Source organism: Tachysurus vachellii, chromosome 8 (assembly GCF_030014155.1).
Source record: "Tachysurus vachellii isolate PV-2020 chromosome 8, HZAU_Pvac_v1, whole genome shotgun sequence".
NCBI classification, from domain to species: Eukaryota; Metazoa; Chordata; class Actinopteri; order Siluriformes; family Bagridae; genus Tachysurus; species Tachysurus vachellii.
Window position 1 is genome coordinate 17,376,701 of NC_083467.1, and position 144,179 is coordinate 17,520,879.

Genomic DNA, 144,179 nt, shown 5'->3' on the forward strand with positions numbered 1-144,179 from the left:
TTCCAAAATTCCCCATATTAAGTTCCCGTGGAAAGTTTCCGGAAATTTACCGGACACTTTCCGCCCCTTTGCAACCCTATGGTCCAGACATCCTAAACTTCGTAGCCTGCCATAATTGTCGAGAATGTGTTTGTATGCTATAATATTGGACTTTGATTTTACTGGAACTAAAGGGCCCAAATATGTTCCAGCATGACAATGCCCCTGTACACAAGGTTGGAGTGGAAGAATGCTAGTAAAACACAGAGCTTCAACCTCAAAACTCACTGAACAGGTCTGGGATGAACTGGAACAGTGGCATCACATCAGGCCCGCTCACTCGCCATCCAACACAACCTTACTAAACTCTTGTGGCTGAATAACGGCAAAGAACGAACAGTCTGGAATAATGTTCACCCAGCATGCATGGATGTTCACAAACTTTTGACCATATAGTGTATATTTAAAAAGTAATTTGTCATAAAGTATAATTACTTTAAATGCAAACGTGTGTGTAATCCACAGTTTTATTGCACAGACAAGCAAAAGCTGATAGAATAAAAAAATCTGTACAGAAGAAATAAAACAAAGACTCCTTGCGCTCAGCTGCCTTCATGCCAGGTTACAAAAAACACCAGGAAAATATCCCCTTTTCATACTCATTCTGATGAGGTGCATATTTATCAGCCAGCTCTCTAAGGATCTTGATGTCTGTAGCAGAGTAGATGCAGAGATGAGAATGCAGAGGAGCCCAACATCCATCTCCTCCTCTCCACAGTCTCCTCAGCATGCCACAATGACATCAGTAAATACCTTTTTAATATTAATGGCATCATTATCCCCAGCCTCAGAACAATTAAATTCCAGTGTAAGTCCCACCTACAAGACTGCGCATAACGCTCCGTGTTCCAACAATGCAGCATCTCCAGTAAATGGAGAGTGTAATTTGTCTCCGTCATATAGAATCCATCGACACATTCGTCTTTTATCATGTGGGCGACCTCGCCATCAGAAGACGGTCGATTTTTGATCGTTTTTATCTTCTAACTACTTTTAATAAGCTAATCCACACAACACACAGGGATAATAATGGATGCCTGTCTGGATGTAATCAGAATGAATTCTTACAGGTTCAACAACCTTTTATTAAGTGCTGACGCTTTTTATGAGAAAAAAGCGACTGGGAAGGAACTTGATAGCAACTGAGTATATATTAATAACAAAAGGACACATAGCCAACACATATTATCTTCAGCAAATGTACAATTCCTCTATAATGTGCTCCTTAGGGAAGCACCCACTATATAAATGAGTAGCAGTCTCCGTTATTTTTTCTGGTCTGACTTCAGAGGTGTCAGTGAACTGTCGGCTTTAATCACCACCCTGCCTGGGTGAAGAAATTTTTATCTCCCACACACATTTGATGTGTATGCACAGAGATGCTTGGAAAGACAGCTTCTTTCTGTTCTTATCATGAATAAATGTCATAAATCTTAGAATTTGCATGATGTTTTTTAACCTGGGAAATCAAACAATAAATTCAAATACATATATGCAATAGCGCTCGCCGACCCACTATACGATTGCTGAGGAGAAGAAAGCAGCTTGCCTCGTTGACTCTCTCTCTCTCTCTCTCTCTCTCTCTCTCCATGTTGGAGCTAAAGGTTGTCAGCAGAAAGAGAGGCTTTTTAATTGTTATCATTCATTAAAGCGGCAGCTTCTCCTTTTGCAACCAAACTGTCAGAAATGTGTTTGCCAGGGCTGCTAGAGGCCTTCTCTCTGCCATAATAGCACACACATCATTAACAGAGCGCAATGCTAACGCTGTTATTTTATTTCATGTGCAGGTTGTGTAGAAAAATCAATCCTGTTTCTGACAGATTTGCTTTGCTCTTATACAAAACCTGTGCAGGCTCATATTTGCCCTGCCCTGGCTCATATGCCCTTTGTGTTTGGAAAATGTGGGCATGCACTCAGATTCATTCAGCTTTGTCATATGTGCTCAGGGCTCAGGTTTCCAGCACATGAATTAAACTATTAGCAACAAAACCACTCTATATACACACTCCTGCTTCTCCTGCTTTGAAGTGTTGTATCTAAAACAACAGATTATTTATTCATTTATTTTAAATCTCACTTTCCGAACCAACAACCTTTACTGTGTAGTCAGTTTAATCCTGCACAAAGTTGAACATATGATTACAAGTCCTTCTAATAAAGTCTGTCCGCTTGGCATTACTCCCAGGCAGTTATTTCCGGTCATAGGAAACCGAGCTCCTATGCACTCGATAAGGGACAGACGAGAAACAGATCAACAAGATGATGCTTCAAACTCTCTTTGAAATGGCTGTTAAAAATCAGACACAAATGGTGTAAATCATGTGTGGTCTTTTTCCAGGTTGCACTGGCTACAGTATGTGCAAGTTTTGCCATAGCAAATTGAGAAAAGTGTCAGAAGTCTGTGCCATTTTCAGCTGAAGAAAAAAAAAAGTCAGCAAATTTTCAACACCATTACCGGATGCACCATTAATTTCAAGGCTTTTTAATGTAACTACACGACTCAGCATGAGGTGTGGACTCTGCATTAAAACAGCATTTCTGCGCTTGCCGTTTCCAATAGTCTGTGTGCTCAATGCTGCAGGAACACAAACATACTATACAGTCTCATGCCTTATGATTTCTGTGTGTTAGTGTGTGCAAACACTAGTCATGGTCTTACCACTATCGTTGTTTATGTTTAGCGATGAAGCTGGAGGTGTGGCAGAGGAGCTGATGGATGGCTGGGAGTGGGTGGACGATGGCAGTCTCTCACCAGACTCCATAACTGCAAAACATTACACACAACAAATTAACACACTCACATACAGAGAACAATAGAACGTTGGTGAACTTACTGATGAAATGTTTTCATTTGTTACATTAAAAGGTCCAGTTAACAATTCAAGCTATACGTGTGTGCAATTGTGTCAATACTACCAAAATTAGTCTGAAATGAAAATATTGACTGTATGTAATTCCAACAATGTTAGTATGTATTCAGTGTGCGTGTTTGCAGCGTGTAGCTGGTTAGTGTGTGTGTGTCGAGCAGGGTGTGACATACAGGCAAGCATTGAGATGCACACATGCACAATCTTAGGTCTTACAGCTGTCAGTGCAGTGTATGAGAAATATAGAGCAGCACTATAACAGTATACAGCACATTAAATCCTTGTTCTCTCCTTCACTTGCTTGTGTGTGAAGTCACACACACACACACACACACACACACACACACACACACACACACACACACACACACACACACACACACAGAAAGATGGACATACAGATATTACTCTATGGAATATAAATTCATGCAGCTTTGCTCCTAATCAAACACACACACGCACGCGCATGGACACGGACACACGCGCACGCACAGACAGACACACACACACACACAGAGAGAGAGAGAGAGAGACAGTGTGTTATTATGCATTAGGTGAATTTCTGTGTGCAGAACAACCAAATTGGCTGTAAAATCATTTGCACATTTTTATACACTGAAAATTCTAATTGAGCAAGATGGTGACAACCAGAGAGTTGCTGACCGACAGAAATCCGCGATTTGCTTAGTACTGCAAATTTAAAGTGAAATATTTAATTCATTTCTACTTTAGGAAGAAAAAAAAGGCATTTTAGGATCACTTATATGAAAAGTAGGCATATATTTCTCTAAATCGTTTGCTTTAAAATAAGCGAATGTAATGATACAATTAAATAACTACTTGCATGACTGAAAACTGTCATTACGATTTACAATTACGATCCATTTTATTAGGAACACATATACAACTGAACATTCATGCGTTTATCTGATCTGCATTTATCCATCATGTGGCAGCAGCAGCACAGTGCAGAAAATCATTCAGATACAGTTCAAGAGCTTTAGTTGGTGAGCTGTGAATGTCGCTAGAGTAGAAATAAAATGGTAAATAAAATAAATAAAAAAAACCTCAGAGTGACAGTTCAGTGGGTGGAAATGCCTTGTTGATAGAAGAGGTCAGAGAAAAATGGCCAGATTGGTTTGAGGTGAAAGAAAGAATATAGGAACTCGATCATTTTTTACATCTGTGGTGAGGGAAAAAAGTTCCGAACAGAAATTTCAGGTTATCCTGGGCATGGACTCTCACAAACTGGACCAGCTGAAGATCAGAGGGAGGACGAAGCTCTTTTCCTTTCTTCAACTGCCCAATTGAAGTTCTGATGTACTGTGTGTTCTGAGAGGCTTTTCTCTGCACCAAGTTGTAAAGAAAACACACTTGAGATACTATAGACTTGCTGTCAGTTCAGACCAGTCTGGTCATTCTCCAATCTCCCTCATCACAGGATGTTTTTGGTACCATTCTGGGTAAACTCTAGACCAAATCAGTGGTTTCTGTACTACTCAAACTGTGCCACAGTCAATATGACAGAGATCACATTTTCCCCCTCATTCTGATATTTGATGTGAACATTAACTGAAGCTCTAGACCTGTATCTGTAGGACTTATTGTGTTGTGCTAATGACAAGAATATGCAGTGGTTCCTGATAAAAATGTATAGTGAGTGTATTCACAATATAAAAACTATTTGTGTATTTTTTTTTTTTTTGTATTTTTAAAGTGCAACCTATATTAATGATTAGAGTAATGAGTCAGAGACAGGAATTAATTTGACTGGATGTAGAATGATGCATGCTGCTTTTTGGCAGGTCATTACGTATCTGATACGAGATCCTAAATCCATATGATTGCATATGGTGATATGTTCACACTGACAGTTTAAACAATCAAACACGGTTAGCCAAAAAATCAAGTAAACTCAGTAGAGGTGGGTGATGTGATGACTTATCACGATTCTTAAAGACGGTTACATGACATCACAAATAAAATACAAGCTTGTGAACAATTTCTCAGCAATAGTCTTCAGAGAAAACTAACTATTCAGCAACTTATATCCACATTATCCCTTTGTATTGTGACAATTTATTACAATTTTATTTTCTTAATATTATTAATAGCAATAATGCCCAAGGCTACGCATTAGGAATAATAAGAGACAAAATGATAAGCAGTTTATTTGACCAATAAACATTTTTCTGTAAACTTAACACTGATGTCCTAACATTTTTATTATTTTTTTTAAACAAGCTGTTTTTTTTTTTAAACAAGCTGTATTGTTTAAAATAAAAATACATCATCTATGACTGATCTCTAAGGTATAGAGGAAAGATTAAACCAGGTTCAGCTTTTATTGCAGGTAGATCTAACTATTGTAATGGTGTTAGCCATTTATCTCTATCAGTTTGTTTGTTTGTGTTGTCTGAGAGTGCGCTAACAGATGGCTGGTCATCAGCATGGAACATCAGTACTGAAACACACACAGATACACACACTCACAGACAGACACACACACAGACAGACACACACACACAGACAGACACAGACATACACACACACAGAAAATGTTCAGCAGTGCTCCTGCCAACTCTTTGTCACAAGCACCTCAACCAATATTCTATCCATCTCATCCCTGTTACATGACCCCAGTCTCCTAAAACACCGGATTTACTGAGCACAAACTTCCAATCACACAGGTGGAACCAGACACAGCTAATGGAGGGATGGATGAAAAAAAAAGACAGCCAGACACAGACAGGCAAAGGGAGCAGCCACCATCGCAGCAGGCAGCAAAAACTCAGGGGTGGAAATTGACAACACCAAATCACTACTACAGTGTGGTGAATTATTTGTGAAGGTTCTTCTCTGCTATTTGTCCCTCTGTCTTTGTGTGTATGGACTGGTGTTTAAAGTCAGCCATTACAGGTGGGCAAAATGGAGGAAATAATTTTACAATATGCAATATGTTTCACTATATACAATTAAATTCCAATTTATTTGTATAGCACTTTAACAATGGATACTTCACAGAACATTAATACATAATTAGTGTCTGGTTTCCATCGATGCGTTTTTTTTTTTTGGCACAAACGGTACCTTTCCTTACCCATTCCTCATGCTTGCATATTCTGTATCTTATAGACGATGCCACGTTTGTCACAGCTGGACATTTTCAGTCTGCGCCCATATTCTATATGGCTGTTCCAGCCCTGATTTGTTGTCACTGTGCCGGATTAACCCATGACAAATTGAAGTAATCTGGATCAGTCATGTGTCCAGGAATTGTATTTAGTGCCTTAGGTTGAATGAATTTTAATGAAGCTGGAACACCATTTTTAATACCGTAATTCATACGAACAAAAGCTAAATAAAAGCCTAAATAATAAGTCTGAAAAGGAAGACAGTAAAAAAAGAAAATATGCTTTGCTATGCATTTTGACTATAATAATAGTTAATCACTCCTTAGTCTACCCAGATGAGGAAAGATAAAAAGATATAAACAAAACAAAAAAAGAGGGGGATGGACAGAGCTGAGGAGTGCTTGTTACAGAAAATACTGGGCTTCAGATCTACGTAAAAGGCAGAAACCAGAGTTTCGCCATGGCACTAATGAAATCACATAATGGATGTGGGAGCTGAAACATATGGGCACGTAGCACTCAAAAATATATCTAATCAAGATCTGTTAAATAAATCAATCCTGCTGAATCTCTGTCAGGTCTAAAGGCGACTGGACACTGAAACAAAGCAGCTTACTGTAGAATTTAAAAATTCAATAATCCAGGATGGTTTAAACATAATGACTGACAAAGATGTGACACTGTATTTTCCTTTACTTTATATGTTTACAGTCTAGAGGATTTGATTAGGTAATTTTTATACAGTCTAACACATGGAAATCCTCCTGTCCTACTGATAAACTTTCCCCAGGTGTTACTTAAAGTGCAGATTAAACACCTCACCATAATAAACCACTTTACCTAGAAGTTTGGTGAAGGACATTAGTGAGTGAACCTGAGCAGTGTGTATAAGGTTTAGAGGTAAGGCAAGAGAATTCATTTAGAGTTCAGTGTACAAAAAGCTTTAGTAGCACAAAATCCTAAAAGCAAGCGAGGAAAATACTGTAGAATGTTTATCTAAATACGTCACTATAATTTCTAATGTCCACAGCTTTAATTCATTATTGTGTAAAACTCAAATACAACAAGTGTATGATCGTTTTTTTTTTCCATCTCTCACAAATGTTACACTTATTAATATTTCAGATTTTGAATAGAGTTAAATAATTTTTTCTACACAATCTTTTATCAGTAAACATGGCAGGCGTAAATTTCAAGCAAGTTAAAACGCTATGAAACGCATTACTACCATGAAGAGACTGCTTGTTATGAGACAATGATTACTCATTACGGCTGTAAATGATGCGAATGCTCATAGCTCCCGTCTATTTTTTCTTTTACACTCCTAAATCCTTCCAGAAATTGTTCTATCGACATTGGCTGATGATCTGCTGCTGATAATAAAATACGAAGATTTAATATCCACATAAGGTCCATGAAACAGGAGCACAAATAGTCAATTTCATTTTAATCAAAAGCCATAAATAGACGATGCAACATCTCGAAAGAGCTGAACAAACAGTACTATCACGCTCCACGTTCCATACCGGGCTTGGCCAGGTAGGTCAATACTGAGGTTTATCTACACTATAAAGTGAAAAGCTGCTTTCTAAATAAACAAGCCATGTTTGTGGCCGAGGGCAATGCTGCAGAACGAGGTGTGGCATGGCTTGAGAGAGGAATATATTGTCAAATGTAGGGTTAAAAGGAAGAAAAATAGTGGAGGAGAAAGAAAAATGAGGAGAATATACACAAATACACGACATAGATTTTTAAAGGAATACTATAAGAGAAGACGCTGCTAGAACAATAAAGGATTCAAAAGAGCATCTGCTTGACATTAACCAGCTCTATGTCAATCCAAAGTAATGATAGAAGGTGAAAAATAAAACTTTGCAATTTGATTTCACACTTTAAAAATATTTGTATTTATTTATAAAACTGTATAATATTCTTATTTAATTTGATTACTTTTGCTATATTTTGGCAAAATTTTTAAAATTTGCTAATAAAAAAGGGGGGGGGGTTATATAATAATAATAATAATAATAATAATAATAATAATAATAACGGACGAGTTTTATAATAACACCATCAGACCATCTGTATGACTTGCATGATTTCATTTTTATGATTCTTAAACAGCCAAATCATAGTTTGACTGAAATATAAAAATGCATGTTTGTAACAGCTGTAATGATTTAGTGTGGAAGATGAGCAACAGAGCCTGTTGTAACTGTGCCATAAATATGCTCTCCATATAAATCAGCTGGCATTCATTTTCAGCCCGCAATTACATTAAATGGCACGTGTGACCCAAACATAACCCACATCCAAAATTTATTTCTGCATTAACGATTAGTGCAGCATTACTGCGCGAGTGATCTAATTCAATAATTAAAAGAAACGGCACTTTGCAATTAACACCTTGACAATGCAATGCAGCTACACCGCCTTTTAGTGTTCCATGATTTCCTTCTCAAAAGAATTAGAATAAACGTTTATTATAAAATTATAAATCTCACACGGTAAACTGTAAACGTTTTCCTCCCCCCTCCAACAACATGTCTAATGTGCATTCACAAAAATGAGAACTCCAAAGAATAGTCTACGTACAAAAATATTCATCTAAAATATGAAATAAATAAATAAATAAATAAATAGGTAAACAAACAAACAAACAAATAAATAACACAGGAATTTTTCATTTGCACTTAGCATCACCAATAGCAAGAAAAATAAATAACCTGCCTAAAAAAGGCAAAATATGATAGTGGAGAAATGCACGTCAAACGAGGGAGAAAAAAAAGAAAAAGAAAAAAAAAATGTTCATTTATATTCACCCTCAAGGCATAAACACACACATTTGCCCATTTCCATCAAACTGAATGAAATTGACAGGACAACCAACAAAAGCTGGTATTTTTTTAACTTGCATGTGCATAATTATTGCAAAATAAACAAATCAAATACAGCTAATTCCAATAGTCTGTTTGATGACGTTGTAATTATATGTTAATTTAACATAGTCAATTGGGGGGGGGGGGGGGAATCTCAATTCCTGAGCAAATCAGTTCACAATCCCCATCGATTTTACGCTCACTGTGGAGTTGTATTAAAGTCACATTTGCCCTTAATCTGTTCTGCTCTAAAACCCATGAAGAGTTGAGACAAAAAATGACAAAGTTAGCTATAAACACCAAAATCATACACAGCAGCATTTAATGTCAGATGAAAAGGAGTCTGAATTGCACTGTGAGTAAGGGAAAGCTAGAAAATTATGTATAATCCACTATGTATAAATGCAGTGTGTATGTATAATCCAATATGCAGTGTGTATGTATAGTCCAGTATGTATAAATGCAGTGTGTATGTATACTCCAGTATGTATAAATGCAGTGTGTATGTATAGTCCAGTATGCAGTGTGTATGTATAGTCCAGTATGTATAAATGCAGTGTGTATGTATAATCCAGTATGCAGTGTGTATGTATAGTCCAGTATGTATAAATGCAGTGTGTAGTGTCCAGTGTTGAACTGTTGAAGTTAAAGTGCAGTGTGTGGCATACCACATTGTGGAAGTAAGCTGTAGGGTCGATCTTTAAGGAATATATATAATAAACACACTCACACGGCATCCAAGTGATCCTTTTATAGCCAATTTTTTGTTTAAGCTAAATTATTTTGTTTTACGTTAATCACTGAATGAATAAAAATACAACTCTGCCCATTTTAACTGCCATAACAGGGCAGATGTATCTATGAAACAAGCATCAGTGTTGTAAAAGATGCATTTCATCGTGGCACGTTATAAAGCGTCTAGGTGTTGTGCATGTAAAGTGAATGATAAAGTCATTCCTCACAGCCTAACTTAAACAAAAAAAAAAAAAAAACAGAAAAAAACTGAAACCAACTGAACCTCAAGGATTCTAAATGCAACCCAGTCCACATCGCACAGAACAACATCTGGAAAGCACAGCCTTCAAATCTGACAAGACCACACACCTGCCAGAGCCAGATGTTGGGTACAAATCAAAATTAACCTCCGCCATATCCTGCAATCTATGTTCAAACACATGAGCATGAAATGTGCAGAAAGAGCAAGTAAATGAAAAGAAGAGCTACATTTAAATAAATCAACCTCTTTACAGAAATCTTTCACGTCATTAGAAATGCCTAGAGATACAGGACTTGTTTAGCAATCACACTTTTTATGTAGAGCTATAACCTGTCTACCAAATCACCATTTCCTTTTACATAGTTATTCTCTCAATACTCCTAATCAAGACCGTCTATACACATCACATAGACTGCTTTAGATACAAACTCATTTACAACAATACAAACACAATCGAATGTGTTGTCCCTGTGAATTGTGCCCTGAAAATCATTTCAACTTCTACCTGCTTCAACCACTTCATTTGTGTACATGAAATTATTTTTTTTCTAGCAAAGATTACGAGTAAGCAGTGGCAGGATTAACAAGAAGTTTTACTAGTAAGAGAAAAACATTTACTGAATTTCACTATATGTTTTTGCTGCTAAATAATCTACTACTCCAGCTAAAACTAAAATAAGCCCTTAAATTGAAACACTTAATATCCGCATTGAAAACCAGAAATATTACCAATTCAAAACCAAACGGTTTTATTAAATTACAAACTAGAAATCATAAATACTGATACACGCTACTGTCTTCCTTAAACGACATGCGTTCATCTGTAAAGAACTGGAAAGCAGACAGCTTCTTCCTCACAGACGATTAATCCTGAACGGTTTATTAGCTTTAATAATAAATTAAAAGAGCCATCACATGAATGAATACCGTATCATTTTATTTGTTTATGTTACACACAAACCTGGGCCAAAATGAATTACTGCTTATATTATAGCAGATAATTAACTTGCATGATCTGAAGAAGAAAAAAAAGCGCATCAATTTTAATGACAAATGGTAACAATGCAGACTATTTTTTACTGTTCATTTAAAAGAAGCAAGGAATTAATCCTGTGTTAATAGACTGTATTGTTCCATATAAAAGATTCATTTTACATAAATTACTTTCCAGAAGCGGGAGAAAAAAGCAATAATAAAAGCGTTCAGTGGATCATTTGGAGAAAGCTAGTTTGAATCCTGCTATAATGCCACAGCCATCCGTGGCCAGAGGTCCAACAGAGTCCGTGTTCTCGGGGACGAAGGGCAAACTCTCTTCCTTATCAATCACAGCAACACTTGACAGTTATGGTTATCTGCAAGCTCATGCATGCTGAAGGGGGAAGATCTAAGGGTGTTACGGCACCCTGTGATGTAGCGTGAGCAACAGTTTAAAAAGATGCGTTCGGCTGGAATGGAGGAAGGAACGGGTTCTCAAAAATAAATAAAGAAATAAATTCATTCGTTTCAGTAATCGTCAGCATCGCAACAGACTGGGTGCCTTTTTTTTAAGGTGAGGGCAGGATTCTCATACATGGTACCATCTAGGGACAATAATCAATTCAACTTCCCTTGTGCTTGTGAACCTGGTGGAACACAAGTCAGCTATCAGGATCAGACCAGAGACCCTGGAGCACAAGGCAGCGACCCCACCCACTTCCCCACCGTGATGCCCTAATAAATAATTATACAATATTTATATAAACCTTGCTTAAATAATGAACCATGTCAGTTAAGTCAAATTAATTATCCAAGACTATTATACAAGACAGGAAGTAAGCAAACCTTTCCTGGTGATTAGAACGGAGGAAAAAGGGGTTAAATCCAAAGCAAACGCATTTTTATGACGCCAGAAAGAATTCAATAACCTTTGATCACCAAGACAAGAAAAACAGAGTGACATGAATGTGTGTGCCTCTCATGCAAGAAACACAGCAACAACATGTCTTCACATAAATCCTTCCAGATATGCTTATCACCACAAAGTAAAGCTAACAAACACACAACACACATAACAGGGATTTTTACTGAAATGTAAAACATGTAGATGATTATTATAATCAAAAAAAAAAATGTAAATAAATAAATGACTATCTCCAACATGAGACGTTGAAGGTGTTCCGGATATGAAATCACTACCATCTTGCACGGTGTGAAAACCACAAGCATCGGTAGATCTAGAAAACACCATTATGATCCTTCCACATTCCTTGAAAACAATGCAGGAAGAGTAATGGATCAAAGTGCGCAGGCAGAATCGTCACACGAGCAGTGGAAGGTCACAGGCTGCAAGCGCAGAGGGTCGGTGGGGGGAGAAAAACAGCAGCCGCATTCCCTGGCTGCCATTTTTCTTCCCTGACAAAGACTCCATCTGCCACTGAGCCATTTGCAGCCGGCAAGTCAGAATATCAATGATTTCCAACCAAGTGTGCCTTCACCTTGATGTCACCTCTATCAGTGCAAGGAAGAGCTGACGGCAGGGATATATTCTCTCTCGCTCCCGCCCTCATCCAGCTAAGTGCTATTTACTCTGCTCCTTAAAAGGATGTCACTTATCAGCTCTGATATTACTGAAGCCATTTTTTGGATGGGTTTTTATTAAGGTAGGTGAATTTTGCTGTATTTGATTCAGATGCTGGCTGTGTGTGTGTTTAAAGCATTATCTGTGTGCAGGATGTGGCCTTTGAGCAGTTCAGCAGATCTGAGGCCAGAGTCAGCATGGAGCATGCCGCTTGCATTGGGGGTGCAGGCAGCTGGGCAGAACAACCAAACAACACTAAATTCAGTTTCCGCTCTCTACATCTGCACAACAAAGAAGGAAGACGGGGGAAAAAACAACAACAAAAAAAACAAAAAACAAACAAAAAAAAAAACATACCATCTGAACTGGTCGGCTGAACTATGCTTGCCGAGCCTCATACTGAGTCACAAGCCAAAAACGACTCCTTTTTTTATTTTTAATAAGAATGAAGGGAAAAAAAACAAAAAAAAAAACTCACAACTTTACCTTTTTGTAAAATGCTTTCCTAATGGAGAACACACACACCTCTAATTTCCTTTAACGGATAACACTGACCCCAACAAAGAATTACATCAGACTTCACTGTGAAGCCGTCTTTTTTCTTTCTGATTTATCGTGAGTAAATTAACATAAGGGTGCACAGCTGGGTGTCTTATTACCCAGTCAGTAATTAGTGCCCTGAGGCCTGCAGTCAAACCCTCAGTCCCACTCTTCACCAAAACAAAGCACTTCTAAAAGGACCTGCACCAAACTAAAGAGATTATCCAGAAGGATCAGGAAAGTCCCTACTGCACCACAAACCCTTTTCAGACGCAACTTTGCTTCTTTGCACACTATGAACAAACGCGGTCTGGGCTCGTGCAGCTTTTCATGATGGAACGACACGCACAAGCTAAACATATTGCATTAGAAGGTCAAAAACAGACTGCACCTATTGCTCGTTGTCTTTAGTGTAAAAAAGGAATCATTTTAAATGTCCCTCTTATAAGAGGATGATAATTTCTGCTATTTTAGTTATTAAAACCGGTTCTGTTGATAACATACAAATACATTTTTAAAACAACAGTGAAACAGGTTTGGGGGGGAAATAGAAAAAAAATGATGTATGCTGCAATGACTTAATAAATAAGATAAATAATAAATAAGATCAAACCTTTTCCTAATGTGCTTACTTGTTTTTTAACATCTGGATGAGTCATAAAAATGATCATAGTTATTAGTGCATCGTAGTTAACATGAGGTTTATGTGAAAGGTTTCTTTAAAAATAAATAAATTAATTTAAAAAAAAAAAAAATCTACCTACTAAACAAAAGCTACACTGCACTCTCTCAGAGGTCATTTCTCTTTTGTGTAAGTCACAGTCTCATTAGACACTAACAGGGATTGGGTTCACTGGAGCAGCAGGCTTGGAGTCACCCTCTACCCCAAGCTTCTCCAGAGAAAAGACAAAGAGAGAGAGAGAGAGAGAGAGAGAGAGAACCCCAGAGAGCCTGAAGGACAAAAGAGATGAAAAGAAAGAAAGAGTGAGACACGGAGGATGGATGGAGTGCTGCGAATATGTGTTGGGAAGCCGTACCCGAACAGACAGGAGCGTTCACAGGCAGCGTGTTATCGAGAGGGATCACTGTTGGATGTGTGTGTGGGTGAGTGTGAATGCCGCTGTACAAAACAGACAAGAACTATCAAACTTTACACCAGTGATGTTAGACTCCAGTCACTTATATCATTCTGTCTCATTCATCCCCTGGGAATTACTCAAGAACGTACACCACAGCTCTGCTGAATTCTCAAATCTGAGTGCAGATCCGAGTCAGAACGAGTTGATTTGCGATAACATCAGCTCGGTCAGTTCTTCTGGCTGTTGCTTGTTCAAATACATCATTTCTTTAGTAACAGCTTATTGATAGGGACTAGCATGACTGATAAAATAATAAATTGGTGGTTATTTAACAAATTAACTACCTATAATTGTTATACTGAAGCTTTTTGTTAGGAAGCGTTTGTTTCGCATGTATAGGAGGCGTCTTGGGTGTCAGCAGTCTGTAACGTTCTCCTCCTCGGATGCATCTTAAGGACAAAGGAAACTTTGTGCTTTCTGGTTTCTCAGTAATATGAAAAACTGTTTTCTCTTATTAACCTCCAGAGACAGAAAATTAAGTCTGTTGAATGGACGATTGTTTATAACTGCAATAATGTTAAGAGAAAAGGAAGCCATCTCTTTTATGGACGTTACACAATGTCAACCGAATAAAGTATAATGTGTCATTTCTTATTTTTTGTGTACAGCAATTGCAGTAGTGTGAAGAGAAAGAAAGAAAAAAAAAAAAACCACACACACACACACACACACACACACACACACACACACACACACACACACACACACAGGGTCACATCAGCTCACAGAAACATGCATTACACCATTGTTGATTATTTCCCTGTGGCAGTAGACCTAGCCATGTTGTCTTCTTATATATTGGGGTTAAATTCTGCGTTTGACAAGGGGGGAAAAAAACCCACACATTACTGCCGGACAGTGGGGTGAGTCCCTACGATCCGCGTCTGACACCACTGTTTAATTCCAGACATCAAAATGACAAAGTGTACCTCTTCAGCACATTGTACTGCCCTAAAAGCTTTATGGATGAAGAGACTCATCCTCCCCCACGACATCTTAGATGAAGAGAATCTACCAACTCTATGAACCATTACATCTCTGGCCAGAATTACATTAGTGGAAAGGGAAAATGGGGGATGAGCTACATTCACCTTTAACAGCATTTAGTAGCATCCTAAAGATTAATCAGTCTTGTATATAAGTCTAGAGAGAATTAATGTATCTATTCATGTATCTATTTTTATGTATCAGTGGATAGTAGCCTGAAATGGAAGAGTATAAACGTGTGTGTGTGTGTGTGTGTGTGTGTGGGGCAGAGGAGCGGAAATTAAGGGCGTCAAAAATGAGGCGGAATGAAATGACAAAAAGCTGCTAAGCTGATGCAATACACTTTAAAAAGTGTCCCTGTGTGTTGCCACCCGCTGTTTTTGACCTTCTTGGATGTGTTTTATTCTTTTCATGCATTCAGGCAATATAATGCTTTTCATATTAAAAGCACTGTGCTCTGCCAATCTAACGAAACCTCGGCTGAGATCAGTAGAAGTATAAGCACAAGCAGTTTATAAATCGGCTCCTTTAGACCACATTATCCAAGTCACGTACACGGGAAAAAAACGGCTGCTTTATTCGGTTTACACTTTAGACTTTACACCTTTGACATTATCTAAAATAAAAGCATTTGCCTTCATGAAATTAAACAAGGATGTCTGAGCTGTTAAAAGTTAAATTAGCCGAGAAAATGACTATTCCTAATCAGTTACTTTTTTGGTTCCTCTGTCTCTCACCTTCTCTTTTACTGAGCATGAAGCTGCTATGTTTACAACCACATTATTTTACACGTGACACTGTGGCAGCAATCTGTTAATCAACCAGGCTCAGTGTGTGGCATACACACAGCAACAATACAAACACACATGAAGATTCACACCTTCACACTTACATGGCTCGGTGAAACATTTAAGGCTGCACCACTAATTGAGGGGATTAGTGTTTAAGATGTTGGACAACTGATCGGAAGGTTGTGAATTTGAATCCCAGGTCCACCAAACCAACACTGCTGGAGCCCTGAGCAAGGCCCCTAACACTCATTTGCTCAGTTAAATAAAATTAAATTAAATGCATGTCGCTCTGGATAAGGTCGTCTGTCACATGCTGGAAATGTAAATGTAATCTAAAGCACCCAGATGTATTTTATACAAAGAAGAAACAGCAAGTCTTTCCACAACACATGGTGCAGTAGTGGCTCAAGTGGTTAAGGCACTGGGTTGTTGATTGGAGGATTGGGGTTCAAGCCCCAGCACAGCCAAAGTTAAATGATTTGGTTTCTTCTTCTAAAACTAACACACACATACACACACACACACTTCTTCTCCTGTCCATGTTGAGCAGAGTGTGAACTTTGGTTGCTGTCTGATGTTGGACATATTAGACAGAAGTGCTGAGATCTTTCTAATGTGAGAAATCTGTCCATTCAGAACACCTCTTCTCCAGCAATTCAAGATAACGACTAATTCAAGCAACTACTGGTCACTAAATCTGATACAAACTCATCTGTAAAGGAAGTATTAATCCTCTCCTGCCTGGTGTCTACATTTACAGAGCTCTTGAGCATTAATGTAATACTTCTTTATCCTGATTGGTTTTTTGCCAGTGCAATGTGTCTCGGGTCGATCTTTGCAAAGTTTATACAAAATAAATAAATAAATAAATGATTGATTTTGTTTTTGGGCAGATGATTTTTCAAACATCATTAGAAAAAGAAGTAGTATTTTCTCTGCCATTAACCAGTAGTCATTAATTATTTACAGTAATTGAATTTTATTAAATATCAATATCACCACTTTGCATTTAAATATAGCAAAGTGCTGCCTTCTTTCTGTCCTAATCACACAAGCCAATTGTCCATAGTACAAAGACGGATCAGGACGACAGCGATGCATCGCTTGCAATTAAAAGGAGTAAATCAAATAATGACAGTTTTTAGAAAGTAAGTCAGAAATAAAAACACCCTCTAACAAGTAATATTAATAAAAAAAATTTAAGTTCTATTGGTAATGGAAGACCAGTTGTTTCCTGTGTGATGTGTCTAACAGTAGAGAACAAAATCAACAGGACACTACAGCGGAAAACAGACACTTACTGAGTAATAAGAAGTGAACTTTAGTACAGGGACAGGACGGTAAGACAGTAATGACAGAGTAATCCACAACCTGCCACACACACACACACACACACACACACACACACACACACACACACACACACACACACACACACTCTTATCAACATGATCATCTAATCTGGGTTTTCCATTCATCTTCTTCCACCCTGAAGGATCAAAAAGATCTAAGCATACTGAAATGAACCAGAGCCGAATAAGAGAGATCTATTATAAATTAGGTAGCACGATTATGGTTGAGACAATAGGCTTGGTACGGCAGTAAAGAGCAAGAATATTCCGTGACACAAAAGATACAAGATCAAGTTACATGAAAACTACATTTTAAAAAACAATAGATGATCTGGTTATACATTCAGCCCATTATTCATAGTAACTAGTCCACTGTAAGGAGAGAGGAAACTTCTCACTTACGATTAATAACAAGCAGTAATATTTGATCGGTGCCAGAGTTTCCTGGACACAGATTAAACCTGTTCCGTGATTAAAGCTCAACTTCGGTGGTGAATACCCGCTGAGAGAATAATTTTGTTTCCTTCTCAGCTTTCTCAAACTCTAAATGAGGCAGGAGGTTATCAGCACGACTGCCAGCTTGTCCTCCCCTTCTGACACATTCTGGTGAGCCAGCAGCTTTGCCTAATTTTCATTAAACACAGATCCATCTGGGCGTGCTTCCGCACTGCTGGGGTGTATTTATACCCTCCTGTGAGCACTGTTACACCTTATTTACACACACAGACACTACCTATAGCAACTGTAGGTATCACAAGATGTGCTATTTGTGGCTGCACTAACAATGCTGCTTTAATGGAACGAACACTGCTTTCCTTTAGATCAAACTGCTGATCAGAATCATATTCAGGCTACGATAAGGAAAAAAATAAAACTCCAAAAAAAGAAAACAACTTTAAACTCCAACTGCAAATATATAAATCTTCTTGTGCTTCTAATCTGCATGTCGTGTGTGCAACAGTTGCAATACAACCGCTCGGTTTTACTAAGCTCACATTACGACGCTGAATCCCAATTAACGCGACCGCTTTTCGTTCAACATTTACAAATTACTGGTTGCGATACCAAAGCACATAATTACAGCTGCAGGGCTTTTTACTGCAACATCTAACTAACAATCAGAACAGAATGCTATGAGACCCATAATATCATAATCTAGTTTATTTGATAGTTTTCATTTAGAAAATCAGCAATAGGTTGTTCTCACGTCTCAGTCCTTAATTAACACTGATTGCACTTTAGGTCAGGATGTTTATAACAAACACACAAATGTATGATCTGTTAAAAGGATAATTTGCTCTACCAAATGATAGCTGTCAGCTCCAGGAAGCATTTAAAGCCTAATGTATTGCTTCCCAAAACACCAGTAATGCGAGCATTCGCTTGCAGCCTGCTTTATTTAGGTCGAAACATGTGCCTTGCGTCGGAGAGCCACGCGAGCCTCGAGGTGCTCAAGAGATTTCCATCAAAGCAGCACAACCAGGAGCAGCACATCAATACCAGCCTCAATAAAGAACAGAGAAAACATCTCCCATTAAAATGCTCTTCTACACGACAGCCCTTTCCTGCCAGTTCACCACGGCCGGTCTACCAAGAGTGAGAACGAAATAATGCAGGAGTCTTATTTCTGTTCTGTTTAGCCGTTTCAGGTTCGGAGCCGTGGGGGAGCACAAAAGGTCACTGCTAGGCCTCTGACTAAAGGGTCTTTGAAGTGTCACACAGGCAACGATGGCTAATGTTACAGCCACGGGACTCTATGGATTATTTAAAGAAAAGGACTGAAACCCAGATCCTGCAGTACTTTACATTTTTGGTGTTTAACTCAACTAATTTGTACAATCAGATAATTAACCACACTTAAAACATACTCCAGGGTTACTCTAAGACCAGGGTTTGCAAGCTGTGATTTAAGGGAAATCACAATGTGGTTCATAAGAATTTCAACCACAAACACGTATTAAGAGGATTTAATAGTTTATTCACTATGGTATATCTTGATTAGAAAACATCATGCAAAAAAAAAACTGCCTTCATAAACATTCAGCATAGACAGCACTGTTACTGGCCGTTTATCCGCAGTTCTCTGTCTACTGATGTATGGTGTCAAGAGTGTAGCGCAAAACTGAGACACCAGTCAGTCATTAAACGCCTAAAACGTCATTAATATGTTACTGATAACATGTATAACGTGCATACTACATTCTGCATATGGGCCAAGCTCTCCGTCTCATTGCCTCACAGATATTCAAGGTCAGACTTTCTTCATACCCTTCCTCACTTGTTTCATGTTGCGTTGGGAGGGGAAAAAAAATCACTTGTCTGCAGCAGCAGCTGCAAACACAGCTAAAATGGAGACGCTCTGTGGCAGCAGTGACCAAATTTTAAATGCAGAGAGATCAATAAATAAGACGGGGCTTGCTTACAGATGCACAGGCTGTGTGTGTGTGTGTGTGTGTGTGTGTTTATGATAACTAGTGAGATTCTGGTGCTTCCAGTTAAAGCAGCTGTCCCTTGGCTATGAATATGCAAGACCTTACTCAACACACTGCTCTTTCTCCCTCTCCCCCATCAGCTCTTGTGAGTAGAGCACACACTCTTCCGCTTCAGGGTGCTAATGGAGGGTAGCAGGCGGGCAAACAGCCCCAACTACTGGCATTTCAAACATCACCCCCATTTACACAGTAGGAGGTCTTCATCAGTGCAGCAACCCTGTTTCAGCTCCCAAAACATCACAGCCAATCACAAGGAAAGGTGAGAGATGGCTAGACAGATAAATAGACACACAAGAACGACTAGACGTGAAAAGGCGACAATACAAAATATATTTTAAAAATTATTTGGAATTAAATAATTTCCTTCCTTCCTTAGCCTGCATTTGTGCCACCCTAAACGCTCCTAAAAGGTGATGGATCTGATTAATGAGAACATGCTTCTACATTTACTGAAGGGTTCAACAAGTCTACACCTTTTGTTTTGTTGAAATAATCCACCCCATAATGGAAAAAATTAGCACAGACAATAAATAATGCTACCATCCTCTGCCCAGATTCACTTCATCATTGCAGATCTCAAGATGCCTATGACTCATTCATCAAAGCTCAGGATACCTACATAAAAACAATCATGTTTCCTTTTAAAAAGATCACATAAATGCTCAAAGGTAATGTCCCATGATCCGTGAGTTGTTTTCTCATTGTTAGAAATTGGCAGTTGTTATAAAACAAACTTTGAGCGTGGTCTTGGTAACAAACACTAACAGAGTAAAAAAACTGCAAACATTCATAACTCGGTAACGGTTCACTTGAGAACGTTGGTCAGCACGCGCCACTTTTTTCAACACGGCAGTTGACGAGCTTTTGCTTGAATGTAGAACATGTTTTATTCCTCATTTAAAGAGGAATAGCTTCACAAAAGCTGTTCTCTATGTGTGGCACTCTGAGGTCACCATGACCCAGGACTTCACTATGCTCAAACACCGTGGTGTTATTTTTCATAATCTTAAATAACCGAGCACAGTCCTTGAATTTCCAGTAGAGCATTTCTATTCCCATATACCTAAAGCACTCTCAGTAAAGACACTGCACAAGCTGTGCATCTCGGTGATTCATTCAGCATTTCTGTCATCCATTTACACCACTGGCCGGTCAGGCTCTTTAGGTTGTGTAAATAATACAGCATTTTCCAAGGTACCTCTTTATCACGGTGTATAAACTAACAGCCAATTAATTCTGCTTAGCACTGTTGGATTCTTGATTCTGATTCTCTTCCTGCAGAACATTCTCTCTGCGATATAAAATCACACGTTTATATCAACGCACTGCTTTAAAATGTTACGTCATCTATAGTAAGGACTAATTCACGTGGACTTGCGGACGCTCAATAAAAAAAAGGTAGAAAATTGTTGATTCAGTGATGTTCACTCAACATTTATGGAAAGAGTCTACGGTAACTGTTACTGTCTGTTCTGTCTTCGCACTTTCTCAGTAACCTGATAAGCTTATATAGACAAGTATACATGTTTAGTGTTAATAGGTTCATATTGAGTTGGATGTTGATATCAAAGACTCATTTGTCTGGAAAACTACTGCATAGTTTCCTTGGGAAACATCTCAACCACAAAACAAGCCCTGACAGCTCTACTTTTCTCTCCTTCGCTCTCTTCAGCTGAGGTACTACAACAAGTATATCAAGACCTTCTTTTGTGTTCAGCTGCTGTACCACAAAAAGCAACAATGGCCATTTGTTTGCACTACAAACTGAGAGAGGAGTGTGGGTGCGTGTGCCTTAGTGAGTGAGCAAGCCTCTGAATAAGGGGGGGGAAAAGGCAGGGGGAGGTTGCAATTCATTTCCACTAATGGTTTCCAAGCATCTCCACAGTATCAAGCAGCTGTCAAGTGAATGCATCAGAGTGGCGAGCTGCATTTCCCAGAAGAGACGAGCAGCACATCACAACGCTCAGCAGAACAGATGCTTCATTCCTTATATTAGCCTCTCTATAGAAAACAAACACTGAACAATAGAGCTGTGGATGTTGCCATGAAGTATAACAACTCGGCCAAGAAAGATCCTGTTTTATATAAACCAGGACTGCATTTATATACCGCTATAATTTATAGAATTAGGCTGTGTCAGTAGAGTGGCATTTTCTATGTAATACGAGTTTAGCTGAGGAGCACAAAGCCTCTGTGCTGTGTCCACTGAAGAGAAATACCCTCCTTACTAGAGAAAGACCTGGGGCATTTACAACTCCAGCCTGTGTCACGCACAAGAATGCCTGTTAGTGCTGGCTGAAAAGACTCTTAAGCCTGTTTTAAGGCTCCATCTCAGCTTAACCTACATATCACTGTGTCAGCTTTAAAAGACAAAATCTCAAAGCTTTTTAATAACTCAGTAAGCAACACATTCAAATAGATTTCACAACGAATTATTCCTCGATCGGTCGACGTCTGTCTAGATCTGTTTTGCAACAGAACCAGAGGCCAAAAAGTCACAAGTAGCAACAGACAGGACAAGTAAACGGTTTGTTTAAACATCTCTCCCTTCCTCCCAGCCTTGTGGTTGTCACAGTATCCATCTCCATTGGACCACGCTGTAATCACAACCTTGTCCATGTAACACAACCCATCATGTGTAACACACGTCTTACCTTAGACTTAAAGACTAAAAGGTAAGAAGTACAAAGAATTACACCAGCAAATAAAGTTTGTAGTTTAGAGTCAGAAGCGTAAAGTAAACAAGTAATTCACAAATCCCTTAATTTTTTTAGACAGATAGATAGACAGATAGATAGATAGATAGATAGATAGATAGATATACAGACAGACAGAGAGACAGATAGACAGATATACAGATAGATAGATAGATAGATAGATAGATAGATAGATAGATAGATAAAATAATAAAGGAAAGTTGTATAATTATGATAAATGGATTTTTTTTCTGAAAGCATAAATACTAAGAGATTTTCTTGTTAGTTCTCTTGATTCTTCGCACTTCACAAAGTTTTTGCCCCAAAAAACAGCACTAAACCTTTAAAGAAATCATTTGTTTCTGTGTTTAGACGATCGTGTAATTCCAAACACAACGACTTGTTTCTTTGCAGGTCGTCACCAAGCTCATGAATGAGATGTGGAGTTTAGACAAAAGAGGTCAGTCGCACTGGTGAGATTAGCCTCGTTAGCCTCCTCATTTCAGTACAAATCAAGCGGTTTACTGCAAACAAATGACATAAAACCACAGAAAAAGTGTGATAAGTTTTAATAAAGGTTTGTCCGGTTTGCTCGCAGGTACAGCAGATTTATCTTAAAGAAAGTAAAAATACGGACTAATCGTATTTGTGAACACTTTGTTTTTTTTTCTGTGTTAGCCTTAAGAACCTGTGAGCTAATCAGGATAAGAGTTCAGTAAACAAGCACAGCTGTAACACCACTAGTTTATAACACACAGGGACAAAAGGAGTAGATGGGATATTGTCCTTAAAAATATAAAGATTACTTTACAATATAATAATCTCACCTTTGTGTTTTCACCTTTAGGTCTCGGTTCTGTTGTTTTAAACTGCAGCTTCCAGCAGCGCCTCCGTACAGATCTGTGTTTCTTCCTGATTTATAAAAAGCGACGCGCCAGTGAGCAGATGTCAGACCCGGAGAGTGGAGCTGTGTGTGTGTGTGTGTGTGTGTGTGTGTGTGTGTGTGTGTGTGTGTGTGTGTGTGTGTGTGTGTGTGTGTGTGTGTGTGTAAGCGAGCGAGGTGGGGAGAGACGGAGAGAGAGACAGTGAGAGAGGGACAGGGAGAAAAGGAGAGAGAGAGAGAGAGAGAGAGAAAGGACAGAGAGAGAAAGATAGTGTGTAAAAGATGGAGAAAAGGAGAGAGAGAGAGAGGGAGAGCAAGAGAGGAAGAGAGTGGGAGAAAAAGAGAGTGAGAGAAAGAGAGAGATAGAGAGACGAAGAGAGAGAGTGGGAGAAAAGGAGAGAGAGGGAGAGATGGAAAGAGATGTGTAAGAGAGAGGGAGAAACGGAGGGGGGAGAGGGAGGGAGAAAAGAAAGAGGGAGAAAAATAGAGTGGTAGAGCGAGAGAAAAGGAAAGAGAGAGTGGGGAGGGGGGAGAAAAAGAGAGAGAAGGAGAAAGAAAGAGAGGGAGAAAAGAGGGAGAGAGGGAGAAAAAGAGAGTGAGAGAAAGAGAGTGGGAGAAAGAGAGTGGTAGAGCGGGAGAAAGGAAAGAGAGAGGGGGAGGGAGAAAAAGAGAGAGAGAAGGAGAAAGCGAGAGAGAAAAGAAGAGAAAGAGGGAGAAAAAGAGAGTGGGAGAGAGAGAGAGAGAAAAAGAGAGAGAGAGTCTTTCTATTCAGTGCTCAGTGCTTGACCACACATTCAATGTTTGACCCTTTGTGTGAAATCATTTCTCTTAAAATATTGTGCCCAGGTTACAGGGCTAATATATCATGACCTGAATTGCCCTGCAATGTGGAGTATGTGGAGAGTACTGTATTTGTTATACTGTAAACACATTTATACGTAGTATGGCAAAAGGCTGTCTGTCAGGTTCAGCGTTCTACAGAGCTTTATGAGGGATGTGGTAGCCTAGTGGTTAAGGTGTTGGGCTACCAATCGGAAGGTTATGAGTTCAATTCCTATGTCCAATAAGCTGACACTGCTGGGCTGCTGAGGAGGGCCCTTAACCCTCAATTGCTCAGTTGTATAAAAAATGTAAGTCGCTCTGGATAAGGTCTGTCCCTCTTTAAGTCCCTTTTAAAAACGTATCTCTTTTCCTCGGCATTTCTATAGTTTTCCTTTTCATTCTCTTCTTACTGTTTCTAATTGTTCTATTATTGCTTGTTTTAGTGCTTCAGTGTGTATTTTTGCATTGTTCAATTATATTTCGCTTTTTATTATTTCTCCTGTCTTAATATAATTTTTTTTTTTTTCCTATGTATTTTTTTTTATTATTATTATTTATTAACACCTGTTATTGTACAGCACTTTGGTCAGTCCTGTGGCTGTTTTAAATGTGCTTTATAAATAAAGTGAACTGAACTGAACTGAACTGCTAAATGCTGTAAATGTATATTTGAATATTCGGTATAATCCCAAACTTCTAGCATAGCAGGTTACAAGCCATATATCCTCCTCTGTCCTATTTACAAAGCCCATACAGATCATGCAAAAATGGCATCAGCCTGATTGTCCATTATTCAATTCATTATATATAATTGTAACGATAAGTATGTAGCCTTGCTTTAACATTTTGATCTTTTTTTTTATTGTCTTTTATTTATTCCTGTTTTTAAAATGCATTTAAAATACTATTTAAGAATCTGTTAGTCAAGGTAACATCAAATCTGAAACTCTAACCAAAACATATGAAAATAACCACACAAAAAAAAAGATGCTATGCAACGACCATCTTAGTTTCTAAATTTGATCTGAGGAGGGGGAGGACACTGTTAACCCTGAAGTTGTTTTAACTCACATAAAATAGGTTCAATAAACATAAATCAGAACACGTAATTCTGCTGATTGTTTGGATTGAAAAGTTTAATTAACCTAACCAAGTACGTTTTAGTCCGTTGCCATGGCAACGACCTGACGTCGAGGCAGAGTGGACCTCAACACCACGAAGAATATGTTTGGGCATGCACGGATTTATCACGCATTGCTTTCAATGTTTGCTGATAAGTATAATCACTTGTTCTGAAATAATCTACTATTCACAAATTAGAGGTAATAGTTAAATAAAAAAACATAATTGAATGCTATATTTACATGTCATTTACAAACGTGATGGGATGTTAAGCCTAGTGGTTAAGGCGTTGGATTACTGATTGGAAGGTCATGAGTTCGAATCCTGGGTCCACCAAGCTGCCGCTGCTGGGACCCTGAGCAAGGCCCTTAACACTCAATTGCTCAGGTGTATAAATTGAATAGAATCTCACTCTGTATAAAGGTGTCTGCTAAATGCCGACCTGTCTAGTAACGAATTGGCGGATTGGTTTTAATAAACTAATAAAAGTTTTTAATAAACTTTTAATAAGTTTTTTGTTTTTGTTTTTGGGTCATTGTTTGTATGTATGCACCACAACATGTAAAATAAAACGTTCGACTGTGCATGTGTTAAACATTTGACATTATATGGCTTTATTGTAAACGCAGCACAACTTTATCGACATTTCAGAAGTTTTCAAATTTCTTTTGTGAGTAAAGAATTACACAAACTTATTTACATTAAAGAATTCAATCTTTTTCCATACACGTGACATAATATCCCAAGTAAGATCTTGATTAATGCAACCTCATACACGTGGTGTTAGCCATGCTAGTTAGTTAGTCAATTTATATAGCAGAGCAATTGGTGAACTGAGGTCTTCAAAGCATGTTTTGTAAGTATTGTTTATTTCTGACATGGCACCTTTAAAACTTGAATGTACTCTAGAATGATCTCGTTGAATCATTGTATAACTGTGCATGTCATTTTCATTCATTCATTCATTTTCTACCGCTTCTCCGAACTACCTCGGGTCACGGGGAGCCTGTGCCCCCCGTCTCAGGCATCTCAGGCGTCATCGGGCATCAAGGCAGGATATACCCTGGACGGAGTGCCAAATCATCGCAGGGCACACACACACTCTCATTCACTCACACACTCACACACTACGGACAATTTTCCAGAGATGCCAATCAACCTACCATGCATGTCTTTGGACCGGGGGAGGAAACCGGAGTACCCGGAGGAAACCCCCGATGCACGGGGAGAACATGCAAACTCCACACACACAAGGCAGACGTGGGAATCAACCCCCAACCCTGGAGGTGTGAGGCAAACATGCTAACCACTAAGCCACCGTGCCCCCCTGCATGTCATTTTGAATTTTTATTTTTTTATAATAAAATGCATTTATAAAATTAAAAACCATCATATTAATTTAATATTTAAATTACAGATTTTTGTACACATAGCTGACAAAACATCACAAATCATACCATCAAATAACTAAACGGAAACATGTTTCATAAAAGTTAAATTATATCTTAAAAAATATTAGAGAGCTAAAATTGTATGTTTTCGCAATCTCTTGATGAGAGCTCATACCAACATTTTCCAGTTGAAATCCTAAGCAAAGAAAGTGAAGATGTGGCATAGAATCCCCTGTCCTTCCACCTCCATCCATCCTGTGTAGGAATCATACTGGAGGGAAATGTTGTGATGGAGAACCTGCCTCAGGCCATGTGTCTTGTGTTTGGGTTGACTTATGCCCTGCATCTTGACTGTCCCAAGTGCATGACAAAGACATTCCATTTTATTCAGCAGGTGATGTTATGTTTGGGTAAGAAGGAGCTGAAAATCAAACTTTTCAGCATTGTCAAATCTGCTTATTTTATGTACAGTACACTGTACATGTTAAGTGTGGCAAATGTTTATATCTGGCATAGTAATACAATACCAGAATACATATCGTGCCTGTTCAGAGTCAGTTGATGTTTATGCAGTATACAGTGTAAGAATATATACTGTGCCTATTCATTCATTCATTCATTCATTCAATTTCTACCGCTTATCCGAACTACCTCGGGTCACAGGGAGCCTGTGCCTATCTCAGGCGTCATCGGGCATCAAGACAGGATTGTGCCTATTCAGAGTTGGTCAAATATGTAATAATGCAATGTAGGAGTAAAGTCGGTAAGACATGTTGTGTTTTTGTTGCTCTTTTATAAATTGAATTGAATTTAAATAAATTGTAAATTCAAATAAATCCTTTAGTGGCATTTTTGTTGTTTGTTGTATAGTGTAGTGTAAATTCTACAAAAAATATCCAACTAGTTTTGTCTACTAAAGCGAGTTGTGCAAATAATTAACACTTTTCAATACAATTATTCTTAAATGTTAAGTACATTAAAACGTAAAATGTTAATGTTTGTTCAACAAGACAAAATGAACTTTTTTAGGGCAAAAGTTGAATCAACCTGTATGGGCTTAGAGTGTAGGACGTCTGGCAAAGTTATCCTGTGTCAAAAAAAAACAAGCAAGGATTGGCCAAGTAATCCATCATAGTTACAACAGAAAAGCCCTGAAGAAAGTGGAGGCTATTATTAAGGAGATCACAGAGAATATTTTTCATTGGGGACTCATAAAAGCAATTATTATTAGAAAAATATTTGTTTTCAATTATTACATTCACCTGCACATACATACATCATGTTATTTTTTATAAATTTTATTTTAAAATGTTTTACATTGTATGTTTTAAGGGTTTTTATTAGAGCAGCATTCAATGTTTGACCCTTTGTGTGAAATCATTTCTCTTAAAATATTGTGCCCAGGATAATTAACATGTAATAGGTTTCAGGGCTAATATATCATGACCTGAATTGCCCTGCAATGTGGTGTATGTGGAGAGTACCGTATTTGTTATACTGTAAACACATTTATACGTAGTATGGCAAAAGGCTGTCTGTCAAGTTCAGCTTTCTAGAGAGATTTTTGTTATGCAAATGAAGACCAGAGACTTGGTAAGCAGTTTTGAATCTGCGGGTTGGACAGGGCCAGAAGTGACAAGAGGTGAGGGAAGGAGTTGAGAATGGTGAAGTAGTACTAAGAAAAATCAACACGTTATCTAACATTCCTTACATAGAGAAAGAGAGAGCTAGTCCACAATCCAAGGCATGTAAACTGCTATATTTGTAACCCCAAGGTGACAGCATGACATGTAAAGGATGCATACAAACTTAATGAGAATTGTGATGTGCTTGTGGGAATTTTTTAATAGCTGCTTCAACACCACTGATTGGGAAGGATAATAATCCCTATGGCACGCATGTACGATGCTGCATCTTGATTAAACCTACCGTAAGCACATTAAAAATGTGTCTCATGCTACATTTTATTCTTAAATGAAAAATGGCCAATTGTACATTACTGATGGTTTCCTATCACATAAGAGTCAGTTCCATGCAGAGAATAGCTGCCCTTGGTAATTGCATAGTAGAAGTCATTTAGAGACAAAGTCAGACCCTCCTGAATTAAAGATGCGTGAATATCCTTATTCAGCTTTTGGAATATAAAGCAGGTTTCTGTGGCTGCTTGCTGTCTCGCAACCTCATTGATTTCCCCCATCTTCCATCCTCGTGAGCGAGGGGGGTCAGTTTTTGCATTTCTTTTAGAGATGCAGGAAGAGACAACACCGTCTGGCTCGATGCCGTCCGAGAGAGAAATGATTTGACACGTTTGTCACCCTAGCAGTGAGCTGCTGGGATTTTAATTGTATTGGAGAATCTTGATTAGCGAAGGCATGGGGGGGGACGAGCTCAAAGCAATGTCATTATCACAGAAGGCTTGCATACCAGGCTCTTACGCATACCGTGGAAATGTCAGACCCGCTCAGTCTTTTGTAGCATAATAAGTGCAAGTACAATGACTGCAAAGCAAGTATGTTGTTGGGGGAAGGGCCAATAGTCTATTTACGTTAAAAAGCAGCTTTAAAACAGTCTTGATTAAAAAGTATAATGAGACAGAAAGAAAGCATAAAGATGATTTCTCCCAGGACTGATGGAAAACAAATTCATGTGATGATTGATTTGCTTTTTTTCTATTAGGCCACATAGCATCCTGGAGTAATCAGCTGTCAGGCTTTTGCTTGCTATTATTGATTTTCTTCTGAACACATGTAAAGAACACAGATTTTAACCATCCTCCACCTTACCTGATAATTTAAGAAGATAAGAAAATAACAGAAAGATAATATTTCAGTGAAATATTTTCCTGAACATTTTAATGACTTATTAAAGATCATTAAAGGCATAGGTTACCTATATTGGTTAAATCATTGTTCCATGACTGTATTTGTGGTGTGAATATATTATGTTAGTGTCATGTTTCACTTTGTATTTCTCCTTAGATTGTGACAGCGTATATGCTTACTACAGGAACTGATGTATTCAAATATCCAAATGTTGTGTCCCTTGATGATGTTTTTGTATTTGTATTTATGAATAAGAAATGCCCTTAATTTTATCATACCATATGCATATCAATATTTAATGGTCTGAAAGTGGAGTGGTCAGGATGAGACATCAGAGGAGTGGAGTGAGAGTTGCTGGAAGTGCACACACACACACACACGCACGCATTCACGCACGCACGCACGTACGCATGCACGTACGCACACACGCGCACACACACACACACATGACCACACCAGCACCGTTACTAAGCCTCTCACACAGCTGGACACAAAAGACCCAGACACAAAAGGAATTAAAATAAAAGCAACCCATGAAGGCCACAATAATTTTAGGCTTTAAGGCTTGGTTAAATGTGGTTTCCAATGAAAATATAATTTTAAATAACAGTAATTATAGAAGCCACCAGAGTGACTACTGTTCATATTAAATAGAGACTGATTAGAAAAATGTCTGCATTGACTGAATAAATTAATAGATATTGAAAATATTGTCTTTAGCTCAGGTATGAGTCAATATTCTACACTTCAAGCAAAAAGGGTTGTTCAAGGACTATTCATTTATTCAGTGCATAATTAATTTTTTTAATTTCTTCTTAACCTCTAAAAAATAATTCTATTTAGAGCCCTTAAGGAAACACTACTGTAGGGTTCTGCATAAAATCTGCATTTGAAATTTTAGTGTACATTAGAATATAAAATGTTTATAAAACCATGTGTTTCTTTCCCAATTCATGCCTCATAACTTGGACGCACACAATTATATAGGATTTCTCAGTATGCTGTAACATTACACTTTCCCTTCACTACAACTATGGAGACCAAACTGTTCCAGCATGATAATGCCCCTGTGCACAAAGTGAGCCTAATGAAGACATGGTTTGTTAAAGTTGGAATGGATGATCTCCAGTGGCCAGCACAGACACCTGAACTCAACCCCACTGAACGCAGACTGAATGAACTGGAACATTTAGCTGATGTGTATCAGGTCTTCTCACTCAACAAGCATGTATGGGTGTGAAAGTCAGGTGTCCACATACCACATAATAGCCATATAGTGTTTGAATTGCAAACAAAGCAACATTTCTGTTTAACGTACATTTGTCAAATTTGATTGATGTCAGGTGAAATCTTGTATTTTCCAATACCTCCTTTTTTATATACATTGATTACTCACTGTCCATTTCATGGCCTGTAGGCTTTTAAAGCTCTGGGATCTTAAAAACATAATTATCTGGTGTGTCACCCTAATCAGGCAGTGTAATATCAGACATTTATCTTCTTATCAAAAGTGTATATTTTAAAGCTTTTCTCATGAATATACAGAAAAATATATTTGGTTAAAAAAATGCGTTTTTCCGTCTTATACCAGAACAATGTGCTATTTCTTACTTTCTGAGATAATATACAGAATATGACATTTAAACTTTTATTCCACAAGACAGAAGAGTCTGCAGTGTACCATCAGTTAATAAAATGACCTTTTCAACTTGACGTGATGGCCACAAGCTATAATCTTGCTATAATCACCATGATATCTAATTAACATATTTACATGATCTGTATTGTCACAGATGTCAAGTCAAGCTCACAGGCCCAAAAGCTTAATGAATAGACATCAACTACTCTGGATCTACATTTCACATGCACATACAGGCCCTCATTGTTCTTCTTTAAAATGTGGTTATAGAGAACAATGTATAGCAACTGGTGTATACATATACATCCTATAACTAATGTTACAACAGCATTACAGAAAGCAGGATTGTTTTGTTTCAACAGATATTCTTTGATTTGTGGTGCTGATAAAATATAAACCAAAAACCTTTCTAGGCAAATCTATCTTTAATAGGTGGGCTTCATCTGATAAACAAAGTAATTGGGATTGTTACTGGACCATCTTCAACTTAAAGCTGTGAAATGATTGAAGAGTCATGGGATAGTCGATATGGGATGACAAATGAGTGCAAGCACACACTTCTCTGATGGCCATCTTAATTCAATTTTTTTTGTTTTTGTTTTTGCTGTATTAAGTGGGTCAGGGTTAGCGGCAGTTACTGACAGAGATCCCACATGAGAAACTGATAGCAGGAAGTTTCTGGCTGCACCTCTACAGAAAGAGAAAAAAGAAAGGAGCAAGTAACAAAGACATGACTTGGTTTGCAGTATAATAAAACTTATATAGATTTGTTTTATAGATTTTCAATAAAGATAAGTAGTGCTACTTCATCTTTAGCCATATTAAAATCAGAAAGAGTTTAGTGCAAAAAAAAAAAAAAAAAAAACACGTTTAGACAGAATTATTTACTCCTAAAAGGCTAATAGCAAGACTATGATATAACAAAGAACATCCGATTTGTTAACATAATGTATGGTGATGTGAAGCAGCAGCTATAATAGCCTATCTTGTGATCACGTTTCCATGCCAGCTGTCATGAGATGGCATGCCGAATTAACGCACACCACTGTCCGTTTTAATTAGCAATTTCAGGTCAGCACTAACGCCTTGAGGCAGCGGTGAGGAACAAGGATGTGTGAATGAGATCCCTTTCGTGTTATTTGATCAAAAATAGGCCATTACAAGCATAATCATAATGGTGACAAGCCTCATGTGATGTATGTTCCACACAAACCATCCATCTCGAGGCGAACAGGCCACAGCAGGCGAGAGAGAGAGAGCAGACAGAGGACAGAGATAAGACAAAAGCTGAAGGCTGTCAGAGGAAAAAAAAGCACCATACCATGCAGGCCAGGGTAATTAGAATGAAAGCTGGGGCCATCATTCTCATGCATAGAAAGGGGATGTTTTTTCCTCCATTTATACCAAGAAGTCCATTAATTATGTTAATCACCTTTACGCATGATAAGAAACATGCAATTTCAGAAAACCAACGTAAGAGAACAGTGCTAGGAAGACAGACAATTTGCTCATTTCTTAATCATTTCATATTAGCTATTGTCTCGTTGGTTGTTTTAATAATGAAAAGCATGACACAAAAGTGATATGTAAGGGTGAGGAAATGTAAATATGCTATACTGCACCCTGGAATTTTTTTTTTTAACTGCTAAGTATACCGCATCTGTGCAAGACCTGCATTTAATCAAGCTGACGACACTAGAGCAGTGAGTCTACTGCTGCATGCTCGTGCTTTTTCCCCAATGTCTTTATCCCAGAGGTTACTGTTTGCATGTTGGCTTGTAAAATAAAACTGCCAGCATGTAAGAAGAGGGTAGTTGCATTTCTCCCATTGTTATTTCATTGCAGATTTGGTGTGGGGCTCCTCCCCTGCGGACTGCCCCTCTCTTAGGCAGTAATTGTATTCCTTTCCAATAAAATAGGCTTTTGTTGCATTTGCACATCTCTTCTCCGTTGTCTGGACCTAAGAGGTTGCAGCAGTCCCCTGATCCCTGGGAAAGTCAAAAGAAAGAAAGGGGTAAAATGTCACAGAGTATTCCTGCCTTCTGAGACATCTGTGCAGAAGAAATGGAGAAAGAGTTTGAAAAAAGTGAAGAAGGTTGGATGGGTGGGGAGGGGGTGGTGGTGGTTACATTTCTGAACTTATAATAGCCGTTTATCTTAGCTCTAGATTGATATTGCAGAACCCGAAAGTCAACTATCTGCAAAGCATGTGTGTGGTGTTCAGTGTTTGAGACATAGTTTGACCTTATAGCTATTCTGCTGATGATTCACTCTGAGTGCAGATAAGGCTGCATGCAATTGTTGGAATACACGCACTCACACACACACACACACACACACAGTCACTCCATGGCTAGGTTGCTATTTCAAAGAGTATGATGATGAGAACTCACAGGACACAATGTTCCATGACTCTTGTTATTGTAAACCCTGTCAGCCTAAGACAGATATATATATATATATATATATATATATATATATATATATATATATATATATATATATATATATATATACACAGAAGGAATGGTTTAATATATTAATAAATATTTCTTGGGGCACATCACACATTAATCAAGCTTTACTTTTGTTCATGCATATCTCCATAACCAGCTCTGTAAGGCAGCTTAGATTGAGACAGGAAATATGTGTGTCATAACTACACCAGGCTGATTCTGTGAACATGCTGACCTGCATTTAGCCTAGTGGACTTTGGAGCAGTGATTATAATGAAAGAAAGTGGCTGTTGTTCATTACTTTCTGCATTTCATGACTTGAGTCACAGCAACCTCAAATTCATACAAATATACTAACCCTGCTGAAAAATGCAGCTTAGTCTGACCAGAAACCAGCTGCCAAAAACACAGGATAATGTTTAAACCTGTTTTGCTAGCTGATAAATGCTGATAGGTGGGAACCATCTACCTTAAGAGGGATGTGGTAGCTTGGCAGTTAAGGCGTTGGACTACTGATCGGAAGGTCGTGATCAAATCCCAGGTCCAACAAGTTGTCACTGCTGGGGCCCATGAGCAAGGCCCACATTTGCTCAGCTGTATATAAACTGAAATAAAAATGTAAGTCACTCTGGATCAGGGGTCTGGTAAATGTAAGTTACTAGAAATTGAAAAATCTAAAACTGTTGCTGAGTATTTTGGCCAAAATTGTAGTAGATGGATGGTCCATCCATCCATCTGTACTGTTATTCCTACACAGAGTCAAAGGAAACCTGGAGCCTCTCACATGGGGACTTGGGGCACAGGGTAGGGGACACCCTAATTAGAGAGCCGATCCATTGCAGGGCACAATCGTGACGCTACAGACAATTAAGAGATGCTGATCTACATACATACAATAACATGTCTTTGGGGGAAGTGCCCAGAGGAAATCCCTGAAGTACCGGGAGGGCCTGCAATCAGCATGGCACACAAGGCAGAACCAGGAATCAAACCCCTACCACAGAGGTATGAGCCAAACACACTAAGCCACTGTGTCCCGATAGTAATTCTCCAAAAATAAACATATGTCTTCTATTTCGTGTTTAAAATGTGATAACTGTTGTAAATGTTGTTCATGACAGCTGCATGCTAAAAGAACTGACACACTTGTATGATTTTTGTCATTATCCTATAATTTGTAATGCTAATATCTGCACCGCAGTAATGGATTATAAATGAATATAAAGGGTAAAAGGGTTTGTGCTTATCCTTGTGTGCCTGAGTAACCTACATTTCACTGACGATGCCTGGGAATACTGGGAAAGTTCAAGGTCTTTTACATAAGACATAGCGCCCTCTAGTGGACAAAATATTACTTTACATTCTTAAATGTGATGAGAGACTATTAGCAAATAATGTGACAGCTAAAATAAATGCTCACACCATGGTAGATTAGCTACAGACTTGATCAAATGTCTACACACACACACACACACACACACACACACAAGAATGCCTATTGCCACTAGTAATATATGGCTTAATACAGTGTGTATATATATATATATATATATATATATATGTATATATATATATATATAACATATTGTCACAACTAGGTTTTCATATTCCAATGTAATAAAGCCATAAGCTTTTAACTCAAGCTAAAACATACTCCTTGAATAACAACTCTCGTCTTTTAAACATATCACAATACTGTGTGCTAACTGCTCTAACCACTAAGCATGGTGGGTAATAATTAAAATTTGTAAATCCCCATATTGACTCAATATGCATATGACCTTTAATACAGAGAACTCAGTAGGTCACTCTCTATATTTAAATTAGGTCAGTAAAGAGGAAACAGGACATGTTGCCTGTACTTGATGAGCACATAAGCCATAGCCGATGGTATGTCTAATAATAATGCATCTAACTGCATGACAATACCACTAGTTTTATAATATGAATAAGCAAAACTTGTCTATAATCAGATAAGAAAAATAATGCTGACAAATCAATATGACTGATGTGTCTGTGAAACACCTGTGAGACACTAAAGCTGAAGTGGAACTTGTTAGAAGGCCACTTTCAGGGTGCATCACTGCATGTATTAATGCCTCTAGGGGTCATTAATCTGGCCTCAATCTGCTGGCCCAATTCATATACTGTAGCTCAGTGCTTCATTATTTATACAGAAAAAGACATTTTCACTGCTTTAGTTTCTGTGTAATGTCAGTGTAAATTTTAGCATGATCGAACCCCCTAATAACTAAAGCTATTTGTGTGCCACTTACATTATTACATTTGAACTAAACATATTAACCTTTAATTGTATACTACTATATTGAAGAAAAACAAACAACAACCTGTACACACAAAAATCAAACTGTATTTTGTGTCTTACATCAAAATGACCTCTGAATTGGATAATACAGGAACAAAACTCCAACAAAGATTTTTATTAAACATCTGCAACTTTGAAATGTTAAATGTCCTTTTGCAAGCTTCTAATCGATGAGACTTCCGTTAAATATTAGCAAGGTAGAATGCGCACACACACACACACAAATCTGCAATTAAAATGTATTACAATACTCTCCTATACACAGGCATAAATTTACCAGAAAAGTGCAATTCTTAAAAGTGACATTAATGTTCATTACACTATAATGACTTGCATTTTTGCTGTGCTGATCATTTCATTCAGATTGCTTCAGTAAGGCACCACATTACCTAAAGAGGACACTTAAATCACATTACTAATATTACAAATGCAGCATACAATCTAGAAATCATGTGAAAAAATATCAAGAAATTCCCATCATTAAATCATAGGACATCTCTAAAACTCAGGCTTCCTGACGTGATCAGGGCCGTTCTTTGTTCTGTTTGTAAAGATTGCATCAAACAGTTTAAAATATTGGCACATTCTATTGTGAAAAGGAGACATCCAGAAAGTGCAATGATCAAGAAAATTTGAAATGTCACCTCGAAAAAAATAGCTTTACAAATACCTGAACAATTAGAACACTTTAGATCAAAGAGATTAGGGAAGGTGCGACCATTATGTATGTAACAACGAGATGGAAAACCACTAATCACAAAAAATATCACCCAAAAAAATAAAAAAAATCTTTACAAACCAACATTACTTCACACCTCTGCTTTCTGTGATACATTAACCACAGCCGACAAACAATGGGTCACTCAAACAGACCCAGAGCTATTGAGAAACTGTATATTCACGTTGGGTAACTGGTGTGTGTGTATATAATGAAGAACAGCTGATCATGTAGTATGTAACTAGTTTTCCATAGTGTCACTTAATTTTTAATGAAGTATAACTGAAAGCACAATAAAGTCATTAATGCTCCTGACTCTGGGCTTTAGGGCGTTTCCTGGAGTTCTTCAGCCTCCACCAAGCACGTCTGATCAGCTGAGGGCGATCTAAAAGGAGGATGGTACTCAAAAGAGGGAAGTAGTGCAGCACCAGAGCTGCTCCTTTGGTGGAAAAACCACACAACTGCAGACACTCCCAGAATAGCTATCACACTCAGAATGACGAGTGCTGAGAGGAGAGGACTGGCATCTGAAGAAGGGACAAACACAAAAACATTAAACCATATATAGACAAACTCATCATGCTTCTTACAGGTGACAAATTAAAGCAAAAGCCATAAAAATATATCTCAGTAATGTACTGGGCCACCGTGGCGATGGAAAGCACTGTCTAACACATCACTCAAAAAAAGATTCTTGGCAGATCATTTTAATACTCATCAAAGCATTCAGTAAGACTTCGTGCAACATGAATGTGCAGAGTGTCATCATGGAAAAGATCACTCTTATCAGGAGAGAAAAGGTTTCATCATAGGATAAAGGTGATTGCTCAGAAGAACTTTGTACTGTTTTGCAGTAACTTCTCTCTAAAGAGACAACTGGACACAATCTATGGCAGAAAAATGCTCTCCACAGTACTGTACAAGTCACAGTTCTTTTAATTGCCACCTGTCTCTGTATAAAGATAAATCTATACAAAAAAGAAACACCATACTTACTCTTTTTTCCAATTACATTAGTCTCTGGAAAAAACAAACAAACACAAAACAGATCGTTAATAAATAAAATCTTAAGGAAACAATGCAGTGTCATAGTTCCTCCATAATATACAGTAACTGTAGCTTACTCTGGGCTGCTTCACACACCACTCCGTTCTCATGGCCCTCGGTACAGCTGACGTTCTGCCACTTGCCAGTGTTGGAGTACAGCACCACACATTTGTCCATTAAAGGTATGTCCCAATCAGCTGAGCCCCCTTCCACCCAATTCTTAAAGCTCACAACAGATTCGTCATTCCATTTAAACTGATCATCTAGCACAGCCCGACAAAGAATGAGAAATACAAGTAGAGTGAGAAATCAATTATTTAACAGCAACATAACCTGTGAAATTTACCACTTCAGTGAGTGGGTTTATCCGTCTGTTTACACTGTACATGTTAAATGTATCTATTTTAATACATCTTTAAGTAAAACTTCCTTCAGATTAATAAATGCATTAATACATAAAATGCTAACACGACATAATTTACGTAACTACCTGCCATCTGAGACATACACATGCAAATGTTATCTGGGTGTGAATTACATGTTCTTCAAGTTTTTGTTTTGCCCTAGTCTAAAAATAACAGGATGTTAATGCTGTAAAGCGAGAGGAAGCTGTAAGGTTCCCCTTAAGACAGCACAGGTGGAGGTATTTTTATGGAGTGATGAATTCACTACATCACTTTCTTACTGCTATTTTGCATCAATAAAAGTTTACAGATGCCTGAAAAGAAATTAACTTGTTTTTGTATGTTTACTATGTACTATAGTTTGCACATAACTCCGACATTGACTAGTCTATACACCAGTTTATCAAAAATGATCTTTACAGTTAAATATAAAGGAAAAAGACTCCTTGCCTGCTAAGCCATACTTCTAAAATTACACACATTTTAATACCTTCCAGCTAGAAATTGAAAAAAAAAAAAATCACTAATCTTCAATTTCATAATAAAGGTCGTAATTAAATTTGAAAGCAGTTGTGTTTAAATAAAGGTCATGCCTTTTACACACAAGATGTCTACATGCATTTCATGCTACAGATTCCTCCCAAATAGCCAGATACATTGAATTGATGTGAAACTACCTGCTTAACCTGTTTCAGATTAAACGGACAAAACATTAGGCCTTACCGTCAGTGTCATAGTATAATCCTAGCCAGACGTTCACATTGTTCTTCCACACCTCAGGGCTGTACTGAACAACAAAGTCATTTACTGAAGAACTGGGCACAGTCAGAAGGGCTGATGAAAAAAATATAGAGAAGATGGGTGTTTAGGAGTTTACATTTATCACCTACTTACTAACAGCATGCAGAAAAGCCAAAGGCTCATACCAAAGCCACGGCACATAACTTTAGCTTCCTCTATGGTGTAACGTTTCGCAACATCCTCTTCTCCATGGACAAAGTGATAGCAGCTCTGGCCAAAGGGCACCCATGTCCGTCCGTCAGCCGGGCAATCTGCAGGCACATTTAGAATACATTTTGAATACCCTTTAACGTAGAAAATAAAAATTGGAGGACAATCATATATAGAGAAAGAAATTAATATGAATACATTGTTTCTGACTGAGCATATAATGCATTATATACGTATACAAATACAGAACAATCACAGTGCTTGTTTTCAAGGAGGTCATAGTGATAGTGACGCTTCGTATTAAATATTTAATATGATACTTTAAAAATTGATTCAGGCCTACAGGTATAGGTAAATGGGGCACTAAACAGATACAAATAGCATCACTGATTTACACAGGAATCTGGGGCTCCAGTTAGCACCAGTTCACAGAAACTGGACAGCTGCATTTCTGTCTGCAGACGTGATGCTCGCTGGATGTTTTTGCACCTCCAGAGACTGCTGTGCAGGAAAATCTCAGATGTTCAGCAGTTTCTAAAATACTCAAACCAGCTCATCAACAGAATGTATGTCAGACCCTGAGGCAGATGGGTAACAACAGAGTCATTTACTGTCAGGCAAATAAAAAGGAACAAACTTGAGGCTACAGAGGTCACAGGCCCACCAAAAGCTTGTAGAAATGTCATTTGGCCTGACAAATCTCACTTTCTTGCTGAGCGATACAAATGGTAGAGTCAGAATTTGCCATCAGCATGAGTCCATGGACCCATCCTTCTAAGTGTCAACAGCTCAGGCTGATGGTTCTGGTGGTGGTCAGTCACCAGATCTAAATCCAGTGATGTGCCTTCATAATGTGGTATAAGGGATTTGCAACTTGGATGTGCAGCTGACCAATCTGTTGCAATTATATGATCAGATAATGTCCAAATTGATCTGTTTGTCAAAGAACTATACACCATGAATCCATGCCACAAAGAACCAAGCCTGTTTTGAGAGGCAACAGTTGTTTTCTTATCTAGTATTACATAGCATGGTCTTTCCTAATAAAATGGTCAGTGTATACACACACACACCTCAGGCATCCTTTATTCACTGCCCACACACACCGTAGTCAAAGTCCACACACACACAACTAGGTTGCGTGCAAAAAACATATACTATCATAATTATATTGCTATTAGATAAAGATATATTGAAGATAATATTGTATTAAAATAGTGTTAATTTCGTCACCTATTTTTAATTTAGTCTTAGTCTTGTGCCAAATGTCCTTGTTAGTTTTAGTCATATTTAGTTATTCACATATATTTTTTTGTTAGTCAAGTTTTAGTCGACTAAAGGTCTCGTAATTTTAGTCTAGTTTTAGTCAAAAGAAAACTCAAGGTATCTTAGTCAAGTTTTAGTCGACTAAAAGTCAAAAAATTGTAGTCTTTTTTTTTAAATAACACATTATTACTGAGATTATTACTGATAAACATTTAGGTAAAAAGTGTTTCACATATGTTTCACTCGAACTTGACTGCACATCACGTTTTTTACTTTATTGATACTGCTTTTAATCGTAATGCAAAGACCGGTCATGTACAATAAAAGAGCTGCAGAGCGACAGGAAATATAATTGAACACAAAAAGCTGCCTAGACCAGGAGGGACTTTGCGCTCAGACGAATTGTTTCTACGCACACACTAAACAGCGCGAAGCAGCGAACTCGTTGTAAAATATTTTAAAGTCGTAATAGCTGATGAAAAAGCAGAGACAATTGTAGACGAAAATGAAGAGAGATTTTATCTTAGTTTTTATTTTATACAAAACATTTTCGCCACGTCTTTTTTCGTCAACAATAATGCATGTTAATTTAGTCTTAGTCAGCGTTTTTGGACAGTGGTGCAGTCTTGTCGTCATGAAAAAAAAAAAGGTTGTTGACGAACATATTTCGTCTCGTCTGAAGAAATTAACACTATATTAAAGATACTGCTAGGCAACAGAGAACCTTCTATATCAGAATCCGAACCAGGTTTATTGCTAATTCTACATCAGAATCCGAACCAGGTTTATTGTCAGGTTCTGTAGGGTTTACATTTACAGGAATGTGTTATAGAGAAGAAGCATATAAGAGACAAACTAATAAGAATAAATATAAGAGACAGAATAATAAGAATAAGAATAATGATGTGTATAAACAAAGATTTACAAAAACAAACAAGCAATTGGATGTAAACAAGAATAGAGACATGAATTGCACACTAATGCAGGATGTAAAAAGTGCTCAGTGCAAATATACAGTTAGAAATGTTCCATCTATTAGAACTGTAAGAAAAAATGAACTGTATATCAGTGATAATTATGTGCAGCTAATTAGTGCTGTGTATTAAAGCTAGCACTCATTAGCACTGCTACTGCTGTATGCTAACTGCTTGATTCAGGAACACAGAAAGCTTTTTAGGGTTTTTGTTTGTTTTTTTTATTTGGCAGCAGGCTCGGGTTAGAGTAACCAAACAAACAAAGCTTAAAGATATTGTGCTGTCACCCTGTAATGTAAGTGTATGAGCTATGCTACATTGTCAGGCTTTGTAGCAGCTATGCTACACTGTCTTTTTTTTTTTTTTTTAGCTATGCTATACTGTCAGAGCTTTGTAGCAGCTATGCTACACTGTCAGAGCTTTGTAGCAGCTATGCTACATTGTCAGAGCTTTGTAGCAGCTATGCTACATTGACAGAGCTTTGTAGCAGCTATGCTACATTGACAGAGCTTTGTAGCAGCTATGCTACATTGACAGAGCTTTGTAGCAGCTATGCTATCGGAGGAGTTTTTGGACAGCGTAACTTTTTGCGCCTCGACTGCAGCCGAGAAGCAAGAAATACCATCACACTGAAGCGCTCATGTTTAACATGTTTGTAAACAAAGCAGAAGCGAGATCTCGCTACTTACCGCCATTAGCCTGAGAGTGAACGCAGTGGCGTAGTAAAATCACAAGAAGACTCAGAAACCAAAATATATCAGAGACTCTGGACTCCATACTTGTCAGTGTAGAGCAGAAATCATGGCGATGGGGTAGGAAGTTGGATCGAAGCCTTCAGCTTCCTTTAAAGAGACTGTAACACTAACACACTCAGTCCCTCTGATACGGGACACGACTAGGGTTCAAACTACTGAAACGTCTGGAATCTTTCCATGGGAATTACTGCGAATTAATGGGACTATATGGGAAATAATGGGAATATATGGGAATTAATCGGAATTAATGGGACTATATGGGAATTAATGGGGCTATATGGGAATTAATGGGACTATATGGGAATTAAGGGGAATGTATGCGAATTAATGGGACTATGGGAATTAATGGGGCTATATGGGAATTATGAGACTATATGGGAATTAAGTGGAATATATATGAATTAATGGGACTATATGGGAATTAATGGGAATATATGGGAATTAATGGGACTATATGGAAATTAATTTGATTAAATGGGAATTTAGAAATTGCAGGTTAGCATATAACAAGGAACTTAAATGTAGTTTAAAAAAGGCCAACCATGTGAGGATCCAGAGACATCTAGAAATTTACCAGCTCCAGCTGGCTATACTAAAGAGGAGATGCCAACTCCATGTGGTCTTTGAGGACAACAATCTCCTCATCAATACAACATTTATCAGTCTGTATATTTATAATTACACCCTCCAGTGTCACCTACATGAGGATGAGGTTCCCCTTTGAGTCTGGTTCCTCTCAAGGTTTCTTCCTTTACCATCCAAGGGAGTTTTTCCTTACCACAGTCACCTCAGACTTGCTAATTGGGGATAAATACAAATATATTTAAATATATCTAATATTAATTTAGATTTTTTTGTATTATATGAATCTCTATATTATTCTTTATATTAACCTTTTGTTCTATGTTTATGTTCTGTAAAGCTGCTTTGTCAATTTAACAATTGACAATGTCAATTGTTAAAAGCGCTATACAAATAAATTTGAATTGAATTGAATTAAATGTAGGAAAATCTTGGTTAAAACAACCAGATTTATTGCAATTTCAGCTGAATTTCTACCCTGCACATTTATTAACAGAGGTGGGAGTAAGTCACACATGTGCAAGTCACAAGTAAGTCTCAAGTCTTATCCTTCAAGTCTCAAGCAAGTCCGAGTCATTTTTTGTGAGAGTCAAGTCAAGTCAAGTCACTGCTTTATGTCAAGCAAGTCAAGTCAAGTCGTATCTTGAGTCAAGCAAGTCACTGGCAAGTCATACAGATGTTTGATAATTTAACTAAATGTATATATTAAACAAAGTTAAATCTACAGTATTTATGGACTATGAGTTTTATTTGCAACAAAAATGATTATATGCATTTATTTTTAAAAGGTGTCCACATACAGGTGAGTTGTAAATACAATAAAAAATCTAAAAATGAATAAAAATCAAAACTACAAAGAATAAGATGTAAATGTAACTGAAATAAGGCGTAAAAGCATGAAAAGTTTCAATATGCCTCAAACATGGCAGAAGACCATGGAAAAGTATATATATATATAAAAAAAAGTACAATGGTTCTATGCAACCAAATGGCATTTTTTGAACAGGCATTCCCTTTTAATGGGACATGAAAACATCCTTAAATTAGATCCTTCCCTTTTAACAACAGAATAACAACAACAAGAAATCACGTCAATCAAAAAACGTAAATTATTGAATCCCACAAACCTTGAAGTGAATTAACTATTTTTATTTTTGGGTGAACTATCCCTTTAAATTGAATGTGTTTGCGTGTGCATGCGAGACAAGAATATGACTGTGCTTGCAACTCTGAAGTTTTTTATTTTTATATTTATGTTTTTTATATATATGTGCATCCCCATAAACGATCCATACGCTTTTCACACAAAGCCTAACACTGAAGACCAATTATAAGTGCTATTGCAAAAAAGCTGACATTTCCACATAAACAGTGACCAACCATTTACACTACATTGCACTTGCAAAATTTTAATTTGATAGAACTTTGTCATTCAATTGTGAGCGATGTGGTCGCATACTGCTGTTCTTCTCATCTTGCACAAAATCCCGGTACCCGAAATGAATTATTTTGGGTGTAGCGCCTTCCATGTTTCGTCACGACTGTTAAGGTTTATTAGTTAGTGCGCGCGCTCCCTCTGCTTGCCTGCTGCGTCACGTGGTTAGATTACGCTCTTGCGTGCGTTTAAAAACATATTTAAAAACAAAATAGACAAAAAAATATAAAACAAAAACGAAAAACAAGTTATTTCGAGTCATTTAACTCAAGTCCGAGTCAAGTCTCAAGTCATGAATGTCAAGTCAAAGTCAAGTCGAGTCTTTTTTTAATATTTGTCAAGCAAGTCTCAAGTCTCAAATTTGTGACTTAAGTCCGACTCGAGTCAAGTCATATGACTCGAGTCCCCCATCTCTGTTTATTAATCCCTTGCACACAGCACTACTGCAGGGCTATTAAGGCCATACCCCCCTAAAACACTGTGCATTTCTCCATAACATAACACAGATCATTTCTTGAATCCTGCACACAAAATAATGCTAGAAAATCTCCATCATGGAACGTATTTACATAAAGTATTTACATATTATATAAAGTTATATTTAAAACTCCCTTGTGCCTTGTGTAAGCTTTTGTGCAACAAAATTATACCATTGTAAATACAAATACACTGACTGGGCAGACATTTAGGCGAGATAATAAAAAGAACTGTCTAAAAAGAATATCCTCCACAATCAATCCCCCTTACTCACCCCTCTCCCCATCCAGGCTCTGACTACCACAGAATTATTGATTCCACAGGTTTGCATTTGAGTCTGAGGATTACATCAACTCAAATAGGTTTTGTGTTTATACAGTAGCTAGCCATCCAGTAAATCAGATATGCTAAATGCTAGCACTATTTAATTATCAATTTATGATGCTAGCTAGCTCAAGCTGTTATGCTCTTTCTTTTATGCTATCTGTTAGCCAGTTTTCTGTTATTTTAAAGAAGTACAGTACAGTACAGTCAAAAGTTTCGACAAATGACTATTTATAATGTTTTTGAAAGAAGTCTCTTTCTCTTGCTTTTTATTGAGTCTCTTGCTCATCAAGCCTGCATTTGTTAAAAAATGTAGGACAAAACAGTTTGTGAAATATTGTTGTGAAATATCATTACATTTGCGTTCTGATTTAATATACTTTAAATATAATGTGTTTCTGTGATTACACCAGTTTTCAGTGTCTCATTATACTTCAGAAATCATTCTAATATGCTGATTTCTCACCGGTTTTAGAGTTGTTGTGCTCCTCATCATTTTTTATAACCTGTTACAATTTTTTCAGGATTCTTTGCTTAATAAAATCAAACTGTAATTTGTAATAATTTTTCACAATATTACTGTTTTTTTCTTTATCTTTGATCAAATAAATCAGGCTTAAATGAGCATAAGATAATCCTTTCAAAAACATAAAGAAATTGTAATTTGTCCAAACCTTCGACTGAATTATTATATAATCTAGGTTATAGTTTGTTTTAGCAAGCATGCTGATTCTATTCATTTGCATCAATTGTAAAATGTTTTTATTGAAAAAAATTCCAATTGTTCAACTAATTATTTATATATCTATGCATTGCATAAGTGATTTACATGTTGATTTACATGTTACATCTTTTTCTATAGAAATATGTCACACACCATCTCATGTGTAGATACATTTAACCTCAGCCAGTGTTGTCAAGCTGTCATTTTAAAAAATTCTGTATTAGATTGCATGCATCTCAGCTTATGTCCAAACAAAATGTTTGTATACAATAGAGTTTATATAAATTTCCCCAAATTTACCAGAAATTGTCTGCCCTTTTGCAACCCTAGACAAGACCAGACTGGCACAAGCCTCTTCTATATGCAATAGACTATTGAACCTATTAATAAGTGGTTTAAGGCCAACATGTTTATTCGTTCTTGTCTATCAGGGGTTTGGTTTGATGAACTGTTACAGAGTAATCATGATTAATCGCTGTAAAGGAAAAACACATGTTTATATTATCGTGCTCATTCCCTAAAATAGGTATTTCTAAAATTCCCTAAATTTCAAGCTATAGTAACACCTCAACAGATGGACTCACATGGCAAGAATTCCACATAAGCAGAATAAAAACAGTGCAGTTGTTGATATTGTAAAGATATCTGTGCGGGGACGTTTATTTAGGATTGTCTCAAGTGTCAGCACTCTATATCAGTCAATCCCAACATTCAAACACACACACACACACACTCTCTCTCTCTCTCTCTCTCTCTCTCATTCTCTGTGAGGGCTGTGCTGCATATCCATCCATCATCCATCCATTCGTTCGTCCATCCATATCTCCATTCATCCATTTTCTGTATTGCTTGTCCTACACAGAAACTATTACCGGAGACAAGGTGGGGGACAACTGCACATGCACACACACACTCAAACACAGATAACAGTCTAAAATCATGTCTTTTGACTGAGGGAGGAAACTGGAAAACCTGAGAGGTAACCCCAGAAGCACCTGGAAGAACATGCAAACTCCACACAAACAGGGTGCATGTAGGAATCAAAAGCCCAACCCCGAGCTTGATGATGCTGGGGCTTGTCTGCTCTGTCCATACCACCAAAAGCAGAAAGTCACATATCTGTTTAGCTGAGGTCATTTCGCTATTTAGCTTCAAAGAATCAGCAATCATTAACTGTTCCTGACTCTGACCCACCTGAAGTGAAACTGTAGATATTAAAGCTGCAATTTTTAGAAAGTGATCTTTCCTTAAACACCCACTAGATGTCACCTTTAATGCCCTTAACTCGAGTGGGAAGTCAGGAATTTCAAATGCTTAATGACTCCTGATGAATGTTTGTGAGCAATGAAAAGACATACAGCAGTGTTCAGAACTATATTATTCTAGACGTTATCCATATTGTGTTCCTCTAGAAAGTTTACTCTATGAAGGGTGTGCTTACTGCTCATGCAAAATACTTTGTCCCAAATAGCCGAATGCTTGAGACAACAGACAACACTGTATTTCTCAGTAATTGTTCCAAGTATGTTCTGGCATGGTTTAATTATCATCTAACAACATCCTATGGATGTAGTTGAGTGAGAAAGCCTTGAGAAAGTGAGAGAGAAGTGAGAGACTGCAGACTGGAGGCGAGAAGAAAGAGTTGAGCAGAACTCAGTGCACACCCTGTGGGGTGTGTGTGCATGTGTGTCCCACTGAATTTTAAACACACACACACAAACAAACTGTGGGGTGTGAGCATACCCCACTGTTCCACACAAAAGACCTCAGCGACTTCTTCACTAAAACTACACTCAGTCTCAGCCAGGCACACAGCTTCTGCGGTTTCTTGCCACTCCAGATATCCCCAGACTGTGCCAAAGTGGCCGACAGCTTTCACAGCTCATACAAAACAGCAGGGAAAATCTTTAGTATGAGCTTAGGGAAGATTTTAAATAAAGCAAATGTTTAAGGGCTGAAGAAATGTTTTAGCTTGACTCAAGACATGGCGTTCAGAAACACATTGTAATTCAGGGAATACTATTAAAGACATTTAAGAAAGAATGGAGTAATGTGTTAAAAGTTCTCTGAGATATCATAGTTTTCTCAGTTTGATCATTTTTGAAGTTCACATCTCTGAAGTCTCACAATCCAACCCAATACCATCACATCTACTTTACCGGTTTATTAGTTGAAATCTATTACTAACTGTTCTACTACTGCTACTACTGCTAATAGTGAATCAGTTATGCAGACTGCAGATGTGTGCCTTTACATGTTGTATATTAGATTTATCTTAAGGTCTGATGACCATAGAATAATTGTCAATAAAAAAATGTAAAATCTGAAATATCAAAAGCATTAAAGCAAGCAAGCGAACATGACAGTACATCCATTGTATGTTTTGAGAGGCAGAGAATAAGTAAATATGGGAGCATAATAGTTAATGTGAAAAATAATATGTTTCAGCAAATTAAATAAACAAACAAACAAACAAACAAATAAATAAATAAAACCAGCCAATTGTTCATGGACTACTATATTGTTCCACCCACCATAAAAAAGGACAACTTAGAGTTCATAGTGCCATGAGCTCACGTCTCACTTCACTCACTCACACCCTTTATAGAACTGCTGTAATATTCATTATGATCACTATTTTGTAAAGTTTTAATGACAGAATGATGTCATTCGGGCAGTGTGTGAGTCTGCAAGGGCTTGGCAGGTGGTTGAGAGCAGACAGCTGCAGTCTGAGTCTGTCTGGCCCTCTAGGCCTCCTGTAGGGTGGTGTAACACCACTAGTCACACTCTCTCTCACTCTCTCTCTCTCTCTCTCTCACACACACACACACACGCACATGCACACACACACGCCCTCTAACAGCTCCAGATCCTTGTCAGGCCCATCTGCTAATAGGCCCTGCCCCAATTTTTCCACCAGATATAAATCCTTATAAATGTGCTGTCTAGAACTTTAGTTAAAAAGGATGTATTCCAAAAGTGTGTGTAATGTTCTCTTGTGCCAACAAATACACTTGCAGTTAACAATTCTCATGGCAAGAACAGTGGGAGAAGGCAATGTCAGCATTACTGCTCGAAACAGTGCTTTCTATTTTTCTGCTTTAAACTAAACCATCCTAATGGTTTTTTATAGATAAGTTTTGACTTAAAATTGACAGTAAAATAAACTACAGTGAGTGGATTTTTTTTAACAGGGACACTGTATAGTTTTATTTGAAACTTTTCGACCTGTAATATCTCACAAGCTTGGAGACACTTGTAGAGGGATCTTAGTTGACTCCTTAGACTCTTTAAAAAAATTAAAAAAAAAACAAAAAACGGTTTTGGCAGAAATATATACAGAATTCTTGATGCCATTGAATAAAATGAGCCCCTGAAACAGCTGCTATGAAACAGCCATCACATTTAAAAGTAAGCCTTAAGGTTTCAAAATATAAAACAGGCCATTTCCATCAACAAAAATGATGTTGCTCATGACTTTGTCTCATTTAACCACAACAAACAATACCTGATATTGAAATTGCAGTGGGTGAAGTTCAGATTCTCTCTGAGCTCCCAGGAGGCCTTCTTTCTTGCATCATTTCCAAACAGCTTGTCCCTTTGAAAATGACGATAGATCAGAATTTCAGCATTCAATTCCTGATATGTAGATATTTTAAACAACTTAGAACATTGTATCTTTGGTGGAAGACAACACAACTTTTAGGTGATTAAAAATATAGGAACAGATAGTCATAAAGAAAATAACATTTAATATCTGGGTGCAGTATTACTTGATTGCATTAACTGCATGAAGCCGGAATTTCATGGACATCGCCATACTGTAACATTCTTCTGTGATGCTTTTCCAGGCTTGTACCACAGCTTCTATAATTTGTTGTTTGTTTTGGGAGCTTTTTCTCCTCATTCTCTTGCTGCTCAGTTGAGGTAAGGTCAGCCGATTTAAGATTTATGTGGTCTGAAGTCTGAAACCTTCCATTTTTTTGCCCTGATGAAGCTTGTGTTCTCCCGCTGCATGATGAAATTCCTCCCATTTAATTTGGATGCGCTTCTATGTAAATTGGTAGACAGAATGTTCCTGTAGACTTAATAATTCACTCTGAATTGCTGCCACCATCATGAGTTACAGTACATCCTCAGTACAGATTAGTGAGTCTGTTCTAGAAACAGCCATGCAAACCCAAACCATGAAACTACCTCCATTATTCTTGTGTCTTTGATCATGACTAGATCTTTTCTTTCTCCACACTTTGGTCTTTTCATAACTTCAGTGGATCTTATTTCCAGAACCTTTCTGGCTCATCTCTGTATTTCTTTGTGAATTTCAATCTGTCCTTCTGGTTCTTACTGCTGATGAGTGGATTGCATCTTGTGGTATGGACTCTGTATTTCTACTTCTGTCGGTGGTTTGGGGTTTTTCTTCACAGTTCTCACAATGATTCAATGATTCTTGTTTTTTTTTTTTTTTGACCTGTTCAATGTCTGGTTGTTAGTACACCAGTGTTTTCATTCTTTTTCATAGCATTGCAAAGAATTGTTTTGGCTAAGCTCAATGCCTGTGTAATGGCTCTGAATGGCTTGATTATATCCTATAGCTTTTTGGTCTCTGGCCATGCTGATTTATCCTTTTTAAACAACAAATGCAGTCTTCACAGGTAAAACCCATGGCTCAAACCAAGAATTGATGTTCTCATCAATTAAATGCTGAGCCAGTGATATGTTCTAATATTTTTGTTCATTTGAAAAAAAGCTGCCATATTGTTGTTTAACAAGTTGTTAAACACTCATTACTAAATGTAAATATTAGGAAATAAATGCAGAAATTAATCATATTTTTTCATCTAAAAATATGTCTTGTTATTTATTTAATTTTAGCACTTTTGAGAAATACTATTACTTTTTTTAAAGATTGCTCTGATGAGAATATCCTTTGTTAGAACAAAAAAGAAATAGTTTTGATTAATGTTGAGTATTTTGTATAATGTAATAATTTTTGTTCATTTTTATGAAGGGTGCCAACATTTATGGGGGAGCTTTGTGTCACCTCAGCTTCAATTATACAAAGATAGAAACTACACAAACCAATTTGAGATTTTATTAAAAAAAAAAAAAAATAAAAAAAAAAAGAATGGCCAAAAACATAATGTAAAGAACAATCTAGACAAAAAATGGCTTTGACAAACACTACCAAAAAAGTGTACAGAGGAAGATTTGTCTTTAACCGGACAAGTTACCACTGGCAATTCTGTAGCACATGTAAAATAAAACAAACAAAACCAAATAAAATAAAAATAACTCTCATATAGATATCTCTATGAAAAAAACTTTTTATTTCTTCAAACAGTCTGTACAAAGTTCTCTGTTCATAAATTATTACTTTTTCCATAACTTAATGGATGTCTAGTATATGATGTTTCATGTTCATTAGCGACTCTTTCTGTATGCAGTCTCCCACTCGTTCATCCAGCTAAACATTGGCACTTGTTTCAGGTGTTAACTGGCAGAATCGCCCACACACAAGAGCTCCTGTTACACACACACACACACACACACACACACACCTCAAGCATCCTTCAATCACTGCCCACACACACCATAGTCGAAGACCACACTCTCTCTCACACACAAACACACACACACTCTCACTCACACACTCTCACTCACACACTCTCTCTCACACACTCTCTCTCACACACTCTCTCTCACACACTCTCTCTCACACACTCTCTCTCACACACTCTCTCTCACACACTCTCTCTCACACACTCACACTCACACACTCACACTCACACACTCACACTCACACACTCACACTCTCTCTCACACACACTCACACACACTCACACACACTCACACACACACACACACACACACACACACACACACACACACACACACTCACACACACTCACACACACTCACACACACTCACACACACTCACACACACTCACACACACTCACACACACTCACACACACTCACACACACTCATTCCCTGTGAGGGCTGTGCTGCTAAAAGCCTGGATTGGGACTGAACAGCAGCGAAGTTTCAGGGACACATCCGAGGAATACCAAACCTTCAGTTCCGATTTGTTCCTCTTTTATTTTTCTCCTACTTTCGTTCATCTCTCGGTCATGGCCGACTACCAAAACATCCTTTGATTAAGCAGCAGCGTTTTTGCCTTTGAAACTATGAAACTGAATGTCTAGACAAGATTAAACCACGTTCAACGCACATCTATCCTCATAACAATAACATTTGCATTAAAAAAACAAAAACATTTTTTTTGTTGAATGAAAAGAAAAAACCCCAAAGCATTTAAAACCAACCTGAAAGAAAACAAATGTAGATGAGGGCAGCTCCAGAGCTAGCCATTTGGTCTGGAGGGGTCGGGCTGAACCTGCTAGCCCGGCCAATCGAAACAGAGGAGAACGCAAATCTGAGGTAGATAATTGGTCGATAGGACCACCAGTTAAAAAAAAAAACAGTCTTTTGGAAGACAAACTACTTAAGCCAAAATAAAATCCTATTGTAATTTGGGAGGAAAACAAATAAAAAGCATTCTCCTGCTGAACGAAAGCATAGCAGATAACCACTGTGCTGATCAGTTCATAGTTTCAAACTTCTCCTTTTCCACGTTCTAGTTTCAGATTTCAGTTTTGTGTGCTCTGTAGTGATGTATGTGGCACTTGTCGGATCCAAATCTTCCTTCTTGCGTGTGTCCAAACCTAGACAACAACTAAAGACAACCGGATGCATATATACAAAGAAGGCACATTCTTAAATTGCAGTCCAGTCCATTAAAAAGCCTATCTTGCTCAGGGAGGAAATGACATTGTACTCATTATTTGATCTCTGCTTGCTAGCTCACTGTCTTTGGTGAAGTAAACTTGAAAGTGCCGAGTTCTGTTTGCTTCCTAAAAAAAGAGCTAGGCAAACTAAAATCTACAGAAAATCAATCTCATCTCAAAACCTCCACTTAATCCTTGCTTAAAGTTGCCATGGAAGGCTTAGTTCATCTGTACATGGTCATAAAAGCACATTAAATCTGCGAAAAATAATCCCTTCCTACCTCCCCCCCAAAAGAAAAAAGAAAAATAAAAGACTTGGTCACACCATTTTCCCCGCAGCTAAACTACAACAGCAAGTTTTTCTTTTTCTAAAAGGCATTTTTAAAATGATCATTCAGCAGAATTTCTACCACATTCAACCAACCAGAGGCGTTGTCCCTCTGATTACAAAAACAGTACATTGTATTTAAACTCAAATCAACATTTTTTCAGCACTCAACACAGTTTCTATTCTAAAAAGCACTATGGAGATCAGTAAAAAGCAAAACACTTAAACTAAGCAAACCGAATTTCATTAGCTAGATCCTAAGAAAAGCCCTATTCAGCTGATTTACAAGGCCATAGCTGATTTGAACGTCTCTTTCTCCTAGTGAGCCTCGGTTAGAGGCTACATGTACAGCTGTATGGAACAAACTTAAGGCAAATTGTATGAAGAGAAAGAGAAAGATCATTCTAGATCAACTGGAGAAAAAACACACTGTACAAGAGGACACATGTAACACTTCACCATTGCAACACACACTGCAAGCACAAAAACACCTTTTCTCAGGATGTCCGGCTAATAAATCTCTTCAATCAACACAACTAGTTCAGTACAAAGAAGAAAAAAAAACAATTCTGAGAAAAATAAAATCAGACACACAACTGAAATCATAAAAAAATATCAACAATGGACACCTGCTACCATGTACATCTAGTCACATGATCCTTTGAGGTCTTGCACCCATGTGACAATTCCTTGGTAAAAATAAACTTCTTTTTTTTTATTAAAATAAAACTTGTTTTTTTTTTCATTTTCATGTTCTTCTTAGATAGCTAGCATCCTCAAGATTTTATTTGCACCTCACAGAACTTATACCAAAAATAGTCTGGGTAGTTGTTTTTAAAAACAGAGAAAACTCATCGTTTCAAACGTCGATCGAAAGGTAGAGCTTAATCCAACAGAGGAAGCATGATTGTTGAAGCTGTCGCTCCTCTCAGTCTCCTGAGTGCTGAGGAACCTGTACCAGAGGAACACACCTGATTACACACACACACACACACTTTAAAAACCTTACGACAAGCATAGCATCTTGCTCTCATCAGCCACTGCGTTGAATGATTACAGAAGTGGCCCACAGCAAATAGTAAAAGATTTAGGATAAAGACTTCCATAAATAAAATGACACATGGGTGAGATTTACATGCACCTTTTTCCAACCAAACTAAATTCCTCTCAGAAACAGAGAGCAGTCTGATTGGCTCGAAACCAAGTTTTCAGATTAGAAGAATCAAACAGAAGAGGTTCAGGGATGTCTGACTAATGTAGAATATTAAAGCTGATGTTTTATTAGACCTGAGATTTAAATTCATCATACAGTCACACTACACTGTAAGTCGTACCTCTTCATCACTTGGTTTGTTGGTAGGCGTAGGGAGAATGATCCCCGCTAGACTCCACCTGAGGCTGTGAGCTATTCTCCTGGAAATGGGAATCAACATAGAAAAAAAAAACATAGCCATGTGACTAAAACACACTTTGGGATATTTTAAAGAACGAAGAGTGAAGTATGCTTCTACTAACCTCCACTGCAGCAGGCTGCATAGGAGTGTACTGAGGGATGTATGCGCCCTGTAATGCTGCATTAGCCGGCATGAACTGGAACACATACACACACGCAAGCACACACGCATGAACACGCACACACAGAAAAGATGCAAAGAATGTAAGCATGACTTGTAAAACCACATGACACACCTTAAGCAAATAACACTATTGACTTTTAGTAACTCAGTTAGCACAAGCTGAGATCAGAAGCTAGAATGTTCAAAGAATATATAATATAGAATGTACAGTGTCAATGTTATATACACAAAACTCATAAGCATTTAGTGCTTTAGATAAAATTTATTGTTTGTGAATACTGGGAATAATTATTTATTAGTATGTTTTTTTTGCTTAATTTAAAATTACAATAACTCAGAGTTTTTGCCCAGATGCACACTTCCTTTTCTAACATGTGACCATTTATACTTTGAGTGCCTAAAATGTAGTGGTTTAATTATTACGTATGTGTGGACTGATTGACTTGGCAAGGGGATATGTATGTATGTGTGTGTATGTGTGTGTGTGTGTGTGTGTGTGTGTGTGTGTGTTCCCTCACCGCTCCTGTACTGCCCAGAGTGAGGTGGCTCATCTGCTGAGAGAGGGGACTCATCATGGATGTTGGCTGCAGTGACATGGAGGGATCCATAGAGGGCGATAGTACAGCTCCCTACAAACAGAACCAAAGACGAGAGTGACATCACTCGAGGACAGAACAAGAGATGCCAAATATTCAGACCGGCCATACAGGACTGCCTAGTGTGTTAGAGGTGGCTCTAAAAATACACGACAGCAGCCAGCAGACTGATTCCTTTTTTCCACTGACGATATAGCATTCAGTCATTCATTCTGCATCAGCTGTCCTGCCTCGGTCACTGAAAAACTCCTCCCTCAACAATTCTGCTATAATAAAAGCAGGGTTTGGTTGCTTTATATCTGCCTTGAGGCCTGGAGCTTGTAATGAGATACATACCATCTATAGTCGATTTCAGACTTCTTTTCACCTCTAGTGAACATGACCAACATGGCTATATGGAATGACTTAACAAATAAAAACCCTGTATTTTTGGTCTGCAATACAATATTAGTTCAAACAGCTTTCTTAAAAAGGGCATGTTTTGCTGCCCTGCCCTCCATTATGAATTCTTTTCTAATTTAAGGCAAATGTTCGCATTAAAAATGAGGTTATCAGCAATAACTTGTAGAAAACCACTGAAAAGTACATCCCCAGAAGGATTTCTTAATATAGAATTTCTTAGTATTTGGTACATATTTCCCCATTTTGTTTTAATGACAGGAGGCACGCTAGCTGGCAAGGTCTCAACAAGTTTGTATAAAACCTGATCATGTTAGATGAACTTCATCTGAACGTTTGCTTTACAGAAGGTAAATAATGGAATAACAATGAAACGATTCTTTGTAGTGTAGAGTCCCGATGTAGCAACAACACAAATCAGTTTTCCAATGCAGTCTTACCGGATGCTGCATAATGTAGCCTTGGTGGGTGACCCAGGACGGAGTCTGAACCTAAATCACACACATACGCACATGCACACACAGACACACACACAAAGAAATAGAGAATAAGAGAAATTCTGTAGGTTTCACACCTTTGCTCTTCTTAAACGTGAGACACTTTGTGCACATGCACAACTAACAAGAATACATACACAAATGTACACAATTGTGATGATCAGATGTAGGTCATTCCATGTTACTTCTAAATCCATACATAATTATGCATTAATTATCTTACTCTGTAAGTAAGCAGACCCTGTTACGAATGAAATGCCTTTTTTTTTGGAACAAAGATTAAATTGTGAACAGAAAAGATGTGTTTTTTTTGTCAAGGTCTGCTAAGTCACTTTCAACTATATTATTACATAATATATAATATATCATCCACATAATACTAAATTAACTAAATGAACACCCTTACACTTAGAGCTGGATAAACATCAGTATAATACTCAACAAATCTAAATACAGAAATTAGTAACTAGTTCAGTAATTAGCTTAGGATCTTATTGCGTCTTTGTCCACCTTAAAATAATTTTTTTTTTTTAATTTCATACTGTATCTATAGAAAGAGTTGAAAACTACAATAAGGGAAAAGCAGGCAGGAGAAAGCGGTTCATTCAAACACAATTTTCACAATTTTAAAAATGAATTACTAAAAGGTTAAATTTATCTCAAACAAATCTACTAAAATTTGGGGAAAAATCTCGCAAATGATTATAAAGTGAATAAATTAAAAAAGAACAAAACACTAAAACAGCAGTGTGATATAAAGAGATTTAATGTTTCATTAATTTAGTTATTTAGTTATTATTTAGTCATAAGCTCAAATTGTATGAACATTGCTAGAAAATCTACAAATATGAAAATTGGAATTTCCAAAACTTTGGATTGATACATGCCGGGTATGTGGACATATAGGGTGACATGGCAGGTTGGGCGATCATTCGGTTGGTAATGCTGTAAGGGTGATAGAACCTGCGGAGATAGGCAGAGTGAAAAAAACAAGCAGAATGAGAGACTTGGCAGTTGGCAGCATGTCCATTAGTCAAGAGGTGAAAAGGTTCCACGGCTGTCACGTACCCGTTCTGCATAGCTGCAGCAGTGGGGTCGTATGTGAGCGTCATTCCAGCCTGAGAAAAAGACAAAGATAGGAAGAGAAAAAAGCTCATGAATATTTTGCCATGACTGTGATTCTTATTCCTGTCAGCGTTTTACAGCCTTCTCCTTTACTCCCACACAACCTCTCTTTCTGACTCTCCCTCTGTTACCTACATACAAATATACATACATACATACATACATACATACACGTCACCTTTTTAAGCTTATATATCAGCATGTCAGACACATTCACAGCTTCATGCTGCATGTAATACAATGTACAGTGCACTGAAAAATGACAATATAGAAGGTTTTGTCATAGCGATTAAAAACAAATTTAAAACATCCACACACATCCATGCAAAAGCACATTTACAGAACTTACAAGTCTGGCTTCTCCTTCCCTGGCCCATGTTCGTCCATTAGGCACATATTTATTTTGGCTCTGTCGTTTTTTCTGCCCTCCATCTGCAAACTTGCACAGCAGTGGCTCAGTAGGGGCTACAGGAAAAGAGATACAGAGAGATTAAAAGACAGAATTTTCTCCAGTCTTTTGCCCACTTAATGCCTGCTAACATCAGGTAAGTGGTGTGATGGAACACACAACGTACGTTCACACACAGTCACACTTAGGGTAAACAGTCCATCTACTGGCATGGTGTAGGTGGAGGAAGAAAACCAGAGAACCTGGAGTCTCCGCACAGAGAGTAACTTACACTACGGAGTGTCCCGCTGCACCACCCTACTGTCCTCTATTCTGAATGCCCACTCACAACCTTTTCCCATTATACTAAAAATATAGACGTCTAAACTGGCAGTTGCATTCCCATAATCCCCCTTGCCCTCACCCTCCCTTTTCAGTGAGGCAACATGAGCAGTGGAGACTATTTCAATCTAATAATCCAATTACAAAGCTTAGAGAGGAAGAGCTGGGAACATCAGAGCTGGATATACTAGAGAGCCATTTACCATCTACAGAGAGAGAGAGAGAGAGAGAGAGAGAGAGAGAGAGAGAGAGAGAGAGAGAGAGAGAGAGAGAGAGAGAGAGAGAGAGAGAGAGAGAGAGAGAGAGAGAGAGAGAGAGAGAGAGAGAGAGAGAGAGAGAGAGAGAGAGAGAGAGACAGAGAGAGAGAGAGAGAGAGAGAGAGAGACGGAAAGGATAAGAGAAATCGACAGGGCATGAGAGAGAACGAAAAGGAGAGGGTGAGAGAGAAGGGTGAACCTCCACACTGTGTTCAACATTAGCAACAAACTGCATTCACTAATCAATAAGCATTTATTCCTGCATTAAGCCTATAGTAACAGCAAAGCCTATCCTTATTCTGTGTGCTTGCTTCAATCTAAGTGCACATTTGTTTGATCTGCGCTTTGCACGGCTCCATGGCTGAAAGCTCAGGATGACTAAAGGCAAATGAATAGAGAATGAACCTGCTCTATCAGAAACCTGCTAGAAAAGTGCTGCGTCTTAATGAACAACCAAACACAATATATCAATGAGTATACACACACACACACACACACACACACACAGAGTTCTGTGTTACCCATTACTCCGGGTGGCATCTTGAGAAACTTTCCATTGAAGTGAGAAATTACAGCATCACATTTTTCTGTGGACTCCATCCTACAAAAACAGAAGAATCAAACCTTGTTAAGATCCTTCAAATCATTATATCCTAAATATCCACACATAAAACATAAAACACAAAATGCACACTAATTTCTCTTATCCTTGTGAAGACCCCCTAAGCATATAAGTATTGATATAGCTAATTAATGCTATGCTACATCAGAAATCTGATCCCTAACCTTAACCTGAGAAACCAAAAGGAAGCGGCTTTTGCTAGTTTTAGCTTTAGAATTTTTTTTTAAAATAAATACAGTGGAATACATTCATTCATTCATTCATCTTCTACCGCTTATCCGAACTACCTCGGGTCACGGGGAGCCTGTGCCTATCTCAGGCGTCATTGGGCATCAAGGCAGGATACACCTTGGACGGAGTGCCAACCCATCGCAGGGCACACACACTCTCATTCACTCACGCAATCACACACTAGGGACAATTTTCCAGAGATGCCAATCAACCTACCATGCATGTCTTTGGACCGGGGGAGGAAACCGGAGTACCCGGAGGAAACCCCCGAGGCACGGGGAGAACATGCAAACTCCACACACACAAGGTGGAGGCGGGAATCGAACCCCGACCCTGGAGGTGTGAGGCGAACGTGCTAACCACTAAGCCACCGTGCCCCCCAGTGGAAAACAGTGAACATAAAATAATAAATACAGTCGATATAAAAAGTTTGGATATACCAAAATGTTTTCCACCCTCATTGTGAAATTACACCTTAAATGAAAATAATCATACATTCTTTATAGAAAAAAATTGATTTGCCTAAGCTATATGCGCAAGTGCTCACAACAATAAAAACTAATACTTTGTTGAAACACTTTTTGATTTTATTACACCACTGGGAAAGAATCTTCCAGTGTGGCTTGACATGACAATATTTTCCCAGTCTTTCTTGTAGAAACATTCTCCATCCATTAAACTGTAAAGACATCATCTGTGCACAGACTGCTTCAGGCTTCTGCAGATTTTTCAGCTTTCAGAAACATCGACCTCCTGCTGGATAAACTATTGCTTTGTTGTTTTGGATGTTTGTTTTAGGTTCATTGTCAGTCTGAAAGGTAAAATTCCTTTTTATTTTATATTACTAGCAGATACCTGAATGCTCTGCACTAAAATAATCTTGTATTTGTAGCTATTCTGAATTTCTGACTGAAGAAAAGCTTCATGTTGCCACCACCATGCTGTTCTCTCTCTCTCTCTCTCTCTTTTTTGCAGCAAAGAATTTAATTACTACTTTTGTAATTGCACATTTTCTCACATGAGTGGGTTTAAATGATATTTTTGTGTGAGAAAGGGCTTCCTCATTTAGCCCCGCTACCCCATGCACATGCCGAGACATGTGTTTGTACTAAAATTATACATTTTGGAAGGATGTCCTGCTCTTGTTGACGTCACTGCGCTGACACATTTTCTCTACTTGTTGATGATGGACTTGGTGTGGAAGTTTGGAAATTCTTTTATACTGTTCTTCGGATCAGTCAATAATTTAGACCATGCATGGTTTCTAAGTTCGTTGGCAGACCACAACGTCAATAGTCAGATAAATACAAGAAGATGTGGGAAAAACACCTACAGAAACAGCTGATATTTGTTTGGGGTAATTTGGATAATTTTACCAGCAGCTGTATGATGAATAGTTTTTTTCTTAATATGTTATAATTTCACATTGAGAGTGAACCTCAGGAACCTTAAATCAGCAGTAACAAGTGCCAAGGCAGTGCCAAAGCTGCCTTTGGTGCAGTTATACTCCCTGACACACTGAGACAGGTGCATGAAGTAAAAGCACATACTGCAGCTGCACGTTATCCAGCTAACTCATTCTCTCACTCACACACACACACACACACATACACACACACACACACACACACACACACACACACACACACACACACACACACACCTACCTGCAGTGAGCACACGTCAGAGACGGACTATGACACAGTTGGAAAGGAGTGTTCACTCTGACAGGATTCAGTTCTCACCTCACCCCATTCCAGAGCTGAATCAGCACATTTTGGGTGGGTTTTTCAATTGATCTAAATGTCATGGTAAACCGAAATTCCAGCCACAGCTAAACCAGTGAGCCTCAAACATTCAGTCAGGACTCACCTCGCAAACCCAACCCCTCTGCTTGCACCATTAGCATCGCGCAGTATGCGTGTAGAGACGACCTGGCCGAAGGGCTTCAGTAAGGTCTCAAGCTCCTGCTCATCCACCGTCAGAGGCAAATTGGAAATGTACAGGTTAGTGGGGTCCTGTTCCTGTTGCTGTATAATGGGAGAGAGTGAGAGAGAGAGAGAAAGAGAGGGAGTGAATATAAGGTAACAGAACTGATAAATGACATACAGTAACGCACAAAAATATCAGCTAATTTTACCAACACCTGGGTTCACACAGCTGTAAAAGCATCTGGCACCTACTGTCTTATCATCCAAGCACCCAGTTCTCACTCTCGGTCACACACACACACACACACACACACACACACACACACACACACACACACACACACAGGTTCTTATTTGATCAGTTTAATGGCTGAACATCTGGCTGGTTCTTTAGGAACATTACTGAGTGATTTCCACTTTCTCTCTCTGTGGCACAGGCCCAATACATTTGAGTTATAAACCTGAAGACGCATACCTGTAGAAATTCTCATCCGGTATGTCAGTCCTTTAATCCTTCCATGACTATCTGAAACCTAATCTTGGATACAGGGCTGCATGATTACAATAACTGATCACAATAATCTAGGCAAATGAGACTTTGTACTTTTTTAGTTTATCTGCATTTATGCCACTATAATTCTCCGATCTAAAATTCTGGATTCATTTTCTTTAACAGTACAGATCAGGCAACGTTTCCGGCTGTAATTCAAATGATTGAATGGTTTATATCAATGGTCTTGTTTCAATATGTTATTTTTTCGTTAGTAACCATTCATTTACAGAGTCTTGTATGGTAGACACTCCAGAGAATGTAAGCCTAATATTTAAAGGAATATGAACATTAGTTTATAATTAACTACATAAATAACACTATACTATTGTTGAGATGGTGAATGGAGGCTTTTCTGTTTTCTGTGGATGTTTATGTATTTCTGCGCTTTTGATCAGTTAGCTTTCCATCATAGGAGAGTCTTCAGGCCAGGCTTTCTATTTTTCTTAGCAACATGGTACCTGATTTGCTTTGAAGAGAGGAAATAATAGGCCGGTGAGGGAATGTTTGTAACTGCTATAATGTAAGTGAGAACAGGAAATAACTTTTATAATATATATAACGCTAAATATACATTAACTATAACTATAAGCACTTAAAAAGTATAGCATGTTTATAAATAACTTAATGATTGTAATCAACTCTAATTGCAATAATTAATAATTGTTTATTATTAGACCATGAATTTATGCAAACAGACTGATCAGCTCTAATATCTAACTGTTATACACTTAGCTAGCTTTAAGTTTCAGTCAATTATATTTACTTCATTAAAGAAAAAGAAAGTGTGCAAGTGTCAGTAGTTTAGAAGTGAGTCCTATTCCTCCCTCCTGTCCAAAACTGTCCTAAATATTACAGATGGTGTGGAATAGATGTGAGGACTTATTATTTTAGCATTGTGCTGGGTGTGAGGATGAGTAAGAATGGTCCCTCTCTGTGACTATATGGTTTTAATATAGATGTATGGATGTAGACAGGACTGCTTCACACTCTCACTCTTGTACTAGGTGCTTTTTGCCAATAAAGGGTCAGTCAGCATGAATACTGATGAGCCGAAATCTACATGCTAGTCGTGGTCGCTTCTAAGCGGCATCACATCAGCTTTCTAAGTTACATCAGCATCAGCAGAAACACACACACACACAGAGAGAGAGAGAGAGAGAGAGAGAGAGAGAGAGAGAGAGAGAGAGAGACTGACTCCCAGGAGAGTGAGGGGCTGCCTCATTAATATTCATTAACATCCTACTGCATTCAACACCCACCAGACAGAACCAGAGAGAAGGAAGGACAGAAAGGAAGAGAGAGAGAGAGAGAGAGAGAGAGAGAGAGAGAGAGAGAGAGAGAGAGAGAGAGAGAGAGAGAGAGAGAGAGAGAGATAGAGCAAAGGAAAGAGTAGGCGAGATATGGGGGTAGGATTACCAAAGTAACACTCTGGCAAAAAGATCAACATGGCTCTATTAGGGAACAGTGAGGATTTGAGAGCTGCTGAGCTCTGAGAGGCTGATCCCAGCACAGTGAAATGAAGAAAAAAGGACATAGGATCAGCAGAGCTGTCAGAAACTGTTTAGTCTAAAAACACAGGAAAAAAAATACATTTAAACACAAATCAACAGCAGGCATGAGGCCCATCATATCCAATGGCATGTGGTATGTTAATGCTGTCCTATTTCACAAGGCTGACTTTCAACAAATCCATCAATTTCACTAAAGGAAGTGAGTTAAACCTCTAGTGTAATTAAATGGCTTCTCTTGCTGGGATTCAAGGAGAGTTACCTGACCTCATGTGCACACCATATGATTTGGTACTATAGGGAAGAGTGTTTGGTCAGCAGATTAGTGGGTTAAATGTGAGAGAGGAGATTAGCAGTGATGGCTAGAAGCCGGCTAGTTGCAGGCATACATTGCTAAATTACTATCTCAGCTCTGTTATTAACATCTTGAGAATGCTTTGGGGTTTACCGGAACTACAGTGCATTTGGATAGAAAAGCCATCGGAATGACCAGGTTTCCTCAATCCAGCACACTCACATGCTCCTGTGCCTCGATCAAGAGAGAAGTGTTTTAGATATTTAGAATAAGAGACATTTGGTTGGGGGGCTGATGAAGTCCTCAACCAAAGCAGATTTTTTCAACGCTATAACAGAACCTATTTAATCCATACCAATATAAACAATATTCAATGGAATTATATATATATATATATATATATATATATATATATATATATATTATATATATATATATATATAACACAAAATATCTACAACCACCATATGCTAGAAAGTCTACAGATGTCTACTAGACTTTTCAATGTTAAATAATATGATCTCAATTTAATAGGAATAATATGCGTGACTGAAGAATTCATGAAAACTTTTTATTTAATGTGTGCTAAAAGTGATAATTTTATAAAAAGTTTACTGACTGCTTCAATAACAATCCTTAAACTTTCACTGTTGGTAAAATGTAAGTCAACAGGATGTTCAGTTCTTTTCTCAGTTAAGGGAAACATGCTGAAATTCTTGTTGCTGCTAATCACACATACTTCAGCTGTGAACAAAATGTTCACATGCTTCAAATACAACTAATCATAAAAGGAGGAAAAAAAAAACACTGTCTTGGAAACAGCTTGTAGCTTACTATTACTTACAGGTAAATAAAAACATTATCACCATAGATAGTATAAAGCTATAAGTCCATCATCAACTACTATTTTTAAGGTATACCCAATTCTCTTATTTAATAACACTTATAAATATAGTATTTATAAGCCCTCTCATTCAGCTACAGCTCTGATCTGAGAGGTATGGTTAAGCAAAATTTGGGCACTGGTGGTATAATTACATATTTTATCGATTTCTGAAGTGAAAATAAGTAAACACAAGCAAAAATAAATTGTTTTTTTGGAATCTGTATAAAACAGAAAATAATTCAATTCAAATAGCGCTTTTTTTTACAATTGACATTGTCTCAAAGCAACTTTACAGAACATAAACATAGAACAAAAGGTTATTATAAAGTATAATATAAAGATTAATATAATAAATATTAATTTAGAACAATAGAATTTGGACACCAAATATATATAAAGTCTTAGTTAGTTAGGGCTTAATTGACTCATTAGGACTCATTAGGCAGGTCAAAAATTGTCTTTAGGAATTACAATCACAGAATGTAATTCTGTCACCCTTAAGCCTTTGTAATAACTTAACAATAAAGAGAAGCTGCCTTTGGATCTGAGAATGAAGCTATCATAAAATTGATACCTATAAAGCACAGGAAGGCTATAAAAAGCTCATCCTGTTCACAATTTCCATTGTCTATTATGTCATTAAGAAATGGCAGTTAAGGAAAAAATGTGGAAGACCATGAAATACTATTGCATGGTGGACAGGAAGGTAAAGCAAAATCCCCACATGAAACGTAAGACCTGCTGAAGGTTTTAACTGACACAGGAGTGCTGGTGCACCAGACGTCTCTGCAACATTGCTTGCACAAACATGATTTACATACACAAAACGTTCACTTTTGTGATAAGCTCACAAGTAAAGTTGATGGCTCTTCCATGTAGAACAATATATACTTAAGCTAGAGGCATTTCGGTTGAATTAGAAAAATGGAAATGATCAAAAGGTATGTTTGGCAGAAAAAAAGAAGCAGAATTTGATGAATAGAACTATTAAGCATGGGGTTGAGCTACAATGATTGTGTTTGTGTGGCATCCAGTCGCACAGGAAACATTGAGTTATAATTGAAAGAATAGATTCCGGTTGGTAAAGCAAAGTGACATGACTAAGAAGTGAAGCTGAAAAATAGACTGGCTATATAAAAATATACCTCTGTGATATTTACTAAAGAGGCTGTTACTAAGTTTGTGCATTAATATTTGCAGAACAAGGTGGTGATTTCTTTTCACTTGAAAAATCAACAAAATATGTCATTGGGTCTGAGGTTGTCAAACCTTGGCATACAACTATATGTGAGCTCAAAGTTAAGAGGTAAAGTTTTAAATAGATTTGAGTAATTAAATGCGTTTCCGAGAGTGTGTTTAATAATAATAATAATAACAACAGGAGAGTATGCAGCAGGACAGAATTTTGGCAGACTTGGAGAAGACATCTGTTTGTGCAGAAAAGCAGGTCAGCAGCTAACCATTCAATCAACTCAGGTCACATGGTTCTGTGTATAAGACACACAGACTGACAATCGGAGCTGGGATAGGATGCGTGTGTGTGTGTGTGTGTGTGTGTGTGTGTGTGTGTGTGTGTAGCAACTAGGAGCTGGTAATCAGCAGTAATGTTCCTTGTTATCTATCCATCTGCCTGTAGAACACACAGGATGAGGGAAATGTCCGTGCGAAACACACACTCGGTCATACAGAGCTAGCAGCACAAGGTTTGATAAATTGAACTTTCAGTCAGTAGGTCGTAAGACTTTTTAGCACAGCAATTCAGATGCGCACTGCCTTTATGCACTTGCGGGGCACTGCAGAAATGAAAGATGTGTTTGACACTTCATGATTCTCTCATTCTTTCAATCTTTACCACTTATTCCAAAGTACCACACTCTTTTACAGCTCAGTTTATGTCCCATGCAATCGCAGCCCATTCAGGTAGCTTACAGTTGTACATGGCCTTATACGAATAGATTCAACAATGCAGTGATGCAGTGTGAGGCAAAGTGGAGGAATGTTTCCACCAAGAAATTGATTATTTTCCTTTGACAGCATACCCTATAGTGTTTATTCCTGTCATATTGTATTTGTTTGTATTCATTTTTAATTTCTCTGTGAATGAAACAATAATAAATGGGTGCATTAATATAAAAATAACATTTAAATGATATCCAATACCACTGACAGGAAATTAGTCAATAACTTGAGACCAATCTGACTTGACACTTCAACAACACTGCGGTATAACAATGTATGTTCATGTTGTCAATGACTTACTATTATAAATGGCTGAAAATGTGTTTGAACAAACTCAGAACCACTTGAATTTCCTGCCCTCTAATTTACACACCTCTCAAACAAACACAGAGCTTAAGATTAGTTGAATGAAACCCATCAAGGCACCCAAGCACAGCTCGCAGAATGGGTAGGGCGTTCATTAAGTCCACGCAGGCCGGTATTTCATTGTTCGATCGATGAAAGAAAACCTTTAAAAAGAAAAGTTAAACGAAAGATCTCAACTTCCTAGGGAGAGCGGAACAAAAGCCAAGCTTAAGCTCACCCGCCTCACCCCCCGAACAGTGCAGCTCTAATTGGAAATGGAAAAGGTAGCGAGGGGCCAGTCCAGCAGCTCGTACCCGCCTGTAGAGCTCTACGCAGCGGAACTCAGCTTTTATATGGACTGGATGGTATGGCGTCGGCGGGCCCGTTACCATGACTACCGCCAATTATTTACTTCCTTCGCTTTAGCTGAGCTATGTGAAAGTGCAGGGAGTGTGCTGCTGCTGCAGCAGCTCAGCTTTACACACTACAGAGGAGAGTATAGCGCACACAAACACACACACGCAAAGTGCTTAATTGTTGAAGTAAAATTTGCCAACAGGAAAACCTGCACAGCTGCAAATCCCATTGCCACTCATAATCCCTCTTATTATATCTCTCTGTCCTACCCCTCCTCCCTTGTCTGTCTGTCTTTCTCCCCTTTCTCTTTCTCCGTTCCTTCGTCTCTCTGATCCTTTTCCATACTCAGCCCACCATGCCTTCTCTTTAGGAATGAATAGAGAGTTCTAAGTAGGGAGGGTTGGGGTAAAGGCTGCTAAGAAGCTACCATAGTGAAAATGGTGACTTTCCCTCCCTCCCTCTCTCTGTCACTCTCTCTCCACCAGTTTCGCTCACATGTGGCTTTATTATGCCATTTGCAGCCAACACCTAAGCTTTAGTTGCAAAGTGTGTGTGTGTGTGTGTGTGTGTGTGTGACGAGTGACAGTACAGGATGCGTTGATGTTAGTGCCAGAGCTGGGTGCGTCTCGAACAGTTTCTGCTTTGTAGCAAGTGAAGAGCCTTGTCAGGGAAACACAGAGGCTCCTGTGTATTTCCGTGTGTAGAGAGTGCGAGACAGAACAAGTGTAAAAGGTGCATTCCCTGGGAGCATTCCCACTGGATATCGTCACCCTATCTTTGTACTCCTTCCTTTCTCCCCACTCAGATTTCTACACACACCTTTGACAGACTGTGCTACAGACACATATAGAAACAGAAATTACCCCACCTCTGCAGCGAACAGGCTGGTTGACATGTCCAATCCGGCTTTCATTAAGACGCCTTTTCATTAAACTGAAAACAGAATTGTGAGCCTAAAGGACACCCAGACAGGGCTTGGCTTTACTGCTTTCAATTCAGCAAAAAAAGGAATCGTCTGATTACAATTACAAAAATCATTCTCATTTATTTTGGAAAGATTCCTCCCAGGCCCAGATTTTTACTGTGCAATTCACACGTACATCAAAAGGCTTACACACACACACACACACACACACTATCTGATAATAAAGCAGAAAGAACGAGAGTAACAGGTGAGAGAGAGAGAGAGAGAGAGAGAGAGAGAGAGAAGAAATAACAGATAGTCTAACTCTCTTACCTTTGCCATCTGTGCTTGCACACCATTGTTTTTCAGAGCGTTGACGGCTTTCTGTGCAGCAGCAGGGCTATCAAAGTCCACAAAGCCATAACCTGGAAACACACAAATTTTTAATCTTGGAACTTTTTGATTACAACTAAATAGATCATCTTATGGCCTATCAATTCCAATTTTTAGTAGTGATTCATTCAATACAGTACATGACAGGAGTGCGTGATTGCTGCATATCCAGTGTAAACAAAATAGCTGTGAAAAGCTGGTGCAGTTTGCTTAATCTTGCATTAGAAGTATCTTGCAAATAAAAAGGTAACACTCTCATACGTACTGGAGAATGAGCACGGCTCTATGGAAAGTATTTTCCCAACGCTAGATAACACCGAATCTTAAAATAGAACCAGTCATCTCATTGTATCTAAAGAATTCTGAACTGAGATCATGACAAGCCCAAAATGACAAAATAAAGATAGCAAAGAGATAAGTTAAAACTACACTAGTTAAGTTAAGGCTACATGGAAAAAACTGAAGCCACATCCATTACTGCTGTCCCCTATTCTGCCATCTGCACATATCAGCAAATCAGAAGAAGCCACAACGGAGTATGTCTTCAATTATTTTGTTTGAAACAGTCAAGCTACATAATTGATGGATTAAATATTTAGGATTTGTACGAGAAGTAAAAAAAAAAAAAAAAGTTGTACTTCAGTACTCAGAGCCAAAACCCTTCTAAACTTTGTACAATGTCCAATTGATCTGCTAACGTAAATTTTTTATGACTTCTAGGATTCCTTCTATTGACTTATACAGTATGACTTTGTTTTGTGAAATAAAATGTTTTCTTTTACTTGCACTGTATAAGCTGGTTATATTTCATAGGCAACAACCAACCCACCTAATGGGGTTGCACAAATCAGTGCAATCTCAGAGTCGTTGGAAGTCCGATGGAAGACCCTCGTCAACTCAAATATGTTTATGAATAATATGCTGTGGTGACCACTAACAAGAGCGGTTGAAAGACACAAAAAATATTATCTGGTTATGTGCCTAATAAATCTCTAATGACAGATTTATGAACATTCAGCATGTTATGAACATTCAGCAGATATTTCTGAACACGAGCTGAACTGAATGTGTTGCCAGAAGCCGTAAATTAAGTCTTTCCATTAGCTGACTAGTTAATTTGCCAATTTGAATCAGGACACTGAAAAACAACCACTGATAAACAGCCATCTGATGAGCGAATGTAGCTGGCTAGCTGTGTAACTGGTTATTTAAAAGGGAAAGAAACCTGGTAGACATTTATATAATTATATATTATAAGCATCAGGAATACTTTGCTCAGTTCTTTGCTTCCTTTATGGAAAAAGAATGCACGATATGCTGGTAACATAAATAATCAGAGAGTTTTATATTTAGTATATAAATATACTTCATGGTCCAATTTTATTTGAATGGAGTTCACATCTTATTAATGAATATAAATGAATATACACTTATAATATATTTACTTTGCATCTCACTCTAAACAACTACATTTACAATTATAAACATGCACATGACTGCCAATTACAGCGGTAAAGGCAGAAAACAGATGGACCTTTTGTTTATTAGAACAACTTACACAACGTACAAGACTGTAGTCCAGCAGCGGTGAACTGGAATAAATAGTAATTCAAGTTTTTATTGACAATACCGCTTCATAATACACGATATTAGTTCATCCATGAACTGTATTAATCTTTGTTTGGAAATACTGTTTTTAGACTAGTAGTAAACAATCCCAGTAATGTTATCTTTCAAAATCCACCTAATCCACATAACATACTTAATTACATTTACCAAAATAAAGTGAAACTGTGTGCGCACCTCTGTAGAACGGAGGATATAGTGCATAAGTAAGTAATAAGCAGGTAAAGTGCATAGGACAGCAGAAAACCTGCTTGTGGTCTGCAGTGAACACAGCCCGAGTTTGCAGTGTAGGTTTAAATTTCTCAGGCTGATACCACAGAAATTAATCTGCATGCTCACAAGGACATTGCTATTGGAACTCGTCATATCTGCATTGTACTATAAAAATCCCTAATCAGTCATTTAGGGATCTTAAGTGTTGCAACAGAAAAGAGTTTTCCCTGTTGTTGGTAGATCGCAAGATGTCATCCAAAAAAAATCTAATTGGGCCTGATCTCTTGGTGGAAATAATAGCTAGTTGTGCATGTCTGTGGACTCATATATAGGTAAATGAATTTATTAGCATCTCCTCCAAGCAAATTCAGCTCTCCTGTATTGCTGCATGAGCAGCAATTCAAAAAACTTGTGCTATCCTTCACCTTCCTCAAGTGGTATCTGTTGTACAATTGAGGACATCTTGCTAGTGGGTGGGAATTGGGAAATAGGTTTGGTACAATAGAGCTGAGGAGTTAAATAAATCTAAAAGCTATTAGCCTGGCAGAGCAGGACAGAGAAGCTCCACTTGTGGATCGGTTTCATTTTAAAATATACATCTGTTACAGATCAGAATGGTCTCCCTGAGCTGATCAGCTACAAATTCAAACAGTAGAAAAGCTATTCTTGTCCTCGGATACCTCCCAGATACCTGATTTCACTCCACGAGTCTATGGGTTTCATTTCCAAATTTCACTAGTTAGGTTCTCTGCCTGCACACATTGTGAATGTTGATCACACTGTATTCTGTGACTCGGTGCTTGGTAACCTGTGACTGATATGGAAGCTGCGGGGACACTGTGGTTGCTGCCATATTTAAACTGCAAACACACCTAACTGCAAATGCAGGCAGATCAACTCTTGCTCTTTCAGGCAATTATAACTATCTACACTGTGGCCGAGGTACAGAGGGGCAACGGGAGTATTGCGTGAGTATTATATAATTAGAAATCTGCACTGGCAAGCCAGGACCTCCCTCCTTTTAAAAGAACAGGGCAATTACAGAAAGAAGACAGTGCCAGGCTAAACTTTTAGATATGTACAAGTAAGTGAAAGTTGAGCTTTCAGAGGATTTAGTAGGTTATGATGATGGTTTATGAGTGTAGATCACAGGATCACCACAGGTTCCAGTGTGTCTCTACTGTGCACAGATACTAAGCTACTGACTGGTATCTAACCTCTTGGTTGGCAGCTGAGCACACAGAGTCAAGTCAGGGATAGAATTACAGCTCATGCACGCCGCACATGCACACACACACCCTTGTCAGTCTTCTCAGTCAGACTGAGATTACTCAGCGCATAAATAATCCACATCACAGTGGCGAGGTGCAGCGAGGCCTGGCTGTTTCACAGGTGCCAAACTCAGGAACCGAGCCAGGTTCTGAGCTGTGCCACCCTCAATCTCTCTCTTCCAATGTCTCTCTTGCATCACCCCCATTCTGAAAGCACATCAAGGGCCTGACCCAGGCAGAAATAACAGTGTGTACGGAGAGCTGGGGCAGAGGACACCTCCTCCCCCCAGTCTAAAGGCCTGCAGACCAGTTTCCTGATCCACCCAGGCTCACATAGCAAAGCAGTGACAGAGTCATACATTTACTCGTGCATGCACACACAGCAGCCAAGAAGTCATGAGTCAGAGCAGGACACTGAAGTCTGTATAATTCATGGAAACAGGCTCTGGCAGTGACTTTCCAAATTCTGCATGCACCGCTGTTTGATCAGGCTAAACAAATTCAAACATTACACAGAGGCTATAGTGTTATTTCTGCAGTGTTCGCTCTTGAATTATTGTTTGTATTAACTTAAAAATAGAACGCTACACACAATACCTTTGCAGCATATTATTCCGGCATATGTTGTACATTTGAATGATTTAATCTGCACCTACAATATGGTGCTGTTTTTGCAGTCTGTACTTTAGTTTATTCTACAAGCATTCATTTAGCTTTCAGCAGAAAAGAGTGGAAAAATGCACAAAACGTGGTGCTTGCTGAGGGCACGGCAGAACATACACACCTTTGCATTTATTTGTAGTCTTATCCAGGATGGCCTTCGTTGATACTATTTTCCCGTAACTGTGAAAAGAACAAAGAGAACAGTGTTGGTGTATGAATTGAAACAGCAGACAGCTGGAGTCTATCTTACAACACTCCACCCCCTACTCATGATTGTGTGTGTGTGTGTGGAGAGAGAGAGGGAGAGAGAGAGAGAGAGAGAGAGAGAGAGAGAGAGAGAGAGAGAGAGAGAACACAGCTTGTATAAAACTTAATGACATCACCCCAAAAACATGAGACACAGTAGGTTGTTTCTGGACTGAAACATCACTAAAAGAAGTACATCACTGTGCTGGATAAAGATCCACAGACACATACACAGGCTCCAACATTTTCCTTCTACAAACGCAACAATATAAAACACCAAACGGCTTTCCTTTTGTCACATGAAATCTAATTTGGAACCACATTTCCTAGCTAATGCTACATCTCCGGGATCAAAAGAGAAACATGGTACAGCAGAGTCGGGGCCACAAACAGGAAACCCATCAGAGCTGTATCGCTAAAGCTGTCTGGCCTGACAAATGAAACCAACATTGAATCCAAACCACTGAGAGCCATAGTAAGTGTTTCCCAGAAAAGAGCCAGGTGGCCACACACCAAGTAAAGACCAAATGAAAGAAAATAATCAGGGTAAACATTTCCAGATGAAGGCTGCCTTGGCAAAGGTGCATGATCATTTGATCTTTCTAACTGATTAACTCACTGCAATAACCTCAGTTTAAACCTGGGACTAGAAGACATGCTCGGTCCGGTTGCAAAACTTTTTTTCTCATTTGGATCATACTGTTTCTTTTTGTTAAAAACTTTCCACACTCTCTCTGTTAAGAATAAAATGAAATTAAAGCAAATCCCATCTATGCAGATGGGTACCAAATTAAAGGAAAAACCAAAATACAGTTTATTAGTCAGGTTCTGGGACACCACGTGCCTCCAGAACAGATTGTAGGATGAGGACTGTTGACTTTAGGCTGAAGCTTATGATCATTTTCATACTCATCAAACCCTACAGAACCCTGCTCTCTTGCCCTGTGAATGAAGATGTTATCATACTTGAAGAGACTTCTCCCTTCAGGACAGAAATGCTTCACCATAGGATACTGGTAAATAGTCAGAAAAACTTTGCATTGATATACATGGAGACCAAAAAAATAAAAAAAATAATCACAAACGCAGTAATCCGAATCAGGAAAAGGTAACCATAGCATAAGAGAACATCCAGTTTTTCTCCTGTAATTTGTCTACCATCTGCATGCATGCAGCTGTAATGTAATTAACAGCATTTTCAAAAGCCATTAGACCTGTCAGTTGTGTTTGTATTATTATTAAAGATAACACACACACAGGATACGCAATTTCACTATGGTTAAACACTGCTAGGTCTACTACAATACTATTGAAATGTTATTGTCTGGGGAGATTAATGACTTTTTCTTTAACCAAGAGATCTCCTTATGGAATTGCTTAGAGGAGAAATGCAATTCCTCTGTTTTGACAACACACAGGGTATCTCTATGTGGGGAAAGTCCCGTCATCACAGAACTGCTATGCAACTTGGCAACAAATAAACCTGCACATTATTAACTACAAACTAACAAATCTTCAGGACAAGACATAAGAAAGCAGCAGAAATCAAAATCACATGGTACAAAAAAACAAAAAAAAAAAATTTAATCTGGAAACTTGGAAACACCCACAGAAACATGGACATTTATTTAGTACCTCTTGATAGAACTTTACATGTTACACATTCATTCATTCATTCATTCATTCATTCATTCATCTTCTACAGCTTATCCGAACTACCTCGGGTCACGGGGAGCCTGTGCCTATCTCAGGCGTCATTGGGCATCAAGGCAGGATACACCCTGGACGGAGTGCCAACCCATCGCAGGGCACAAACACACACTCATTCACTCACGCAATCACACACTAGGGACAATTTTTCCAGAGATGCCAATCAACCTACCATGCATGTCTTTGGACCGGGGGAGGAAACCGGAGTACCCGGAGGAAACCCCCGAGGCACGGGGAGAACATGCAAACTCCACACACACAAGGTGGAGGCAGGAATCGAACCGCGAACGTGCTAACCACTAAGCCACTGTGCCCCCCTCATGTTACACATGTGCAATAAAAAAAATACACAATTTAAGGCAATGCAAAATTATGATGTCAAACCAGAAAGACCTATTTAGCACCCATGCAATAAACAAAACACAAGACCCTTATTCTACTGATTTTAAAAAGATTTAGAATCTTATACAGGACACCAACTTACCTATTACACCAAATTAACTCAAAGGATTAAAATTGGTTTAACAGCATGGGGATGTACAAGTTTAACAAATATTAAACAACTTGTAGTATTAAAAAAGATTGATGCAATATCAACAGGAATAAAAATAAATGCCTGGTTTTCAACAATTCTTTATTCACTCTCAGCAAATCATACTAGGCATCATTTTCGGTCTTCAACAGCCCTAACACAAGCCTACTAACCTGTAGCTGTTTTAGAAAACCACAAAAATGAACGGTCATATAAAGAGACGTGCTTTGTACTCCATGGTTTATTAATACAGTTGTGGGAGGGACTTGGTGTGTGTAATATTGTCATAAATATTTTATGGCTGTTCCAAATGCTTATTCATGAGTAGTAAACATAAGGCACACAACTCATTATTATTATGTCAAATAACATTGTTTTACGCACATTGTGTTGGTTTAAAAACTTTTTTAATGGCTATGAGCTGCAATGTTGATCCAGTTCATCAACCAATCTGGATCAAGTATTGTTCACCATTTCTGTAGCCAGCTAGTAACTAACTGTGCACACACATCGCCCAAAGATATGAATGGAAATTTACTGGAGGTTTACGTCATGAGCAGAAAATGTCAGACCTGCTTTTATAAAATAAAATGTCATTTCCTCACATTACTAAAATCATATTTTAATGAGATTAGTTAAGTTGTCAAAGATATTTTATAACTGATATTTATTTCATTTGACAAGACTGGTTGACAGTAGATGTGCTGTAAATAATTAAATTTCAACACACTATTGTCTGTATTTTACCCAAAACACATAGGAACATCATTTCCTCATCTTGTCTAGAAATAAATACCTGGTAAAAATAAAGCAGAGCCAGGTGAAACTGTAGAACTGCAGAAGCGGCAGAAATTAAGAAACCCATGCAGAAGTAGGATGGTACGATACAGCATGGCACATATGAAGCACATTTTCACCTCTGGCCTCTAAGGAAATGGGAAACCTATTTTAAATGAAGACTCTTGACCTTGTTCACTACTGTATGTGTATAAAGAGAATCACACCAGCACTGCAGGTAAACTGGGAGGAAGAGACCGCATTAAGTTCTACCAATTAATATCCAAACAGCAAAACCATTATGTGATTTGAAATCCAATTATGGAGAATGACCTTTAAAGCCTGTGCCAGTCTGGTCTCCCTCGGCTGCTGTGGCCTCCTGCTTGCCTCTGCAGGCTCCAAGGCCAAAAATGAGGGGGTTTCCACTGGGTCATCAAACCAAATAGGTACACCATTGATAGAAACTGGGAAGGGTTGTAATTTAATGATGGCTGAGACATTCTAGTCCTTGACTGATCCAGTGCCATTAAAAAGTCTTGAACATTATTCAGTATTCCTTTAAAATTCTGTTTTGAAACCTCATTTTCTGCTCTGCTGAAAGACAAGAGGGCCTTCAAAGACCAATCCTCTCTATTAGCCTATGTCTCCATTAGCTTTCACTAAAAATCCATTGGAATTGGATTGCACAGGCTTGTGTGGACTGAGGGAAGGAGATAGAGTGTCGTCCCAGCCAGAGAGGCAGCAGGGAGAACAATGCAACCGCCATCTCACCTGCCGTTCCTGCCCTTCATTCTATTACTCAGCCTAATACAGGCTCCTGTTACTATTCACTATGTGCTTATTGATTTCTATAGACATTGCTCAGGGTCATACTACTGTCCAATAAGGCACACACACACACACACACACACATACACACACACACACATACACACATACACTTACAGCATGGAGCTGCTCTCTGATCTTAAGCAGAAAGTAGAGTAAATAGAAGGTTGAGACTTTTTTTTGGGGTCATGGCATCAGATGGCGTAATCTTTCATTAAATAGCTTCATGTTTCTCAAAACTGAGCAACCTGTCCTACACAATCTCTACAGAAATCCTGCCACAATAAAACAAAGAGTACTCCAAAATCTATACACATTTCCTAATGTAGAAGTACTAAGGGAAGTATTTATCCCCAGACATAAATACAGGTACATTTAACAAGGCAACTGTTTAAAAATACAAAGTAAGCTACGCTTACATGCTTGAATATCCTTTTCCCATAAATTGCCCAGGATAAACATAAGCTATTTTAAATCTATTCCCACATGGCCCCTGTGGGTAGCAGCCCTGGGCCTGTGCTTCCCTCGGCGGCACAAAAGTCGCTCCGTTTTGGAGTTATAGGTCAAGATTTATGATTTATTAAATTAAATCTTTCATCCTTTGTAAAAACAAAAATATTATGTGACTGCACTATTACAGCGGTAAAATATTACATATCGTATTACACATAAAGTACATAGGATCATTTGGCTGTTATTCATGACTTGAGTTTAACTGAGATTCATTATAATGAATAATAGAAAGTGCTGATTTTTTATTTTAATAATAGCAACTCTGACTGGGGTTCCAGTTGCCAGGCAAAACACAGCTTTTTTAATTATTGCTTTCACTTTCACATTATTACCTACACAGGGACTTGTATAGCGAACTCTCGACATAAACATGAAATCTGAATTTAAATTTAATTACATAAAATAAATAGTTATTTATTTTGTATTCATAAAAGTAGTTTTACCGTCAGGGGTTTATCGTAGGCAGAGGTAAGTTATTATTGTATGTTTAAGTTTTTAGAAGACTGCTTTAGGGTTTCTCTGCTTTTCTTTTACATTTTGTATAATCTTACAACCTTGAAGACAGCAAAATCACCTGAAAAAGGAATGACTATTTATAGCTGCTATAACGCATGCCTCAGAGAGAACGAGAACTTGCTTTGCGGACATTTCAACATTTCAGTTAAATATAACTATAAACAATTCAAATGTATCTCGTGTCACTTTAAAAACGTGTATTCATTAGCAAAAATGTGAAATAAGAGTAATAACATTATTTGAGACTATAATATATATAAAAATAATCATCTTCCGGGGGTGGAAACAGCAACACCAATGTTAATAATTTTACCAACAGCATGCCCCATCATGTTTTATTCCTAACATTACCTGAAAGACTTTGCTGCATATTAATTGTCAGAGAAAGAGTTCAAACATTCATCAAAACACAGCAGATGGTGGATGAGCGATTCAACAAAAATAATAGATAATGAAGTATGCAGGAATCTCACTAATGTAAACTCTTGCAGAGGTCAGATGAGTATCTTCAAGCATATATACACCATCAGTGAGTTTTTGTGGCTTTATGTAACAAGGATAATGAATGATAATGATTATTAGACTGTTCCACTCAGAAGATGTGAATGACCCCAAATAGAGCTTCTTCTCTGCCTTGTATAGCATGACTTAAAAGGTCAAAGGGGAAATTGCTTTAGAATCCCCGAATGGGATTAATCTAAATGCAGCTAACACATTGAAGATCACATTCCTGAGCCTTACCTCACACTAATCCACAACCTTAAATGGCCATTCTTAAGTGTTCAGACATGTCCGGTACCGTACGCAAGTCAAAGTCACTCGCTGGGGATTATAATCTCTATCAATCAAACTGTTCCCTTATTTCACTTGCCTTCTGAAGGTATTGACTAATGCTTTCAAATATGCAAATTTGCCATGGTTTGTGAGGCAAAACTGAAACATTGGGTGAACTAATTACACCCCAGGAAGTGAGAAGCTTGACTTTCTTAATAACGTGGAACATGAAATTGCCACAGTTTGCCTTCTGTGCCCCCTCCTAAGAAAACATGCCAGGAAAGCCATAGAGGAAAAAGGAATAGATTGAATGTGCTACAAAGTCAACATCTCTCATAGTCTGAGCATGTGTGTGTGTGTGTGTGTGTGTGGTTGAAAGAAGGTTTGGAAAGGAGAGAATGAGATTTCAAAGAGATTTCAAAGTCACCTTGCAAGTCAAGCAAAGATATAACAGCACAATGAGACCAAACAGTAATGGAGACTTTTTACCATTTACTTTTAACAGTTGAAGGTTTTCAGGAAGTTTGTGGTCTTGTGGCCATATTTATTAGCAGTTCCTTTAGACCTTGCATTTTCCTGTGCAGCTCTCAATGTTGTTTTTCATTTTCTGTTTTAAAATGCAATATTCTCATTCAAGATCCCATATCACGCTCAGCAAAGCATTATAACTTATCATTTATTCAACACATTCCTTCCAGTTTAGACCTCTGAAAAAGCAAGTTGTAGCATATTAATGCTGAGAGAAGCTGACTGTATTTATGGTGCTCGATCATAATGTAAAGGGCAAAGAACTACAGAAAAGTGCCTCGATATTCTTTCTCATATTCACAACTACTTTAACACTCAGGCGCTGACTTCTGGCACTGATAACCCTGCAGCAAAAATCACAGTAAAATACCACTGAATGTATTTACACATCTCAGAACAGCATAACAACCTGTGCAGTGCCATCATTAGTTTCACATCTATAGGGCCGCGTTAACAAAAGTAGCAACCACTGCACTGTGGCTCAACTGATTACAACCGTATACACAAGCCAGCATGGGGGATCTGAAGCCATGCTGATACACAAGACTGATGTTTGTGTATTTGTGGCCATATTCCCCTCCTCGAGCCATAATCGATCTCCATTTCATAGCAGCTCATTTCTCTCAGAGTGCAATTGGGATTAATGAGCCCCAGCCAGTTGTTCAGATCTGCAGGAGGCTTTTCTCCAATCTCCTCGTCCATTTCAGTAGCACACACAAGTCTATGGAAGCAATACTACCTTCATATGAAGCTAATATTTGTCCAAGGCTCTCCTAAGTCTCGTATTGACCAAGGCCTTGAAGGAAAAAAGGACTAATCAGTAGCGGATCAATCTAATGAGAGGAAATTGTGTACTCACGGCTGGCAGAGCTTGACCAGGTCATGGTCAGTGGTTGCTGGGGGCAAGCCACGGATGTACAGGTTGGTTTTGCTGAGTTGTTCCCAACCTGCCGTACTGCTGCTGCTGCTCTGATTGGTGCTGCTGTTGGTTCCGGGGCTCGGAGGAGCCATGGGCTGAGATGATGGGCCAACGGGAGGCTGACAAAAGTGACAGAAAAACAAAACGAGGTCAGGGTGAACACATGGGTGTGGAAGGCAAACACAATACAAGACTTAGACCTAGGGGTGTGAAAAAAAGTGTGAACGGATATAGGCAGTTTTTTTGCAGGTCTGTGTAATTTTGGTTATGATGTAGATGAAAAATGTAAGTGAAAGCAAAACGGTAAGTGAAAGCAAAACTAACTTGGGACTATCAACAGTTATTAGATGAACAAAAGATGACTGTGGACTGCAGGAAGCCATGGGCTAATCCTGCTTGCCACTGGAGCATTTATGATGAGTGTATCAAAGAAGAAATTGAACCTGGGTGTGTCATATTGATTGAACTTACTGTAAAATGGCTAGTGTAGTCATCCTAATGCATACAGGGGTGGGGTACACAAATCTTACTCTGAAATGCATGGGCTCTAAAATGCAGACTGTGCTGATCTGCATGCGATAAGCTTACACACATACAATAATCTCAATGATAGTTGTACACTTGATGTTTCTGTATAGAATAAAAACTGGAAGATTCAGAGGTGGATAATCTATATAACAATCTGTTAAATAGACAGATAATTGCCATGTTTTCTTTTAATTCAGTAAAATCTGTTACACAGTTTAGACACTTTGTTTATAATACACATGGCAACATTAAACAGCTCATGAGGCATTATATTTAACAAACTATATCTAACGCTCACAATCTGTGTGATGGCACATGATGACCAAACTGGCTGTTGCAATATACTCAAACATAATGTCTAATTTATTTAGCTCGATATATGAACAGATTTATATATAAATCATACGCAGAAGCTTTTACACACAATATGTTATCCATAAAAATCCTGTTAGTATGGATACGCGTTTGTACCCTATAAAATCTGAAACTGAATTTGTGTACAGTGACATAAGCATCATTGTTGTAAACCTTGTTTGATCAGCTTCGAGTTGTATACTTTGCATGAGTTACTGCAAATTAATAGACGCTGATAACACGGACAAATTGACAGTTATTTAAATCAAGTTTATGTACTTATTTATTAATTTGTTTGTTTACTTCTTAACAAAATTGAGTGAAAATTTCACGAAATCTTGGGAAATTTCAACAAACATGAATATTCAGCTATTAGGGGAAAAAAGGGACCCTGCACAAGGAGGAAGAGTTAAGCTGTGATGGTGGCATATGATACACTGCAATGTTTGAGCTGCTTTCTTGAAGATTTGGTGCACAGAAACTCATTCTTAGCTTGAAATTTGTGGGAATTGCTAAATAAACATGCTTCGTAATTTATGACCTAAAAAAATTAATCGGGGTTTTGCTGAAAGTTTCAAGATCAGTTTGTCCTACAAAAAGATTTACATATCTTTACCAAAAGATTCATAAATAAGGCTGAAGTTGAACTTCAGAGGTGGATAATCTCTCTCTCTTTCTTTATATATATATATATATATATATATATATATATATATATATATATATATATATATATATATAAAAATCTATATATGAGTACTTTTTCAGTATGTCTTGCTGAAACTGGCATGATTTAAGGTGTGTTAAAAGCACAAGCAATACGATAGACAACTCAGCTAACTTGCTGAGTTAAGACTCTCTAGCTTCTCGCTGTTATGGTTAAGCTAGCACTAAATGCCGCTCCTTGCTTGCATAAATCTGGTTTGTGTACAACATGTATGTAAATGAAGGCGTTCTACAGACTGCTGTATTTTAAAATACGTATCTGGATTTAGAAGTAATTCATTAGGGCTGAAAACAATATCCTGAACGCCACTCAAAACATGCTTGCTATTCGAGTAAATCTGTATAGATGTAATTCCCTAATGTAAATATATATTTTCCAAGTCCACAACAGATGAAAAAAAGTGCAAAGGTAGGATTGACGGCGCTGCTCAGATTTATGACGTGTTAACAGACAATCATTAAAACGAATACACGCCTTGCCTACACAAAACAAGCTTGACAAGACTTCAGCTTGGCCAGTCTGACTGCTAATAATATTTCCTAGCTCCTGAGTTATAAATAGAACCTAAATAAATAAAGACAACACTGCTCCTATTCTGAGAAAATAACTCTACCAGTTTGTTTAAAAGGAGCAAACAGAAGTAGCCCTCAATACAAATGGGCCCTGATTCCTGAATGCAAACTAAATAACTCCACACTGTCAGTGCTGAATGAAGATGAATATCTTGCTCTATGCTGTGCTCCATCCTCTTCCCTTTCCACCTCTTCTTTCAAACCCAAAGGGCTCTATGCACGGCAAGAAAAAAGGGCGGAAGGTGTGTGTAAAAGATATACATGCTGCTAAACTTTCTGGCAAATTTTGTCCTTTTTTTTTGTTTATTTAATTGCAAACAATTATTTGATTGCAAACAGGAGGGAGAAGAGGCCATTTCCAGCATGCTTAGCAGAAACCTAATAGTCCCCATGACAAGCTCTACAGTGCAAATACAACCTTTCCCTGCCCCATGGGATTCCACACACACACACACACACACACACACACACACACACACACACACACACACACACACACACACACACACACAGGAAACCACTTGCATGCCAAGGTCCTTACATGCAAACCAGGCGGAGAGGCATGTCTGGGAATGAAAAGTAAGCAACAGGAAAAGAATGACAACACTGCGTCAAACCTGCAGGGTGTGATGTATGTGTGCTGTGCAAAATCTACTACAACTGTGAGGTACTATAAGTATCCAAAGTACTTGTCTCTCCATTGATTCATTTTGGTAGCGCAAAACTGAAATTATGCTGCGCTTTAGCGTTTAAAAAATATTCACTTCATGTGATTTTTGATCAATGTTTTTAACATTCAGCCACAAAACAGATAAAAGCTTCTGAGTAAAATACGTTTTGCCGTAGTACTGTGTATTCCCAACCAAATCAGATATGTGCAAAACCTATAAATATAAACCCTTAATTAAGCCGGAAACAGGTTCCCTATTGAAAGTCCACGCATACCAGAGAAAATCTTGGGGGATATTTGGACAGGCTTTTACTGCGCTAGTTAGATAGCCCTATTCTTCACATTATAAAAGAGCTCTTGTATGGCAGAGCCAATCACTTCCGTCCTGTTTGCATGGACACAGATGTTCCGAGCTGGGGAGCTTTTCCTCTTCAAGTACTCCCTCTGTTCCCCTCTGATTACCCCTTTCTCTCTCTCTTTCACAGTATGTTCAAGGAGTCACAAGAAAAGAGGAAGCGCCTGGAATCCGAGGAATGAGGCAGTGACAGCGTTGAGCAATCACAGTCTGGACGTCCTCCAGAGGCTCAGATCGTCTTTCCAGCATTCACAAGTCTCCTCTGCAATTTAACACTCGCTGTCTGGGATTTTAGAGCGTTCCAGACCTTTTCTCCTCCCTATGGAAGAACCAAAGCAAAGAGATGCAACACACTGGCAGTACACTCTGCTCCTGTCCTCATAATCCTGTACGTATTTAACTGGGGTTCTGATTGGCCTGAAAAACTGGCTGGAATTGTAATTTCACACAAAGTTGCTTCTGAGAACACAACTGAACTATACTGCTGTGCTTGGGACTACACATCTCAGAAGTATTTATGAATCATAAGTTAAAGAGGTTGCTATAAATTCCTTTCCAAGGAGAGGGGATAGGCCAGCAAACCTACTCTTTGCTTCAACCACTGAATAAACGTCAAATCTTCCTAGTTTCGAGTAAAAACAGTACATCTGTGTGAAAACAATGGTTATAGCCTTGTCCCAAATGGCACCTGAAAGTCTTGTACTCCTCTTCCAAGTTCACACTTTGCTGACATGGCAGAGAAGTGTGAGTGATCGAGAGCTTGAAAGTTTTACAAGTTAGCATTTGTTGCCTGCTGTGTTCAGTGAGGTGTTATCACAGCGGTTTGTCATGCCGAGATACTGACAGAAAGTAACAATCTCGCATGGCATTACTCATGCAAAGCTATGAGAATGTAATGATTATAAACAATTTGTTGTAACACACTAACCCGAGATATTTTAAACATAAATTTCCATTGATGAATAAACTTTATACTCATCAGTTCCTTCACTTACAATTAAACTGTAGCCGTGTCAGGAGATGGACATAAAATAATGTGAATTTGGTGTTTGTTTGTGTTATTATTGTTGTGTCATTAATTCTGCCTTCAAGTTTCTATACTGGCTAAAACCAAAGACCCTTTAGGAACTATCTTACCTGCTACAACTGGTTCAAAATTGCAAGGAGTTGTGGGTCAGGCACCATTGTTGAGTCTGCTTTAATGCAGACTGTGCCAAAGGGTGCCTAGAGGGTGTCCGTGAGCAAAATAGTAGCCCAAAATGGGAAATTGAACTCCTTACAGCCTTCCAAAAAACATAAGTAAACAAGACAAAAGTAAACAAGAACCACATGGCCATCAGTGCACCATTTGGGACAGGGCCAGAGCTCTGATGTAGCTAGCCCAAACCGGTCGAAGACAGTATTCAGTAAGACATCAGCAAAACTCCTACAGCGTGACTACCTAAAATAACTATTGGATTAACAGCAGATCAACCTTAACAAGCAAATTAAGGAGATGGCCTACATCTGCACTCTGTGTCTACATGGTTCACTATCCAAAGGGTACCAAAAAGTGTTTCTCTGTGTAGTTAGTATTCCCAAATTAGAGGCACATTAAGCCACAGACTACATTGCATTCAAACAGAGAAATATTAATAATAATAACTGACCGAAAATAGACCTTACTTTATTCTGCTTCATTTAGAAACTATGATAAGTACATATACAACACATATAGAGCAATATTAATGATTAACTATAAACCACATTCTATCACATTACATCAATGGTTGAAATTTTTATTTGTATATTTATACGTCATAATCTTTGACCAACCTGCTGTAACAGTCCAGAATAAAGATACTATACTTTCACCATTTTCAGTATAATCCTGACATCACAGCTTGATGTACTGTCTGATACTGAAACTGCATTCGTTGCCTTGTACTTGGACATGACAATAAAGTTGAATCTAATCTAATCTAAATCTAATATCTAACGCTTCGCCAATACTGACATCATATTTTTAACCCTATTGACTGAATACTTGGGTTGTCTGGTTCTGCAAAATGTCAGAGGCCTGATTATAGGGGCCTTTAAGACAATGTTACCTTATTTTTTATGCAGAATTGATGCTGTTTACAGATCATTAGACCTGAAAATAATTCCAAACCAATACAGATTCAGTATTTCAGGTCAGTACTTCACAGTACATCAGCTGTTTGCGACAGCTAAAGAAGGAATATCTTGCTTACATGTTTGGATTCTTGACATAAATCCATGGACTAAAGCTAATATCGGTAAGAATTCCCCAAATCCAGCTTCTTCCTTTCTCCACACAGGCTCTCTCAGAGACACAGGAGTGCTAAAGTAGGTCTCATTAGAGGAGAACAAGGCATGATCATGCTTCTGTCAATGCAGCTCATTGTATTTCTTACGAATTTACACAGGCTTTTCTCAGTAACTCTGAATTTGACTTTTCTTCTAATAATAAAAGACAACTGGCCAACTGTGAGCAATTATGCCTCTTTCCCCTCACATTAATGGCCTAAACATTCCTGATAAGTGTTTTTAATTTTATATAATATTATATAATTGTAAATCTTGTTTTTATTCCAGCAGCTGCTCAGAAGTTGCAGTAAAACTAAAGCCTTGCTGAGGCTGATATTGCATGGTGCTGAAAAACAGGCTTCGGCACAGATATAATGATGAGCAAAATATCATTCCATGAAAGATCTATGTACAAAGACAGCAATTATTCAACAGGGCTGGCTCAAGCCACTATTTAAATTGTCTGGCAACCGGAAGGCACATCGTAGTATAGTTATAAAACAGATGCGCAGAGGCTACAAGGTCATGGCAAGGCAAATGAGACGGGCACATGAGTCCAATCAGAATGAACAGTGGCAGGGCTTCCATGTATATGATCTGTCCAAGAGCCAATATGGCTGTAGATTGCTTTCTAACAAGGCCAACATGATCTAACTTATAAATAAGCAAGATAATAGAAGTGAGGGGAATTCATCAGCAGAAGCAGAATGCGAGAGCTACTCAATAAACTGCACATCAACAAAAATCATAATAGCGGTTTTACAAATACTTCTTTACCAATGCATTTTATTTAATTATATCCATTTTAATGGCAGAGTAACATATTAAACGATGTCTGATACCGCTATGTATAGACTTAATTGGTATAGCTATAGTCTCGGATAATCATGCAGCCTAGTAATGATAATGACTTTTGTGGTTTATGTTGTGTGCCTAGTTATAGCTTCAGTGCATTATCACAGTGACTCAAAAATAGTACTGTTGCCTGGAATATTACATATAGAGGTAAAAAATCTTAAAAAAAATAAAGCCAAGACAAATATCAGAACATTTTCCATAACAGTGTATAAAATGTTAATGTGAAAAACGATTAGAAACCTTGTCAGGGTAAATAGGGAAAAAACCTAACCTACATGTTTAAGTGTGTAAACCCCTAAACTAATACTGTGCTGGAGGATCTTTGGGTTTTATCATCCCACCCAGTGTTTTTAGGTAAGAGTCTATCAGTGTAGCTTGACATGGCAATATTTCCCCACTCTTTCTTGCAAAACATTTTAGATCCATCAAACCGTAAGGGCAGTTCCTGTGCACAGTCTTCTTTAAGTTACCCCACAGATTTTTAGTGGTATTCTCTCGTGGGATCTGTCTAGCTCATTCAAATATACATTGATATTCTTTTGGTTATAGCTTATAGCTGAAAAAAGCAGCAATAAAGCATCATGCTCCCACCATTATGCTGTACAATAAGGATGGTGTTATTATTGTGATTTGCCTTTTTTTTTGGCAAAAATGTCTTTGGAAATAATGGAACTGATCTGATACATTTTGCCACATGGTTTGGGGGATTTAGTTAGCTTGGATTTGTTTGTAAGAAAGGGCTTCCTTTTAGCTACCCCACCCAATAGCACAGAGATGTGAACAATATGACAGATTTGCTCTCACATGCAGAGAATAATCAATACATTCACATTTACAACATTTGGCAGATGCCGTTATCCAGAGCGACTTACATTAATCTCATTTACACTCATCATTTAAACCAAGTACATGGATATTACTGCTGCTCCTTAAATTTTGCTGTAGTTCTCTTGGCATCGTCCTTCTGAAGACAATGTTTTATCCTTTCATAAATTTTGGAGGGTTGTCCTGTTCTTAGTGATGTCACTACAGTGCTTCATTCTATATATTTGTTGATGATGACTATGTTCTATAGTATATCTAATATTTTGGAGATTCTTGTATACCCTTCTCCTGATCTATACCACCTTTCTCCCATGGCTTCCACAGTCAGCTAAAACCAAGAAGATACAAAGAAAATCCTACAGAAACAGTTTTTAATTATTTGTAGTCAGAATCAAAATTTCACTGATGACAGCCGTACGAAAATTATTTTGGAACATGAGATTCAGAGTGATGTGTTTAAAATGAACTAAAACACACCCAAGTTAAAAAATAATGTTCACACTTATGCAACCGTCTTATTATAACCTTTTTAACCTTTAAACTTTTTAAAGCTTATTATAACATTATAACCATAAAACGTTTCTAATTGTTCGTCACTTAAATTTCATTTGATGTAATTTCATTAAGTTGTTAAGTGAGGGTAGAAAATGTTCTGACAATATTTATCTTGGTTTCATTTCTTCAAATCACAGAAACTTTCTATAATAGCAGGGCCATGAAGACTTTTTATATATAGTTTACCTATACACACATTTAAACATTTTATTGTGCATCCATACAATTATCAAATCAGCCAATTGGCAGCACAGTGCATTCATGCAGAGCTCCAGTTATTGTCAATATCAAACATCAGAACGGGGAAAATTTTGTTCTTGCTGACTTTTACTTTGACATGGTTTTTGGTGTCAGTTGCCTAGTTCGGGTGTTTCTGAAACTCGTACTCGCCTGGTATTTTCTCTAGAGTTTACAAAATGGTGCAAAAAAGTAGAAAAAAAAACCCAACAACTAGTGAGCGGCGGTTCTGTGGACAAAAACACTCTGCTAATCGGAGAGGTCACTGGAAAATACTCAAATTGGTTTCAGTTGACAGGAAGGATAAGAAAACTCAAATAATTACTCTTGGAAATATAGTGAGAACGCATAACACATGTCGAACCTGAAAGCAGCTGCACTACAACAGCAGAAAACCACATCAGGTTCGACCTTAGTCGGTCATGAACAGGAATCTGGGGATACAGTGGGTATGGGCTCACCAAAACCAGACAGCTGAAAATCTTAAATTTATCGCCAGGTCTTTTTCTAGTCTTTAGAAGGGCCGGTCAACATTACAACAATTTTACAATTTTTTTCACAGGTATCATTGAGATTTCTACAAAAATGTACAATTTTAGAGAAATTCTGATTTAAAGTGGCTAAATTGGCTACTGCATTTCATTGGCTCTGTACATGTATCCTCTTAAAATAACAACATTATCTAATCATCCCAATGGAGGACAAACGCTCGACCAGGAAGACTTCCACGCTGGTTAGAACTAAGTGAGGACAAAGAGCTTTGAGGAGAGAGCAGCCCTGTCCACCTTTACAGTTCTTTTTCCTGGCCACACTCCAGAAGACCTGGCTTTTCTGACCATCTCAAAGCCTGATTGTTCCTTACTGCTGTGTATTCAGCTTAGACAGAAAAGTAGATCATGAGTGAGAGTAAGAGACAGAGACATAGAGGGAGACAGAGAGAGAGCGGGAGACAGAGAGAGAGCGGGAGACAGAGCGAGAGACAGAGACAGAGAGAGAGAGACACAGAGAGAGAGAGAGAGAGAGAGAGAGAGAGAGAGAGAGAGAGAGAGAGAGACAGAGACACAGAGAGTGACAGAGAGAGACAGAGAGAGAGAAACAGAGAGAGAGAGAAACGAAAGACGGTCTAAGGAGGGGAGACTGTTATCGGGCTGCCCCAGACTCAGATAGCTAGTCATATCCACACTGGAAATACATTGGCTTACCAGTAATAGGGCCTCACCCTGAGAGCTTTTAACCTCTCCCTGCTCAACTCACACACAGCTAAACCTGCCTATGAATACGCTTAATCCTCATTACTGCCAATCAATGTACTAACAAGCTCAGAAATCTTTCAGTTTTAACCAAAAGTGAAAACATGACATGACACTTCTACACTACACTAGAACACTAGTACACTACACTTCTGACACTACAATCCTCATGTAGATTAACACAATAGAAACAATGCAACACAATTCTTATGATGTACAAAAATGAACTTTTAGACCAAAAAATAGGTTCTCCAAGAGATTTTTAAGGGGTTCTCGGACATATACCAACGAATAGAGACTACAGAGAACCGCTCAGCTGCACTGTTCTAAACAGAACCTCTCCAAAAGGACAAGTGAAGAACACTAAGTGATGTCTAAGGTCACTTTATCTCACTAATCCCATCTTACCTGCATTCACTTTAACCCCAGATCAACACTGTGTATATCACATTCTGCTCAAATCCATGATCCATCTCACTTTTAAACGTTTAAGTGGCAGGAATCTTACAGCAATTAAAAGCAGATACTAAACATATTACACAGAAGCTCTGCATTAAAAAAACACACAAAAAACCTTGGTATAAAGTTCAATAATCTATTAATTAGCCTTAAAGATCATAACCTGAGTTTGTGAATGAAAGAGTGAATTTTTTTTAAATCCACAACACAGGGCTAAATAAAGGATAAACGACACATTATATCACTTTAGGACAAGCTAGGCTATGCTACAAGCTAACTGCACAAACTCCTGATACATAGTATACATAATATAATCACACAGCTCGGTGTTGTGTTGAGTTAGTTACAGTATTACACACTAAAAAACAACCCAGATTATTCTGGTCATACATTATTTGGCCGGTAGGAACAACCCTGGCTCGGTATTACGAGGCGACAACAATAACAAATAGTAAATAATGTTTATTTTTTATTTTATTTTTTACCTGTTTACGATATGAGTTTCTCAACAGGTTGCCAGAATTCGCAAAAATCATCATCGAGCTCGATGTACAGCTGCAAAGATGATTAACTGTCAGTTATTATTCGCGCTCGTGAGTGTCAATATCCAAGGAACTGGAAGGCTGTAAAGTTGTATATCTGACTCTGTAAAACATAGAGACCCGCCGATGCTATTACCGAATCCAACTTTGATCAAAACTAGCAGGTAAAACGGTAAATGTTAGAATACAGTGATCATACATCCCACGACCGTTCTTAAGTTCGGTTGCCCAACCCGTTTGTTTAGCTCCGTTCATTGATCTGTGTTGAGTTCCCCACAGAACAAACCCTCCCACTACGGACCAAACCATTGCGCTGTCTGGTTAAGGGGTGGTTCATGTAAAAAAAATTACTTAATATGAACAAAAAAAGAACCATAGTTTTTATGTGTTATTTTGGGAATCATAATAAAGTCAAACACTTGTACAGCCACGTTCATCTTATATCTTGTATATAGTTCAAGGTTTCATATAGGTTGTTATATACTCCGGACTCACCCCTGATTTCCCATCTTTTCCTTAAGCGTGCATACTTTACATTCCTCTGTGCGGCCATTAGCTAGTATGTGGTTTGTATTTTCTGGACTGGATTAACACATTTAGTGGTAGAAATTTGAGCGACCATTTTTTTTATTGCTTCCCTAAATTAGCTGTAGTTAGTAAAGTATTTTTATTCCGAGTTCTATTTCTAACATAAAGTAAAAAAGAAGTGAGTAAACTGATCTGTTTGCTAATGATCTAATCTGATCTATCTGTTTTAATATATATGTTATTAACACATCAAAACACAACATACAACATAACATATACATACACAACAACAACCACATACACAACACATACACAAAACAACATAACACAACATAACACAACATAATACAACAAACACATACACAACATAACACACAACACAACACACACATTTTTAAAATGAATAAAAGCCGAATATTGTGTAAAAAGCTGATCCCTTCCCCAAAACCACACTCATGCAGACTAACTGAAGTAAAATAATTATCATCAGACATGCAAAAGCATTGTATAATGACTGAATTGCTTTATAGCCTCCAGACTACATGATTCCTTACAAGCTAGATTTCATTGGTCATTTCTCTCTTACTTCTACAGTTCAAGATGCTTGCTCTCTCTCTCTCTCTCTCTCTCTCTCTCTCTCTCTCTCTCTCTCTCTCTCTCTCTCTCTCTGTCTCCATCTAAAACTGAAACCTTGATGGCTTGTCCTCAAACCTCAACCCAGCATTTCCTGTTATCTACTAAAATATCCCCCGACCTCAGCAGATTCTCTCTGCTGTTCCAAATTCTAATGTGTCCTTAAGCTGAACGCTGCATTATGAATAATCTCCTTTAACCTGAGTATATCATCCTATCCTTACCAATTTTACAGACAATACACAAAACACTACTGCACCAAAGTGCACTAATGCATCTCTGCACCATTACAGTTACATTTCACCTTCGAAAAATGTTGTTTCCTCTATTTGTAAGGTAAAGTCAAATTAAGGTCTCAACTGCAAAGACTATTTTGCTTTATACAGACCTGATATTCTTCCATTTTTAGAAAGCAAAGTGCTCTGCATGAATATCTACTGCATTAACAGATACTGAACAAAAACTGGACCCTGCAATTCACTGCAAGACACAGGATTTAAAATTCATCTCTTAGTTAATCCTGGGGTATTTGACACTTTTTTGCGAAACACAGACCTGTATGACCCTCCTCATGAATATGCCCCCTGTGAGGCCACATCCATCAACCTCTAAGCATGCAGAAAAAGACTAAATCCATAGCAATTCTGAAATAGAAATTAAACATGACTATTATAGTCTTTGAATTCAATTCAATTTGAATTGAATATTTTACAATGTTATACTTAATTATAAACAGTTAAATAAATATGAATTTGCCACATCATGCCAGTGCAACAGTGAAAATGTTCCTATAACATGACTATTATAGGAACATTTTCACTGTTGCACTGGCATGATATAATTAAATAAATTCATATTTATTTAACTGTTTATAATTAAGTATAATATTGTAAAATATTCAATTTAATTCAATTCAAATTTATTTGTATATCACTTTTTACAATTTACATTGTCTCAAAGCAGCTTTACAGAAAATTAACATAAAACAAAAGGTTAATATAAAGATTAATTTAATACAAAAATTCAAGATTAATATTAGATATATTTAAATGTATTTGTATTTATCCCCAATGAACAAGCCTGAGGTGGCTCAGTAATATCTGTAAGACAACTGATTCCTGTTATCATCACAGATTCTATAACTTATGTATAGAACAATTGTCCCCTCATTAGCCTGTGCTGCTACATAACACAGCACATTTTTGACCACAATTGAACCAAACTGTGATATAAAGTGCAATAAACATGTTTTAAATAAAGATGTAAGAAAAACTATTACTACCTACCATTCCCTCAAGGTAAGCTTACCGGTAAATGAGGCATGAGTGTGGAAAGATCTATGATATATGAGTGAGTTTTGAATAATAGACTATCAGGTGTATTTTAAAATTTATTTTTGGCTCTGAATTCAGAAAAGCTTAGAAAGTTACATAAAACCTTCATTAATTTCATGTAAATATAAGGATTTGGACTTCTGAAGTTACCGAACTGTTCATGGATGTCTACAGTTGTGAAGGGACACTGCAATGCTAATCACTGAAAAGCACATGGGTTTCTACACATTGAGCTGTGCATGACTGTATGCATCAGTGAACATGAGAAAAGAAAGTAAGTCAGCCAGAAAGATAGATATTATAAAAATCTATTCTTGACAAAAAATAGTACTCAATATATTTTTTTTCTTGTATATAACAACACCCCAGTATGGTGTTGATACCTAATTTAACTGCAACACTACAGTAACTCCATCTGCACAGACCCAAAAATATATTGTAAGGAAAAAATAGCAAGCTGTCTTCAAGTTGTCACAAAGTTCACAGCTTTATTTAGCACCTGTACTGTCTAATATAAGATCTAATGCATAGAAGGGTACGGAGGAAGCGGCGTTAATACAATACAATTGTCAGTGCACCATGCATAGAGAAAGCTCAAGCGTGGAAAAACACTCTAACCTAGCCTTATTGAGTCTTGTATATTACTGTATAATGTTCTGACTGACAAATCTGCAATTTAAAGACATTCAGCCATGTTGTGACCTATGCAATTTTATATTTTTATATTTCTAATGATGACACATATAAATAACTTGTATATGATTAACAATAATATAAATAATGTTAAATAAAATTGTCAGGAAAATTAAAAGTCTCAGTATATACAATGGCCCTGTGATGGGTTGGCACTCCGTCCAGGGTGTATCCTGCCTTGATGCCTGATGACGCCTGAGATAGGCACAGGCTCCGCGTGACCCGAGATAGTTCGGATAAGCGGTAGAAAATGAGTGAGAGAGTGAGTATATACAATGCTGTGGAAAAGTCAAACACAGAAAATCTGGGAAGCAAAGCTGCTTTTAAATTATGAAGAAAGGTTTCTTTACTGCAAATAAATTATAATAAACAATCCAAAGAAAGATAAATCCAATACATATCTGGCCACACTCTGCATCGGTTTTCTCCAGAACACCCTCAAGCAACTTTATATAAATTGCCTGGTAAGGTTTTCCAAGAGTTTTGGAGAACATGCAACTTCAGATGAAACATGGTGAGTTATTCTCCTTCCTTCCCAATGCTGTGTTAACATTTTGCAACATTTTTGTTTGGATAATTTACTAAAATGTATAATTTTGTCCTGACACATGGAAAAGCCTAAGATTAAAGACAAAATGTACAAATATTTCAGCGAGCCTTACAGTTTACACACAACTGTATATACACCCACACGTGACAGGCTCTCAGGCACCATTACATGCTGATTACATTCTTATTGTCTCTCTTTCTCTCGCTTTCTTTCTAATATAGCTTGGCATCTTGCGAGGGATTGAGGTGAAAGTGAGATGAATAATCTGCACGAAAAGAGAAGTGGTTTTGAACCCAGTGTGTTCGTAATAATGAGCCTGCACCTATAAACTGGGCACATACTGTATCTCTCCTAGCTGCTCCTGGCTGGAATGGAGTACTGCTCTGTTCTCTCATTATCTCTCTCACTCCCAAATTATACAGCAAACATACCATTCAGTACTAAGAGATAACAAAATGTTACTTCCTGATCACTCACTCTCTCTCTTTCTGTTTCCTCTGATCGTACACACTGTCTTTCAGTGACAGTCATAAGATGAATCTTGAGTAAGGACTGTGTCATAAGTTTGAGTGTTTCCAATCCCCAAGATCTGTATTTACCTTTCTGCGTTTGTTGCTTAGGAGCAGCCGAGGGCCCAAACTCTTCTGAGGAGGCCATGCAATCATCATCAACTGCAACCGCCACAAAGCAGAGTGTGTCGCCGTGAACTACAAGAACACTGTGTGTTTATATGTGTGTATTGGGGTGAGCACGTTGTACTGCCACACAGGAAGACAGCACTTTTTCTCCTGCGCGCAGACACATGTATATAGAGAACTGTGGAGTATGTGCATTTGTGAGGGAGAGAAGAAAGAAGACATGGCTGGGGGAAGGGTTGTAGCGCTAAGTATGATTAGAAATTATGATTAGAAATGATGCAGTAAAATGCAGCAAAGACCTTGTATATCATTGTTTTAACCAAATACCAGATATAAACGAGGTAACTACTCTTGAAATGCACATGGCCCTAGATTACTCAAAATATAAACAAATGTAAACCACAGTGCACCTTCCCTGGACACCACAATTACTGTAGATGAACGAATGAACATAGTAAACACATTCTACAGCACCACATCACATCCGAAACACTCCTATGTTGAACAAAGTCGCTTCATATGTGAGCTTCATATCTGACCACCTGCTCCTACCCGCATGAGAGTAAATTAAAAAAGCTCTCTCCTGCAACTTCTCTGTGGGGTCTCACAGGTTGCCAGTCTCAGTGCAAACCTATAGCTTCTACTTATTTTGAATGTACATTTACTTATTATGCTTTTATCCAAAGAAACATGTGTTGATCTGATTAGATCAGCTTTAGACACTTTGGAAACTTGTTCAAGAGCCCAACAGTGACAGTTTGGCAGTGTCAGGATTGATCTTCCAATCTGTAGTTCAGATCCATAACTGCTGAGCCACCACTTGCCTTTACTGCCTTTACCTTTACTTTACCTTTAATGGATGGATTAAATTTCACATTGTAATTTTAATTAAAGCAGAGATATTTTTCCAAGCCAAAGCATATTAAGCTTAACAAACTGACACACTGTTTTTTTAATCTATTACCAAGTTACAGCTAGATGCATGATTTGTTTAGATTACTTTTATTTCTGGATTATTTTATTGCTTCTCATTGGATTAATATTGTCCTCTTCATTGATTGACAAAAGGTAATAAACTAAAAATAAAGCCAATAACAGAATGACCAAAAAGGGCAACAAAAATAATGAGTGTGAAGTGAATCTGACTGCCCTGAATGAACTGTATGAAGAACCTATCCATTTGTCTTTCTTACTGTGGATCCTCCAAGGCCAGACAGCAGACAGGCACATGATTAGGGCTAATGAGAGAGGAAAATGAGGTGAGTTTAGCTTCTTGCAGTGTGAGCAGATGGTAGGCTGGTGAAAACCCTGCGCTCTACATACCACCACACACATACCCTTTAACAGAAACCCAAATTCTTCAGCATAGCCGGGAGCTTAAAGGAATGATTCTGCACATGTTAAAACACAGCCCTATTATAATGAAGCTATAAATGTTCTTAAGCAGCTTACAAAAATCAGCATTTGGCACATGTACACAGTCTGTGTCGAAGTTTACACTGGAATTGTTCTGTTCTTGTTTTTGGGCAAAGGTAATTCGGCTGTATACCTAGCATTAAACCATAATTATATCTATAAAATGCTGAATTCAAGGGTTTTTTCCAAAGACCTTTTCATGGGACCAAAACTATAAAAATCTTCACAGAATGTACAAACTATTCAAATGCGCTTTGCTAGATGTACTCGCAATGTTCTATAATACACATACTATTGATATGTGGAAATAAGCTACGGAGCTGCATGTTTCTTGGAAATCTGTACTATTTTGCTATCAAAGCTGGAAGCTCAATGCTTTAAAAATCCAGACATGCCGTGATTATTAAATAAAAACAAACATCTATATGCTGCTTAAGGCTAAGATGAATGACATTGACATTTCTATTATTTTTCAATACTCTGCTCTGGCCATTGTGTGCCTGAGCAGCTCCGTTTCTGCTTTCTATGCTTATCACTTTTTATCAATGCAGAAATAAAAATATTCATCTCACACAGAGTCAGAAAGTAATAAACACTCCAAAACCTCAGCAGCATCTCGTATCTGTATCTTGCTGTGTAATTGGATGCTGACACCAAGCAGCAACAATTCAGCAGTTGTTCAACTCATTTCACTTACTCCAGTTCATATTAATTTAATGACATGTTTACACATATCAGCATTTCAGGGTGATTACAGGTTGACCTATTTGCATGTGTCTGACTGACAGTGTCAGTGCACTGATAAGCTTTTGGAGTGTTTCCCTGTGCTGGTGAAAAATTCCCAGAATGAGAATCATATGAACACAATTGGTGTTCTCTCAGACCCGAGCACACATAATGAGCACTGTGACCGCGCTGTGCTTTAATTGTGTATATTCTGCTGCCAGGCAACTATTCAAACTTTATTGTAAACTTTGTACAGGCCTTTTCCAGCCTCAGACTAATGCTATTGTTGGCAAGCTCGGTGTGTAATGTCCAATGGGAGTTAATGTGCCCAAACCTTTCTCCTCAAAAAGAAGAGAAAAAAATAGAAAACAAATAACTAGATATTTTTCAGAAATAACATGAAATTGCTTGTAGTGGTACTGAGACAAAGGATCACAGGACTACCAAGCTGCCACTGCTGGGCACCTGAGCAAGGCCATTAACCCTCAATTGCTCAGAGATGAATGTTAGTCATCTCAGGCATTGCTAAAAGGACATTGTTTCATGCTACGTTTCTAGGGATTTAGGCACAGAACTTCAGAATGACATGATTTCAGTTTTAACATAGTTCACAAACTTTTTTAAAAAAATGTTTTTCTCCTTTGGGACTTGCTTGTAAATAGTTCTTTGTAAGAAGCAAAACCAGTGCCTAATTTTTTTTTTGATGGCTTAATAATTTTAAATCTGCTCAACAAATCAATGGGCTACTGAGTTATTTTAGACTTGTAGTCATTATGGTGTTTGCATTTCATTCTGATGTCTATAAGATTGGAACACCTGTGTTTAGACAAACATAAATATTTTGGATGTGGTTATGTAACTGCTTTATAAGTATATGTTCTGTGTCTGGATACAGCTTAAATGTTAACTGTGCCTTATCCACTTCTGGAAGCTTGTACAATACTGTTTCTTTTTGGTCTCCACTGTCAATATATACACTGTCTCACAGCCTTTTAGATCAAGATCAAAGCTTGCTGTCACATAACCCTGAAAGAGCTGTTCCTGCAAAGATGACACTCTATTCTTTGCTTGTCTGTGTCGGTCCCTATCTTACAAAAGCATCTCCAATAAAACAGTAGATTAAAACACGACTCTAGACAAAACAACTTTAAACACAATAAATGACTTTAAGCAATAGATTAAAAAACGTCTGATTATCAAAATCTATCATTTTTTATTTTATCAATTCATGGGAATCTATCATTCAAAATATCATTTGTATAGTCACAATTAAGGCACTGTTTAGAGTTATATGCTCTTTTGTATATATGGCTCAATCCACACAAAGTCAACATGTCGTAAAACAATGCTCAGTGTGCCGCCCTTCTGCTTCAGTGTTATCCGGCTGTGTCTATTTCCTACAAACTCCAGCATTATCTATCCTATATTCCATTCCAACGAAATACCCCTTCTTTCCATGTTGTAAGAAAATAAAATCTGCTTGATATCTATAATTTGTACAGTCTTAACAACTTTAAAACAGTATAAAAGCCTAACCTGTAGCCTGATCACTAAGTTAAAGAGAATGATAAGACATGCTTTAAAAATGACATGTTCATACACTTTAAAAATGTACTAATGATGGTCAGAAATATTAAGCATAATTTTCTCTCAATGGAGCAGAAAATTGCTATCTATCTAATCTGCCTGTCTATCTATCTATCTATCTATCTATCTATCTATCTATCTATCTATCTATCTATCTATCTATCACAATGTGTGACTGGATACCATCTATCTATCTATCTATCTATCTATCTATCTCTCTATCTATCTATCTATCTATCTATCTATCTATCTATCACAATGTGTGACTGGATACCATCTATCTATCTATCTATCTATCTATCTATCTATCTATCTATCTATCTATCTATCTATCTAGCTAGCTAGCTATCTATCACATCTTGTGACTGTATGCTATCTATCTATCTATCTATCTATCTATCTATCTATCTATCTATCACAACATGTGACTGGATGCTATCTATCTATCTATCTATCTATCTATCTATCTATCTATCTATCACAACGTGTGACTGGATGCTATCTATCTATCTATCTATCTATCTATCTATCTATCTATCTATCTATCTATCTATCACAACATGTGACTGGATGCTATCTATCTATCTATCTATCTATCTATCTATCTATCTATCTATCTATCACAACATGTGACTGGATGCTATCTATCTATCTATCTATCTATCTATCTATCTATCTATCTATCTATCTATCACAACATGTGACTGGATGCTATCTATCTATCTATCTATCTATCTATCTATCTATCTATCTATCTATCTATCCATCTATCTATCACAACGTGTGGCCGGATGAGACAGGTGCAAAAATATCTATCATATGTAGCCATAAACAACATAAACCATATATTGTATCAGCTCCACCCATGAAAGATCTCTTCTAGTTAATGAGTCATGATTAAAGTTTTGATATGAATCTATAAAATTAATAGTAGAAATATAACTTGATACTGATATACTGCTTAAGGACTATAACATATTTACTGTTGTTTTTAAACCCTTGTTGTGCAGCACAAACGGCACTAATAAAAGATTAAAAAAAAAGATAAAGGTTGTGTGTTTTCATCATAGCAGCAAAAATGTGGAAACGACACCTACAGTGTTTATATAAGACCAGCTGGACCCAGAAAAACCCTGTAAGAGTTAATTCAACACAGGGGATTCGACTGTGATAGTGTTTTCCTGCGATCGTTCACAGTGTGTATTCTACCAGCAATGTGGAACCGATGTTTCACCTGGACAGCTGGCTGAGAGGAGCCATGTAATGGACAGTGGAATTTACAGCACGCACGAAACATAACCATGTAAACGAACAAGCGCACACACACACACACACGCACACACACACACACACGCACGCACAGCATCGAAAAACAACGAGAAAAACGGGACCTTGGACATCACAAACTTAGAAAGTGAAGGCGCTCACATTTTGTGCGATTCTTGTTAAAATGCCCTAACTGGGTGCTTATTCAGCCAAACAGCAGTGTAGGTCCGTGCATATTCTGTATCCTGTATCCTACCTTGGCGTGTAGGTAGGGCGGGTAATAGTAGGAGTATTGAGGGTACATCTGCCTCCACACTCTGCCCATCAAGATCCAGTGACACACACTTCTGCCCTCTGGACCAAAGCACACCGCCGTCCCGTCCGTTCAGCTCAGCTCAGCTCCTAGCTCTCAGCGATCAGCACTGTGCGAGCCACACACACACACAGGGAGAGAGAGAGAGAGAGAGAGAGAGAGAGAGAGAGAGAGAGAGAGAGAGAGAGAGAGAATCCGGTTAAAATGTTACTGTGGGCGGTGGAGCTGCAGCATATATTCTATATTATTCTTCATGTGTTCAAAAATAAACCAAGCAAAATAAAGCAAACACAACCAGGCTGCAAAATACTGTTTTTTTTTTTTTTTTTGTATGAATCCACTGACATAAACTTTAAGCCACAAAGAAAGTAAAGAGAGAGGTTGAGGGTTTTTGTAACAATGACTATTATAATAATAGTACAGACTGACCTGCACTAATCTGATTTTTGGTATTAGTCTTAGAACCTGAAACACTTTATTAGAATCCGACTGACGTGTCCATCCATTCATCCATCAATCCATTGATCAATCCATGCTGCTGATCAAGTTTTAATCAAACCTCTTAACATGTCAGTGGATCACCAACTTAGGGACCCCCAAGCCATGGACACAATTCAACTGAAGATATATTTGTCACATAAACAATTATGTCCAATATACAACTTGCAGTGAACTAAAGACCCGGCCAATCTTGTTTGTTCTCTGATTACAGCAGAGACGGGTTTTGGGATCAAATCGGTATAAGAACAACTGACTAATTCTCAGAGATGTGCAGTGTTAAAAAAATATAAAAAGATTATTGAATCCTATGTAGTACAGTAAGTTCCAACAATCAGAACAGATTTCAAGTAGACCCATATTAGACTAATAACACTTAATTATCCAAAAACCCTTGAAGGGATAAAAGAGAATCGAAAAGAGAGTCTTTTTTTCTGAGATTATCAGATGAAAAAAGTGGTATAGGGCCATATATAAACTAAAAACTAAATGATACAACAGTTAATTCAGGATTGGACATGTGGCGTTCCACATGTCTTGTGCCAAAATAGTCTGTTATACTGAAAATGTTACTACACTTACTATGGTCTGTCAGTTACACTGCATTGGCATTGACAATATTATTCATCATCGGCTGTGGCTACTTTGAAAACTATTTTTTATTCGAAGCAAAAATAAACAATATATTCTGCTATATTGTGTCTGAAATGTCACTTACTCATTATTTATTTTTTGTTTATAAAACAGTTGCATAAAGGTCATATCACACATGCATACATTGTTCTGTTATACTAAATATCAGAACGGCTGTAATTACCTGTGGCACTTGTGCGGACTGCCTGATATTGTTTATAACCTGTTTAAATAGAAACTAAAATATGTTTCTTTAGATATGACCAGTCCTGTTAAACCCCCCCTACATTGGGCCATACTATATTAGAACTGCTAATCCTGCCTTAATCTTGACTTGTTCTTGTCATATTGATTTATCTTAAAGATAGTAAACCTGCAACCATTTATTTGTCAGTTAGCAAGCTAGAAATGAGTACAGGAGTTAGCAAATTTTGCTGGGAATTTACTGTAGTTAATATCCAACTTAAAGCCTGAAAATCCTCCAATTCAATACTATAAATTTGTGTGCAAACGCTGTAGCTTAGGGGATGGAGGATACCCACAATAAATAGGTAATAGAGACTATTATGCATGCAAGCTGTGTTAATTGGAGCATGTGCCTGTGTTATATTATGTAGCTAGGAAGCGTGTTTTCATTGTATTTTCCTCTCTGACCAAAACAATGCATTAGGATGCACTGTGCATCTTAAGGCCCATAGTCTTGTCCTTGAAACCAACAATTAAAGGTTAAATTCAGAAAACTATTGTTTACACCCTGCTGTAAAATGATTGAAAAAGCATTTCCAAGAGCCATCACTTGTGGGTTTAACATTTTTGACGTCAACATGTGAAGACGTATCTGTGATTAGACGCTGTGCAGTTCAGAGCTGCTTTAGTTGAATCAGCATTTGTATGCAGTATTTGTATGGCAGTGTGATTGAATGAGGCCATGAAGCTGGAACCTAGCCAAAAGCTCATGAGAGAGAGGGAGAGGCAGAGCTTCCTGTGCTTCTCCCAGAAACAGGAAACATCATGTTTTGAGCTCCCGAGTAGACAGAGCTGTGACTGAGCTAAGCAGTGGAAAGCAAGCAGGCATTAAACTTACTAATCCTCAAATTATAGTCTGAGACTTTTACTTAAGCTTCAAGATTAGTTAGGTATTTCTATATAATTTGAATCAAGTTTGTGTTTGTCTGTGTGTGTGTGTGTGTGTGTGTGTGTGTGTGTGTGTGTGTGTGTGTGTGTGTGAGTTTGAGCGTGTGTGGTACTGGGTGTTGGTGGGGATGGATATTCTAGGGGGTGGCACATGTTTTTATTTGTTAGTGTACATACAAGGATTGGAGTATCAAACATTGTTGGAACATTTGGCTGGTACCCGAAAGGAAATATTATTTTATTTTATTTTATTTTATTTTATTTCACTTCATTTTATTTTATTTTATTTTATTTTATTTTATTTTATTTTAATTTTTATTTTATTTTTTTTTACAAAAACAACAGCTTTTATGTGAAACTGAGAGTGAAAAGGTTTTATTTTAATTACTGAGATTCTGGTTGGGGTTAGGATTAGTCATAGCATTAATTATTTTGTGTGTGTGTGTGTGTGTGTGTGTGTGTGTGTGTGTGTGTGTGTGTGTGTGTGCGCTGTTTTGTGTTTAAGGTTTAGCGGAAATTATGGATTGTGATATAAAGCAGAGCTATGAGGGAGGCGTGGGAAGTGTTGTTCCAGGTGACCTCTCCTCTCAGAGCTCCTGTCCTGCCCCATCCATTACCTGCAGCTGCTTCAGCCTCTTCCCCACTTCCAGATGGAGCTGCGTGACACACTCATTTATCACAGGCAATCATCTATTACAGGGGTCGGCATGGAACGCATACACAGGCCCAGATTTTCAAACCCACCACCCATTTAGTGGCACAGAATCACACAGTTAAGCAGCTCAAAGTCGAGTGAGTCTGATTACACTGAAGAGCTCATTTTACTGCTGGCTAAATGTCACTGCTGCTATTAATTCTAAGTATTCAAAAAGAAAAATAACCAAAAATAATTATTGTTTGAATACTCTAAGTAGGCTTTTTATTGCTAAATGAAACCATTGATTTTAATTTCTGAAACTCACTATATGAAACTTTTCACGTATTTTACTATGTTTTAGTAAACATCAAATCCTGTGATTTAGCTTTAATTCACCCAAACATTGGCTTATACATTAATATGGATACCTTTGAAAAACTAATGATCTTAGTAATTTCTAGTAATTTTAGAATATAATGTTGCATTTAGCATTTGAACAACAACTACAGTATGTAATGTTTTTAAATCTTCTTAATGCCAAGCTATTGATAATAACATACAGTTTTGCAATTCGTTTTCCACCAGCTATGTTGTTTATGAGCATCTGATGGTAGTCAAGCAGCATGAGCGACTTTGCCTTATATGATGAAAAAATCTTTTTAAAATAAAAGCTTGATTTTGTGCTCATGTCTGTATGTGGTTAAATTCTAAGGTCTATAGACTCAACGCTCAAATGTTTTGGGGCTTTCTGTGGTGCTGACAAAAGCCTTGTGTTGTCATGGTATGTTTCATAAAACTCTTAAACACTCTGAAGGTGTCCCATCAGTCATTTTAGTGGCCCTTGTTAAGTGAATCTCTATTGGTAAGTCATATCCACAGACCACACCCAAAGGAACTAAAGCAACAGTATCTGAAAGGACTGACTGGTCCATACAGTACCATGCCATGCATATTCATGCACCCGTCAGTCAGTATTTCCTGTTTCACATTCAGGCGTCTATATGCATTTCATGAAATGTTAATGCAGTTTTTTTTGTGGTTGCTTTTTGTGTATGCCAGCTCCTATCAAATTACATATAATCTCAATGTCAATTACCAATTTTTCAACTCTCAGTCTGGAATTTACGCCTGTTTTTTATCCTGTGTGGCTGTCACTTGACTCATACCAGTCCTCTCTAGAAAAGTGGGAGCCTTGAAGTCAGAGCCACAACACAAAAAACACAACTTTCACAACTGTTTGTGTGTGTGTGTGAGTGTTTGCAAGATTAATAATTATATACTGTATGTTGAAAATAGAATAACAAAAGGGAAGAAGGTCTAGTTTCCTTTTTTTAACCTGTCAAGAAAAACATTCATAGTAAATTTCATGAGCTCTTTTATGAGACTTTTAAGTAATTCTGTAATAGTCTAAGAGTTTCCTTTTAGGCAGTGCACACAAATAATACCTGGAAGTGAGACTTCTGAGAAATATGATGTAAGTTGCATGAGTCATTTATGAAAACAGAGCACAACTTTAGCCAAGTTAAAGACTGAGCACTTGTGGTTTTTGATGCATTGGCAAGCATGCTCTTGTTTATGACATTCTCCTTACCTCACCAATAACAGATGAGGGTTTGGACTTTAGTATGGGATGGTTGTCTCAAGCTAATAAACATTCAGAGCAGCCTTAGTGCTAGTCTCTCAAACTACACCACATATTGACTTGCCTATTTAGCTTGTGTCTCAGTGCTTGGACACTGGGATCTTGAAATGTGATCTGAGTACTCACTCTGCATTCCAGCACAAGCCCCGTCTCTCCCTCAGGATGCCTAAGCTCTCAGCTTTGGCCGGCTTCTGATCTGCCTCCCCCAGAATTCCCTCTCTCGCTCTGTCTGATCTCCTCTCACTGCAGACCTACAGCAGTTGGTTTATTTTGCTGGTTCTCAGAACACCTGATAGGGCAAAGATTTACCAAGGTTCCTGTGATAGTTCTGTACTGTTAGAGAGAGAGAGATAGAGAGATAGAGAGAGAGAGAGAGAGAGAGAGAGAGAGAGAGAGAGAGAGAGAGAGAGAGAGCAAATGAAGCATGACCTAGGTCTTAGAAGTAAAATTTGATCATGTTACTGTAACTTCCTCAAACCACTTTTTGAAAAAAATTTTTTTTTCTATATCATGCAAAGCCATCTGCTCTTCAAATGCTTACAATTCAGATGCTCCTCTGCTCTTTTACTGTTAGACCAATAGCAGCCCTTAGGACATTCAGATTGTATTAATGATAAAACATGTAATGTATCAGAATTACCTTTGTGATTAATCAAATGTGCTCTTACACTTAAAACAAATTAATAACCATTCACATCACTAAAATCTGTAATATATTTAAGAATGTTCATTTAAGGGTTAGGTATAGGTTTATGCTCCAAACAAATCTTGAATAAAAACAAAATTATGTAACATTTATAAGGGGCTATTTTAAAAAAAAAATAAAACCAGGTTCATTATTTCACTCTCATTGACTAATGACTCTGGTTCCACTTCATGTTAATAAACAGTTCTCACATTTACTTTTGTGAGAAAGTGGGATTTGGGAACCCTCACATTCATGTGTGAGTGCATCACCCCTGTGTCTTCTACCAACCAAGTGATTACAAGTGATTAAATTCTTGCAGTGAAAAGAGTTCTGAAAGTCCTGTAGTGTGCACTCTGCCTTAATTTGTATGGGACTTAACAAAATCACTCTGATGTGAATTCATGTCCAGTGAAATGCTCTGGAAATGAAAGGCTCTGGATTCACCGGGATAAAGCTGTTACTGAATGGTGAATGAATGAAATGAATAAATGAACTCAATTAATGCTTTTTTTTTTTTAACTCAATTAATTTGAATTTATTGGTTTATTTCATGAGCTCAGGTTCTTAACAATGATATCATCAAGCATTATTTAATAGAAATCAGATCTGAGCCAGCATCCTATTCTGAAATTGAATTATTCACAATAATTAGCTTTGCACACAAGAGCCTCATTCACTTTTGCACTTGGTCAGTGTTACACTTCTTTTCAACAGCTACAATCCTGGCTATTCACATGATGTGCAGCTAAAGCTTTAGTGTGGAACAACACAAAGGCCTGTGCTGCTCAGGTGACCTGAGGCATGAGTGACCTGTCACTAACCTTTCCTCATAGGAAGGTTACATGCTCTATTTTTGTATGATGTGTTTTATGTAGAAATAAGGTATGGACATGATTGAAATGGTTTTAAATTTCAGATTTATAGAATATGTGAGAAAAAGGCATTTTAGGCATAGACATTGCTTTTGCTTTGATTGAGTGTCTCTTGTGAGTGTGTGGAAAGTGTAGAGATATTCCTCAACGTTTAAATACTCTGCAATGCCCTGCAGCTTTCCTGTGAGGCCTTTCCAATAGACATGCACACGCACACACACACACACACACACACACACAGATAGACAAATAGGCAAGTCGACAGACATGACTTGTTTGTGTTACTAATTACTGAGTGCAGAGAGAGAGAGCGAGAGAGAGCGAGAGAGAGAGAGAGAGAGAGAGAGAGAGAGAGAGAGAGAGAGAGAGAGAGAGAGAGAATAGGAAATTGAGAAGGTGGTAAATATAGATGAAGGCAGAAAAAATAATCCATCTGAACATTCAAAGGGTTTTATTACCACATATGGGTTAGAGTAGACTCATATGGGTCTCCATTATGGTATATGACACTGTTATAGTAATTTGTTTCCATTAGTTTGACTAGAAGAAAATATATACAGGGTGCTGGGCTCAAACTAATTACCTCTATGCAGCATTTCAGTGGTTCGAATTGTTTGTAACTAAAAGTCACCACACTTTAAGACAAAGATTATCAAACTTTTTGTGTAAACTTCAAATTAGGGAAAATATTTTACTCTACTGTGATTTCGGCACATATATTTATTTGAACATGATCAAGATATTAAAATATTAAGCAAATGTGTGCCAACATCATTTTGATTTGGAGCCATTAGAGCTTGTTTTTCCTGAACATTCCACCCACAGAAGCAAACCTAGTGACACTGAGATAATATGTACTTTTAAAACATTTTGGTCCATATTATCCAAACTGTATTGCTTAATATTTCATGTAAATTTAATATACTTTAATTTTTTTTAGTTATTGAGCTTCACTTGTAGCACAGTGCTGTTGAGTTCTTGACTGGTCATTAGATGTTAATTAATTTCCTATAATAGCAACTCCAACAGCCCCAGCTCCAAGGCAAATCACAGTCTTAATCACAGGCTTAATCACATGCTCATTCTAATATATTACAGTTTCTATAGAAGCAACTCATTCACTCTAATTAAATGTTTTATTATGTCAGTACATTTCCTGTCGCAGGGAAATCTTTAGGACAGAGGCTTTCCAGGTGACAAACTATGTTTGTTGTCTCAATAAATATGAGTTTATTACTTGATTCAAAGAGATGAGTTTGGTGAGAGACTCTTTATAGCTGATATAAGTTGAACAGAATATTATAGACATTACATTTAAACACACATGAGGTTGGTTAATAAATCAAAAATTGGATCAAATTGTGTTGGGTTGCATCACACCACACCGGTGCTTTTATTTCCCTCAAACAGCAATCCTTGTGTTTTATTTGTCATTTAAATTCTACTGGGGTTATATTTATAACTACTAAATAATGCTAACACATATAACAGGTTTAACTGCAGTTTACAGTAAACAGGGAACAGTATATACAGTACATATATATATGTACATATATATATATATATATATATATATATATATATATATATATATATATATATATATATATATATGTGTGTGTGTGTGTGTGTGTGGGGGGGGGGGTATATAAAAGTGTAAGTGTTTAAAAAAGAAGTCACACATTTATAGTCAATATTGAAACATGTCCCATATGATTTTCATATGGTTAGCAGTAAAGTGTGAAATCATATTTGCTATGTCATTTCTTATATGACTGTTGTGTATTTTTGTCCTATACACTCTCATGGGACTCGTGTGCCAAAGAGATAAAGCTGAACTTGCTGGCTCTGTTTGCATTTGTCATATTGTCCCTGTCCCACCCTTCCCCCATCCTCCACCACTCAAAAGACTCATGTCTGCTTATGCTAAGTGATTGACAGCTGTGTGGCCATTGCATGGTTGTCGCAGTGTGTTCAATCTGGAGGAGAAGGATCAGATAGCAGCCTGCAGGATGAGCTCAGGTTACTCACACTGCTTGAGTCAATAGTGGAGGAGGATAAGATGGTGGGTAATGACTCTGTTGCACATAGCTTTTCAGGTTAGGCATCTTCTCTTCTGACTGAAACAATGTTAAAATGATAACTAATTACAGAATCAGAATAAGATTCAGGTAATGAACACAAAACATGTGATGATTATAACATGGGAAATGTTCTGTTTCACTGCAAACAGAAACAGAACACGGTGAGTCAGATTGTAGATATCTCACATACACCTGAGGAAGCCATGTAGGGCGAATCTGGAATGCGGCTGAGTATCTTTAGTGACACACACAAACACCTTATATTACAAAATGATATCATGTACGTCGCTCAGGATAAGGCCAAAAGTCGTAAATGTAAATGTAAATTTCCTCTGATGTGTATTACTGTACTTGAATAACAATACTCCTACATCTATTAAGTGAAATGAGTAACCTTGAGATAAAATGTTTTTGGTCATAGACTAGTACTGAGAACTTTTATCACTTTATCACCTCTCATTACCTCCTCAGTAAGCCTTGATTCTGGTCAGGGTCATGGTGAATCAGGAAGTCTATCCTGGGTACATGAGGTGGGAACAACCTCTCTCTCTTTCTCTCTCTCTCGCTCACATCTAAGTACAATTTCGAGGTGTCAGTACACACTGGGATATACGCATTAACCCATATGAATACAGAAAGCACACTCTCACACTCTGAGGACTGTGCTTTCTAACAAACAAATGAAACACACACACACATACACACACACACACACACACACACACACATTACACTGGGGAAGAACCTATGAGATGCACATAGGTCTAAATTAGGAAGACCATTCAAGGACTCAAAGCAAATTTGCTTTTGCCATTCTATTTTTTTTTACTTCATGCACTCCACTATCCTACCTCAACTGAACTGCATAAAGTTACTATCAGATTACTTGTTTTTCTCCAGCTTGAACAGGAAGCCTGTGTAGGAAGCGTATAAAAGAGACCGGATTTAGCTGGAGCCAGATCACAGCTCCACTGAAGACCTCGACCAGGCTATCACAAATGATAGCAACACTGCCATCTTGTGGTCATTATGCATCGTTTGTCACCTTAATGCAGAGTTAAAGAGCGGTAGCAGCAAGAAAAACAATAAAAAAAAAATATATATATATAAAAAAGAAATAAAAGCTTAATTTACTACCATTAGGGTATACATGGGTAACATAAAAAGCACAGTTTATATTTAAAGCACTTTACATAATTAAAAAAAGAATTATTATACAGTTGCCTTGTACATGCCACTAAAATATTTGCATAAACTTTATAGTAAATGTGTGTAGTATAATATGTAGTATTTGAGTAATTTGTTAAACGCTTTGTGCATAGTTTAGTTTACAAAAAGTGAAGTGTAACCCATACATGCAGGAGAGCTGGGCCAAAGCACACATGTGGCTGTAGATATTTGCAGAATTAAGCAAATCCAGATGTTTACTCCATCGTCCTCTGAACTTTTGCCTTGAAACTGGAGTAACTGGACTAGATTACTTGAAAGTATCAGATATTTAATTTACCTCCCATGTGTGAGTACTGGATGTGTGTATGAATTGTATGAATTTAGCTGTATATGGACACCAACCTTATATCTTTTATATCTTGAAAGCAAGATACTCAGATAAACAATACAAATGTTCGATTGGGTGGATATATTACGTTTATATAATGTCTTATCTAAAACTTTAAATATAACACACACACACACACACACACACACACACACACACACACACACACACACACACATATATATATATATATATATATATATATATATATATATATATATATATATATATATATATATAAAACATGCGCGCACACACATACTTAAAACAAAACAAAAGCAAGATAATCAGCAAGAAATATAATCACACAAAAACAGCCATTTTAATGTATCTTGTCTGGCCTTGATCACAGCATTGATTTATCTGTTGACTTTATGCATTTCATTTGCTTTAGTGCAAGAAAAGGCTTTTTGGTACACTCTTAGTTCTAGACTATTAATAATGTGATAATGGATAGTATAATTTAGAGCAGACCAGCCATGATTATCCTGCTATACACACAGCAGGACCCTACTGACATTAATAGCAGACTACAGCAGTAGGCTGTAACAGAGCGGGGCTCGCGCAGCCATCAGCATGAGGCGGCAGCTCGTATTCTGATTGGCTGAGCGGCTGCAGGCGGAAGTCACAGGCGCCCGGGGATTCCCCGAGGGAAGTTCCCAGCTAGTTGTAAAACATTTAAAAATGTACATTTGTGCGAAACACTCCATTTCCTCCCATTTAACGTGAACACTGAGATGTAGAACAAGACCGAGAGCGCGCCATGACTTCAGAACGATAGATAAATGTAGGTGTTTCGGGCAGTTTTCGGACGAAGGTAAGGCTCCATTCAAAGCCAAAGATACTGACAGTGTTACAGAGAGGTGTTAGGGCTCTTAGCTCTTAGTTTCAGGCTCGAGATCCTCTCTGCTAGGTCTTTAATATAGAAACTAAATGCTTAGAACAAGCACATAACGTTAGGAATATAGTGTTAAATATATACTGTTGCTTTTTATTTGTCGTGTTGTAACATTAGTCAAGAGTTTAACTGATACAGTCGTTCCTTTGGAGTTACACGTCATTATTAACTTCCACAATATTAACACAATATATGCGTATGTGTGTGTGTGTGTGTGTGTGTGTGTGTGTATTTGAGAGCGTATATGTATTTATTTTAACAATATATAACTTTACATTTGCATCAGAAGTAAACTTATATTTTGCACAATATGGGAAAACAATATACACACATACACACACACACACACACACACACACATATATATATATATATATATATATATATATATATATATATATATATATATATATATATATATATGTGTGTGTGTGTGTATGTGTGTGTATATTGTTTATATATGTACACACATATATATATACTACTTCAGAACAAACTTTATCTAGCTAAATTTTTATTTTAGAATATATATATATATATATATATATATATATATATATATATATATATATATATATATATGTGTGTGTGTGTGTATGTGTGTGTATATTGTTTATATATGTACACACACATATATATATATACTACTTCAGAACAAACTTTATCTAGCTAAATTTTTATTTTAGAATATATATATATATATATATATATATATATATATATATATATATATATATATATGTATATATATATATATACACACACACACACATATGTGTGTGTGCGTGTGCGTATGTGTATGTGTGTATATATAATTTTTTCTTCTGGCTGTGTATTTGGCTTGACCTAGCCTTTCATTTTTGCTCGAAACTTGTCAGTCTGGCCATTGTTCATGCAGACCGGTGTGGTACAGGTTTCCCAGCCTTCCTAAAAAATAGTTTGTTTCGTTTAAATAATGCAGCATATTTAGAGCAGGATCTCCATGGAGTTTGAGTAAAAAAAAGCTTTATTGTGACAAATGGACTTAGGTAAAACAAATTTAATATAATAATGAAATTTTAACTAATTAAAACCTGAAGTCAAATGTTTTTTTAAGTCAGAATATTTTTTGTAATATGTATTTGTACAGAACACTCCAGACATCCCACTACACATCGAAATACAGGATTGGCATGGCTTTTAAACTACACAGCTATGATGTTTTTTGTTGAGTGTGTATTTTGTGGCTGCAGGATCCATGACTGCTGCGTTCGTGATGTTACTGAAGGCTGCGGCATGGAGCGAAACATTGGTGATCCGCTGAACAAAGCCTATGAAGCCTATCGCAACATCTCCATTGAGAATGAAAATGCCAAAAAGCTGCTCCAGGAGAAGGTCAAAGCCATTAATGCACCTTGTTTTCATTCTTTACTTACTGTAATGTATATAAAAAAGTTAAGCAGGACTATATCAGATTTATCAGCTTGTCTGCCTGCTTGTGTGTGTGTGTTCAGACAGAGCAATTTCAACGGTATTCACAGCAGCTGGAGAAAAAGATAGAAGACCAAGAACAGGAGATTTCAGAGCTCAAAGCACAATTAAATTCAATAAAGCTTGCTTCAGGTTAGTGTTTATGTTTATGTGCAAACTAAACCAATATACTACCCAATGAATACTGCTTTGGACATGTTACATTTAGTTGGCTGAACAATAACATTTTATTTATGTTTTTCAAATATTAAGTTTGATGTAAATTTAATGCTGGTCTATAATTATTACAAAAGGTTATTATAAACCACCGAATTAGCATTTTCTAAACAGTGCAACTAAAAAAAAGTTTAAAAAAAGTCACATCCCATTTGTGTACAAACTAAATATCCACATTCTTACTGCTAAATATATTTTAAATGTATTTTAAATATATGTAACTATATATGTATATATGTAACTATGTAAAATAAAATGAATAGGTTAACTATTAACAAAGAGAAAATACTTATATTTTTAATGAAACCTTAAAGTAACCTTTGTCAACCTTTGTCAATATTCTTGATATGGGTCTAAATACATTTATATATGTAAATAATTCATTTAAGCTATTTTAAATTGCTTAGAAATTAAAATCTGCGTTTACTACCAATAGTACACCAGACAAGAATTGAAGAATTGTGCTGAGGAACGCATTCATTCAGTGGACAAATTAGTATATAACATTGGTTTATTACTTGCCTTATTATTGTATTATAGATTGTTTAACATATATGAGGTTCAGATGGAATTTCCACATTAAAATTTGTTTAAACATGTGTAATTTATTTTCAAACGTAAGCCATAAATATACATGCTTACATCGTAGCTTGTTCCCTGCTCTGTGTTTGTTTGTTTTTTTTTACATCAAATTTTAATTTTATACACTTTGTGACTCAAAGAATTTAGTACTGCATGCTGTTTTTTTATTTTTCAGGGGAAGTGAAATGTTGCGAGACTGCACACCAAAAACAGGAAACAGAAAGGTTGTCACCTAATATTCAGTGGCCCAGCAACTCTTCCTCTTCCCACAGGACTAACAATATTCTGGTAGGTGTGTCTCTGAACTAATCTCTGAACGGCTGCAATACTTAATCAGGCAACTATCCTTATTGAATAAATATTACATTTAACTTTATCAGATGGAGCAAGACATATGCTTTATATATCTGTGGATAGTGTAGTATACATTTTGAAACACAGATCTGTAGATAATACATCATTTCTTGTTTAAGTTTAATTAGTAAAAATTCTGTTCCTTTTTTAAAGCTAGAAATTTGTAAGATTCTGAGTAGTTTTGGAAATAGGAAACTTGATCATTATCTATAGTTATAGCTTGTATAGCTTTGTATAGCTTTGTTGTCAAGTCCTGGACATATAGCTCTCTTTTTCTGATGGAGTGTTTGGGCCACAACAGAAGCTCATGAATACACCTTCCTTATTCCGGTTTTATTAGTAGAATACAGGCAGAAAATCCAACAACAGTGCCTGAGCTGCTATCCCACTTATCCACAGTTCATTCTTGGGTTAAATAGTGAGAAATGTGTGAAAAAGATGTAGTTCTTTTTCTTCACAGTTTGATATCATTTCTCAGCACTATCTGTCCACAGTGAGAATTTTTCTCTAATTGAATCCACCGTGATAATTCTACTCAATTGTTTGAGGCTTGTCACGACTCTAAACAACAGGGGGCGCTAGAGCATAAGGTTTTCATTAGAACGTAGACTGTTGACTGTGTTATCAGAGAATAAAATTACCTTAAATTAAAATAAATACATCAATATCTTTGCATTTATATAGAACTACAAAATTACTACATTATGATGAAAGACAAATTGAAGATAATTTAAATAATCAAGTTCCGTACACATTAAATGTTTTTGCCACATACTGTATAGCATATATTGTAGCATATATATCTAATTTCACTTTAATCTTGCACTAATTAAATCATCTCTATTACTTAAAAAAGTAATTTCACTGTGGCTCAGGCCTGGCTTTTATTCACCTGTTCTTTCTTTCTTTCTTTCTTTCTTTCGTTCTTTCGTTCTTTCGTTCTTTCGTTCTTTCGTTCTTTCGTTCTTTCTTGGAAACATGAAGAAGGAATCCTTGGAGTTTACACCAATGCCTCCCCATCCAGTACCTGGAGTTAGTGGCATGAAGAGGTATGTAGAGTTCATACTCCTGTGTAATTCCTGTAAAGCTTGGAATTGAATGTATTAAGTTTCACAATGTGCTTGCATTACTCTTTGCATTACTTTTGGCAAATTGACTTTATTGATAAATGCACCAAAGCAGACTACACATTTAAAACCATATTAATATTATCTTTGAAATATTGTTTATAGTGGTGCTGTACTATTCTACTAGGTCATACCTCACCTCTGTCTGCTGGTCCTAAAAATCATGCACATTGCCCTGTGTGGTATATACATGAGTGATTTTCTTGTAAGATAATGATCATGGTGGACACTGTAAATCTGCTATTTATAGTGTGAGGCATACTGGATATTCATATATGCTGAATGTCTTAGATCCAATGAAATTGCTTTGATGATTTATTTAATGGTCTAATTTTCAAGTTTTTTTTCTTCTTTTTCAATTTCTTTATCTGTCAGTTACTTGCTTGTGGCAGATAAAATGCACACAATATTTCAAATTAAATCTTGAGGATTTTCATGTACCATCAAATATCTATTAGATATCACATAACAAGAAAAATATCAAATAGAAAGAAATGGTGTCAGTGTTTCTGAAAAAAAGGTAGAATCTTATCTTGCAGTTTTAAAAAGTATCAATCAGATTTTACTTTGTTTTGTAAAAATGCTTAATGCTCAGTCTCTTTTTTGTTGTTAGTGAGGATGTTCTAGACACGCTTCAGGAAATCCAGGGGACTTTCCAGAGGATTCAGACTCTTGCAAGACGACAGAAAGATCACCTGAAAAGAATACACAAAGGAAATAGTGCAACAAGTGGTAACATTATTTACCATTTAAAATTTCTAATTTAAACATTTTGTGCAAATGTCTTTGTTAAATGATTACTGTTCTTCTGTAACCCAGGTACAGTTTTTTCTCTCTAATTAAATTGAGGAAAGGAATTGTAGAGTTAACAAGTACTTTAGAAATATCAAAACAAGATATTAGTTGCTGTATTATGGATTATACAGAATGCAATTAAAGATAGTAGCACCTGGAGAAGAGGCAATCAAGTCCAGTGTTCCTAATGCTGCATCCCTGCCCTGCAGTAAAACAGACTGAACAATTAACACTGCACACATACACAGTTACAAGCCCTTTGTTTAGTTTTAAGAAAAATTACATATTTGCATAATATAATGTTTTTATTCACTCATTGTTGGTCTCATTTGGGTCCTATTCTGGGTACACTGGGTGTGAGGTGGGAATGCACCCTATATTACACCATCTCATTTTTGGCTGTAGCAATATGCTGAATTAACAGGCAGAAATGACTGATACGGCTGTGGGGCATAGCTCAAAATAGTGTTCTAGAGCAACCACACAGCAAATCCCCAGCGTTGAATAACCACCTACATTGTTTATATATTTTCAACTGGACACAAATGAACTTTGAAAAGTCAACACTGTTGATTTTGCTCTGCTGTTGCTCCTTTAAAAAAAAAAAATATATATATGTACTTGTGTACTTTAAACATAAACAATATTGTGTATTTTGTGTATATTTCAGCAGATCTGCAGTTCTCCATGCCCATCCAGTGCACAGATAAAATTGATGAACAAGATGAAGAGCCCTTCTCTTCCTCCTCAAGGCCACAGGTTGATGAGGGCTTGACCTCAGGTGCATTAGCATCACGTGGTGCTAGCCCAGAGGACGGTCATTTTATGGACGATATTAAGTTCCCGCCACCCACAGATAGTGAATATGAATTTCTGCACAGTGCTGACAGGAGTGTACCACTTCCAATGCCCAGAAAAGACCTGTCAGAGCCCATTTCCACGGTGTTGGAGGAGTCCTACTCCTCGTACTCTGTCTCTACTCCAGTATCACACCTGCTGCCTGCATCCGCATCACACGAAGGAGTCCGGGGACCACAACAGGTGAGAGCCAATCACAATCCGCTTTGGAAAGTTATACACTAAATAAGAGGACATAATGGGCAGGTGAACACATCATGTACTGATCGATTTCCATATCAACAGACAAACTAAATATGGTCATACTATAAGGGAAGAATACTTTATCTTAAATGTTTCATTTTGGTGGCCTGGGAAATTATACACCTTGTGAATTTTTAACAAATTCTACAGTTCTGAAAACTGTATGAAATGTATGAACTGTCATGAACTGAAATAGGTTTTCCAAGCAGCAGCAAATTTGGTCAAATCTGGTAACCAATTAAACTGAAAAATATGTTACAGAATATTAAAACTGAGGTGTCAACATATATAAATGGTAGAAAAGTCAAAATTTTCCAAACCCCATTTGTCTTTTTTTATGTTTGCAACTAATGGGTTTTCCTACACCACCGCATAGATTTATATATTCTATATATGCGTATATAAAATGCTTTAAACATTATAAACAGACTTCATGTTGATTGAATATATGTATTAGTGCCAAGGTCTGCATTCTTATTTTCATAGGGTGTGGCTGTTATCAGGAATAACACTTGATTCCATGTCTTTGAGCCCCCCATTGATCTTCAGTCAGTTCAGTGTGGCTTTTATTTGTTTAGAATAAAAGCCTGTAGCAATTTTTGCTACTGCTACAAATTTGTAGTAGCCAGTGATGGAAAGTGAACATCTATTCCGATGGACAAAGCAGTAAAAAACATGGAATTATGAAATTTTATTAGAACATGGATTTACCACAGGCATTGTATATTGTCTGAGCAGCTACAAGCATGACAGTTTCATCCCATCATCCTAAAATCTGGTAATTATTATAGGATGTAATGTGGTAAACTGAAACTTAGGTACAGAACATAACTAATGTTAGTGATGAACAGATTTTGGTTGGTATATTTTGACAGGCTTAGCTACTTTTATAAAATCAATAAGAATGTTACTAAATACTATTACAAATAACTGTGGACTAGTTTACTAGCAGTTAACTAGCTGGTTATCACTAGCTGGTTATTAAGTCATATGTTATCCTACCGTGCATTAAAGACCGGTTACCGTTTCAGTACCGGTTAAAAGATCTCTCAATTTCAATCTGAGTCAGTCAAATATTGTAATATATTGACTGTATTTCATTAGTGATGCATCTTGTCTTCTAGTTATACAATAGTTATGCCAGGGATAAAAGCATTGCTCAGTAGTGAGGATAGGCAGGAGGACAAAGGAGTATATTCAAATATTTACCAAAAAACTCTACTGAAATCTTTTAGTGTTCTTAATTATTTAAATTACACTTTTTAATAAAGTGGTCTTTAATATTTGTAAAGGGCTTGTTAGGAATGTTGGGATTTATGTCAGTGTTTGTGCAGTTTATTGTGAATTTAGATTTTGTAGAATTCATTATCATATTAAACTTAACTGCGGCAACACAGCAACATCTAACATAGGGACAAAGGCCTATATATTGAGAATATGCAACTTGTTTGTATTGTTCTAAGTGTGCTCACATCTCACAGACAAACATTTGAGTTTTAGGTGAAAAGACCCAGGCTTGGTGGGTTACTCTGTGAAATATGAAATATTATGCTCCACTTTAGTACTTTAGATTTTATTGGCAAATGTAAATTATGCTGCTGATATTTTCCACTGACTGTGAGGATCAGTTAGGGTTTCTTTCTATACATTAAGGTTTCTTTTCTGAACATTGCACACAAATTAGAGCCTGCAGTTGGATTTTAAAATGTACTGTAAATGAATTTCAATGCTTGACCTTCGGTGATACATTATGGTCTATCTTGACAGCAAATTGTATTTTAATTGTAACAGTGCTCTTGAATTCTCGATTCTGATTGGCCAGAAGGTTTTACTTAATCTTCTATAATAGCAACTATGAGAGTATTTCAGATTTGTATTAGTGCACACAATCTAATGTTATTGTTTCTGCAGTAACAGTATATGCAGGGACATTTATAGCAGTCACTTCATTTAAATATGTGTAATTGCTGATGTAGTGATGTTTTCTCTGAGGAAACATTTGTTTCTTTCCAGGTAACTATAAATGGATAAACAGTATGATGTTTTGGGCTTTAATAAAAAATAAACTTGCTAGTGTTAGCAAATTGCTGTGGAATAAGAGGAATGAAACACAGAGAATGCTGCCAAACAAAGACAAACAAACAAAGACAGACAAACAAACCCTCTGCTCCACATCACACCTTCCCATCGTTAAGATAACAGCACCCCTTATTGTGTTTTATTCCTTTTAATCCTTAAAACTCGTAAACACTATAAACCTGACCACATTCCTATTAGTTTTATTGAATCTGAATAGTTATTGAATTCTTTGTGATAGTTAGTGAAATAAATGGATTTCATAAGAATATATTAATAACAAATGGAGAGGTTAAGAGTAAGTAAGCATTTGTTCAGTTGGCAGCAGGAAATAATTTTTGCATGAATACTTTTTGCTAGTTCCTGATATGATACATTTTATGGAGCTACTTTGGTGCTTTGAAAATGCACAACAATTTGCTTTAGCACAATTTTGTACATTATGCTTTCACACTCATTTTAATGCACAATGCTCATGTACTGCATTAAACACAGACCTGGTGTATTAAGTGGTGTCTCTCTTTTTGAGCAGCCTCTGTGGAACCATGATCTGAGCCCTGCTAGTGCATTGGAAACATCAAGCATGGGGTCTAATCACTGTACTTTTTGCCAGGCTACTGTTCCCAGTAACCTCATGTACAGCCACCTCAATTCACACTTCCAGACCAAAGAGGGGGATTAACAAAGAAAGACCCAGGAGCTGCCTACTAGCCGATGTCTTGCTTTATTGATGGCTTTGTTGCCTGTCCCCTATGCACAATAAGCTCGGCACATGGTGGCCACTGCAGCTTTTCATTCAGAGCATGATGGGAGTGGAGGTCTCCATGCTCATTTATTTAAATTGTAAGAACTTGAATGGTACATTTTGTGGTAATAACAACTCAATTATTCAGTTTGGTTTTGATCTGTGGGACTTTTGAATGTGTTGTCTGTTTGTCTCTGTAATAAAGAAATGCTTCCATTTTATAAGATGTGTTTGTCTGAAGTGTTCTATAGTCATATTTTTTAAAGCTTTTTACTCTGACTGTGACTGAAATTCAGCAACGTATTTAGTTGTACAAAAGTAATGAGTCTAGGTATTTTGACACTGTTTTAAAAATCCCTTTAAAGGCTTTTATTTATTGCAGCAAAACTGACAAGAAATGTAACCCTGTCTAGGTTTAGATGCTCAAACAAATCAAACTCACTTAATAGCTGGTGGTCAGCTTGTTTTTTGTTCACAATAACTCTTAATTTAATGTCTTGATTTTAATCAAACCAGATGTATGGCAGATTTCAGTCAAAATTAAAAATAATGGTTAGAATTATGTTATGTTAATAATTGTGATAATTATGTCGATATTGTAATGCCATATGGTCGTTTTGCACAGGTATTGCAGGTTAATTAAAACTTTGTTATTACACAGAATATCTGTGGCTGACTCGCCATGCAATTATATGCACAATTATCCTAGTATTGGTAGTGTGATGTTAGGAGTACAATTGCTTTTATTTATTTATTTATTTACTTACAGTACACTATCATTACTCAAATGACACATTTTTTTTCACCTTGCTTAACCAGCGTGATAAGGCTGTCACTATTTACAGACTGTCGATCGCGTGGATAAGTGCTGATTTAAAAATGAAAGATTGCACCTCCTGTTTCATAATCCTCATTTTATCCCACCAAGTGCATCATATCGATAAGCACAGTAATGCATGAGTGAGAGTAGATGTATTTTCTAATGGAGTGTTTTAGTCTGTCACCTTTCTGCAGCATTGGACTGTGGGAGTAGATCATTAGCAGCTTCGCAAACAAATGTAATAATTTTCACCAGCTCATGTGATGATGTGCTAAGGAAATAGGGAAAATATGTGTACTGAAACACATGCGTGTGCAGTGAGGACCTTGCAGGCCCCAGGATTACTGCCTACTAACACTTGTGCTGGGTAGATGAGCTGGTGTGAAGACTGCAAACTGGATTTTTTTATTGATTCAGCAAGTTCATTTTGGTTTGAGTAAGGATATGCACTTCAGTGTTTTTTTGGTCTACAGATTAAAGAACAGGGCAAGACTAATATCGATGACCCAGACACTGCATTTAGAATTGTTTGAATTCAACTGCCATAAATTAGATACATACAAAAGTTGAATCTATATAAAGATATATGACATACATATATTTGTGATTGAGTAGATGCACCACCACCTGTACACAAGTACCGTGTTCCCTGTTTTCCTTCTGTCCTGACGCTATGTAGTGTGAGAGAATATTCATTATAACATTAGACACACCTATAGACTTGTACACCTTATAAATTGCCTGTCATAGCGTTACAAACATTTGCATTAAGGATTGTAAAAGCTACTTTCTCTTAAAAAAAAATCCACAGAAGTCATATTATTATGACTGTAGCATTTTTTAATTGTGGATGATGTGAGTGGCAATAAAACCCAAATACAAGTGTAAACCTTAAACATACCCTCAGTCCTGTAACAGAGCAGACAGACACAGCTTTAATGTTGAACATTTGTACTCTCCATCCTAACACTCCCCCTTCTCAAGAACACACATTATTGTGAAACACAGAACAGCCGAACGCCGTCAGATGACTGATATTTACAAAGCTGAACATTACATTTTGCGATATTACAATGTGTTCAGCATAATGGCCGCTTCGCACTGGATCAGCAGGCTGCTTTTAATTCTCATCGCTCACAGCAGATCACAGAGGATGAAGAGAGAATTTATTCTGGAAATATAGCAAACATGCTATTTCTCTTCTCCCTAATGACTCTCTCTCTCTTTCTGTGTGTGTGTGTGTGTGTGTGTGTGTGTGTATGTGAGAGAGAGAGAGAGAGAGAGAGAGAGAGAGAGAGAGAGAGAGAGAGAGTGTGTGTATGTGTGTGTGGAGATGTGTGACGACTCAGAGTGTGTGTGTCTGGATGTGTGACGACTCAGAGTGTGTGTGTGTGTGTGTGTGTGTGTGACTCTGTAGCCCGCGCGCCGCTCTCCCTCACTGGAGCCGTGCACAGATGCTTGTACATAATTATGTTGTCAATGCTTGTTATTTGGAAGAAGGAAGCTGTACTGACAGTTACGGGGCCCATGTGTTTTTTCTTTCTCCTTGTATGTCCACTCATTTTTTTTTTTTTGATGGAATCGCACTAATGTAAACGCTAGAAGTGAAAAAGCCTATTATGGTTTTGATAGGTTGGAACCCGTTTTCTCTTGCTTCAGAAAACCATTAGAATTAGGCTAAGGAAAGGATGTGCTCTATATCCATAGTGTTTGGGGAGGAAAAAAGTATTATGAGTAGCCTTATGAAAAGGGCCGAGAGTGAGGACAAGGATGGATCCGGATCGAAAGGGGAGAAGCAGCAGGCTGATTACGAGGTGTCAAAATTGCCAGGAGCAAAAAAAGGTGAAAGCAATCAGGGGTGAGAAGAGTGAGGCGTTCGTGAGGGGCAAGTAATTATCCATCTCATTTGTGGAGAGCAGCGCGGCGCGGCGGAGCGGTGACAGATTGGTGCGGAGGAGAGGGGAGGTGTTAGAACAATGGAGCAGGAGCCGGGCCGCCATTATTAGCGCATGTTAATCAGCCACACAGCTCGGTTCACGGAAAAATAGTAAAGTCTCCAGCTTCAGGGGAGCGGAGTCACCTCCAACGCGAGGGGGAAAGAAAGAAAGAGAAAAGAAGATGGCATATTTATGCTGGCACGAGTTCCTCCGACGCAGTGAACGAGCCAAAAAGGTTCCTTTACGCAGAGCATCCAGTTCTTTATTGCTCCTATAGGCTGTCAGAGCAACGTCCTATAGCCTACTAAATTTAAACACTCATTTAGATTCTCAAAAAATTTCCGACGTGGAAAATGAACAACAGCTTCAATATGTGAAGTTGAGTCTCTTTTTCGACAGAATAGACTTTAGTGTAGCCTATAAATTCTTATCCAATGCGCCAACGTGGCCTTCTGCAGGTCGGAGATATATAGATTTCAGGATAAATTAGAAACGAAGATGCTGTTTACACTCATCAAGTCCAAACGTAAAAACCAACCCGTGTGTAGTGTAATAAAATTACGATTATTTGAAACATCTGCTGCGGTTTCATTTGTGCGTAATTTTCCTGTAATTAATGCCACCGTATGTCTCCTTAGGTCTGCTGGAACAGAGTAGATTTCATCCTCAGTATGCGTTTTTTTTTTTTTTTTTTTTACATTCTTTAATATTTTTTGATGTGTTTAAAAACAAATTCATAGTAAATCCTTCTTCGTGCAATAATAATAATATAAAAAGTTTTTAAAAATGATTTTTTTTTTTTTTACACAAGTTACATAAAGTTTTAATTCTCATGCAGATTGCACCATATGTTGAAGTAATCAAATTATGCGCGTAATTGGTTAAGGTTTTTTTCCGGCTCATTTCTTGAATGAACCAGATTTCTTGGCGCATTTACCTGTAAAACATTTCTGTATCCACGTGTCCACTGAATACAATTTGTAATTTTCCTACGCCTGAGAATAGAAAAAAACATTTAACCGATTAACAGACTAATTACCACACCGTCTATAAATCACGTTAGTCTACTGGAAACTAGAACCTATAACTACAGTGTGCATTTAATAATTTACTGCCAATAGATAGAAAAGTAAAATATAGAAATTAGGGCTGCAGTTCTCTTATATAACGCACACATTTATTATGATATTGTTTGTAATTTTACTTATACAAGCATTCAGTATTCTTTGTGCGTTTTGTTCTAATTATTATTTTTATACTACCATATTATTACTAGTAAAAGTTATTATTATGTTTTAATCAACATAATAATTAAATTACACACTGTAACCATCATTATTAAGGCTGCAAATACCCCATGCTGTGACATGCATACTGCACTTTATCTTCTTAACCAAGGTATCTAGAAGTATTTAAAGTTTTTTTTTTTATACTCTTTATAACACATGGAGAATAACATAAAGTAGAACAAGCCCATTCGTGTCAGTAATAAAATACGAATCATGTATGATTTGATTAATAGTGCATAACATCTATGTGCATTTTCTTTTGTCAATATGTTTTATCCCTGGATAATTATTTAATTATTTATTTTGAAGGTTTTTAAGATTTCCCCCCTTTTTGACAGACACATAATTACAAGATCAGTAACTCAGTGCATAATTATTTCCATTTCTGGACTCAAGGACACAGACTAGTTCATTCAGCAAGAAGACCTTTAAAGATTTTACCCTGATGATATTGGCATGATAACTCTCAGTCTATGATCTTTCTCAAAGTAGCCAGAGAACAACAAGCTGAGTGCAGCACATTGACTGCACTGCGCCCAGCGTATTGCCAACTAGCAGTTTGGGTGAAAAAAGAAAACGCTTGTAGAATTAGCATGAAGTGTTAATTAGCAGGAAGTTAGAGGCAGCCTCATCATTACCACTGACAAAGTTTAATGGGACGAAGGATATTTCCTGTATTATTTTTTAAAGTGCTTGTAATGAGGCTTCTATGTGGTATTTTTCAATGTTTCTGTACAGAGACTGTATAATTATTGGATGGGAATGTTATAAGCTCTGTTATTAGTGAAATTATTAAATAAATAATTTTATACCTGTGTAAGCAAACACCCTGTAATAATATATTGTTCTAAAAAATATATCTAAAAATGGCAAATATGTGATGTAGTATTTTGACATGATGCAATTTATAATATATAGACATTTCATTTTGTGAACATGAAAAACAGCTTCGGTTCTTGACAACTGGATATCAGTCTCTCCATATCTTCACATCAAAGTCATGTCAACGATCAACAGCTTCTTACAGAAACATATTTGGGTGTCTGGCCTGTTAACATTCAGGATGCAAACAAAATGTAAGGGCACAAACGAGAGATAGAAGAGCCACTACAGATTTTGAAAGTTATCCAAAAAGGCTTTGTTCCCTCTTGGTTCAGCTGCTTTGTGATTCTTCCTTGTGTGTTCAGTGGAAATGTGCTGTTGTTAAGGCTGCCTTCGTCTAGGTCTCTAAGCAGCTCTGCTTGCATTGTGTGTTTGTTTCGGTGCTGGTTTGCGAGCCCTCGTTTCTGGAGCACAGATTTGGCAGTCACAGCAAGTGATGACAGAGGCATTGGTGAGATCGCACCCAGAACCCCAGAGGATGCTGCCTTTACTGGGGAACCAGAGAAAGGAAACAAGGCTTCTGTAGTGCCCAGGCCTGGAGACAGTAAAACTGCACATTGCAACATGCAGACTATTGGTGTCATTCTCACTGAACAATTGTGACTGTGTATTTCACTGCAGTAAACTTCTAGGCTCAGTGACTTGTCTTTTCATTACTTTTATTATTGTCCGTGTCTTTTTGTTACTTTAATTTATAAGTTAAAAAACCCATTATTATTTCACTGACCTTTCCAATGTGACAATGAAAAAGTTGAACATGTTAGATTAAGTGGTTGAAGTGAACCTTTTGGTCAACTTGCATGAAAGTACTGACAGTACAGTATAGTTCACCCTAATACTTATTCAACATCAATTCCCCAAATGCTCGATGACAGCAGTTGTTGCATCATTTTTAAATTTTGGACTCACTTGAATGCCATTTTGGCCATAAGAGACATTTCAGTGCAGCTGCTGGAAGAGGGATGCAGGAAGATGAAGGGTAAAAAACATCATGGTGCACTGCAAGGGTTAAGGCAGCATGAGAGAATTCATTCTCAGCTTAATGACCTAGCCTAGCTGGGCGAGGACGACGGGGAACATGCTCTTGACTTGTACTGAATTTGCCAATTAACACCTCCGATAACAGGCAGGCTCTGAACATCAGGCAGCAGGCGAGATGGGAGGAGAGACTCACATGCACTTTGTTTTTCATTCTCAGCCTGTTCCCAATGTTTGGGCCTCTCATATAGAAGCTATATAAGGACCCTGGCTTGCATCATGTTTTATTATGGTTCATTTGATTGTATTCATGGTGGTATATGTTACAGTGATAATACAAGGAGAAGCAGGAGAAATAAAATGAAAGTAAGAATGGCAACATGTCAAGTAAAACCCTCGTTTAGTTGTTTTCACCCTAGATGAGGAAAAAAAATTGGCTCCCAGTAGTATGTTCATATCTAAAATGCTGTGTATTTATTATTATTTTTTCTCTCCTTTTTCTTCTACTCTACTCTGGCATTCTATTTTCACACCAGTCCATATGGCCGCTCACAGCCTCAATTGGATCTACAACTCCGGTGTCCAAGATGCTCTCAGCTCTATGTTGTCTCTCTCCATCTTGCTTTTCTTTGTTGCTCCCATTGAATGAATGACGAGTAGCTGACTGATATCATCTTGATCACAATGTTAATTATTCTAAAATCTCCATCTTGACTCTGGTCTCTGTGGTTGAAGCACCCACTCCTTTCCCAGCCCATTATTTTCTCACATGTTTATCAGACGCCTAAACAACACCTTGGATGGGTGTGAATTTTCAAGCCCCTGGTGAAATTCTCACCGGGCACTTCTTCTGTTTTCCTCTGAGTCCATTTACAGGTAGGAGCTGCACTACTGCCAGGTTCTAATGACTGAGGCAGACAGCAGCATTAGAAACACCTTTTGTCTATGTGTTGTTCGGACATCCTCACTTCAACCGCTTGCCTAAAGCTGGTAAAACCGGCTCGTAATTAAATAAAAGCATGTGCACACCACTGTGAAGAGGCAGCAAATAGTGATACTGAACCTATATTTGCACTATAACACCATGTTTCACAATTCATTAGCAGGTATTCTAATGGAGTATAATAATCAAAGGTCGGTGGCATAACTGATAGTGGTTCACACTGCTGGCAAAGGTGAGGCAATCTATCTAATGATGTTAACAAATCTGTGGAACAGTTCTAAGAAGATAACACTTTGAGGTGTGATCTATGTACAGTGAAAAGCAGACAGGCCTTCATTTAACACTCTGTCCACAGAGCTACACTAAACACAGTCAAAGCATCAGTGGCCTTGGTGTGGACCTTTCATGTTACTATATGAAATTATTATTACCATCATTCTCTTTCTCTCTCTCTCTCTCTCTCTCTCTCTCTCTCTCTCTCTCTCTCTCTCTCTCTCTCTCTCTTATATTCTTCCACTCTTTACTCTTTCTCTCCCTCTCTAGCTCTCTGTCCTGTATATGCCGTAAGAATGTGATCTGTGCTATAGAGGTCCACACCCCCGCGTCCATTTATTTATGCAGTGTGAAGAAACCATCTGGCCGTGGTGGAACGAGAGAGTGGGTCTGCTCTGGCAGGAGGAGAGGATGACTGACACCTCGGCTAGTGGGTAGACAGCTTCATTAGTGCCCAGGCTCTTCATAAAAGAGTCTTTTTTAAAATTAATCCACAATATAAACCCCATTCAATTTTAACAGTGATCCAACAGCTGTCCCCTCTGACTAGAATAAGTTAAAGAAAAGAATCCAATCTTTCTTGTTTATCAGCTATTGTGTTAGGAGAGATTTCTAACACATTTTATGAGACGCTTTTTGTATTCTTATCAGTAGTACTGTAAAAATGACACCTTGAACATAACTTCAGGGATCCTTTTTCCATGCCCAACACTCCTGCTGAGCCTTAGTTTTGCTTCTATTTGTCTTTAAATAAGGTTTCTGTCCTGCTTTTACATTTATAATGCAATCACACCATATACTCAAGTACAGCATCATTATGATAGAAAACAGTGAAATAATCATATCATTGGGACATATAATCAATGTTTTCATTCATTCATTCATTCATTCATTCATTCATTCATTCATTCATTCATCTTTAGTAATCACTGGGCACGAATAGGGAATACACACTGTTTGAGATGTGTCACATCACAGTATTTGATATACCAGTATTTTTTTTATATACACATTGTCACTTATTTTATCAACTAAAAAAATTCAAACAAAAAGGAATCATTCATCTGGAATTACCAATGTGATGAAGCGATAAGTTCATCACATCAAATGTTTGATAATGACAAGTGGAAAAAAGTGTTTATGTGTCAGATGTGCTGATGATGTGGAACAAATTCATTTAATGTTTTTTGGAGCTTTTAATTTAGTGCAACACAAATTGGTTGTGCGCTTTGTTCACAGTCTCATCTGTCTGGGGATAAGCAAGCGCAATTCTCCCTCGGCCAGACTGTGACAACAACGTGCAAAGTGCTCCCACAACCCTAATCTGCTAGTCAGGGAGCCCACACCTCAGGAGCACCATGGGCTGCTGTTGTTTTTTGTTCAGCTTCTATTTCTCCTGTGCTTGCAAGACACCAGAAGTCATTATAGATGTGCATTATGTTTTGTGTGCTACGTCATGGAGGAGAAAGGGAGGATATATATACACAAGGAATTTCATCAGACTGGGACTTGAATGTTGCATCAGTTTTAGTCATTAAAAGTCATATTTTGCATTGAAGATGTTAGGAGTGTCATAAAAAAATGTGCATTTAATTTCATTCTTCTTCTTTTTAATAATAATAATAATAATAATAATAATAATAATAATAATAATAATAATAATAATAATAAAATGTAAATTTTAAAGATTTCTTTAAATAAATGCAAAAATGTATTATTTATTTATTCTTAAGATTATTTCAAAAATTAATAATAATTAATTAGAATGAATCTTTTAAATTACAACTACCTTTCCTGTTATTACTACTAAAAACAACTATTATTATTATTATTATTATTATTATTATTATTATTATTATTATTATTGTTGTTGTTGTTGTTGTTGTTGTTGTTGTTGTTGTTGTTGTTATTGTTGTTGTTGTTGTATGAAATACCAGAAACATGTGTTTTACTAATTTGTGTCCCATGATCACATCCGTCAAAATAACACAAATCTCTGTCATTAAATTTGTTGATAAGATTAGAAAATGTGATGAACAATCTGGTTTATTATATATGATCTTATGATCTTATATATCTGATTATATATAATCTGATATATTATGTACTAATATAAAACAGTGAAGTAATATATATATATATATATATATATATATATATATATATATATATATATATATATATATATATATATATATATATATACTGTATATATATACATATATATGACAAAATATATGAGAAATGTTTATGAGATTTATATGTCTCTTACACACACACACACACACACACACACACACACTCACATTTCTTGTCAACATATCTATTTGAGTGATTTTGAGTGATGTGAACATAGGTATGCTTCATACAAGCAGAGGTCTTACAGTTACTAGGTGGAAGTTAGGAGAGTGTCAGGAGTATCAGTCTGTTGGGGTGTCGGCTCAGTTCTGATATTTATGTTGTATCAAGAAATAGCTGGATTGGCTCATCACTCATTTTTTATGATGATGATTGTCATGTTGCTATAGAATTGGCAGTGTGGTCCCCTGTTAGCTATAGGAGCTTTTCCTTATAGAATCATGGCATACACAGACACAGTGGATGACTATCAAGTGCAGATTATTTTTATATCATCTCAGACATGTCAGTTCTTCCATCATAAGAGAGAGAAAGTGGGAGAGTGAAACACAGAGAGAAGGAGAATCTAAAAGAGTTGAGATGGCAGGAGAGAGGACAGAAATGTGCACTGGCAGATTCTTCCATCTGCATTACTAAATCATACTCACCACCACTCCAAAGGGACAAATAAAACATCACTGCTGAATATTTCAACAATATATTGGATTACTTGTGTGAGCATGAAGATGATAGAAAGGGACAAAAAAGATGTTCTACCTCAGAACAGTTAAGATGTGCTTTTTCTTTCTCTAAATCACAAAATAATCCCATACATTGAGGATATTATGCAATTCAGTCATTCCATGCTTTTAATATGCCAACACTCTGATCATGACACCAAATGGCTGTGATGTTTTACATGGAGAAACAGATTTTCCATGATGTTCTATACTAAGCTCAGTGATATTGTCCGTATAGAAGAGAGTATGGCAATGACAGAGGCTCCCAGCACCTGTGTTATTGATCCATCTGCCCGTGCAGACACTGTCATGTCACCTCAGCATTACAGCGATAACTTGTTAGGGTGAGATGATGCCACTGTCAGACAGGAGCTGGATGTTGTCTTTGTGACATATGCCTCCCAGACCCGTCATCTGCTGTAGCAAGCTGGCCCAAGCTGGAGAGCAAAGCCTTATGCTGAAACAATTTAGGGAATTGGGAAAATCAAACTGAAAAAGTGGATAGTCAGAGAGTACTTCAGTGAATGACAGTATACTCTACAAAACAGGACCACTACAATAGTTATTGTCATTGTAACTGTTGTAAGTGTGTATGTGTGTGTGTGTGTGTGTGTGTGTGTGAGAGAGAGAGAGAGAGAGAGAGAGAGAGAGAATAGGAATAAATATATGCATCATTAAAACTGGATGTTGTTGTGTATGCATGTGTATGTTCACAAGAATGGGAATATCAGACAGTTCTGACCTTGTGGAGACATTTGCTTGGTGCTCTTCCCATCATGAGAAAATGATAACTGATTTTTAATAAAAGATAAACGATTTCTCTTTGGTTATTAGGCTCAGGTTAAGGTTATGTGTGTAAGTAGGCATAGCATAGCTGCACATCAATAGACAATATACTGTAACAAGCATACTGCATGCTGAAGTATATTACATGAGTCTGAATTCACATGCGTGTTCATGCACAATTTTGTATGTGTCTATTTATTAAGTATATGTGAGAGGACTCTCTCTCTCTCTCTCTCTCTCTCTCTCTCTCTCTCTCTCTCTCTCTCTCTCTCGCTCTCTCTCTCTTTCTCAATTCTACAACTCTTCTCAATTTCCTCTGACTGCAACGTCCAAAATCTCTGCCTTCAACAGTTGTCATCTGCTTCTTCAAATACCTTTATCATTGACCATAGATGAAAAAACTCCAAATGAATGTGAACAAAGGCACAGCGGAGGAGCGACACAGTGCAAATTGCTTCATGATGAAGTGGCTAATCCCACTGCTAGTTTAATTGATACTTAAAGGCTTGGTATTCAGACATGAGTGCTGAGTGGGTACAAACTGCCTCGGCCAAGGTGTGGTAGCCGGGTGAAAAATTGAAAGCAAGTTTCCCTGTCTGCTAATGCCCTTTGCTTAACGTTAGCACTTCATCCAGGCCACATGCACAGCTCTCATTTTTATGCTTGCACTCTTGCTTGGTGATAGAGCCAATTTTATCAACCGTGTCTATTGTTTTTCTTTCTTTTTTCTCCCACGCCTGACTCCTGCTAGTCTGTCAGCCTGGTTTGGAGCAACGTTACGGAGCTTGGTCTCTCATTTCCATTGTGGCATTGCTCCAGGATGGTGTGTATTGGCTTGCAGACTGGAAGCAGGGCCTGGTGGCAGTGCCTGGGAAGGTGTTTCCTTCTGTATAGATGGAATGTGGTTGTTTATTGAAGCTTCTAAATATATTACTGACTTAGATTATATAAGGTAAGAACTTTGACATTTTATTATGCTATTACATTTGTATCTGACCAGCAGGGTTAATGAGGAAAGTGCTGTAATATAGAAACAGAACAATATGATTAGACACCAAGTTTCGGTTTTACAATTTCTGTGTCCTTATATGAAATTGACCTGACTTACAGGATTGCACATGGTATTTCAAAAAGTGTTCATGTGGGGTGTGCAAGAAGGGAAGTCATTCAAACATTTCTTTTTTTTATGTTTTTATGCTCTCTCTCTTCAACTTCAAGTCGACTTTCTCCCACTAGAATTCAAGAATGATCATTAACCTTTCCTTTGCTTTCCACTCTTTCCAGGCTGCAGTTCCTGTTCTGTTTGGTTCCTGGCCCCATATGCCACTTTCCTATTTCCTGACTGTAGACAGCAGGGAGTAGCTCTATTATCACCTTCACTGAGCTGTCTTTGAATGTGAGAGGCAATTCCATTTCACTTTGCCATGGGGAGGAGGAGATAGGCACACTACCCAGTTCACAGAAATTGGCTCAGGGCTTGCTTTTATAAGCTGAGCACAAGGACACAGTATTTATTTCTATATTAGAGTGAATATGTAATGTAGACAAGTGCTCCAAAAGCCTTTAAAAAATAAGTCTATTTCGCATGATCATCCAAGACTAATCCCACAGGGTTAAAACATATGATTGCTGTGGGAAGGTGTAATTCTAATCTTTCATACCCGGTCATTATTCTGCGAGCTAAATTTATACAGTGTAAAAAGTATCAGCGAGCCTCTAAACATCATAATATTTAACAGGATGAGACGTTCTTAGTTTAGAAGCCGAGCTGAGGGCCTTTCACCTGCTGTTGCATTTTAACTGAGTCAGGCATTCTGGCCTACTGCTACGCTCGGCTAGTTAAATCAAGATGTCTCACCAGCCTGATATTGTTTACTCTCTCTTATTTTTGCTCTCTGCTCCTTTTGGCACTTTTACAACCATGAATAAGATTTAGATTAGCAAATGCCATATCTGCCTTTCAAACATGAGCATATCCAAATAAGATGGATTTAATGTTAAGTGTAAATACATTTATGTATATTATGTATATATGTATATTCATGTTTTTGTGTAGTTGTGTGTAGCTGCTATTTTGTTAAGTCAAACTGTAAAAATACAAATATTTTTTAAAATCATCACTTCCGTCAAAAAGCTGCTTTTTTTTTATTGTACTTAATCTGAACAATCCAGAAGATCAGGTTTCTGTCTCATTTTACTTTACTCCAAATATGCTGAAATTCCCCAAGGGGTCTGAATTGTGCACGGAAATGTGCATGCTTCATGCTATAAGCAAAAATTGATGTTTTATAAATAATTTCGACCCTACAAACACCAGAGGCAAAATCACAGCAATCCACTGATATTCATATGGCATAAGTCAGTTTCATTTCTCTGAACTTTTCATCTGAAATGGCTTAAAAAGTGGAGCTAACCTGAATTTTTAATGCCCAGGGGCTTGCAGGGGACAGTGGCAGATATTCTTCACTTGTAGACGTCTGACAGTGCATGGCAGCAGAAAGAACAAAATGGTCGCAAAGCCCAGCTGCACTCCACGGGTCATATAGTTCCCTGAATATTTAAAGAGACTGGCAGCAAACTAAGCAGTCGCTAACAGGCATGAAGCTGGTGATAAAAGATGTTTTAGTTGGGACATTAGCCATTTTCTTCCCACTCTGCTAACTGATATAAGATCCTTACTATGTTTCAGAGCTACAATCCTAAGCAATAGGGTACTCATAAGTAGCCTGGAGCTTTTATGTTGTTTACAGTTTCAAAAACATTGACAGTTTTCAGACCTGTCACTGAAAATGACTTTTTGAACAGTATAGAAATTATAGCCAGCATATTATTATTAAGAGAAAACATCGCCCTGGCCCACATTAAATGTGTTAACAATGAAATATTTGTGATGTGGTTAGCATTTAATTTGTGCTAATTTCTTGTTTGCTGCACTATTTTCATTATTCCTGTGAACAGTCAGTGTTTGTTCCTGATATCAACAATGGAAATTGCTAGTGTAGTGTATGGTAGTTCAATGTTAGAAGAAGAAAACAGGGATAGCAATAAGGGATAGCAAACAGTTTTTCTATTCTCTCCCCAAAAGTAAAAGTACAAGCATTTTCTTTTCTCACTCACCATTTCACCATGTCAAAGTCCCAGACTAATAGCAGTTAGTGTCAGACACTAGTGTTAGACAAAACATGCTGAACAGTCAACTCATTTCATTAGTACTGTTAATGATTTTTGTTATTTTTGACCACTCTGAATGATGATGAAAGCAATGAATAAATGTTGTTGTATGTAACGTGTGGTTCATTGAAAGAAAACTGCTTTCATGCCAGGAACATCCAGGCCAGGCTCAGGGTGCCGTATGTGTGCAAAGAAAAAAGAACAGCCAAAGAAAAAACAACAACATAGAATGGTCTTAGATTGCTGTAATTTTGATTAATTTATAATATTTTTTAATACACAAAATGATCTGAAATTCTTTAAATGATGATATTCATTCTATAAAATATTGCGCATGTGATAATCACTTCATTTATGCCTATTAATATTTGTACTAATTATATTTAATTCAATATTCTGGATACAAGAGTTCCTTGACCCTATTATATTCCTTTTTCTATATGGAAAACATATATACAATTCTCGCATAAACTAAAGTGTTTATAACATTGATTGAGTTTTCTAAAAATAAGGACAATTCATGATAGTAAGAGTTAATATCCTGTCATTTTTTGCCTTATTTAGGCCTTTGGTTAATACGAATTAAATGAGGTGGAAATCCAGTTTTTTGCTGCTTATGTTCAGTAGGCAAATATATCAACCTGAATGGCTGTACCAGTGTTATTTTAATGCACAATAAGGTTGAGTGGCTATAAAGCACCTTAGTTTGTTATTTGTAAACTTAGAATATTGTCAGTATAATAACGCTTTGGCAAACTTTATTGTGTCTTCTGTAGTTGTCATCATTAATGTTGTTTTGCAATTAATGACTCTAATTCACTTACCTCAAAAACTGACCTTATTCAAATAGTTCTCATTAATTGTCCCATCTTTGAAATCAAATCACAGCAAAGCTTATGTTCTTATTAACCTGCATTTAAAAATGACTTTCAAATGAAAAATCAGATGTCATTATTATAAGTTTTTATTCCAGAATTCGCTGAGAATCTTAAACACACAAATGTCGGATAGACAAGTAAAGTATCATTTACTGATTAAACTTGGTTGCCATTATGTTCCTGATTATTCTTTGTTTGAAGAAATTTAGAAAATGTTTTCAGTAGCCTATTTTACTACATACCTTTTCCACTCAGTAAGATTTTTAAGCCATGCTTCCTGACTTTTCTGCTTTATCGTAAAAGGCTCTTAGAAGAGAACAGCATTTCAGTTTATGCAACATAGCCTAGATGATTCACAAAGCATACTGTAGATGCAAAACCCCAGGAATTAACGCTTTTGCACTTGCACCACATGGTGATTGTTTCATTTAAAATCCAATTTATTGGAGTACAGAGGCAAATCAGCAAATATTGCTTTACTCTCCAGTGATACTTATGGACTCCACTGCCTGCACAAAAATTGTACTGCCTTTCACTGGGTTTCCTTTGAGAATCAGGACTTGATGAATGTATGCCAGTATATCATTGGCACTGTGGAATGTTCTTAATTTAGAGAAGCCTGGTTTATTAAAATATGAGTATGACTGAATGTTTCATCTCTGTTGTTGGCCCTCTATTTTCCAAATCCCAGCTGGTCTGAAGATGAAACCGTTGTTGTAATTTTCCAATATAATGGCAGGTGATTCTGTCCAATTGAAGAAAGAAATGGTTAGATGTTTGGATGATTTTAATTCCTCATTAGTTACATTAATCCTTTGTATTAACTAAGCAAATTTGTAAAGGAATTTGTAATGTTACAAGGACAAATAATAATAATAATAATAATAATAATAATAATAATAATAATAATAATAATAATAATAATAATAATGATTGGAGTGAAAGAATATATATTGGTTGTTTTATAATATTGTACAACCAATACATATCATTCATTTTCTAATAATTTTCCAAAGAACATGCCACTTGCAATTTAAGGCATCAATTTTGTTATTTGTTGGGCAATTAGTGCTATTTATCTGAAAATCAGATGAGTGTAACCTACAGTATCTTATAAAAAATCTTGATTTTTATTTTCAGCTTTAATTTTACATCAAATGAGCAATGAAAGTGTGCAGTGAGGGTCAATGAACAGTCAGAAGCATGCCACTATGTTAATGCCTGATCGAGTGTGTGTGTGTGTGTGTGTGTGTGTGTGTGTGTGTGGCAAGAAAATCTGGCTCCTGTACCAAGCCAAGGCAGCTCTAACAGAGACATGAGTGACACCTGAGCAGAGGACCTAAAAGGACATCAATAATGAGCGGTGTAGGAGTGTGTCTCGGGGGATGATACAGGTCTGGCTTTGATCCACTCAGGCTAATAAGGCTTTAAAAGCCACAACTGTCCGATCAGCCCATGCCAGGCCACCTCCATCTCCTTTTTCCAAAGAGCTGCCTGATGCCTTGTGACAGGCCTGGACCCAGCCACAGGACACCACAGCGGTCAGAATTCATGTTAATAGCAAACAATGGAGTCACACTACTAATGAGATAATTAGTGGAGCTGGGAGGAATCTGGCACTGTAAAAGTGAGAAATATTTATATATACAACATTTTTTAAATTTTATATACATATATATATATATATATATATATATATATATATATATATATATATATATATATATATATATATTATATATATATATATATATAATATATTGCATTCAGCAAACAACTTATAAATAACTTAAGGGCCATCTTAAATGCATCCCCATTAAATTTTTATTGACACTGTAATATAAGCCACTACCTGCCATGAATCACAAATAACCTTGAGCTCTTGCTTTTCATCTCTCTCCTGTCAGTGCTGTGTTTACTGTGTACAGTCTCTCTTTCATGCTCACAGAACGCAATCGTTTGTGACTGGGGCAGCCTCCTCTGTCCCCTTATCCAGCCTGGCTATAATTTTGTTGTCGTTCGATGTGCGGTGATCCCGTGATTGATGTGACAGAGTGGGCATTAGGTAAAGTCCCTGGGCTGGTGCTCACTTACAGCAGACTCCACTTTGTACTACTGACAGTGATTAGTTTAGACCTGGGTGGCAAACATTTTCCTTTACTTCAGGGGACTTGAAACAGAGTTACGTGATTTTGTTTTAAGTAACTGCCCATGTCTACTATTTTTCATTAGCAATAAAGAAGTGCCAATGTGACCTTCTTAGATCAGTTGTTTAAGCATACCTGAAGTAAAGTGGCTTATAAAGCTTGCTGGCACTGTGCCTCAGGCAGATGTGGAGAGGTTTAGTGGACATGTCTTGTTCTGCAAGGCTGATAAAAGGATCTGACATATGGCTTGTTCATATAGCAGGTTATTGGCATCTTATGACTGATCAATGCCAACATGATGGCTCCAGGAGGTGAACCAAAAGCAAACACTTCCCTGCCTGAAGTCACTTACTCAAGCTGTTCACAGTGGTGACACATTAAAGGTTCTTTGAAAATCATTGGAAAACTGGGGTTTCATTTACTGTTCTGAGTTGGACCCACTCACAATGTATTAGATTAGGCCTCGTTATAACACAGTAGGCTGTGCCCATTATGAAAGTTTCCATACTGAGTACCATCTTATTGTATATTTATTTCAACTGCATTTAGTTGGCTTTGTTCTTGTGGAAGTTATTAGTAAATAACTGATGAATCTTGTGGCTGCAAATAACAGGTTACTAATTACATTTAGGCCAATACTCATATTGCAAAACATAATTAATACAGATATCATAAAAACATATAATTAAAAGCACAATGCACAGCTCAAACAAATTAGAGTAATGTGCATGCAGCAGAGAAACACATCACCTGTGTGAGTGGGTCAGTGGCGTGTGTTTATGCTCACCTGAGGATTCAAAAGCTGTGTGTTCCACACAATGACGCCCTGAGGGACAAAGCACTGGCCCTGGCATTGATAATCCCCCTCCAGGCCCTTTCTCTGCGGTTACGGCCACTGGCTGAGCTAATAAGTGCAAAGTACAAAATGGGGGGGAAGGGGGGTTGTATGAGAGAGGGGGGTATCTAATGCACAACAAAAGAAGGGGAGGTGAATAACAGGTCGGAAGAAAAACATCTTCTCTAAGTCAAGACATGCATGCTGGGTGAGTCAACAATAAGGTCTGCAGCGATAAGGCCTTAGTCTGGTTGAAGGCTTATTATACAGAGAGTTAGGGAGAGTGAGAGAGAGATAGATAGAGAGAGCGAGAGAGAAAGCAAGAGAGAGAGAGAGAGAGAGAGAGAGAGAGAGAGAGAGAGAGAGGGCGGAGGGAATAATGAGAAGGGGAAGATAGCCGCTCGTTCAGCTGGTTAGGCGCATGCAGGCAAGCCTGTGCTTGCACGTTCCTTGAGAATAGATTGCTGGACCCAGTTGCCCCTTTATAATGACCCTTCTTGTTAGCCTCGGAAACGGAAAGCCTGTTCATTAGAAGTGCAGGTCCGCTCACCTCGGCGCGCATCCCCGCGCTCACACTCACCCGAGCTGTTTTACACTCATAAATGCGCGCGCAATCCAGGTTAAAAATTTGGGTTCTAGTCGATCAGGAGCTATTTACATCCAATCCAGTTTCCACCCGGCTTATGGGATAAAATATAAGACTATGTCGTTATAAAAAGATCTGCTAACCGTTTATGCACACGTCTTGGAGGCTTTAGATTACCATGTAGATATAGGATTGTTGTAAAGATTGAGATGTAGTATGTAAGCAGGGAGAAAATGAAAAGGAAATAGAATGGAAACTCTTAATAGAACACACTTAATTGAGATGTAGCTTAGAAATCCACAGTTCCATGCCATACTGGCGACATAAATTGATGGAGAATTAAAAATGTTATTCTTATCGGGTGAAAGGACAAATTTTAGTCCTCCATAATTAACGCATGGACACTGTGAGGAAAACTGCTCATAAGTAAACTTAAACAAAATCATATCCTTGATGTAATCGATCTTCCTTTTTTATATGGTATTTTTTAGTCCTTGAAAGTTTTATCTTTTATTTTTACAATTATATAATATTACTGTTTATTATTATTATTATTGTTATTATTATTATTATTGTTATTAATAATAATAATAATAATAATAATAATAATAATAATAATAATAATAATAATAATACTAATAATCGTCCTTTTTTGGAGTGCACGTGGTGTTTAGAACCTGAATTATCCCACTCAGATAAATTATTAATATTCCTTGGACACTAGTAAATACATTTACAAAGGGAGCTAGTAACTTCACACCACATCTCAAAATCTTAAAGGATAAAATGCATTGCTGACTTTTTTAAAGCTTCGTTTTACTTGTACACGGTGTGTTTACTTTCACGACCTTAACGAGTAGATTCAGGTGTGTAGAATTATTGACGGAACAAATGTGAATTTTTCTCTTGTAATATTTTATACAAATTGTAATGGTATGCAGGATAAATATTACATTAGTATTGGTCAGTAATTACAGATAATTGGCAATGGAAATGGTTATGATTGTTATCATTATATTGTAATTGTAATGATTTTGGCTTATCAAATTATTGTCTTGTGCAGTAGCTAAATTTACACCAGTCCCAGTTTTCACAAGTTTCAGTGTACAAACATCACTGGCCACAAGAAGCGAATACACTGTGGCGTGAAGGGCCTCCTTGATTATCCTAATTAAGTTCTGTCTAATTAAATTACTGTCACGTGTTAACCAATAGCAAAAGTCGATTCATTAACGATGCAGGCGGCAGGAATGAAAAGCGAAAGCCCCCACGATTGCAAAAGGTAGTGTCAACTGGCTGATTTGCTTTCTTGCGCAAAGTAGCTCCGACCGCGGGAAGGCGTTTTTTTTCTCTTTCCCGGGTTAACTTCACGAGGCGTTAAGCCTGCGGTCTCACGTCGCACGCGTTAATTGCCGCTTGCTGTCGTCGAGAGGTATGCAGCTCGAGCACTGCATCTCGCCAGCTCTCGCGCTCTCCAAGAAATGTTTGAGTGTGGGCAGTGGCTACCCAAACTCAGAGGGTTCTGATCTCGCCTTGCACGGCCATCCTATTACATCTGCTCGTGACAACCTGGAGAGAAGTTCACCCCTGAAAAAAAACTCCGCTGGGATGACGAATCAGTCAGAGGCGGACAATTTTGCCGACTCTAAGGACTCGTCGGGAGACGTGCAGAGAGGCAAACTCTCTCCAGCGCTCGACGGAGTCGCTGACATTCGTCACAACTTCGATGGATCTGCTGGAGAGAGGTATCTCCTGTCACAGTCCAGTCAAACTCAGCCGCTCTCCGCCAGCCCCGCTGCCATGTTCCCCTACCCGAGCCAGCACGGACCAGCGCATCCGGCATTTTCCATCGGAAGCCCGAGTCGATACATGGCGCATCATCCTGTGATAACGAACGGAGCTTACAACAGTTTGCTGAGTAACACTTCCCCACAGGGCTACCCGAGCGCCGGCTACCCGTACGCACAGCAGTACGGCCACGCGTACCAAGGCGCCGCTTTCTACCAGTTCAGCTCGGCACAGGCCGGACTGCTACCCGGTAAAGCGCAAATCTACCTGTGCAACAGGGCGCTATGGCTGAAGTTTCATCGACATCAGACCGAGATGATTATTACTAAGCAAGGGCGGTAGGTGTTTGCGATTTTTAAACTTCGTTTTTCTTCGTTTTGACCTGAAAGTCTAAATAGAAAAATATAGTTGTAATTACTCAGAGTAAATTAGACTGAACATTTCACGATTTGATTTTCGGGATCTAACTTGTATTTTTATTATATACATAAATATACTATTGCTACAATTATGGCGCAGGTACTGATCAGTTTCTCAACGCAAAACAATAAGCACAATTTCTTTTATTTTTATTTGACTATTTTCTTACAAATTCAGTTTTCATTCAAGGTTTTCATTTTAGTTATAGTTCGTTTTAGTTCATAGAGTTCATTTTAAATCACTCCTATTTTTTGAATGTTACACGAATATTATATTATAATCTGTATATTACTCTATATAACGTTTTATAATATATAATTTATAATATATAATCTCCAAAATGTCTGAATGTATATAATAACAAGACTTTGCAGCATTTAATTTAATATAACTTTTGTCCATTTTAGGCGAATGTTCCCTTTTTTAAGTTTCAACATCTCGGGCCTGGACCCGACAGCTCACTACAACATTTTTGTTGATGTGATTCTGGCGGATGCGAATCACTGGCGCTTTCAAGGAGGGAAATGGGTTCCGTGCGGTAAAGCGGACACCAATGTGACAGGTATCCAAAAATACCACATAACTACTGGAAGATGTTTAATGCCTTTTCAAATTTCCACAACACACCATTATAAAGCTTTGTTTTTGTTCCCAAGAGAGATATTTAACGAAAACATTAATACAACAACAACAACAACAATAATAATAATAACAATAACAATAATAATAATAGTAATGATGATAAATTATTATTATTATTATTATTATTATTATTATTGTTATTATTATTATTATTATTAATAATAATAATAATAACAACTTCTACATAAGTCTTTGTATGTCTCTATATATTTATATCTGAGTAGGAAACAGAGTATACATGCACCCGGATTCTCCAAACACTGGCGCGCACTGGATGCGTCAAGAGATTTCGTTTGGAAAATTGAAGTTAACTAACAACAAAGGAGCCTCGAACAACACGGGACAGGTTAGTCAATAAAGATGTCATGGACAAAGGAGTTACTGAAAATTACTTAATGGAAATAATCAACAAGCACGGACAATATTCATTACTTTTACGCACTTGGTTACTGTGATATATAAAAATGTCCACAACATTTCTGTTACATTTAAACTGATTTTTATTTATTCCAAGTTTGTTATCTATTCCAAGTTTTTTGTTGTCTTTTAATAATGCAATACTTGTCATAACACTATGTGTTTTACAATCATTTCATTTAATACACAAACGCGAATTTAAAGGGAGTATAGCATGGCAGTGCGCTTTTAAGCTGACTCTTGTGTATTTCTGGTGATTTTGCGCAGATGGTGGTGCTTCAGTCTCTGCATAAATACCAGCCGCGGCTTCATGTGGTGCAGGTGAACGAAGACGGAACGGAGGACACGAGCCAACCTGGTCGCGTGCAGACCTTTACCTTCCCCGAAACTCAGTTTATCGCTGTCACAGCCTATCAAAATACCGATGTAAGAATCAACAACGATGTCCTATTTATGGTCATGTCCATGCATGTGCAATGTTACCATTAAACAAGGAAGATAATAAAATAAATACAATTACTGGTAATACAAAGGACACTACATTTGATTTATTTATGTTTTATGGGATTGAATGGTGTTATCATTGCTCTTTGTTATTTTTCGCTCCACAGATTACACAGCTAAAAATTGACCACAATCCATTTGCGAAAGGATTTCGGGACAATTATGACACGTAAGATCATTTCATTATTATTTTTCAGTAAATGTATTTAATTGTGTACAGTCATTAATTATTTTCCTTCATATTAGAAAAGCTAAACACCTAGAATCAAGTGCTTTTCTGAAACTAAATGTAGGCAGGTTATCCGACCCCGAAGTCATATGTACGCCCTGGTAAAAAAAAAAAAAAAAAACACCTACCCTACTGATTTTTCTTTTTAATTTTTTAATTTAATATTTTTTATTCAGATTAGTTATGTAGTATGCGTATTTTCACACTATGAATTATGGAATATTTCTATTTCTATATTTATCAACTGTAATCATGTGTAATAAAATGTCAGCAATCATTTGTAGCAATAAGCTTTAATTTATTTAAAGATAAATACAACAGGTGGCACATATAAGTGAATTTGATATTATATATCAATTAATATCATATATATTATATATATTATATATATATATATGTATGGCGCACCTTTACGCCAGTAATAATTTACATATATTGCATTGTTCAGGTTGCTCTGAAAAGTTTTATCATGTTCTTAATACGCAAATAATGTTTGACCCTTTCCTGTTCCAGCGTTTATACAGGTTGCGACATTGATCGCTTGACGCCGTCCCCGGGTGAGTCTCCGCGCTCTCAGCTCATGCCGAGTGCGCGCTACGCCGCCATGCCGGGCTCTTTCCTGCAGGACCAGTTTGTCAGCTCGTATGCCAAGTCCCGCTTTCACCCTGGCGTCGGTGGCGCTCCTGGCACGGACCGCGGCGTCCCGCTCGGCAACAGCTTGCTTTCGCCGCAGCAAACCGACGAGACCGCGGTGGGCTCCCCGCAGCGCTGGTTCGTCACCCCGGCCAACAACCGACTGGACTTCGCCGCCTCGGCGTACGACGCTGCTGCCGCGGCCGATCTTGCGGGCAACGCGGCCACACTGCTCTCGTACGCGGCCGCCGGAGTTAAAACTCTGCCACTGCCCGCGGCCGGCTGCTCCAACCGAGCCCTGGGCTACTACGGCGAGGCGACTGCGTGGGGAACACGTACTCCGCCTCAGTACTGCGGTAAATCAGGTGCTGTCCTCCCCTGTTGGCCCTCCAACTCAGTGCCGGGCCGGACAGCGGCTGCAGGTTACCTGGTTGGTCTAGACGACGGCGACCCTGTCGCGCCAGAGAGATCCCCACTGGGCACAAACGACGACGCCAAACCCAAGGACCTGTCCGAGTCCAGCTGGATAGAGACGCCCTCCTCAATTAAATCGATCGACTCGAGCGATTCGGGCATTTTCGAGCAAGCCAAGCGGAGGAGGATCTCTCCATCTGCCACGCCGGTTTCGGAAACAGCGTCGCCGTTAAAATCCGAAATGCTGACGCCCAGGGAGTGCGAGAAGAACTGCTCCAAGGACATTGGCTACTACAGCTTCTATTCACACAGTTAGACACTGCACTGTTCGTAAAGCAGAGCATTGCTCCTGCCACGACAAGTTCAAAGAATCCGATTCATATTTATCTATTTATTCATATTTTATTTTAGCTATTTATTCGTGCATTATTTGTATATTTAGATCTCCTAAGCTCCTATCATTCTTTTTAAAACTTAGTAACAGGTTTATAATTTACTTTTTTGGCATATGTTGATAACACCACTGTAACTAAATAATGTATATACCTGTGTAGACATCCGTGATTTCTCATTACAGTTGATGTACAGTATGTAAAAGGACAGAATTATTAGATTCTTGGTGCGATGCTTTTAGAGGAAATCGGGCTGTTTTATTTTGGAAACGCATTAGTTTGGAAAGGTCCCAGTGGTAAAGCCCAGTCTGTTCTCTCCAGCAGAAATGTTCTTGTAGGAGATGACAAATAGGCACCACTCAGAGTTCCAGACATTCAGTAGTTCATTGTTAATAGAGACCAAACAGAGTTGTATTGCATTGTATTGCTGTTGTTTGGAAATATATTAGTCTGTAGTTTAATTGTTGCTTTCTACGTGAGATCATTTTGTACTTTGTTGTAACGCCGTTGGTAGGCCACTAATCATGAAATCAAATAATTTTATGATATTTAAATCCCTGGTATAAAGGAAAAGCAGTAAAGTATTTGTACAGTGCAGGTACCATTTCTTAGAAGCGACATTATTTCACCATGTTCAGACCCTCGAATGTTTTTATGAGAATTTATTATGATTATTTCCTCCATAATGCCATAATTCCCGAGACGCGTCACTTAGGCCTGCTAATGAAAAGCTAATGTAATTGTGCTGTGCTTCTTTGCAATAAATACACTAGTCCAAAAACTGTTATTAAAACAGCCTTTAAATGAGACTTGTAATCAAGGTTCAAATGTGCTTAAAAATGTAGGTTATTCTGACATATTATCAGGTTTGGCGCCAGGACCATGTGCTTTAAGGGAGAAACTGCGTCCATCTGTCTCCGTATTAGTCTATTATATTAACACTGCAATGTGTGCAATCGCATTCTCTCTTCCCCATGTATCAGTGCAACTGTTAATATAAAAACTTGTCTACTTTTCCATCACATAGGCTACAGAAAATTAATATTTAATAAAAAACAGAAGGAGTAAGGAAGCAAGACATTTTCCCCAGTCGTGTACATGGTGCTAAAAGCAACATCAATTACGCGCACAGAAAAATGAATGTCTCCAACAGGTAGCTTTAAAAACAACAGAAAAAAGCATAGAATTTGAGTTATTACTTTTGGCAGCAGATTGACGATATGATGCACATATGGCACACAGATTAAGGCATATTGAGGCCACCAAGTGTCACCTACACATTATTAAGAAACGTCAACAAAATCTCAGTCACAGTTTAAAACAATATGAGCCAAAAATAACATACGACTTCCTTCAATTTAATAGCCCTATGTTCCAGTAATCATTTGACCCAGTTAAGTTCATTACAAGCTCGTATGAATTGGTTAGTGGGCTAATTGGAAAAGAAATACACCGTTTATTACATTTGCAGTAAATATAAGAATGATATTTTTATGATTTTTGAAAAGTTTTGCCAGGTTATGGAAATAGCATAGAAGAATAAAATAAATGTTGTGGGTCTATATGCGTTGTTTATCAATTATATGTGCTTTGGTTCTTGTGTTGCGTTTCTAACAGGTGTTCCTAGACAATCCAATGTGTGTGTGTGTGTGTGTGTGTGGGTTTATGTGGAATCTATGTGGGTTTTATGCTGCCATCCTGTGGCGTCGGATTTGAACATACTTTCTGCTTTAGTTAACTACCATTTGAATCCTACAGGATCCTTGTTTGCAACTCGTTAACGATTGATGCTAATGTTAGTCAGATCGATTAACAATTTGAAGAAAAGGTGTTTTAACTGAAGCCTGAGCCAAATAATTTTGAAAACTAAATTAGGCGCAGAATGCAATCACATCTCATGTCCACTAGAGGTCGCCAGCAGCCATGAGCAGACGAAGAGGCTCCGAAGCTGTACATTAAGAAAAAAAAAAAAAAACATCGATTTTAATCAAAGTCACAAAGTAGAAACATTTGTGGCCAGTACCCAATTCAGTAAGAACATAAATTGACGTTTATGCTTTTAGGAAAACTTACTTATGTTTATAGTGAAATCTTTGTGATTTTTGTTGACTGTTGCCGTATTTGCAATATAATTTCTGTCTGAAGCCATTGCTAGTGCAGTCAACGGTGTTTAATAAGAGGAAAGACATTTAAATGGTCTCAGACTTGATATTTATCAGGTTACACCGCTAGCTCCTAAAAAGAAAAGAGCAAGAGCTTCTTTTCTCACACACATTTACTATCAATGGAAAAAAAGAAAAACAAAACAAAACAAAACTAAACTAAACAGGAG

General features: G+C 37.5%; 5 protein-coding genes across 18 annotated transcripts in view; 2 read left to right on the plus strand and 3 right to left on the minus strand.

The window, feature by feature from the left end:
* The window catches only part of LOC132850263 (bromodomain adjacent to zinc finger domain protein 2B), a 51,970-nt gene extending 28,497 nt beyond the window's left edge, over positions 1-23,473 (minus strand). For 6 of the 9 annotated variants that reach the window (XM_060876661.1, XM_060876662.1, XM_060876658.1 and 3 more), the window contains exons 1-2: positions 23,298-23,472; positions 2,699-2,803 (exon numbers count right to left, since the gene is read on the minus strand). In XM_060876661.1, the coding sequence (XP_060732644.1) occupies positions 2,699-2,801 (103 nt within the window). In that variant the 5' untranslated portion in view covers positions 2,802-2,803; positions 23,298-23,472. Of the gene's footprint in view, positions 1-2,698; positions 2,804-17,231; positions 17,263-23,297 lie in introns of those variants that run through there. The other 3 variants (XM_060876659.1, XM_060876660.1, XM_060876655.1) reach the window with 3 other exon arrangements.
* Positions 23,474-35,956: 12,483 nt separating this feature from the next.
* cd302 (CD302 molecule) lies at positions 35,957-42,198 on the minus strand. The gene is made up of 6 exons (XM_060876664.1): positions 41,981-42,198; positions 39,027-39,152; positions 38,824-38,934; positions 37,774-37,959; positions 37,646-37,669; positions 35,957-37,176 (listed from the first exon to the last, which is right to left on the minus strand). The coding sequence occupies exons 1-6, from the start codon at positions 42,066-42,068 to the stop codon at positions 36,974-36,976; spliced, it is 738 nt and encodes a 245-aa protein (XP_060732647.1). The 5' UTR covers positions 42,069-42,198; the 3' UTR covers positions 35,957-36,973.
* An 8,549-nt stretch (positions 42,199-50,747) lies between these two features.
* Positions 50,748-99,030, minus strand: LOC132850265 (RNA-binding motif, single-stranded-interacting protein 1). Of its 3 annotated transcripts, XM_060876668.1 has the most exons (15): positions 89,431-89,524; positions 89,175-89,334; positions 78,930-79,108; positions 71,768-71,826; positions 67,814-67,905; positions 60,615-60,772; positions 58,411-58,490; positions 57,252-57,367; positions 56,846-56,895; positions 56,665-56,740; positions 55,721-55,771; positions 54,804-54,914; positions 54,224-54,298; positions 54,043-54,121; positions 50,748-53,660 (listed from the first exon to the last, which is right to left on the minus strand). In XM_060876668.1, the coding sequence occupies exons 2-14, from the start codon at positions 89,226-89,228 to the stop codon at positions 54,050-54,052; spliced, it is 1,173 nt and encodes a 390-aa protein (XP_060732651.1). In that variant the 5' UTR covers positions 89,229-89,334; positions 89,431-89,524; the 3' UTR covers positions 50,748-53,660; positions 54,043-54,049. The 3 variants fall into 3 exon arrangements, with proteins under 3 accessions (XP_060732651.1, XP_060732648.1, XP_060732649.1); XM_060876665.1 differs by lacking the exons at positions 89,175-89,334; positions 89,431-89,524 and adding an exon at positions 98,859-99,030; XM_060876666.1 differs by lacking the exons at positions 89,175-89,334; positions 89,431-89,524 and adding an exon at positions 93,569-93,690.
* A 10,254-nt stretch (positions 99,031-109,284) lies between these two features.
* On the plus strand, positions 109,285-118,249 carry tank (TRAF family member-associated NFKB activator). 4 transcript variants are annotated; one of them, XM_060876670.1, is made up of 8 exons: positions 109,285-109,478; positions 110,792-110,933; positions 111,053-111,161; positions 112,003-112,115; positions 113,166-113,230; positions 113,922-114,040; positions 114,777-115,144; positions 117,813-118,249. In XM_060876670.1, the coding sequence occupies exons 2-8, from the start codon at positions 110,835-110,837 to the stop codon at positions 117,960-117,962; spliced, it is 1,023 nt and encodes a 340-aa protein (XP_060732653.1). In that variant the 5' UTR covers positions 109,285-109,478; positions 110,792-110,834; the 3' UTR covers positions 117,963-118,249. The 4 variants fall into 4 exon arrangements, with proteins under 4 accessions (XP_060732653.1, XP_060732654.1, XP_060732652.1 ...); XM_060876671.1 differs by having other exon boundaries at positions 113,169-113,230; positions 114,774-115,144; XM_060876669.1 differs by having other exon boundaries at positions 109,286-109,478; positions 114,774-115,144.
* A 19,466-nt stretch (positions 118,250-137,715) lies between these two features.
* On the plus strand, positions 137,716-143,231 carry tbr1b (T-box brain transcription factor 1b). Its single transcript, XM_060876675.1, has 6 exons — positions 137,716-138,534; positions 139,024-139,178; positions 139,483-139,604; positions 139,943-140,101; positions 140,287-140,348; positions 140,922-143,231. Exons 1-6 carry the CDS (start codon positions 137,843-137,845, stop codon positions 141,769-141,771), a joined length of 2,040 nt encoding a protein of 679 aa, XP_060732658.1. The 5' UTR covers positions 137,716-137,842; the 3' UTR covers positions 141,772-143,231.
* Positions 143,232-144,179: the final 948 nt, after the last annotated feature.

Coding starts and splice junctions, on each gene's coding strand:
- LOC132850265 (XM_060876665.1), bottom strand. CDS start 98,927: ATGGGCAGAGTGTGGAGGCAGATGTACCCTCAATACTCCTACTATTAC. Junction 54,299..54,803: donor CTCTGGGCAGTACAGGAGCG/GTGAGGGAACAC, acceptor TATGTGTTCCAG/TTCATGCCGGCTAATGCAGC. Junction 54,122..54,223: donor TGCAGCCTGCTGCAGTGGAG/GTTAGTAGAAGC, acceptor TCCCATTTCCAG/GAGAATAGCTCACAGCCTCA.
- cd302 (XM_060876664.1), bottom strand. CDS start 42,068: ATGGAGTCCAGAGTCTCTGATATATTTTGGTTTCTGAGTCTTCTTGTG. Junction 39,153..41,980: donor TCACTCTCAGGCTAATGGCG/GTAAGTAGCGAG, acceptor ATGTGCCTGCAG/ATTGCCCGGCTGACGGACGG. Junction 37,960..38,823: donor ATTATACTATGACACTGACG/GTAAGGCCTAAT, acceptor GGGCTGTGCTAG/ATGATCAGTTTAAATGGAAT.
- tank (XM_060876669.1), top strand. CDS start 110,835: ATGGAGCGAAACATTGGTGATCCGCTGAACAAAGCCTATGAAGCCTAT. Junction 110,934..111,052: donor AAAAGCTGCTCCAGGAGAAG/GTCAAAGCCATT, acceptor GTGTGTGTTCAG/ACAGAGCAATTTCAACGGTA. Junction 115,145..117,812: donor GAGTCCGGGGACCACAACAG/GTGAGAGCCAAT, acceptor CTTTTTGAGCAG/CCTCTGTGGAACCATGATCT.
- tbr1b (XM_060876675.1), top strand. CDS start 137,843: ATGCAGCTCGAGCACTGCATCTCGCCAGCTCTCGCGCTCTCCAAGAAA. Junction 138,535..139,023: donor ATTATTACTAAGCAAGGGCG/GTAGGTGTTTGC, acceptor TGTCCATTTTAG/GCGAATGTTCCCTTTTTTAA. Junction 140,349..140,921: donor TTTCGGGACAATTATGACAC/GTAAGATCATTT, acceptor TTCCTGTTCCAG/CGTTTATACAGGTTGCGACA.